At 32.4% G+C, this 144,179-nt stretch overlaps 1 protein-coding gene across 1 annotated transcript; it reads right to left on the minus strand.

Moving 5' to 3' along the window:
• Positions 1-17,465: 17,465 nt before the first annotated feature.
• On the minus strand, positions 17,466-109,458 carry LOC148279058 (proton-coupled amino acid transporter-like protein acs). Its single transcript, XM_088230504.1, has 6 exons — positions 109,278-109,458; positions 31,507-31,580; positions 28,357-28,497; positions 23,032-23,304; positions 21,733-22,272; positions 17,466-20,594 (listed from the first exon to the last, which is right to left on the minus strand). Exons 1-6 carry the CDS (start codon positions 109,329-109,331, stop codon positions 20,168-20,170), a joined length of 1,509 nt encoding a protein of 502 aa, XP_088086630.1. The 5' UTR covers positions 109,332-109,458; the 3' UTR covers positions 17,466-20,167.
• Between the last annotated feature and the right edge of the window lie 34,721 nt (positions 109,459-144,179).

Consider the following 144,179-nt stretch of genomic DNA (forward strand, 5'->3'; position numbering starts at 1 on the left):
TTTAAAGAGGAGAGTGCTTCTTAAAATCCTGGGTCCCGTGAATGATGAAAAAACCTGGAAAATTAGATGTAACAATGAGCTATACAACATCTTTAATTTTATTTATTTTTACTAACATTAAGAACATTACGCAATATCAAACTTATTCTCAATACATTACAAAATATACACGACAGATTGATTATAAAGGAAATATAAAAAAAAGTCATGTAGAATGAACAAACATATTACTGCAGAACCACAGAACTGTGGAGCTGAATTGATGTTCCTAAATGTTTTCAAATATTTGTATATAATCACTAACCGACTTTTCTACATCCACCAGTTTCGAGATGTACCCATCTCTTCGTCACGACACCAATTAAACCAACATGCAAGACCCTTAAAACATTTAATACAATGTTTGAGCACAAAGTAAATGTTTTAAATATTAATAATGAATTGCTGTTATTAATTCAGATAAAAATCTATTAACTGTAATACAAATAAAAGTACATGGCATTTATGTTTAAATACGTTTTATTTCAAAGGCTGTTGAAGAGATCATTAACAAAAAAATATTGTATTGGTTTAATTTGTTTTTTCGTAAAAACAAAGCCAATTAATAAAAAAATATATACATATGACATTTTGACAAATTAGAAATTTATTACAAAAGCAATAGAATACACTTTGGTGAGAGTTAAGAATATCTACAAATTAGAAAAAATAGAATACGTAAAAAAAATTCAAATATGACAAAACTTAAAAAATCATATCATAAAACATCGCCAACAGGCTGCAATGGAAGTACCAATACAGTGCCCTGTGCACCATGATATTCGGATAAGATAAAGATGGTTATGATTTTTCTCTCACGATCCATGAAAATATAATTTTAAAAATATTTTAAAATATGTAAAAGCGATCGATACCGCTAATACGCTTAGATAAAAAAACTAATTCAGATCACTGCGCACCATTATCTGGGGATAAGAAAATGATAAGCATGATTTTTTTCTCCCAATTCCAAAACCAATACCTGTTTAATGTATATGGGTTTTGCGCCTTCCTATTTACGTCACAGGACTATGAGGAAGATTCACCCTTAATTAAGGGGACGGAGAACCAAAATAGATACATATTCACCCAAGGGTGTTATGGAGAGGTAAACCATATTTTCTCATGTACCGAAACCAAGCCGAAATTCAATTTTATTTTAATCTGTACATATTTTTGAAGTTTCAGGGCGGAAATATTTATTACCATCGATTTATTTCCATTTCTTCTGTTCGGGTTGAGACGGGTTTTGGCCTCGTGGTATTGTCGCAGACTCACATATTAGAGTCTGAGGTTCGAACCCCGCTCTACCTTTGTTTCCCATTTTATAACACGATTTTTTTCCGTTTAAATGAAAATCACCCTGAAATTGAAATAAAATGCAAATGTTTATTTTCTATAAGAAAAAATACATTTATGTGCCAATTTTGCTAACACCCTAGGGGATAAGGTCCAGTGTTTATCTAAAAACATTTGGACATATTCAATATATTTACCTACACCAATGAGGGTTTAAGCTCTTTTACTTTATTTAAGAATTAAGAAAATACACGTGTTATATAAAAAGATAGATAATAAGATAGATATAATAAGATAGATAGATAGATATTTGAATTTCTAAACACATTCTCAATATGTAACAAAAAAATATTTATGGGAAGATTTCGAAATGTAATAGATATTAAGAGTAGTGTTCTTAAATATAAAACAATCATATGTCCACACAGAAATTGCTGTTCTTCCATCCTTTTTTGATGCAATGAAGGAGAAATTAAAAATATACAAATTCTTCAAAATAAGGCGATGAGGATTATACTAGAAAGAAACATATATTCTAATGTAGGAAGAATGCAGAAAGAAATTGTCTTTCTTACAGTCAAGCAGCAGATTGAATATAATGTAGCAATTTTTAGACATAAAATTATTAAGGGGATGAATAAAATAAAATATAATAATAAATTTAACCAACAATGTTATACATATGAAACACTGGATAAAAAGAAGATAAGATTGATTACCAATGAGGAGAAAAACAGAATCTCAAAACTCATTGTACAAGGGATTAAAGCCGTACAATGAGTTACCCGAAGAAATAAAGGAGATAGAAAAGATCAAAATACTTCAAATTAATTTGAAAAAATATGTTGCTGAGAATTTTTAATAAAAAAATTGTAATGTTATTAAAAGTTTATATTTGTTCATAAGATGTTATGAACTCACTTAATAAAGCATAAATAAATAGTCAGAATAGGGAAAGTTACACAATGCGTGTAAATTCAAAAATAAATTATTAAAAAAAAAAAGTAATTTGTTTATTGTATCCTTAATTTTTGTCCTTATTAATTTCTACTTCATATATCAATTTGTATATTTTGTTTTATTGTTAAGTATTGTATGTTATATCGTTACTTAAATTTATACTTTATACGATATTTTGAGTATGTCCAAATGTTTGAAGACAAAATACAACAGATATGGAGAACATTTCAGAGAAGGAAATACGAAAGTTCTAGTAAGTAAAATCTAGTATTTTGTCTACGAACATTAAGACAAAGTCAAAATATTATAACCAAACCAGCTGGTGCAAAAAAATGCATATATATTTTTTTTAAAGATGGGAAATAATTCAATAAGGTAATAATTTTTAGCTAAATTCACTAAATTCAACAGATGGAAGAATTGAAGAAATATAGATGTTTAAACATACGAAAAAATGTGAATGTTGCACAGTGTGTATTGTGGCTACTTAAACCAGCCAATGACACGTCATAAGCCCTGTAAATGCCTAGACTTCCATATTTTAGTTTCTGAAACGTTCTCCATCTCTGTTGTTATTTGTTGCACTTTATAGATCACATTTTCAATGTTAATGCATTTATTTTCTAATTATTTTAATGTTATGATATTTTTAATATTGGATTAGGTTTGTAGCATGAATAATTTATACAATTAAGTTAATTTTTTCCAATTATTTTAATTTGATATTCATTTGCTATTATGTTGTCTAAATTACGTTTGTAACAATGCATAATTTGTAATAATATATAAATAAATATTAAGTGTACCCATTAGTTATCAATTATTTAAGTGGCAACAATTTTTTTAACTACATTTAATTTAATTTTTAATCGATTATATAATCTCCATCGTTATCTAGGACCTTTTGCCATCTTGTTGGTAGACTTTTAATTCCCTTTTCATAAAATTCAGTATTCTTTGAAGATAAGTATGCTTTTAGGTGAGTTCGGAAATCATCGACATTTTTAATTTTTTTATTCTTCAGGTAGAGTTCCATGGACCGGATTAAATAAAAATCGGAAAGTGCTTTGTCTGAGGAATATGGGAGATGTGGCAAAACCTTCCAGTTTAGCTGCCTTATTTTTTCTTGGGTTAATCTTGCTGCATGCGGCCGGACATTATCATGTTGCAATATTACCCCTTTCCTGTTGACCAGAGGTGGTCATTTTACCAACACTTGGTTGTGCAATAGGGTGCATCGATCTTGTATGGAGAGAAAAAAATTGAAATTATCAAAACGGTCCCATGCGGAAAAGATGTTCTTTAGTATTTAGAATAAGGGAAAAATAAATTAAAAAAAAAAAAATAACGGTGAGGTTTGCCGCGAGGGTGTTGTATTTTAGATTTTTATTGAAAAAAGCCAAGTTTTGGTAAGATGATTTTGGCTACTAAATGAATGTTCTTCTATTTAATTAATTAAATAATACATCACAACGGCTTTGATAATCAACCCTTTCCCCTTATCCTCTCAAATCAGTTCGTAAAACTGCATCAAACTGAGCGAACGGCCGTCAGAATAGCATGCGCGACCGTTGTTCCCGATAAATAAATTACTATTATATTGTGTGAGTTGTGTGAGTCAATGAACTTGAACATGTTTTGTACTATAGCGATATTAAAAAAAATACATGATTTGCCATTTGTTATTGTATAATTTCTTTAAAATATATATGTATTTCAAGTAATTAATAATGTGTACAGTACGAGTATATTAATATTTCATACTCGATTTTTTTTTTTTATATTTTTATTTTTAAGCACTCTTTATACCACATATATGTAAATGGCAGAAATGCCGTATATAAATAAATAAATAAATATTTTCGGGTATGGTTGTGATATGCCACCAAATATGATTTGTACCTGTGAATACGTAATCTGGTACGTATTTTGGCATTTTAACTGACATACGACATAAGGAAGACACCGCACCGTGTAAATATTTTTTTAAGAAGTAAGACGATATCTAACAACGAGCATCAATCCCAAAAATTAAGTACAAGATCATTTTATTTATTTATTTTACTGGGTAAACCAACTAAATGTACAGTAATATTGATAATTTCTTTGTAAATTAGTATATGACACTAATGCACACACCAAACAAATTATGAACACTTAAAACAATAATTAAAATTATATTAAATGTAACAAATGTAAATAATAAGAGAAAAAATACGAGCAAACCGAACCAGCGTGTGAGCGAGACTTCTGACTTTTCTCTGCAGTTGGATATTGTTGAAACCCCATCCTAAATTCTCAAAGACCTTTTACTTGAAGAACATTAGATCAGTTTGGCGTTTTAGGTTGAGCAGGAGTAGCTATCGTGTCAGCTGCACTTCAAGATGTTGGTCTTATATCACCAAGCAACATATCAAACGTCATTGATTGAATTTTAATTCGGCGTGAGAGAACAAAAACAAGAACCACTTTACCATCTCAGCCAGTTATAGCAAATTCTGATCTGATTCATTTATATTTTGATCAACGTAAAGACAAAAGGATACTAGTAAGAAAAAATATAAGAAAAATCAAAACAAAAAACACAAAAGTCTGGTAAAAAGAACTTTAGTCCGAGTATATTGAAAAAATATTTGTAAATGTCGGAAGAATTATAAAAAATGGAAAACACAAGATAAGGTCTGATATTGTTCTCACAAAGCTGTTTGAGATTGGATTTGATGGACCAGTGGTTTGTGTGCCAGTCACATGACAATAACGTTCCACATTGTCATAATTTTGCAAATTTCGATGGAACTATAATTGGGCTCAGAAGATTCACGGGAGAAATAAAAAAATTGTTGGATGGCGAGAAGCTGCCTATAGATTTATGATCCGTAATAGAATGCAAGCTACCTGAAATAACTAATAAGAAAAGTTTAAGCACTCATCAGCTAAAATTAATGGACATTGTAAAATATGACATTGCAATTAAATTCTGTCGAAGAGAACCCCTAGAAAAATTTGGCACTGTAGGTGGCCTACAACCGCAAATATGAATCATAAGCTGTATGCGTGTCACAATAATCCATCTAAAATTTAAACGACATTAAAAACTATAATTTAATTTAATTTTTATGACCCAGTTTAAAAAAAGACTTACTTCATATCCTGAGAACGTAATTTTATCAGTGCTAGCTGACAAGAGAAAACACATAAGAAAAAATAGTTTTCAGGAGAATTCCAAGAGCCTGCAAAATAAAATGGACTACACTTGCAACAAGTATCCGAATATTCTAATTTCCAGAATTTAATATTTCTGCAACAGATTATGTGGATTTGACTAAAAAAGATAATCTGGCAGAGCCTCGAATGACTGAACAATTTACCTATAATATGATTTCAGAAGCAATAGGAGACACATCGATTATTAAGGAGGCCATACTACCTTCCACAGAGGGGTTTTCCTGTCACAGTCAAGCCACTCGAATTGTAAAAATAGTTACGGAAGCATCAGTTTCTGTCTGCAGAAACCAAAAAAAAAACAGGTTTTATAAAAAATGGCAAAAATTAAGAAAATTAATGCCAGTGTTTGAGACCAGTAATAACCGTCAACTGGAGTTTTGATGTTTTTTTAGTATAAAACAAAATAATTTTCTGAAGCTGCTCAATACATATTATTAAAAAAATAAAATGTATACAATTTGTTTATGTTTTATCTTTGCAATAAATACTTTAAAAAAATACAAAAAATTTGCTTACCCAAAGAAATTTTTTTTAATACTACCATGAAAATGTAACAATACCCAAACTTCAACAGTCTCGCGGCAAATGTTATCGTAAAAATATATTTTTTTGTTTATTTTTCCCGTAATCTGTAGGCTATAGATATATATATATATGTACAACAACAACACCCATTTCTCGTCACTAGTAACAATCATTAACTGAAGAGTGTTTGCTATTTCCTGGTTACTCAGTTTAGGATTCGTTTCCACAAGTGTTTTTAAAGCGTCATTATGAAACCCTAAAATAATTGATTACTTATGAGTACACCTAATATGTATATAAAAAAAAACGTAAAACGGACTCCCTTTCTAAACACGAGTTTTCACTCTATTAGAGAGGTAGAAACGTTACTATTAACTATGTATGTTCAAATCATTCGTTATTTTATACTAATTCTGTCAACAGTTTTCTTCTCTCTATTGTTATTTTACAATACGTCATCATCATTAGTGGCACTACATCCCGCTGTGGGCCCTGGCCTCCTCCAGAATCTGTCTCCGTTCCTCCCTGCACCCTGCGGCTCTTCTCCAGTTCGTCAGGCCAATCGCTCTGATGTCACTTTCCACATTATCCAGCCATCTTAATTTTAGTCTGCCTCTGCTTCGTCCGCCTTCCGGAGTGGTATTAAGAATTTCGTAATATGTACTTTTTTATTTATTTTAATTGAGTTGTTTTTTCTCTATGTGAATTATTATGGTTTAACACGGGCACAGCATATAAAGCCATATTTAGTTCGTGAATATGTTAACTGTTAATAAAATTAAAATTAATAAATAAATCAGTGACATGTCATAAGCTTTGCAAAGCCTAAACATACATATTCCAAAAATATGTTTCATTCATCTGTTGATGTCAATAACAAATCTTACTCAATAAGACATTAAACGGTCTGGGACTTCAAACGAATGGTGATCCTAATTTTGCTTTCCGTCGTGCATATTTTATGTATTGGGATATTTAAACATACGATGTTATAAATACACCGATACCTTGGTTGATCAGAATTGTAAAGGTTATAGCGATGACTTGTGTGTATTTCGCAAGTTCTTGTTTCAACCACAATTCTTGTTTTTGCAAACACTTTGTTTTCTAAATTTGTTTTAACAGAAAAAATACCATCTTTGAGGCTTAACGTAATGCGCAAGATTTATCACTCTGCTTACATTTATACGTTCACATTTCCTCACATCATCCATATCGTCGCTTTAGTTCAAGTTAAGTATACTAGAGTTCTGAGAAAACCTTTATAAAATTGGAATAAAAAAAATATTTTTTCAAAATTATTTAAGGGGTTTTTTAAATATTTTTTTCTTCAATTGTGGTTAATATTTATGCCTACTTCATAAAAAAAAATTCAAAGATCGATTTCTGCAGATTCGTGTTTTGGTCTGTTGGACAAAAACAAACAGAAGCGACGATATGTTGACTTTTGCGAAGTAAATGTTACGATATAAAGTATTTTGGTATTATCTCAGATAGTAATATGAAATGGAAATCACAAATAAGCGCTATTTACATATTTGTTCGACTAAGAAACATTCTCACTCTAAAAAATATTAATACTGTTTACTACGCAATAGGGCATCACGCTCCATACATTTTTTTTGTTTTTTTGTTTTTAGTGCAATAGGTCTAAAAAAGCTGTATTAGGCTCATGGCAATAAGAAAAAGAAAACAAAAAACTCTTGAAAAATTCATCTTTGGCTCGCTTAAATGGATAAAAAATAAAAAAAAGTTTTTAAGTTTTTTCTTTTCTAACATGTAACACTATTGATTGATCGACTCATTAAAAAATACGAATACAAAATAAAAATTGATTTATTACAGATTAGACGAACGTAAAAAATACCAAAAAGCAAAAGACACAAAAATACGAAATTTTACATGCGTTTTTAAAGCAGTTATTACACTTTTCCATACATTAAGGATGAAAATATTGGCGAAATGCAGGAAGATCTATCCCGAAGAGGTCCACGTTACGCGAGGAATTTGTTAGTCTAGATGTTCTAATCATTGAGACATTAAAACCATCTAGTTACATGGTTAGAAACAAAAAAATTAGTTCATTTTTGTTTCATTAATTTTACTCTTATTACTAATACTACTACTACTACTACTACTACTACTACTACTACTACTACTACTACTACTGGTACTACCATCACGCCATTTCCCTGTAGGAGTAGGCAGAGAGGATAATCCGCCACACACGTCTATCCTGGCATAGATTCCTAGCTTCTTCCACATTCTTACATCTTGTCGTACTTTTGACATGACCAGATTTAAGATTTCGGCTCATCTGATCATGCCACGTTTTCCTTGGTTGTCCTCGTCCCACGTTACCGTCCATTCTCGCCATATATCAGTTTAACCGTTCTTTCGTCATCCATTCGTTCTACATGATTAAACCATCTCATAGATCCTTTCTTGATGTTATCAATTATACCCTTAGAGCAGGGGTCTCCAAACTACCGCCCGCGGGCCAAATCCGGCCCGCCAGTGTCATCAATCTGGCCCGCGACAGCCAATGGTTTATTGTTGTTACTATTGCTGTGATAAGTTGAAGAAGAAAACACAGAATGCTAATAACTCGGTTTTATTTACTTGCAAGGTAAAACCTAACGACAGAAATGATGACGCAGAAAACATAACTTAAGTATCTAAGTTTAAGCATATTAATAACTAACAAATAATTTAAATGAATCCCACTAATCACAGTAAAACAAAAACACTAATGAGATTTTTGTAATTGTGATTTTTCACCTACAATAGTTTGTAGTTGTGGATCAATTTTACTTGTACCAATTATCAAAAGAGATTTAAGATTCTCATCGGTTAATTGAGATCTGTAATCATTATTTGTGTACTTCATCTTGGAAAACGTTTTCTCACACAAGTAAGTAGTACCAAAAACAGAAAACAACCCACGAGCAAATTTATGCAAATTATCAAATTGTTCCAGTGGAAGACTCTTATAAAATTCCAGCAAAGATGAATTTTGATATTTGTTCTTAGTCATATCACTGCACTGTAAATCAATAATTTCCATTTGGACTTCCGGAGCCAGGGTTTCAATGTCAGAATCAAAAGGATTTTGAAAAAGATTAATTTCATTCGCAATGACATCAAAATCTGAGAAACGAGTATCAAAATTTATTTTCAAAGCACTCAAAGTTTCGATTGCAAAATCGACGGGAAATTCAGTCTCTGTAGTGTGGCTGAATATTTCACATGTTTTAAAATGTGTGAAATATTTTTTACGTAATTGCGATTGAAATAGTATTATTTTCTGCCTGAAGGATTTGATATTGGTGAATAAATCAGGAAGAAGCTGATTTTCAAATTTTGTCAAATTTGTCAAATCGACATAGAATGCTAACTTCCACATCTATTCACTATTTTCTAAATCGGCAAAGGGGCGCTGCTTCTCATTAAAAAAAAATCGATCTCTGCTCGAAGTTCAAAAAAGCGCTTGAGGACTTTTCCGCAGCTGAGCCAGCGTACGGAAGTATGATACGGTAAGTTATTTTCTCCAATCTTTTGAATAAACTCGCGGAATTGTCGGTAATTCAGCCCAGTGGATCTGATGAAGTTAACAACTGATATGACTGGTTTTAGAACTTCAGACATATCCAAACATTTTCCGCACAAGGACTGTCGAAGAATGATACAATTTAAGACTAATGGTTTTGAACCACCATCATTTTCTACAGCCTTTGACACAAGTGCAACCACTCCTTTATTATTACCACACATATTTTTGCCTCCATCAGTTGTAATAGATTTCAAATTTTTCCATCGAAGGTTCTTTTTATTAATGGCATTTTCAACTCCCTTAAAAATATCTGCCCCAGTTGTCGTGCCGTGAATACTATCAATATCAAGAAGTTCTTCATACACTTCATAGCTTTTATCTACTCCGCGAATAAAAATCAACACCTGAGTAGTATCTGATACATCCGTTGACTCATCCAATGCTAGAGAAAACCACTCATGATGTCCATTTTTGTCAGACAGTTGAGATGATATATTTTCTGCGATGTGTTGCACCCTCCGAGACACTTTTAAATAAATTTACCTTTTCGGGGCATATTTCTTCGGCTATTGCAATCAAGCATTATTTTATCATTTCTCCATCGGTGAATGGTTTGCCACGTTTTCCGATTTCAAGAGCCACACGAAAGCTAGCGCGAGTTGCAGACTCTTGTTCAGTATTCGCTTTGGTAAACAAAGATTGCTACGATTTGAGTCCGCGTTTCAAAGCTTCAAATTTTTCTGTCCGCAAACTTCCTGTATACTTGGAGTAATTTTGAAGATGTTTCGATTCATAGTGTCGTTTAGTGTTATATTCTTTGAGAACAGCTATGGTTTCATTACAAATTAAACATAGCGCCTTATTACTGGACTCAATCACAAAATACTGAAAGTTTCATTTTTCTTGGAACGTTCTGCATTCACTGTCGATTTTTCGCTTCTTTTACATACCAACAAATCACACATAAAAACAATAAGTCAAATCAAAATACTTTTATGCACGGGTGTTACTTTATTTCACAATAGACAGTTTCGCTTCCTTCGCCTTTCCTACGCAAACTGACTCGCGGTTGCGCCGCTAGCCTATTTATATGCAATTACTGCCATCTCGAAGTGATCGGAATACACTAGCCAAAACCAGAACTTTCTCGAACCAACGCGGTAATTCCAAATATTTAATTACGACTAATGCCACCTGTTAGCGGGTAGCTGAAATAGATAGTACATAGTACAATACATAGTACGGCGAGTTCTCTGTGGTTATACTTGAGAATAATACACCTGTCAAAGTGTTCTTTGTTTATTTAGTGTAATTGTGTCAATTGTTTGTGTTTATATGTATCAAGTTGTGTCAGATTAAGTAGTTTTGCTTCCTTTTTGTTTTCCAGTAATAAGTTCGGTTATTATCTGTGTTTTTATCTTTAAAATAGTTATTTTTGTTAGTTATGGGTTAGTTCTACCTAACCAAAACTTGCAACAATAATTTTATTTTCGTTTTTATTTTTTTTTTAAAAATATTTTTTAAATTCTGTATTTCGATCTTCTTTCCTGAAATATGGAGGACGGGGAGAAGCCACCTGACCCGCCTGACGCAATAGAAACAATAAGTATAAGTTCACCTATACTACAGTCGTCAAAGGTCAGAAATAAACGTCTTCTTAAGACTGACTCAATTGAGGATACTCTTCCTCCTGCAAAGGCGGTGAGCGTTGATCCTGCTTCTTCTTCTGCTCATACTCAGGAAAATATCTCCCACTCTTCTTCCACCCATATTCCTCCTAATGTCTCCTCTCCAACTCACTCTACTCGTACTAATATTTACTCAAATAAATCAGATGGACCTTTTGTTGTCCATGTCCAGCAATGTGAGGGTGGACCGATCCACCCTATGGATTTTGGAAAATTCTTGTTCAAAAAAAATTTTAAAAACATAGTCAACGGTTCTCTCAAGTCGGAAGGAAAATATAAGTTGTCACTCCAGTTTGTAAATGGGCCAAGTGCTAATTCATTTATGAAAAATATTTGCAGTGAAACCAATGCTACTTACAAAGCATTCATTCCGACATTCAACATTTGTAGGATGGGCCTCGTGAGAGGAATATCCACAAATGTTACAGATAATGAAATAATTGCTTCCATTCGCCACTCAAACCCCAATATCGGAGACATTCTTAAAATTAGACGTCTCAATTATAAAGACAAAACTACGGAGACACCAACATGGAAACCCTCTCAAACAATTGTTATTTCTTTTGAGGGATAATTTCTTCCCAGAAATATTTATCTGTTTTATAGTTCTTTTCCGGTAGAAACATATTTCTACCCAACAATACAATGTTTTAACTGCTGCAAGTTTGGGCACACCAAATCAGCATGTCGATCCCCTCCTCAATGTTTTAAATGTGGAGGAAAACATACTCCTGATAATTGCTTATCAAGTGACATTAAGTGTCTTAACTGCAAAGGTGCCCATAAGGCAATCAGTTTGGAATGCCCTGAACTTTTACGCCAAAAATCTATTAAACACTCAATGGCTTCTGAAAATATATCATTTTTTCAAGCATCTAAGATGCACTCAGAGATTAAAACCTCGTACGCAGAAATTACTGCCAAACCTGTTTTTTCAACCGCCCCTCCATCTCTTATTCGGTCAAACCCTCCTCTCCCACAAACTAAATTTACATTTAAATCCCCAAGAACACCAACAGTCCCAGGCTATAACCAACTAGCACATAACTAGTGCCTCCTATATCCCAATGGGGCGGAGTGGTCGTCAGCTCCAAATGGAGGTGCCCTACCAAATAACCCTTCCGCACCCAAACATTACAATATTGTTTCTGAAAAAGAAAAGTTGGAGAAAACTAACTGCTCTAATAACAACAATTTTCTCAAAACAATGATTACAATGTTGATAGAATTACTATCATCCCAAAACTCTCTACCGTCCAACGCCGCTCTCCTAATTTCTAACCTTCAATCGTTTATATCCGAAAATAGATTCTAATCCATCTAGAATGAATGCACTAGAAAACCTTTCTTCTCATAATAAAAACAATTTGAATATCCTCCAATGGAACAGCAGAAGTGCTGTAGCCAATAAAATAGAATTAATATATATCCTCAAAGAATATAATATAAAAATAGCTGCCATATCAGAAACATGGTTCTCTCCTGGTTTAAACTTCTCGATCCCTGGCTATTTCTGTATCAGAGAGGATCGTGAGGATGGAAGAGGAGGAGTGGCACTTTTTATTCACTCCTCGCTTTCATTTTCTGAAATTCCACTTCCTTCTCATTCTGATTTTCAAGTGGTAGCAGCATCAATTAATGGAATATCTTTCGTATCAACTTATCTTCCACCTCGCTGTGACCTGGATATGCAATTTTGGAATGCGCTAATGCCTTTATTATCTAAATCTAATTTCTACATTCTCGGGGACTTCAACGCGCACTCTACATCATGGGGATGTTCCTATACTGACAGATTTGGTAATTCAATAAATTCCTTAATCGACTCCTATGACCTCTGCATTTTAAATGATGGATCAGCTACTAGACTAGGCCTTCCTAATCAAAATCCTAGTGCGCTGGATTTGTCCCTTTGCTCTCCTCAAATTGCTATCTCTTCTTCATGGGCACCACTGAGTGACAGTCACTCGAGTGATCATTTCCCTATAATTATTTCATTATCTGCTAGTACTAAAACAATAGCAATAAACTTAGAGAGTAAATACAACATTAGGAAAGGGAACTGGCTCGCCTTCTCCGAGTATCTTGAAAAGAAAACCCCAAAACTACCTTCTGTCTCTGACTCCCGTGAGGTCTGCGACACCTTTTCAGTATTACTGGACACTGTTTTGGCAGCAGCTGAAAACAGTGTCCCAGTGTCCAAACCCGGCAGAATTGCCCGTCAGGCTCCATGGTGGGACGGAGAATGCACGGAAGTCGTGAAAGAACGGAAAGACGCCATTAAAACTTATAAGAACAATTCAACGATGGAGAATTTTCTGAGAGTTAAGGAAATTCAGGCGAAAGCAAAAAAGTTTTTACGGAGCAAGAAGCGCCAGGGATGGTATAACTTTTGTTCCCCATTGGGTCCTCACATTCCTTTAACAGAGGTGTGGGAGAAAATCAAAAGATATAGATCTGCTTTCACCCCACTATCTCGAAGGGCGCTAAACACTGAGTGGTTAGAAGTCTTCACAAATAAATTTGCCCCATCTTATGTCTCTAATGAAGACGAAGTGAAATTTTTAGAACCCAATTCACTAACCTCTCCAATGGCAACAACCCCCTGTCTAAGTACCCCATTCAAATTAGAAGAACTTAATATTGTTTTAAAGTCAGTATCTAACTCCGCCCCTGGGATGGATAAGATATCATATATCTTCTTTCAAAAATTTCCTAAAATATTCCTTAAATACATCCTAGATTTTTATAACTGTATTTTTTCTAATGGATCCATCCCCAAGGCGTGGAAAGAGCAAAAAATCATCCCAATACTCAAACCAAATAAAGACCCAAATAACGGTGCAAACTATCGACCTATTGCATTATCATCGTGTTTTTTAAAAATTCTCGAGCATCTAGTGAAAAACCGGATTGAATGGTATGTTGAAAATAAACAAATTCTCCCTCTTTCACAGTTTGGTTTTAGGAAATCAAGATCCTGCTTGGACAACCTGAGTGCTTTAACTTTAGATATTAAAATTGCATTTTCTAGCCAGCAATATTTAACTGCCGCTTTTATGGATATCGTCGGAGCCTACGATAATGTAAAGCTCCCTATTCTAAAAGATAAGTTATTCCATATTGGATTACCATCAAACATAATCCGCCTTATTTTAAATTCTCTGATGGAAAGAACAATTTATGTCACCGGACTAGAACGTATAAATAAAAGAATAATCTGGAAAGGCCTTCCGCAGGGATCGGTTCTTAGTCCAATACTTTTCAACATATATTGTTATGACCTGAAGAAGATAGTCCATCCTTATACGTGTATCCTTCAATATGCTGATGATATTGTCCTCTATGTTAGAAACAAATGCTGTTTTAAATCCTCAGAGTCTTTGCAATTGGAATTAAAGATGTTTAACCAATGGCTAAACAGAAACGGTCTTGATGTTGCTCCTGAAAAAAGCTCTGTTATTTTCTTTACTAGAAAACATAAAGTACCGATAACGCAGTTTACCGTTGACTCAGTATCGATTCCGATCTCGAGTACCACTAAGTTTTTGGGCATGATTATCGACAGGAAACTCTCATGGAAAGCTCATATTGACTATGTAATTACAAAATGCGAGAAAAATCTAAACCCTCTACGAGCTATATCCAGAGTATGGTGGGGATCGCACCCTTCAACAATGAAAATATTTTACAACAACTTTATTCGAAGCATATTAGATTATGGGAGCTTTTTACTGGATCCTCTCCCTAAATATTTAAGTCTAAAACTAGAACGAGTCCAATCTAAATGTCTAAGACTAATAATAGGGGCAATGAAGTCTTCCCCTGTGAATTCCCTTGAAGTTGAAACATTAGAAATGCCTCTAAATATTAGACGACAACTGCTTTCCGATAAATTTATAATAAAACGGCTACCACAAAAGGAAAATATTGTTATTGTTAAAATAACCTATCTAAACACCCTATACGACGAGAAAAGGTTTTGGAATAAAAATTCCAAGCCCCCTCTCTGCAAAAGCATTACTACTCTAGTCGAAATGAATATTCTCTTTCCCCACCACAATATCCTCCCATTCTTCAGAATCCCATATGACGCTATTATCCACACACCAATTTGTATAGAAAATATGGGTCTCCACAAAACAACATTTATGGCCCCAGAGGTTATTTATTTACAATTTACCAACCTGGCCAAAACCAAGTGGCCAAACCATTTATTTGTATACACAGATGGATCCAAAATACCATCTAATGACTTAAGTACTGCCGCAATATACATCCCGAAACTGGCGATAGATCGCAAATTCAAACTCCCTAGTCCTTCCTCCGTCTTCTCAGCAGAATGTCTGGCTATACAAGAAGCTATTCATTTCTGTCTATCTCTCCCTCATACACATGTTGTAATATTTACAGACTCATTAAGTGCGGTTAAATCTATTTCCAACAACCTTTCTGAATCCGCAAGTGATGAACTACTCTGTTCTATAAGACTTAACAGTTGGAAATTCAGTAGAACTGGTAGAGAACTAATCATAGTCTGGATCCCATCGCATATTGGTATTAGAGGTAATGAGATGGTATATGAACTGGCGAAAGCGGCTGCGATAGACGGCTCGCGTCCTCTTGAGTATTGTGTGTGTGTTTCCGACATGTCCCCTCGAATTCAGAACGAGGCAAAACGACAATGGAAGACCCAGTGGGAGTTTACCTCCAAATGTAAGGGAACTCTCTATAAAGATATCCAAGAGAGCATTCCAAGCTCTCCTTGGTTCCACACAAAAAAATTGTCTAAGAGATTAATCTCAAACATTAGTAGACTACGAATCGGCCACTATTGCACTAATAGCCACCTTTTTAAAATTAATATTGTAGGAAGTCCATGGTGTGAATGTGGTTTGGACCATAAGACTCCAGACCATATATTCTTTGGCTGTCCAATAAGGGACAAGCATAATATGTACTCCTCCTTAAAAAAATATCCTTACCCTATTAACATAGCATCACTCCTCTCCATCCTTGATCCTGAAATTATCCACCATATAGGAAGCTTCCTCTCAAAAAATACGATAAATTTTTAGTTTTTTTTTCAAAAATGTTTTTTGATTTTTATTCATCTAAATTGTACTCTTGGCAGAAATCATCCTTCTTAGGATGGATTGCCTAAATATAAAAAAAAAAATGAAAAAAAACATAGTACCAATACTCGCCACTAGATGTCGTTAAGTGTCACAATACACAATAATAATTGAAATGCAAAAAAGCGTAAGTTTGCTTAGGTTGCGCACTTTGCGACTATTCTAGTCTAGAAATATAGTTAAGGGCAGAAAAATTAAAACTGGTTTTGCCCTTGGAACAAACTGAAAAAATCGTTATGGCCCGAAGGCTTCAAAGTTTGGAGACCCCTGCCTTAGAGTATAAACATATACTTTAAGATTATACCAGTCTCAGATTTGCACCTTGCCTGATTTCATCATTCGTAACCCTGTCATACTGTAATTTTTACAGTTTATTTATTTTAATTCGCAAATACATATTTGTATTCCCATTAGTTTACCAGACAAATCATTATTGGCAGTTGTTGCGTTGACAGAGTAAAGGGTGGGAGAGAAATTTGATGAATGTGTTTGAACATACTTTTTTCTGTTACTGTCTTGCTGATACCTCCCCGATAATCCCCAAAATAGACAACTGCACGTCTTACTGATTACGCCCAACTAAAATCGTAAAAATCGAGGTCTCGTATTCCCAATTTGCGCACTCTGAAACTGAACAGATATTTTTTTGTTTAAAAAAGAGCACCAGAATATTTTTTTTTGTATCACCACCTTTCGCATTTAAAAAAATATTTTTCATATTTTTATCCCGAACGTCCGAAGACACGAAGCGGATAACACTGGGCACTTTGAAGGGTTTTTGGATGGTCCTAGCACCCACAAGAAATAAAATATCAAAATAGCTAAACAATACGGACACGCAAATGATAAATATGCATAATGTTTATAAAAATCACTGCGCTAGTGCTATAATCCAGAGAGAAAATACGAGAATGATGAAAAGTCCGACCGCGCAAAAGTATTGTGTATTAAATTTACCCAATAATATTTTCTTTATTGTATTTTGACTTCAACATTGTTATGTTTTTTGTTATATTAATTAAAATCGGTGAAATTAGAAAATTTGTTTTGTAAAATAATATTTATTTCATAATTAAAGTTTCACTTAAAAATAACAAAATTAGAAATTAAATTACAACGATTTATAAAATAGGAATGGTTTAAAATTCATATTTATATAACACGATACGATACGATACCACATATGAAAAAGATTGACTTCATACAAATCAAACATAATTTAAGTCCAGGAGAATGAGATTAAATTTTTCAATTTTATGAGGTTGAAGAATGATTTTACATTATTTAGAATTTAACTGCGGAAAAAAGCACCTTTATCGTATCGAGTAGTGTTAAATTGATAACAAACAATATTCTACTTGAGTTCAGAAGTCTATTACTCACAATTAAAAGGGCCGTCAGACCTAAAAAAAGATTCAGCTTTAAAGATCTAGGCTTAAAATTACAGGCCCGAAAAGTGAATAACTACATTAACGTAGTATTATTTTAAAGGGCTATTTCTTATGTAAGTAAAATAGCCCTATCAATAGATTACTCCAAAATCTAAGAACACTTATAATATTTATCAAAGCTAATATAATTGTAAATGCTAACATAACTACATTTTTTCCATAGTAAATCCCTGACTTTTAATTGTTTAATTGTTTTAATTAATAATACACCATTATAATGGTTTTTTTAAGTTGCGTTTCGTTCATATTATTTATGTTACATTTTTTTTGAAAGAGACTAGAAAATACATTTTAAAGATTATTTCTAAAATTATTTAGATGAAGTTTAATTGGAATTGTTATAATGTATTTTTGGTTTTGACTAATTTAAAATTTAACCGGCAATAGAAAACAAAGATAGTTTTAATATTTTAATGTCAATCAAAGATTATGGACAGTTATGACTTCACTAAAAATAAAAATAAAAGTTTTACTAGAACTATTCTAATTTCTGACTAAATAATATGTTTCTAATTTGAAGTGAGTATAATATTTTTATGTGCACGCTAATCGTTTTAATAATATGTTGACAGTTATTTTATATTAAAAGAAACATGTACAAAAAATGAGAATTGTTCCTTGTTCATAAACTTATTTTCAGAGTTTTATATTTGAAATGGTAGAAAAAAATATTGATATATATTTGGAACGTAATATATTAACCATGATTTGATTTTTTATTTTAAAACGTAACATTTGTTATAAAAAACTACCGATATTTTTTTTGAACATTTTACATTGATACTCGTTTCAAAATAACATACATAAATTCCACAATAATTTTGCTAATAACAAAAGAGATTGCACATCATTTGATGTTTTTTAGTGCTAGTGAATAACTAATAATATGAATATAATCGAACCATGAAAGAATCTAGTTTTGAAACTTTGGTTGAGTTAAAATAGTTTTGCTAATAACAAAAGAGAGATTAAATCATTTGTGCTTTATTAACGCTAGTCAATAAATCATAATTTTAATAAAATAAAAACGTAAGTGAATCTAGTTTTTTTACTTTGGTTTAGGTAAAATAGTTTTGGTAATTACAAAAGAGAGTACACACCATTTGACGTTTATTGAAACTAGTCATCAACTAGTAATATTTAATAGTTTGGTTTGAAATTTTTGTAAGCTAAATGAATTTAACTTATAACGAATGTTTTCACATAATTTAAAGTTTATTTACGCTAGTAAATAACTAATACTACCACAAATATATGAATTTATGTAGTTTGAAACTTTTGATGGCGGCCTGGTAAGATTTTAAGAATGCATTTATTGAGAGTATATGTTGCAAATATGCAAGCATAATACAATAATGCGTTTGCATTAAATTACATTTATCAAAATGAATGCATATGACGCTACTGCATTAAATTATGAACAGTAAAACATCGTTAATGAATATTCAGTTTTCTCTCATAATTCGAAAAGACTTTATTATTGGCGACCGTTTTATTATATAAAAAAGCAATACAAAATGTATCTTTGTGCCCTTGAATTGACTGATTAAAAAAATATGCAGATAAATTTGTCGAGCTTGGAAATTACCTAATTATAGGTAAATGTTTTTAAAATTTTAATTACCTTTTAAATACGTGCATGCACAATGGATTAATTGGATGAATTAAGATCGCTAAATTAATTTATAGCTTCTAACTCTTTTTAATGACCTATTTGATTTCGTATTTTTGAGCATTGCAAAAAATGTTAGTAAAAAATTCGTTAATAATTTATATTTTTTACGTACAGCAAAAGAAGATTTCATAATCCAAGAATATTAATTTAAATAAAGATTCTCATTAATTCAGCTATGCGAAATCTATAAAAAGTACCGACAAATAAAGGTGAGTGGAATTTTTACCTGCTTGAGAATATGTATTTAGCTTTTAGAGTAACAACTTAATAGAGTCGCCCATACAGAAGAAAACCAATGTTTGATTATTGACCACGAACTATTCGTCCCTTGCACGTTTATAGTTAAACGAAAAATCAAACTAAAACTGATTAAAAAATTTGGATTGCTTTTGTTCTATGCTATAAAGCTTAAGGGCTTCTCTAAAAAATTATTACTCTGGGGTTTAGCTAGTAATTATATACAATATTCACAGTAATATAATATGTACTTCTTTTAAGCGTGTTCTGGTTTATATTTAACGATAGTTACTCTTATTCCAAATCTAACATAGCCACAGATCTAGTAAAACACTTAAATTATGAATATAGGTACAATTACAATTATAACATGACGTGAATTACACAGCCATTTCCTCCACTATTTCCTGTATGCTTACGTATGATCCCGTCATGAATCCGATTATGCCGAATACGATAAGGAACACGTTTTTGTACAGCTTCCAGTTGAAACTTGAGTATCCTTTCACTTCGATTTCGTCCCAGAAGGTGACCAGCTCGATTATAGCGGGGAACATAAGTCCGAGAGTCGACAGGCAAACGGCTCCGATGAGGGAGATGAACGGGCCGAGGTTGGGGATGGCCACTGCGATCACGACGGTGGAGACGATTATGGCGATCCTCACTGCAGTCTCCATTCGCGCCCGCTTGGCTTCGGCGATCCTCGGGCCCAGCTCTTTCCATATTATTTCCATCGGCACATAGAACTGAAGGCTGTAGGTGAAGAATATTGCGACCGCGATCATGATCTTAACGCTTTGTGCCAATCTAAAATAAAAGAAAGCATTTCAAAAAAATCGCATCTGCTTTGAATTAAATTAGAACCACAAGTAAAATGGCCAAAACAATAAATCAAAAATAAATAACACCGCAACTTTTCCATCTACGAGATTTTTCTCAATGTTTACAATTGTGTACTTCCAAAACTGACAACCTAGATACTAACTTTTGAATATTTTATTTACAGACTAAGATAATTAGGTATCATAGAAAGATATTTTTTCCAACATACGTACAAGTATTATACATAATTTTTTAAAATATATAATTGTAAATAAATTTCAAAATAAGAAATGAATCGTCATTGTGCAATGTGTTATCATGATGTCTGTGTGTATTTATTATAGGTAAATGAAACTAATTTTAAAATGCATACATAAAATTCCAGCGTATTATCTAGAATTATAGAATATTGCCTGTTTTTTTATATGTTGATATGTCATGTATTTTTTATAATGTTTTTGTTTTGTAAATATGTATGGTAATATTGATTGTTAAAGTGTTATACACATATTCGTCCCAACTCAACACTGGACTTTGGTTCCATAGAGTTGGGATTTGTGTCTCAAGTAAATACAACATAAATATATTGTACATATTATAAAAAAAACAGAAAAATTGCATTTTGTTTTTAAAAATATATATGAGTAGATACATATTACAGAAATATAAAAAAATCGCTTGATGCAATGTAAAAATACAATATGTTTCGCATATGAAATAAATTCCCATAGCAATATCGCGGACTACGGATTAGATGTCCTCCCACTTGACGATAACTAATTTTGATTCATTTTCTGACGCGGTTTATCGCTTACATTTTTAATCTAATAAAATGAACAAATTAGAATGATACTGAAACAGCTACTGAGGCGCTTTTTGCAAAAGTATTATATTATCCATAGAAAAATAAATGTAAAAAATCCACGGGAAAACTTATCTGTAAAATCATTGTGAATAAATTGTTGGTATATCAAATAAGCTAACATAATATTTATATTCAATCGCCGCATTTAAAAAATAAAGAAATTCTTATTAAGTAAAAATTATTCGCTTGACATGCTTATGGTTAACTATTTAAAAATACAATGCTGTCGAACATATAAATTATTTTTTAACAACTTACAGTTCATCTTTGGGCAAATTGAGTGTGATGCTTCCTTCAGTCGCGTCTCCATATCGCCAATAACCGGAAAAGCCAGTGAGAGCATACATACAGACGACGATTGCCATGCCAAAGTTCAGCACTCCAGGGCATCCGATGAAATGGGTAGGAGATTTCATATTGTTTTCTAAGGGCATGACCACACCGATACCTTCCAGTGCAAAGATAGCAGTTCCGAAGAAGAGCGGCAGTTGTTTGAAGGAAGCGAAGTTCGGTCGAACCTCGATCGGCGGCAGATCGGTCAAGATATAGGAGAATGTTATTCCGACCCCAACACCGATCAGGACATTTGCCAACATCGAGAACGGGGCGAGATATTTGAGCTTCTTGATCATGTTCATGCCGATGAGGAACGGTAGAAGCATCAACATGTACACCCTGATGTTCCAGTCGGAGTCGGTATAGTGGTCGATCACTTGCTTGAGATTTTTCCCAACAAATACGATGTATACACAGCAGCATCCTAGCAGGTCAGTCACCAGAAAGACGTTGATCATCGCCCTGGAAGACGCAAATAATTTAATTAAAATAATGAATGTTTCAATTTTGACACAAATTCATTGACAATCACACGGTTTTTTTTTATGAAATAGGCATTCATTAACAATTTTTCGAGAAGTTTTAAATGGTATTCTCGACGCATTTTTAATAAAAATGTTATTATAACCTATAAAAAGTCTAGATTGCAAGAAGTGTTTTTGGTAAAACAATTTATGGGCGCAACGCAACTAATAAGAAAGTTTAGTACAACCAGAAATTTTATTTTAAAAATGTATATTTAAGGGTGAGACTCTTCCAAAACGTACGAACAAAATCGTTACATTTTAAACACATTTAAAGTACCTACACGCACCTGTCGTCATTTTTACCAAAATGGTTTGTAAATAATAAACGTCAGTTTGAAAAGAAATCCATCGGTTTTGGAGAAGTGGAGTCAAAATCGGACGACACTTTTTTTTTGGCTTATGCATAATTAAACAACTTCAACATACCGCACACCGCATCTGAGGGTATAAGTATTCATGTTTCATCTACCCATATTATATAAAGAAACATTGCCCTTTATCGAACACGAGCAATGCGCAGAAAGAAGATAATCCAAAAGTGCGTAATGTGTGTTTCATTAGATTGAGTAAAAGAGGTGTAATTATTTTACTGACTGGTATTAAATTAAACAGAAAAAAAAAGTCTCCAAAACTTAAATACTCGTAGTACAGTTATATAAAAAATAAACAAAATATGCTTATTGTTTTTACTTACTTCGCAAGACGTGAATATTTGCGCACAAATGGTCTTCCTCCGAGAAAAGCAGTTTCTGCGGTTTCCGCGAAACCCAATGACGGGATTCGATTCCTCCTGCATAGCTCATGAGCCGATCTCACCAGTATGTGAACACAGTAGGTACAGATAGCACCAACCAACAGCGTCAAGACGAATCCAACGGCCAAGCCAGCATTCTTGATAGCTAGAGGCATGGCGAGTATTCCGCTGCCAAGCGATCCCTTCAATAAATGGATGAAAGTTTCCATGTCGCTGAAATTTAAATGGAATTAATGTCAACAGTTAGAACTCGATGTAAAAATTAATTCGATTTAACATGAAATGTAGGGATAAACCTGTCCAAAACCGCATATGGGGCAAAAATGTACAGGACCGGAATCTTCTTTCAAAATTTAAATGTTTCCGCAGACTCTCGGTCTCGCGGCAGATCGTAATATCGACAGTCGGTGAGAAAAAAAACTGTCATTTCATAACTGTGCACTGGGGATTCCTTTTTTGGTGTCCTGATACTGTTTTAAAGATATTGAAATAGTCAATAGTAAATATTGTTTACTTCGCAGTTGAGTGACACATAATGCCACAACTTAACTAAAAACTAGAACTCTTCTGGTGTCTCAAGTTTATATTATGAAAATCCACTGTCATTGCATGACTGATAAACAAACTATGGTGAAAGTAATACGTATGATAAATAGTTACGCCATCTCCGTATAAATATTGTGGCTTATCCAGAATAAGGTAAAAATAACCTACATTTAATTAACATTAGCCATCAAAATTATACTTCACTAAATTCCTTTAGCAAAAGCAAGAGCAACAAAAAGCAACATTCGCTTGTATTGTATTGAAGAATATGGAACAACCCATTATAATTAAGGTTGCGTGCAATGTACTAAGTGTGCAGAATAGGCTCACAAAGATTGTACGGGTCGGGAGCTTAGAGCTAGATGAGTTTTGATGTAACCTTTGCTTGTTAATCTCGGAGGAAATATCAGAATGTATATGGTATACGGCTTTGTACACCCCCTGGGGAAAATCGTAAAAATGAATGGTTACGTATTTTTTAAACAGTAAATTTGTTATTAAGATTTCCCAAAACTTTTTTATTGAATTATGTTTGTCATTAAAGTATTTTGTAAATCAATCAATCTAAAGTACTGTTTTATTTATTTTAAGAGTAATAACCTTAGCTAAACGGTTTTGGTCAATCTTTCTCTACATAATTTCTTATTTCTCCCATTCGTAAATATGTAGAAATAAAAAAACTAATTTCCATGTCATTGATTAAGCATAGAGTGCGATATTTTCGTTACATCGAGGTAAGATGATTAGTTTTGCGCTTCGGGAGTCAGTCGGGTGAAATATTGAGACATTAAAACAAAATAATAAATACACGCATCATCTCAACATAATATTATAAAATAAGTACCAATCCAAAAAGGTATTGATAATTTTCGAAAAGCATATTATGATGGCTTGCGCGTCCAGATTGTATCGTATTGTAAACTCGAGACAAGATCTGGACTTTTTTGGTGTAAGTCTTTATAGTTTTAAAAATTCACTAAGATAGACCGGATCTTGTCTTGAGGTAGTAATTTTTTTTTGTCCTAACTTTAATTTTATTTAGTTGTATTTTATTTTATTAGTGCCTGTATTTATTATAAGAAATTGTATTTACCATCGTTAGAATGGACTGCATAAGTCAGTCAAATAAATAAATAAATAATTATTTGTTTTATTATTAATTTAACACTGCATATAAGTCGTTAGTAATTTTACATTTATTTTGATCAAAGTTAAATTTAAAACCATGTTACAAAAACTCGGGACCTCTGTGAAATGCATAAGTAAGCTGGAAATTGTTTAGGCTGAACACAACCATGAATGACACAAAAATAAATTAGTTTTCTTTTAAAAAATACTTAATAAAATGTATTTGAAATAAAAACATATTTTCTTAACGCAAAATGCATTGCCCTATGCACTTAAATGTGTGAAAATTAAAATAAATAATACGCCTACGTTATTCTCATTACATTTTTATTATTTTAATTAAATTAATTGAACATAGATCAATTAACCCTACACATTTATTTTTAGCCAATACTGAAACCAAAATCAACGACTTATTAAATTAATCCGCTAGGTGGCAGTAATGCATAGCGTGTTATCATGTTGTTCAACAAACAAAAGATCATCGTTGCATTTCAATAATGCAATCCAACATTACGAGTTATAAAAAAATAATGTAATAATATTCATACACAAAAAATAAAAACATCACAAGTAAATTGGAGCACAGTTTGCGTTTTGTTTTGAAGTGTAATATTTTGCTTTACTAATTTCACAAAGCAAACAACATCTCCAACAAGATCACAAGCAAGCTTCCATTAAAATTTAACAGATGTCAGTAACCACGGTGATATATTTTAATTATTTTTTAAAAATGATGAAATGTACGATTTCACGTAAATGTACCGATGTAAAAAAAATCTCAATGAAAAAAAGAAAAAAATCAAACTAAACAAAAATATTTTAAAATGTCACGTGTTTTCCCATTCAGGGGTACATTATAAATTCTATTTATTATGTTTTCTTGAGAAGAATATTTCTGGGATTTTTTTAATTGGCTTTAGTATTGTTAAGATTTTTCTAATTATTTTGTTTATGTTATAGCTGTAAAAATCCCAAATAAAATAAAATAAAATAAATAAAATAAGAATAAAATAAATAGGATTTATAAAATATTTTGATTGTTTTTAACAATGTGATAGAACATATTTATTGCTATTTTACATAAATAGTTATTGTACTTATATTTAGTTTATATTTCTCAGAACTTAATTATTAAATTATGTCGATGACATACTTTAATGCCGTCAAAGTATTCGTTAATTTAAGATCGTTTTTCCAAAATATATTACAATAGTAATAAATCATAGGGTTTAGGGAGATTTCTAGATTTTCCTTATCAAAGGAGTTCTATCCGCATTCAATGCTGCATAGGGCGCTGCATTGGTCAAATAAATATAGCACATCTTTACTGTTTGTTATACGAAGATAAGGTGATTAGTCTTACGGTTACTCCGTCGGTAACTTTGTGGTACCGTGGCTAGTGTGGCAGACCTACGGATCAGAGCTCCGAGGTTCGAACCCAACTCAAACACAACTTGATTCCCGTTTTCAGATAGTTAGTTATTTACGACTCGTTGAAAATGTCCCCGAAATTGAGATATTTGGGTGAATCATAAGAACGTTAATATAACAAAAAAAAAAAAAAAATGGCATATTCACAAAACATTTCAATATGTATTTTTGACTTTTTTTACATCGATAAGCTTTTACTTAAATAAACGCCCCACAGAGGGAGAAAACCCACACCACCCTCAGCTGTTATAGAGTCCTGGGGGACTCTGTCAGCCACGCTATTTTAACGCATACTTTTTTTCCAAGTTACTTTATTTTAGAAGAAAAGTACGTGCAATAAATAAATATACACGACTTCTTTACCCCAGTCTCCCTCAATGCCTCCGTTACAACTTGATTAAATAGAAAAAAAAACAGTATTTTCTAATAAAACATTACAAATTACAAAGTTACGTATGACTGCCTCTGGTAAGATTAGAACTTTGCGCCCCCCAAGACATATTTTCTAGAAAGAGAAATATAAAAGAAGCCTGTGGCTCTGCAAAGTGCTCGCCCCTGAAGGTTGCACCGCTGGCAGCCGTCCGTCTTGCCAGCCCCTAGCTACGACGCTGGTTGCTATATTAACATACTACAACAGAGACGATGAACATTTTGGAGAAGAGAACAAAGAAATCTAGGCATCTACTAAATGTGTTTTTACAATAAAATATTTCATAGTCCTTGGACTGGCACCCGAAGAGTAAGACTGATCTTCTTACGTTTTTGTAACCAAAAACTATCAAGATGCGCTGCGATTGGTGTAAAATTACACTTCCCTATGCACCAGAGGTGCGGTAAGTGAATGATGATGAATATAACACAGTATGTAAAGTGGCCACTCAAACCAGCCAATAAAAGGTCAAAAGCCCTGTAGATGCCTAGATTTCTATATTTCCTCCTCTAAAATGTTCTTCATCTCTGTCGTTTTATGTTCATATAAATAGCTCCCTCGAGGGTTGAATCCAGTTCATGCCTACAATAATTTGAACGGACTCAAAACCTTGTCAAGTTCCTGTAGACAATATGAACGTAGTTATCCAGAAAGCAGCCAGTCCACAATTTTGAATAACATGAGATATTGGTGTTATCGGGTGCAGTAAGGTCAATTCTATGTTCTGCTAAAAACACTCAGGCCGCTGTCATATCAAAAACTATTAATATCACCTTCTGAAAATAGTGCTGATCACAAAAACGGCCTTTCTCCATTTGCAAAAAAACACCCCCAGACTAAAAAAAATTTTTAGAATAAATGCTGATTGGAAGATTAATGCCTTCATAAATTTATTTTTCTTAAAAAAATATAATGGGATTTATTCGCAAGTATTAAAGTTACCTATACAAATTCATTAATTTAAAAATACCAGTACTAAGAAAATTTTTATTAATTCAAAATGTCTCCTCATACATGCAAAATAAACATTAGTTATCATTCAAATCTGGCTGTTTTCTGCAAACTGCATATTCTAGGTTGTGTAGTCAGTTAGACTTAAAAAAACAATAAAAAATCATTTAACACCCAATGAAATTATTTTTAAAGTGATTCATAAAACAAATCAATTAAGCGAATCTTTACAATTATTTACCTTAATTTATATATAAAAGAATATGTTCAATACATAATGACACGACTGTCTTTTTTCTGTAAAATGCACATGACATAAAAACTTGTCAAAGTCGTAATAAAATTCTTTTTAGTACAAAAAAAAACGAATGGATATATTATTTATATTTTTTCTTAATAAAAAAACATTTAAACTGTATTTAGATTTGATTATTCACTCTTTTTACAAAAGCGCTGTTATCTAAGTGTCACTATTCTAAGGCTGGCTGCTTTCTGCATTCATACATTCATATGATCCTACATCTAAATTTAACTGCATATCCGAAACCACTGTGTTTTTTAATACATCATCTCATTTTAACACACAAAGAAATATTTAAATTACTGAAAACTTCATTTTTATCTGAAACTTTGCCATGTGCTCTAGTTTCGTCGAGATCGATTTTTTTTGTCAGTTTTGGCTGAAACCGAAACCAAACCAGAAGCATCGGCTTGTCACCTATTACTCCGTAAATTAATCGATTAAACAATCAATAATAAAATAATATGTAAAATACCTAGTCGGATGCGAAAGGATTCGATTGTCAAATGGATTATAGTCCTCATCAGCTTCCGGATCACGGAACCTGGTTTCCACCAGTGGAATTGTGGAACCAGCTTCTTGAGTCATGGCTCCGCCGCTTTTGTCACATTTGTACCTGAAAGCACACATAGCTTAAACTATTTTTTGTAATTTTTTTCAAAATTCTTATTAAAAATGTACTATTGAAAAGAATTTAAACCTGTTTTAAAAAAAAACTCATGTTTGAAGCATTAACTTTATGTTTATTCACTTTAATAAAATAAATGTTAAACAATTTTGTTTTTATTACAATATTTTGAGTTTGTCCAAATGTTTGAAGACAAAATACTAGATTTTACCCTCTAGGGTAAAATCCAGTATTTAGTCTTAGTATTTAAATTAAGAAATTTCAACAGAGATGGAAAACATTTTAGAAAAATAAATAAATAAATAAAAATATGTCTAGGAATTTACAGGGCTTATGACATGTCGTTGGCTGGGTTAAGTGGCCACTTTATACACTGTATAATATTCACCATTTTGCATTTGCTTTAAATATATCCATATTTCTTCAATTGTTCCATCCGTTAATTTTAGTGAAGTTCAAGAGCTGAAACCTTTATTGTTGTAAAATTTGTAAAATCAACAGATGGAAGAATTGTTAAAATATAAATTTTAAAACATAGGTAAAATGGAGAATGTTCATCATTCCCTTTCTGCAACCTAATGGTGCATAGGGCACTGTATTGGTGCACCAATAGCAGCGTATCTTGATCATTTATGTTACATGAAAGTAAGATGATCAGTCTTACGCTTCAGGTGCCAGTCCAGGGACTATGAAATATTCTAGTGTGATAACAGCCTTATATATAAATATTTCATGTCAACCATGTCGGAAATCGAACCTGAGACTTCTTGCATGGTAGGCAAACGCTCTGACTATTACACCACGAGGCCGACACGGTGAATGTCACACAGTGTATAAAGTGGCCACTTAATCCACCCAACGACATGCCATAAGCCCTGTAAATGCCTAGACTTTCATATTCCCTTCTCTGAAATGTTCTCCATCTGTGTTATAGTAACGACTGGTTTCAAAATTACACAGGCTTCTGCATCAAAGTATACTTAGTTGACTTATGAATTTGATTCTATTTATTTTTACCGTGCTTACTAAATATTACATCGATACATATGGAGCTAATAAGTCAGCATGCAATGATTTTAATTTTTGTCATCACTGTAAAAATCAAATATGATAGAATTCCTTGATAGAGAAGCTTGCATAGCTTTAAAACCGGTTGGTAGAAAAAAATAAAAATAAGAGGTTAAAAGCGAAGTTTTTATAAATTTATTTTATCACACTCATTTACTATTTTTTACATATTTTTATTCAAACCAATCGACAGGTTATTAAATAAACCATTGTGTATTGGTATAGGTATAAACAGTTGATTAAATTATGATATAAAAAGTATTTTCATAAGTTACATATTGTAAACTACATAATATAATTAAAAATATACAATAAATCATTATAATCTTAAAGAGACAATTGATACATTGCTCCGTCAGCAAGTATCATATTTCGAAAAGTGAGCTATGTAATTATTAGAGCTTTTTTGTAACTCTCTTTGCTGTAGAAATACATCAACCAAGCTATCTTTGGACACTTTATTGTAGCTTAAGCATTCTTGGCTTTGGTGAAAAGAAGTCAGAGTTGGTTCTGTAATTTCCCACAGCAAATACTGTTAGTACGAGTGGCGCGATTTGGAATATTGGTGTTATTCTGAGATATAATATTTTGAGCATCCATCTTACCGGATAAAATTTTAGGTAATACTATTAATGAAGCTAAAGTTCTCCTAAATTACAGGCTCAAAATGTGAAACTATTTCAGACTCTGGAAATAATTACCTAAAGTATTGATGAAATTGTTTCGATGGGTAATATCGTTTTAAGAAAGTTGTGTTGCATGGATTCGATTCGCTTTTAATGGATATCGTAGACGGGACACCATATTATTGAATTAAACTCTAATATGCTCCCGACTCCGGATTTATAAAGAATCTTACAACGACTGAGCTTTTAAATGGTTTTTACATTCGTAGTTTTGGTAGTTTTTTGTTTGTTTAATAGTCGATAAGATGATCGTATTTTAGTCTGGAAATTGGTGTGATCTAGTGTAATAATGATTTTATTATGGAAAATGTTCATATTTTTTATGTACATCCTCAAATTGTACGGATCGAGAAGAAAAAAATAATAATTTAAGGCAACGAACCTTGTTCCTTTTTGTATATAAATAGGATATATATATATATATATATTATAAACTGTATAAATAATAAATATTATAATTAGAATGTAAAAATCCGAGGTAAAAAATAAAAACACATGTAAATTAATAAGGAAAGGGAGAATGATATTAGTTGAAACAAGAAGAAACTAGACCTGAAAGCAGATCCAAATTGACATATTCCGAAGAAACACAAGCGGACACAACAAGAACGAAGAACTTGCAAAGAATATCAGATATGAAGGTCCTCAGATCGATTACCGGAAACACTCTGCGCGACTGGATCAGAAATGACTGTATGTGGAAAATGGGTGAAATCGAAGATATAGCGCACTAGAGCAGATCCCGTAGAAGATCTTGGAGAGAACATACATATAAATAGAATGAGCGGTGAAAGACTGGTGTCCATAGCAGCTAAAGAATTGCCTTCCGGACGGCGCTCGCCTGGAAGACCCCCTAAGCGATGGAAGGAAAGTTGGGCCTCATCACGGAAAACTGAATAACATTTACCGAGTCCCATGCCCCGTGACTTTGACAAATTACTTCTTTTAAAATGAGAAAGTAAAAATATTACAATAAAGTTATAACTCGCGCGTGTTTCAATCTAGACTTATTGACAATATTCCCAAAAAATTGTAAAAATGTGAGTGACAAACATTGGTAATAATTGAGAATATTACGCATGTAACGGATCACTTAACAAGACAATGGCACGTGACATAAACACTGCAATTTTTTTGACATATTCCCCTTCAAAAAATGTTTATCTGTTACATTAACAATATTTTTCAAAAACTGATGGTAGTCTGGAAAGATTTATCAATGCTTAAATGATATTTTACTTACTTTACAGTTGCTAGTTCAGTCCTGACCCCATTTCTACGGCTGCCCATTTCAACGATCGATGCCTTTTCATTCATCTGTAACAGTCAAAATAAAAATGGTTAAAATTATGCGCGTGTTATACAAACAGTATGCGTGCTCTTCGTCAAGTTAACATTTTGGATTTATGTAGCACTAACATTTTTTTTCTTATGGAAAAAACAAATAAGTGTTCTTATGATTTAAATTTGTTGCAACAGAGAGGAAAAACGCTTTTAAGGGGAGAATATGAAAGTTATTATTTTTATTTTGGATAACTTATAGAGCCCTATTTTTGTCATATAATACATCAAGAGCGATTTACAAAATAATACTCAAGAAAAATAAATTTAATTGAAACATTAAAATTTGTAATTTAAGTGAAACAATTTTGTTATCACATGCTACGGATTTATTCAAATGATTAAGAGAACAAGTGATTTTTAAGTTTTGTCCGAAACATCACTTCACTGTCACAGCCTCGCACCTCTGCTGGGAGAGCATTCCATGCCATAGGGCCTGCGACTGCAAATGCGCGTTCACCGAACTCAGTGCGCTGTTTGCGTGAAGGTATAATAACTTTATGTCTCGCCGTTGACGTAGCTGATCTAAGCGTAAGACGCCTGTCAGCTAGTTCATCTGGAGTTTACAGGGCTTAAGACCTGTAATTAGCTGGTTAAAGTGTCCCCTTTTACACACTGTGTAACATTCATCATTCTGCCCATGTATAAACATCCACCTCATTCGGCTAAACAGTAGGTAGATTGGTTCAGCTGGATGAATCTCACCCGCATGATAAAGGTTTCAGCTCTTTTACTTCACAAAAGCCAACAGATGGTAGACTTGAGGAAATTTGGATGTTTAAACATGGGCAGAATGGTGAATGTTACACAGTGTGTAAAATGGCTACTTAAACCAGCCAATGATCGGTCATAAATCCTGTAAATGCCTAGACTTCCATATTCCCATCTCAAAAGTGTTTTCCCTCTATGTTGCAACTAATTTAGATCTAAATAACTCCCTAGGGAGAAAATCCAACCAGTCTGCAAACATTTGGACGCACTCAAAAACATTGTTCTTATAATTTACCCAAAAAATTTCATTTTTGGTGGCCATTTTTAACGAGTTGTAAATAACTTACTATTAGAAAATGGAAATCAAATCGGGGTAGAGTGGGGTTCGAACCTCGGACCTCTGATCCTTGAGTCTACAACACTAGCCACGGGACGACAACCCGGTTCAAATTTGTGGATCATTTTAATGTAAAATATTTTTGAGAATTAAAATTCACTTTGTATTGTGAACCACTTTATTTGTTTACACAACCGACTAGCTTCGGCAAAAAGACGTTGCCCTTTTTAGGGTTATTTAAGTGCAGTTTGGTCTAAGATTTATTATAAGATAGTACCCAAAATCATATGTTAAACAAATAAACCAGTAAAAAGTTTAAAATAGCCCCCCCTGCACAATTAGCTAATATTGAGATGTACCTATTTACCTAAATGCCACAGAAATAACCCTGAAGAGAGGGTAACGTGTTGTTGCCGAAATTAGTGGGTTATAAACAAATAACATAAATAAGAGAATAAATTTTAAATTCTCAAATATATTATAAAATTTGAAATATGTTCGAATCAGTGAAAATTATTATTTCGTACATACCTAAACATATGATTGAAAATGTTCAACGAAAATTTTTGAAACGCTTTGTACTTACAATCAATCTGCAAAACAAAATGGATTTTTTACCCTTGAAAAAAGACGAACTGTATCTGAATTATTCTATTTACATAAATTATTAAATATTAAAGTAGACTCTTTTAACCTATTCTCCAAAATAAATCTTAATGTCCCCCTTTTGCGTGACAAGAAATAAGTATTTATTCCATCAGCCAGTCTGTAGCACTAACTATGTGCAACACTCTTTCCTCTATCGTTCTTGCTCTAATAATGATGTTTTTGTTCATCTTTTGCTATATTTTACATACCCCTTAATTTATTTTTGAATAAATTAAGACTTATTATTTCTGGCTGCGATACGATCCCACTTACTATTTAATGATGCACACTCCTGAACACTTACTCGCACACTAATACACATAAACAAACATCTACACTTATTCTCATACAAATACACATAATAACACCCTTTGGTTGTAACACAATTTAATAATATGCATGATTTTTATTTAGAAACTTTGCTGGTCTGTCTTTAAACTGTATTTAAAAAAAAAAAGTTATTATATCACTGTCGTCTGTTTGTTTCTTTAAAATAAATAAATTAATAAATAAAAGTAACATGTGAAACCGACAATTTATACTTATTTCGTGTTTTCTTTTAATTTTAGTTGTGTCATTTTCAAGTTGAAGCTAGTTAGAACATATTAAATAAAAACTCAAGTTCAGAATCATGGGTTCTTACCTTCTTGTATGTAAAGTAAAATAAATTACAACAGGGACCTGTCATTAAAAAAAATAATTTGTTTTCAGGCGTTGCCTAGTATGTGAAATAATTCAGTCAGATGAATCCTTTCTCAACAATAAAGGTTTCAGCTCTTTAACTTCACTAAAATCAACAAATGGAAGAATTGAAGAAATATGGATGTTCAAACATAGGCAAAATGGTGAATGTTACACGGTGTGTAAAGTGGCTATTTAAACCAGCCAATGACAGGTCATAAGCCCTGTAAATGCCTTGACTTCCATAATCCCTTATTTAAGGTATTCTCCATCCCTGTTGTAATTTGTTAATCTTAATGACTCCCGAGGGGGTGAAATCCAGTCTTTTGTCTACGAACATTTGGACAAACTCAAATATTGTAAAGTAAAATAGTTTAAAGTATACGTAATACACTATCAGCATGATGTCAAACATAAAAATACATAGTTGGTTCGTAATTTAATCTGAATCGTAGCTTAATGCTTGCAAGACGCGTCCCTCAGCGCAGTGACAAAGCGAAGAGTTTCATCGTGTGTGACCTCCACGTTCACCGCGGAACTGCGGAGGAACTGGCGGTACTATTTAGGAAGCGTGGAACAAATTTTTTGCGGGTTGCCCATAGCAAAATTTGTAGGTACGCGTATTTGGACTGTCTAGGTACTGCAGTAACTCTGGTATTACGTTCCCGGCTGAACGAGTGAAGCCTGGGAAGTTAAAAAACACGCTTTTCTGAACCACCGCAAGTTGAACCCACCACCCCTGTTCTAGCACTTGCTACCAATGCTGAAAACGCCTTGAATATTACATTATTGTTCATCTATACTATATATTTATGTATCAGAAGAAATTTCTGAGATATCTTCAGATACTATCCGTGGTTATACCTGTCAGACTTCTTACTGGGAATGCTTGGCTACCGTTGTTTTTTTATTTATTTAAATCTTAAAATAGGGCACACATATCATACATATTGTTATGTGTGTTCTAATAATAACATTGCAAATATATTTAATTTATAAATTGTTTATCACATATGTCTTGACCATTATTTTAAATTTTGATATGTTTTTTTCTTCATAAATATTTTTTTCCATTTCGTAATACTTATTAATTGCTTTAAATAAAATTGAATTTTGTGACTTTGCCCTTTTCCTAAATGGAAGTCTAATTTTGTTCTTTTCTCTAGTATTGTGATCGTGTTCATGCTGGTTCCGATCATTTTTTTTCCAAAATTCTGTTTTTTTATTAGAGTTTATAATTTTATGAACAAATGTCATTGTATTGTAAAATATTCTTTGTTTATATGTTAATAATTTCATTTCATTTACCATCGACTTTACCCTCGTATATCTGTTTTTTTCAAAATGATTCTAAAGGCTTTATTTTGTAATACATTTAGTTTATCTATGTTTTCTTTGTTTGATAAAAATAAAATGCTACTACAGTAGTTAACGTGTGGTTCAATAATTGCTTTGTAAATAGTTTCGCAGGAGTCCTTATCAATAAATCTTCTGATCCTTCCCAAAATTGATATTTTTTTTGCAATCTTATTTATTACCATCTTAGCGTTTTGGTGAAATGTAAGTTTTGAATCCAACATTACACCTAAATATTTAATTTCAGTGACTTCATTAAGTTTTTCATTTTCTATTACAATTGATGGTGTAATTTCTATTCTTTTGTTTCCTATATTCATATATTTAGTTTTGTTAACATTTAATTTTAATTTATTATTTTTTAGCCACAGTGATACACTATTAAGATCATGATTTAGTCTGTCCATAATTGTTTTATAATTTTCTCCCGATATATATATTAAGGCATCGTCTGCAAAGAGTCTTATTTTTGAATATTTTAATGTTTCGACAAAGAAAGGAGTAAAGAAGAAATGCACGTTTGCTAATGTATTTTTTCCGATTAATCCGTGGTATTACAATCAACATAAGTGTAATGGAGAGTATTTTTCTTTATGTTCCTAATAAGTATCTTGGACATAGGCAGCTTAAACTGTTTTATCTTTCTGGTTGCAGAACCAACCTGCCAATGGTAATGCCAATGTCATACTGTTTTATTTGTTTAAGTTACGTTTAAAAAAATTGTCGTTTGATTTGAGAACTTTGAAGTTTTATAAAGTCATTTTTAATGAATAAAATTATTCATTAAAAATATAAATACAATACAAATTCGCAATTTTTTCCATACATGGTGTCATGTCCGCCTCGTGGTCAAATAATCAGCACGTTTTCCTATAATTCCCGACATGGTTGATACGAAGTATTTATTTACAAATGTGTTTTCTCCAGAACTTTTCATAGTCCTAGGACTGGCAACTGAAGCGTAAGACTGATCATTTTACCTTCATGTAACAACAATGATCAAGATGCGCCGCGATTGGTGTACCAATGCAGTGCCCTATGCACCATTAGGTGCGGAAAGGTAACGACGATGGTGATGTATCTTCTACGCATTCTCCACTTATTTATCACTTTGTTGTAGCAAAGAAAAGAAAACAAATTGAAAACTTTTCATCGGGGCTTTTAAAATTGAGAAAAACGAGAAATACAAATAATTTGCTTGTGACTAAGAGTAACAACTTATTTTATTTTTATTTAGGAAAAAAACCAGTTGTGAGAAAAAAATATGAAAAATAGTATCCAGTTAAAGTTTTTCACAGATATAATGAGAGAACATGTTACACAGTAAAGAGATTTTTTTTTTTAATAAGACCAGAGATAAAAAGAGTAAGAAGGGATGAGGAAATAGAGTGGAGGAGTGGAGAAGAGGGATTTTTATAATATAGATGACCGATTTAAGCACATAAGGGTTATGATTCATAGCTCCCCTCTTGAATAATAGCCCTTAATGTAAGTGAATTTGCATGTTCGCAGTTTTATGAAAGGCCTTATAGAGGGTTAATTACGGTTTGAAAGTTTATAACTGTACTCCGATTTCAGTTTAATTAATAAATAATAATACCAATTTAAAAAAAAACGGAATCACGCAGGGATCAGAAAGTACTTCATCTTATTTGGAATGTCAGACGAGAATATTGTGCCGCCGTCATCAATTATTCTAATGTTCTCATATAATGGTGCGTAGAGCACTGCGTTTATACAACCGCAGGCCTTTTTACTAATTGTTAAATAACATTATTCTGTTATGTAAAGCGATAATTCATGTACATGAACAATATAATAATATATATTATATTATTATGTAGGATTCGTTTGATTATGCTATGAATGTCTGTGTCCAGGTGGATTATGAAAATTACGCCGTCTGAAATAGAACCAGAACTCTAGACAAGAATTTATGACTCTTGGCTGCTCTCAGGTAAAACCCCTAAAAAAGGTAAACGAGAATCAGAGTCGGCCACCTCGATGTGGCGCGTTTACCGACCATGCTTGAGGTTTCGGGCTAGATTTCTGATAGTCGATATGAAGTACTGAATTGAATGTAGTTTAAAACTGCAAAATGTCGTTGTCCCTGAAGACATCGATTACCCTACTTACCATCCTGATCAGAAAAAAACGATACACGTTGCATGTACGTTCCTTATGCATCATGCAACAATACTTCTAAATTCACTAGACTATTGCTTTCGCGGGGTGACTATCTCGAGATAGTTTTCCGGTCCCAAACATGCAGCCATTTTTCTTTACGTGTAATGGGGACATTTTCAACGAGTTATGTTATATTATTTTTTATGTTTTTTTATTATGTTTTGGCAAAGCGGGTTTTGCACATCGAACCTCTGATTCAATGGTGATGAAAATAATCACGTAAACGTGCCGATAACAGGTCATAAGCCCAATTAATGCTTACACTTCATGTGTGTTACCTACATTTGAAGGGTACGCGGTAAAAACGAGCTTATGGCGTTTTTTCGATTTTTGATATATAATGCAATTTTTAAAAATGCAGAATGAGTTTAATAGAATTAAATATTTCAAAATAACATAATGTGATTGAGTATTTTGTAAACTGTACAAAAAATATGGAGTAACGCCTGGTGAAAAACAAAAAAAAATGAGACGATTGTTGTAATAAGCTTGTTTTTGTTTTTTTAAGAATGAAGTTTTTTTATGTTTGTTAAAAGGAGGCGTTTTAGACGTTTTTTTTGTAAAAAAGTTTTTCGTGAAATGAACACATACTATATTAAATACGAACTGAATCCGGCAATGCTTTGCTATTGCTATATTTAAGTACATACTCGTGTATAGATTAAATGAACACAATAGAAATTTGATCTCAATTATTGTATTTAGTCCAAATTAGACATTCTTTTCGACACGTCAATGGTAAATATCTATGGTGTGTTAAAAAAACCCTGTCCCAGTGCCATAATCCAGAGAGAAAATACGTGAATACGTATGTATGAAGAAAAGTCGGACTGCGCTTCCTCTTAAGATTAAACCACAAAAGTCAACAGTCAGAGTTGAGGAAATGTGGATGTTGAAACGTAGGCAGAATGGTTAATATAATACAGTTTGTAAAGTGGCCACTTAAACCAGCCAATGACAGGTTATAAGCCCTGTAAATTGCCATATTCTTTTCTCTTAAAAGCGTTTTACCTCTCTGTTGTAAATTGGTAAGTAAACCGTAAATTGGTTCAGTAGTTATTCAGTCTATCGAAGACACACATACGAACATTGCATAATATATATGCATATAGAAGATAAAAACTCGGTACTCCATAAATAAGGATTTTAATATCCTTTTTACGCTCCTGTAAAAAAACTAATTGTTATCGAGCCCGTTTTTGTCGCGTACCCTTTATTTATCTCCATCTCTGTTGAAGTATCTATCAATGGTAATCAGTTTACCGGCACGCGGAAATAAAGGACACATACACTTTGTCACTTTACAAGTTGGCACGTTGGCCAATCAAATTTCGTCTGTGCTTACCTTCTATTATTAGCTACTATGCTGAGGTTACGCAATAGCTGCTGTGTTTCATCTCGAAATACTCCATATCCGCTAGACGCCACTGTGCGCCCTACCCCCGACACGACAGTACGTGCGCCGCGACACTTGCTATTTTGTAGGCAGGTATCTGTCGCTAATCGGTCGGGGTCAGGTAATTTATACCTGCTGAGCCGAGGTGCTGTCGGATATCCAAACGCGCTTACGCTCGCGTCATTCGGTTAGAAAACGGATGGATTTTGACTCAGGAAATATTGTGTCATGCAATTAAAACGCGTTATTATTTTGATCAATTTTTCACCCCGATTCTTACATGTTTATCGGGAATCGAATCCAGGGCCCGTATTACAATGGGAAGTAAACGAAGTTGTCGTAAATTATCTATGAATATTTTGGACATAATTAATTACGGGCTACGGACGAATGTGCTTTTTTCTTAAGACAATTATTAAAGATAACTCTATATTTATTATACTCTGACAATCGTAAAATTAAAATCTTCTTTGTAAACATATAATTAAACATCCTTCGAATAAAAAATACAAATACAAACATTTTCGACAGTGTTTTTTGTAGACAAGTACTGAATTAAACCCTCTAGGGAGTTGTAAATATTAATATAATACAATAGAGATGAAGAACATTTTAGAGAAGGAAATATAGCTTACATATTTAGGAAATTTCTAGGAAATATAGATATGTTCTTGTCAAATTCAACCCTGGTAGGTCGATAAAGATTTATGCTTTTAACCCCTTTTTCCAGATTTAATTGAAAATTTAAATATCTACAAACACGTGCAGTCCAAAGATTTACATTTAACTGAAAAATGCATGTAAATATAATAAGCCGTTTAGGAGGAGTTTAATATTCATTTATTTATACAGATGGTGCATTATTCCCATTTTTTTCTAATAATTATGTTTTCTTACTATTTTGGATTGTATTAACTAATATTTTTTTTTTCCCTCTTGTTCCCGTTATTCATTGCTTTGCTTATGCATACAAAGGTTTTTCCTAGTGTGTATATTTTGCACAATAGTTATTTTTCACGGGTCTGAGTCAATTCCCTCATTATTTTTTTTCATTTTTGTAACTATGGCCTTTAGAAAGTCAATGTATTTTTCGGAAGTAGCTTCATTTTTTATAACTTCCACTAGGTTTTCAAAAATTTGGCTTATTATTATTAACTAATATTATGTATTGTCAAAAAATCCTCTTTCTTCTTCTTTTATGAATGGTCCCGAATGAGCTTTTTTATAACTTCAGGAAGGATAATATCTTGTTCATGTATTATATGTTTTATTAACAATAAAAAATATAAAAAGGAGTATAGAAGTCTATGTATTTCATAAACCCTTTTAACAAAGTCACCGCCAGCCTAAAATATTGAAATCTTAAAAAAATATCAAACATGTTTTCTTATCATATTGGCTCGAAGATCAAGTGACCAAAAATGCAAAATAAGACAAATAAAAATGTATGTTATTTTTGTGGAAAAACATATAAAGGATAACTCCGGCAACAGGCGGAGCAGGCATATGTGTTAAAAACTACTTGTCAATTCCAGCTCCGCCAATAAGAAAACATCAACTTTAAAAAAAAAAAGTAAATTAATAAGGGTCTACGAAATACTGTCTAGGGAAAAATATTTTTTGTACGTATTAATAGCGTGACGAATATTTTTCAAATATAAATTTTTGAATTTCGAACAAAATTTTGAATTTTGAACAAAACGCTTCTCTTCATTGCGCATTGGCTTCGCCCCTCATGCGTCTCAATTCGATTAAATACCGTCGTATGGACGTATCACGAATCTTGTCACGAGTGTCAAGGCTAATCATGTCGAGTTTTTGTAAAGGCGTATCGTCAACAAGTTTATTTTTAAAATTATAACAGAAAATATTTTTCCACAATACACATAATAATTTTTCAAAATCGATTTGACATATATTATTTATAGCGGTATTCGTAGTACGTAATATTTCCCAATTGGGGGAGTTAGCGGTGAACCTAGACATCGATATTTTTTCCGTCCCTGTTGTGCTGTGTTAAGAATACAACGATTTTATAACTGAAAAACCGCGAAGGGTTGTAATGGGAACTTCCTTCGTCCTTCACGTGGGTCGTCGGTATGTAAATCGTCAATCCACGAATTCGAATTGATTCTTTCCTGTGGACAATTGATACTAATAAATCAAGCGCGGATCGTCAGAGACTGGGATATGTGAATTTATTGTATCATATCTCCAATACGTCACCTCAAATTAATGACTCCACAACGTAACCTTTAGTTAAAAAATAATTTATCAAAATAAATCTTAGACGGTTCTAAAATAATATTTTGACGCTCATTTTGTTCATCTATAGATTGATTTTATCGGCAGAATCTCGAGTGAAGTAATAAATAAACGGACGCAGCAAACTCCGGTGACACTGTCATCAAGCGGAAGCGATACGGTTGGCTGGCCCATATTCTGCAGATGCTTCCAGAGAGCCTTGATCACGCTTGCCTATCTTACCAGGCATCGGGTTCTCGACGTCCGCTGCTGGCTGTTAGTCGGCAGCTTATGTCAGAACTACGGGACGCGAACCTGACTTGGGAGGACGCACAGAAGCTAGCAGCTAACGAAAATACCTGCAGGTACTTTGTGGACACCACATGCTCCAACTGGGGAGCGAATATGACATGATGATGATGACTGATTTTTTAAAATGTACGTAATTATAAATTATGCAGAAAACGTAATTATGCAGAAAGCATCAGGTTGACAATTTTGAAAGAAAATTGATATTGGTGTTATTGGACGCAGTAAGGTCGATTCTATGTTCAGATAAAAACACTCAGGCAGCTTTCATACAAAAAACTGCAATAATCACCTTCTGAAAAAAGTCTTGAAAACAAAAACGGCATTTCTTAATTTGCAGAAAACACCCACAGCACTAAAAAAAACTTACGACATAAATGCTGATGGGAAGATTAATTCCTCCATAAATCTAGTGCTCTGAAAAACATGAATGTGGATAAATAGATGCGAGAGTATTTAAATTTTATAAACTCATTCATTTAAAAATACCCATAATATTCAATGTTTGAATGAGGTATAATTTAATATTAGATCTGTCTATTTTCTGCAAAATGCAAAATTTTAGGGTGTGTGATAAACCAGGCTTTAAGAAGTCACTGAAGTTCATACTCAAAATTAAATTATTTTTTAATTTATTAAAACAAATGGATTAAGTAATTCTTCACAATAAACCCTAATATAAATATTCAATAATATGTTCAATACATAATGACACAACATACATCAGAGTTTTACTAGGGCTGGCTGTTTTCTGCAAAATGCACATAATACGTTGTGTGGTCATCTAGATTTTTAAAATCATTGAAACTGAACGAATACATAGTACATATTTTTTTTAATACTAAAAAAATAAATATATGCATTATTTTTCATTTGTCAAAAGAGCTAAGCTTTCAAGTTTTGAGTCGACGCGGATTTTCTAGCGAGTCGGGGCACGTTTACAGGCATGTATCGTCCTGATTTGTGTCACTATGATATGTCCCTGTTTCTCTTTTTGTATTATGAACATTTCAATGACACATTTATTCAATTGTTGTTTCTAGTTTGACTGCAGCCTTACTGTAATAATTTATTTGTAAACTTTCTACTCATTTTATTTTTATTTTGTTTTTAATTTTAATGCGTTTGCGAAAAACATTTTGATGATTTACTCGTATATTCACTCTTAACCTTTTTACGAAAAAAATAGAATCAATTTGTTTTTTTTTTTAGGTTATTAGAATAATAATTATTATTCTTGGACTAACTGGTTACATTAACAATGCTTCAATTACATATTTGACACATTTGAGAATTAGTGTTCTTGTGCCCGTGTCCAGGGGAAAGAAAAATACAGTTCGGTGTGAGAAATAGAAACAGATAAAAATAAGTAAAAAAACAATCCTTGACTAGTGTTTTCGACTCTGGCTACTCCCACAAAAAAAGCCCGAAAAAGGAAGTTTAGAGGGAAATAAGTCCGCCTTGAAGAGTAGCGGTTTGCGTAATCGCTTGAGGTCCCGAGTTCGATTCCTGTCGAGGACGACGAAAACAGTTTTGTTTTATAGGTGGTTTACACCGCATTTTTTCATACTCCGTAGAACGGTGACGATGATGCATAATTTTAAATTACCGATTAATTTTTACTTTAACAAATGTCGTCTTGATAATGGTGATGAATATGAAATGAATCAAACCTTTATTTTTCATTGTCATAGCTTTCCCAATTTCCTATTACTTAAGACTAACCGTAGACCAAGGGTATAACCTATATACGAAAATACAGCTGTTGGAAAAAGATAGCTGCAACTATTTTAAGATTTAACTTTTATCAAAGCATCTAATCGTGTCCATGACAGACCTATTGATAGTTTCCTAGCGGATAGTATGACCTATCTCAACCAATCAGAAGGGACGCAACGCTGCGTTGTGGCATCATATGAATTTATGAGAATCAACAATGTGTTTGCTATCTCTAAATGTTTCCAGACAACTACTGTATTTAATCCGCTAGGGATTACTAAATCCATAGTTTTTGGTTTACAGCTTTACTTACTTTTAATCATTCAAGATTGTCTAAATGAAGAATACTTTCATAAATATGGAAAATTCTACGTCTGTTTCTTTTATTAAAACTTCTAATGAAAAAAAATACATTCTTTCTCTGTTTCTCTGTTTCTTGCTCAGATTACAATGCTAAGTTAAAAGATTTATCTTCAATGGCCCATAAATATAACCCTAAAAAATTACCCTCAAATACCTGGGACTCGTTGCACATTATTCATTCAGTGTGTATCAATTAAATTTAAAAATAAAACGTTTTTTTTCCGGAATAAGGTTTTGAAATTTACCATACTTTAAAAAAATACAATTTTAACATTTCTTGACTAAAATATTTACAATAAGGTTTCGAAAGTAGATATAAACTGTTTTTATTTCATTTAAATAATCAAACTTCTTATCAAGCCCTTTCCTGTACCCTTTTCAATATAATTACTAGTTTTAAATTATTATTTTTTATTCTTACGCACCCACACACACGTACCTTCACCCTCATTCATTCACACACGCACATGCACCCTCTCCCTCATTAATTCACACATACACCCTACATTTTTTTTGTGTGTAAAATTAAATATTCCTAGGCATAATTTTTTTAAAGCATTTTTAATTACAGGTTAAGGACAAAATTGTAGTAGACACACAATACGAGAATATCAGAAATATATTTTTTTTTCTTGTTATTTTTCTTTTTTTTTTTACCGATGTTACCAGAGAACACTAAACAAAAAAAAACTTTACAAGAGATACAAAAAATAGTATCATTAACAATATAATATGAACTTAGAAAAGAAAAAAATATTTGTTAAATGAATGGATTCCGTAAGGATTTATTCATTCATTTCAAATACAAAATAAATAAATGTACCTTAAATGACGATATTTAGGTTTTAATGTATATTGACGATTAACTAAATTTAAATACATTTACCATGGGCATTATTTATTACTTGAATTATTGAATATTTATTCCTTGAATTCCTTGAACTCCTGAATACAATTCAATTTTCACAAAATTATTTATGATAAAAAAGATTCCTCTTCTTTCTTTTCTTTCCACATCCACTCCTAAGTGGAGCATGTGGAATCATCAGACGCGTCCAGGAGATCCTATTGCTAGCCAGCACTCTCGCCTGTTCCTACGTCAAACTATCTAATAAAATCGATAGATTCAATTCAATTCAATTCAATTCAATTTATTTATTTTAAATATAACATATACATTACAAAAATATATTCAATACGTACATATTATAAAAAATACACGAAAGAGACTCATGTCAAAGTAGTCGAAGAATCCTGCTCCGGAAAACCCCTTCGGATACATGGAACAGATCAATATCCAGAGCGATGTGGTTCAGCATAGCGGTAGCCCTTCCAACAGGCATAACCATAGGCAGGTTGGTCCTGAATATCGGAATATGAAACAATCTATGCTGACGCTGTCTTAGGTAATTATCAGGAACATACAAACCAATGCTCATCATAATTTCAGAATTATCGATCATACCGCGCAACAATTGATAAAAATGTGTAGTCAAATACACATTCCTTCTAGTCTCTAAACTGTTGTAGCCAAGCATACCCTGGAGAAACTCGGTCGGGTAGAGCCAAGGATAATACCCGCACTCTCTCATGTAGAGATATCTAAGAAACTTCTTTTGGATTTTCTCTATCATAAGAGAGTACTTCAGTTCATGTGGCCCCCAAATCATCGAGCCACTCTCGAGTCTACTTCGCACCAAGGAGTTGTAAAGAGTTCTCAGTACGCGGGTATTTTCGAAAACCCTGGCAGTACGCAGAACAAATCCTAACATCTTCAATGCATTACCACTGATTGTCTCTATGTGTTCATGAAATGTCAGAGTGCTTACAAATCTAACGCCCAGATCCTTAACATTCGATGTTCGTATAAGATTCTGGTCATTCATTTTGTAGCGAAAAAAAAGAGTTTTTTAGGCCCTAGTGAAGGACGTGACCGAACACTTGGAAACATTAAACCTAAGTTTGTTTCGCCTTCCCCATTCAGATATATTAGATATATCCGCTTGGAGAAGACGAAAATCGTCAGAAGTTGTCACCTTTAAGAACAGTTTTAAGTCATCCGCAAAAAAACAGAAAACGCGAGTTCAAAATAACATTTTTAATATTATTAATGAAAATTGAGAACAACAATGGACCCAGGTTAGAGCCTTGCGGGACACCCGAGAAAGTATGGAAACACTCTGACGCGAATAGACCGTAGGAGACGTATTGGTTTCTATTTTGGAGGTAGCTTGCCATTAATTTTAACATACCACCCGAGAAACCGATCTCATACAGCTTATTTAATAAGACATCATGGTCGACAGTATCAAAGGCCTTGGCGAAGTCATTATATGAACAGTCTACCTGATGTCCTGCATCCAGAGCTTCCGTGACGTAGTTTGTAAAGACCATTAGATTGGTTTCAACCGAGCGGCCTTTCCTGAACCCATGTTGTTCATCAATAATGATAATAATGAAGATCGACGAAGATCGACATCAACGGCTTTTGAGGATGGCGGGGGACCGCAGGTGTGAAGAAGAAGCGACTAAGGTGAAAGCTCTCCGTGGCATCCGCAATCCGTGTCCATGCCATGTTCACCGCCACACCCCCAAAACGCTCGTTATATGAGACAGCTGCGTTCTCGGACTTTAATGATGGTAATGAAATCGAACCACCTAATCGGTACCTAATATTCTCAAGCGCTTGCTCTCAAAACCCAAAAATCTGATGTGTTCAGTTTTGATTAGGTGCCAGGATTCGACCCAAAAAGACATGGCCCGATCAAGTCAAAGGAGACATAAATAAGATAGCGGAGAGACTATCACTCCCTCTCACTTCTGTTCAATGTACTTCATAGTCCTAACGCTCCAATATACCTGCGTGAAATATTTCAACGCTTATCAGTTCATGGTTAACCTCGTCGTTCTAATTCTCGATCTACCATCAAAGATGTTGCTACAGTATCTCTGTTTAAATCACGTCTGAAGAAACATCTCCACTCTGTTCCTTAATCTCTCCTTCTTTCCTGTTTTTTCCCTTTTCCCATTGAGTAATAGTATTGATTTCCTGATAATTACCTAAGACAGCGTCAGCATAGATTGTTTCATATTCCGATATTCAGGACCAACCTGCCTATGGTTATGCCTGTTGGAAGGGCTACCGCTATGCTGAACAACATCGCTCTGTATATTGATCTGTTCGGTGTATCCGAAGGGGTTTTCCGGAGCAGGATTCTTTTACTACTTTGAGATGAGTCTCTTTCGTGTATTTTTTATATTTTTTATAATATGTACGTATTGAATATATTTTTGTAATGTATATGTTATATTTAAAATAAATGAATTGAATTCAATTCAATTTAAGGTAATTTATAAACAGATACGTTTATTTCCACTTTGATACTCGTATATCTTTAGCTTTTTAATATTTATTTTATTTTGAATATGTTTAGTAACTAAAATTATAAAAATAAAACTGTAATTTTATTGGTTGGTTGAAAAAAGTTACCATTTAGCAATAAGCTCGCAAATAACATTATGTACAAAAAGTTAAATAATAAAAATAAAAAAATACTTTTATCTGTGATCAATAGCATCAAGTGCAAATGTGGAGTTCTATCCTCTCTGCCTACCCTTACGGGGAAACAGCACGATGGCTTGTTTGTTTATTTGCTAGGAATCGCATCCATATAAGAATACTGGCATTATCTCTTCAATCCGTGCCTCATGTCTGAGGATGGTGATTACGCCTGACTCCAGGCATGGCTCGTCTGCGGACAGCCTCCGTCCATCTGGAACGGTCTTGTGCTCTTCTTTAGGCATTCGTCAGTGATGATTCTGATAATTCAGTGACTGTACCGCTCCATATTGTCGGTTGACGTCCACGCGACCTTGTCCCTTCGACACTTCCTAGGAGAATATCTTTCTCAAAACTATCAAAGTTCCCCCTGGAAATATGCCCAAAGAACAGCAGGATTCTTTTCTCGCACAAAGATGTAAATCTTTCTCTTATGTCCAATTCCTGAAGAATAGATGCATTCTTACGTCTGGCCGTCCACGGAATCCGCAGTATTCGCCGCCAACACCACATTTCAAAAGATTCGATTTTTTTCTTTTCAGATTCCATACGCGTCCAACACTCCACACCAAAAAACAAAGGCCTTCACCAGCCTCTTTTTGGAGTTAATGGTTAAACTGCGATTCTTTCAAATCTTCACCAGCCGACTCATAGCACTTTTGGCAAAACCTATAAGTCGCCGTATTTTACCTTCACACCCACTACCATCGCTGATGAGAGAACCTAGATAAATGAAATTGTTGACTCTTTTTAAGTTGCGCAGTAAGAATAATGGCGCTATTTTATCAGCTCGATCAATGATCATAAGCTTAGTTTTGCTCATATTCATTGAGAGTCCTAGGTCTTAACTAGCAGCGTCTATTCGGTCAATTAGTTCTTTCATTTCAATCTCTGACGATGCAATAAGTGTGGTGTCATCAGTATATCTCAGGTTGGATAACTTCCTTCCTCCAATTGTGAACTTACTTGTCCAGTCGTTAAGTGCCCTTCGAATGATATATTCACCATATATATTAAACAAGACTGGAGACAAAATGCAACCCTGTCTAACGCCTTTTTGAACTGGGAAGTTATCTGATTGTTTATTGTTAACTGGCATTATAAAAGAGTTTTCGAGAGAATTTCGTTTTGACCGATCATTAAGGTTGTTATTTTTTCTTATTAAATTAAATTTAATAATAAATGTCATTAATACATGTATATTTGTTTTGATAGACGGAATGCATAAGAAGTGGAAAAAATCGTTGGCTTCCATTTCTACGGGTATTCGTTATTGGGATCATTATTTCCATAATATCCGTTGAAATTTCTGTACATCTTGATTGAAAAATTCAACTAAAAACAATATTTTCCATGATTTGCTGGGGTTTTTCACATAAACTTGAACTTGGTTTACATTCTTGATTTCATAAACTTGAACTTGGTATACATTTTTCATTCCATAAACTTGAACTTGGTATACATTCTTAACTTCATAAACTTGATTTTATGTACATATAATAATCGATACAAAATGAACTTGTGTGTTGAAACTATGATTAATGTACAGCGAATATAAACACGTTGGTACATTTATTAGCAAATTAAAAAAAGTGTCAACTTATGTCCTCCATTGAGCGGAGTGGTTTTTAATTAGTTAAAAAGTAAAAGCTATGAAAATGATTTTTAATATTAGTTTAAGTTAGTCCACATGTTTTTAGGCAAAGACTAGATTTAACGCCTAAGGGAGTTAATACTTAATTGAACGTGAATTAATTCAGTATGATGAATCATCCACATCAATAAAGGTTTCGGCTGTTTAACGTTTGAAAAATCAAGAGATGAAAGAAAATCGAGCCATAATCGGCAGAACAACGTAAGCAACATTTTTGGCAAATTTGCCTTTTTTTTAAGGAAATGTGATTCTTATTGCCCCCTGCACAAGTGTTAAAAATATCATAGATCTATGAAATCAACCTGATACGTCTAAGGATATTTATTCATGGTAATTTTATTTATTAAAAGAAAACATTAGCCATAATAACAAACAAAAAAATACTTTATTTACAAATAAACCAAAATTATAGGCCAATATTATAGTTTTATTTGTATTACCCCGCATCATTCCATTTTTTTTAAAAAATGCACATTGATAGAATATTTTTAAACTCAGTAAAACAACGTAACCGGCGACAATGTAGGCGGTTTTGCTAACCGCAGCACTGTCAGAGTTATAGGAAAAACAGCGTTACCGCCACTATCTTAAAAGTGGAAAGTATTTTAACAATTTGGCTGTCATCTCAGTATTGGCAGTAACCAAACATCTGAATCCCATTTACCGAATTATTAGAAAACATATGTATGGAATAAAAAAAAAAAATACCTTCTCCTGTACAATTCACTATTTGTCGCTTACGTAGTTCTGCCGATTATGGCTCGATAAAACAAATGTATATGTTTTTGACATTGGCAGAATAGTTACACAGTGCGTAAACAGACTACTGAAAGTAGCAAATGGCAGGACATTATTATATTCCTTTCTATAAAATTTTCTCTATCTCTGGTGTGATCTGTTAACTCCCTACGTGGTGAAATCCAGCTTTTATCGACAAGCTCTTGAGAAAACTAAAAATGTGGTCGAAGCTTTCTTTTTGTATATTCATACCCTAAAATAGGCATATAAAAAAAAACAGGACAAAATGATTTAAAAAATTCCACAAAGGCATAACTCGTATTATATCCTGATTTATTCAGTTTTACGTTACAGCTCAATAAGAATTTAATATAAAAATTTTAACGTTCCTACATGTGTTCATACATACATGCATATACATATATAGAACTTTCCTCAAACTAAAATTAAAAAATAAGATATTACGCTTAAAAAAAATACATCAAAAAAATTCACGATGAAATTAAACCTGAAACAAAAAAAAATTTACGGTGTTTCAATAAATTATTCTACTCTTGGTTAATCTAGTTCGTCTTTTTTTTTTAAAGCGTAATATCTTATTTTCCAACTCTAGTTTGAGAGAAGTTCCGAAGTATTTTAATTACAAATGTTTATAACTACCAACAAATAGTAAAAAAATACTAAAATAATGAAAAAAAAATGAAGTTATGAATGCTTAAAGATCATATTTTGGAAAAATCTCAAGAAAGTATAAAATAACATATCTCCCAAACTATAAAACTTTAGCTGTTAAAAGTAAGGTGGAATAATTAGCAAATGGCCTCATTTATATGCGAATTTGATATGGCGGATTCAATTCCAGTTACTCAGTATACGTAAACACATAAATAGACAAAAAATGCACAACCTAAATATTTTAGCATAATAAACAAAATCAAAACTTATTTGACAATTTAGCTGAAGTAATCAAAAACATCTTTTCCATGAAAGACTTTGTTGAAAAGGAGTTACTCAACATATTAAATTACAAAAGTATACGCGTGTGAATCTGGCAGATAACAAGTAACATTCGAATGTCGTTTTGATTTCATTAGCTTCTGAACAAGATTATCGTCCGTAAAATACTCGTACAATCGATTACCTTTTTAAGAACACAGAAAATATTTCTTAATTATTAATAAGATTTTCTGATTTTCTGATTTCGTACAAATGTTTGTAAACGAATGACAGGGTTTTACTCCCTAAGGAGTAATTGAGATTAAGAAATTACAAGAGAGATGGAGAACATTTAAGAGAAGGAAATATGGATGTCTCGGCATTTACATGGCTTACAACCTGTCATTGGCTTGTTTCATTGGCCACATAACCCAATGGTAACACTCACAGTTTTGTCAATGTTTGAACATACATATTTCTTCAATTTTAGTTGTTCAAATAATGTGTATAAAGTAATCAATCAACCTAGCCACACCGAATCCCTGAGTTATGTAAATACTTAAACTTCCATACCACTTTTTTTAAAGTTCCCCGTCATTGTTCAGGTATTTTTTTTTCTCCAAATTAACACCTTTAATAAACAACGATATATATTATCTTATAAAAAACATCGTCATTTTTTACCTAATGGTGCATAGGACAATGCACGGTACTTTAATCGCAGCGTTTCAGAATTAATTTATAATATTTATGATGATTTGTCATTCGCTTCAAATACAGCCCATGAATTATTGCTCCCTGATAACACGTGCTAGTTTTCAATTTCAATTTATTTTCTTATTTGCCGACCTTACGGTGTAGTGGTAAGCGCATTTGCCTACCGTGCAAGGGGTCTAGGGTTCGATTCCCGACATGGTTGACATGAAATATCTATTGTATACTAAAAATATTTAATTGTCAATGATCAAATAAACACAAGTTGGTACATGATTACAACACCAGGTTTACTAGTATGGCTGTACTAGAGCTAGCTGTTCCTAGATATTGCAATAAATATGGCAAAAGGACACTGCAATACAGTATACCTAAAATATTTAACATGTTACTAAAAAATATTAAAAATACTGAGTTAGATACAGGAGTGAGACGCTTGCTCAAAATATGGTTAATAGAAAAAAGTTTTTTGTATTAGTGATAGTTTTTAATTTTTAATAATGTAATAGGTATGTTATATGTAATATTTTTCAAGTTAAATTATTATTAATGTAGGTTAAGTATGAGTAATTAGTGCAATTTATAAGAACCTGCTGATGAGTCGTATGTATGCAACTCAGCAGGACTTTAATTTAAGACTTTTAAAATTTTTTGTTTTTTTTTTTTAATGGTGAATGTTACGCAGTGTGTAAAGTGGCCACTTTTACCAGCCAATGATTGGTCATTAGCCCTGTAAATACCTAGATTTCCGTATTCCCTTCTCAAAAATGTTTTCCCTTGCTGTTTCAAGAAATTTTAATATGACTAATTAATTAGCTAATTTCTCCCTTATACTAACAAGGTAAGAAATAAATACGATATGATGGTTCAACAAGGACAAATCCATAGTCTTGTTGTGTCTAAGTACCTTTTATTCGCCCTGGCATTCGGTTAAATAATCCAAGGTTTACAACCGATGCCAATTCACTGAACTACTGTACCGTACCAAATTGCATATAAGATTATATTATATGCAATTTGTTTTACAAACTACAAATTCGTTTACAAACTATCCTAAAAATATATAAAATGTCAGCCCTCTGTAATTGTTTTTTTTTTATTTATTCGATTATTTTACATAAATATATAATATTTTAAATCATTTAAATGAATACCTAGCACTAACTATGCAACACACTAATTTCTCTATCGTTCTTGCTCTAACTATAATGTTTTTTTTTCATCTATTAATATATTTTACAAACACTTTAATTTATTTAAAAATAAATTAAGACTTATTATTGCTGGCTGCGATACGATCCCACTTACTATTTAATGATGCACACTCCTGAACACTTACTCCCACACTAATACACATAAACAAACATCTACACTTATTCTCATATAAATACACAAAAACACATCCTTTTGTTGTAACACAATTTAATAATATGTGTGATTTTTATTTAGAAACTTTGTTGGTCTGTCTTAAAACTGTATTTTTTAAAAAAATGTTATCATTGTCGACTGTTTGATTCTTTAAAATAAATAAATCAATAAATAAATAATAAATACATCACTGAGCACAGTCCGTGTCGAGGCATGAATTAATATGATTTATAAATAATAAAAGCATTCATGTGTGGTCAAATACGTTATTAAATAATTGTATCTAACCACTTACTAAATTTTCTATGTCTACTGTTGCACGTCAGAATAAAGTTTGGTTTAAACGCTGACAATACAAAAGATATGACAATATTGTCCCAGCTCCATGGATAGCTTCGACCGCGCAGGACGACACGCTGGGACAGTACAAATGTGGCCGCAGTTCTAAAATGAATACACGACGGCGTAAATGTTACACGGTGTGCAAAGTGGTCACTTAAACCAGCCAATGACGAGCCATAACCCCTGTAAATGCCTAGGCTTCCATATGTCCTTAAAAATGTTTTCCACATCTTTTCAACAAATTTAGATTTAAAAAAATCATTATCGTAATTACCTTTCCGCACCTAATGGTGCGCAGGGCACTGCATTGGTACACCAATCGCAGCGTATCTTGATCATATTTGTTACATGAAGGTAAGATGATCAGTCTTACGCTTCAGGTACCAGTCCAGGGACTATGAAATATTTTAGTGTGAAAACACCCTTTTAAATGAATATTTCATATCAACCATGACGGGAATCGAACCCGAGACCCCTTGAATGATAAGCAAACGCAGTGACCATTACGCCACAAGGCCGATTAAAAAATACACGGTGTAAAAATAACGCGTTTATTTGGTTTTCAGGCTCTCCTGGAAATTCTCCTTTATTGAATTACGACTGTTTTACAGGATACGCGATATTTAAAAAGATATAATTTAAATACCTAATTAATAATATTCCATTGGTATACCAGGGCAGCGCCCTTTGGACAATTAAGCGTGTGAATGAATAATTGGGAAAGATTTCTTTGTTTCTATTGAGACATCTATTTTTAGTAAATATAAATTCCGTGTAGAAAGTCTTGTATAGGTAAACTGCCATTGAAGTGACATTTTCGTGTGCAATATTGGACGTGCTGCCACAAGATTCATCCGGCGAAAAATTGTTTTCAGGCGTTGCCTAGTGGGTGATTAGGTTCAGCCGGATGAATCTCACCCACGTGAAAAAGGTTTCAGCTCTTTTACTTCACAAAAGTCAACAGATGGAAGACTCGAGGAAATGTGGATGCTCAAACATGGGCAGAATTGTGAATGTTACACAGTGTGTAAAGTGGCCACTTAAACTAGCCAAAGACAGGTCATAAGCCGTGTAAACGCCTAGACTCCATATTCCCTTCTCAAAAATGTTTTTCCTCTCTGTTGAGATAAATTTAGATATGTGGCTCGTTCATGTGAACACCACTGCAAATAAATACACTCGGGGATTGGCCTAAATGAATGGCGATGGAAATCACCATTCGATAGGATAAAACAGATGATTTCGCCCGAATGTGAGAATTGGGGATGGGTAACTTGGGTAAATTGGGGATTGGATCGGGTTGTGGTCCTGTGGCTGGTGTCTCGGACTCACAGACCGAAGGTCCGTGGTTCAAATCCCACTCTTCCTCAACTCGATTCCATTTTCTAGTAGTGAGTTATTTACAACTCGTTGAAAATGGCCCTCAAAAAAATAAATATTTGGGTAAATCATAAGAATGCAAATATTTCTTTTTTACAATTTAAAAAAAAAAAAAAAACTACAAAGATCCAGTCACGAAACCTGTGTTCTTCTTTTCTAACATAATTTCAAGAATTATTTACTGTCAAATTTTTGTCGTATCAATTTTCGTCAAGTATTTTATGTCAAACTGGTGCATTTTTTCATGAAGTTTAGTTGTAGGGGTCAGGCAGGGTAAGCTGTATGTTGGTTTAATGATTTTATTTTGTTGTCTTTGTATCCTTGTTGTGTCTGTTTTGTTACCGGTTCCCCAGAAGGCGATCATGTAGTTCAACTTGCTTTTAACATAAACTTAGTACACCATGATTTTTTGATTTTACATAGTTCTTCAATTTTGTAGAAGAGGCTATGTAATGCTAATTTCTTCGGCAAATTCTAAAATCTTGAATTCGGAGTCACCGAGTTGTTGTAATTACTTTGAGATATTTTAACATGTGATAAGCTATTACCTTTGGTCTAAATAATCTTCGCATGCATTCATTTGTTAGAAAATGGTTTCAGAATGCAGAACAATGGCTAATAAAATAACCTTATCAACACAAAAATAAGAGCTGGTGAATAAATACCATATTAGTCATGTTAATTTGTATTTATAATTGGCATATTATACCTGCGCCTCGTGGTCTAATGGTCAGCGCGTTTGCCTACCATGCTAAAGGTCTTGAATTCGATTTTCGACATGGAAATATTTAATTAAATTTTTTGAAGTGTTCATATTGATGGAATCTGCGACAACTTAAAGTACTGGCTTAAAGTCATTTATGAAATCAAAAGTATCTACCTTTCAAAACATTAAGATATATTGTGATGAATAAATTTAAGTTGGTGCTTCATCACATGTTTTTTGCACGGGTAACATTCGCCGTTTTTTATGACACTGGATGTGAGCTTTTGGTTATACCGATTCGTATCGTATAGGTCGTCGCCAAATAGTTTAAAATTTATCCGAATCGTGACGTATTAGGGGCGTGGCCAATGCAATTAACGGTTTTCGCGGGAACTTTACAATTAAAAATTTTTAATTGTAAAGTTAAGTTTTAAAATTATACATTTAATTTTAGCAGCATTTTTATGAAACTAATAAGATCGAAATATTATTTTAATACTTGACAGTTTTTCATTGATTCTTATAAACTTAAAATTGTAAAAAACAGTGATATTTCAAAAAAGTATATTAATTCATTATACACCAATAAACCTTTAGTTTTAAAAGAGTGCCGTTGCTATGGTAACGACGAAAACAAAAATTGAACTATTAAAATGTGTATATCTCCTCAAACAATTTTTTTCACATGTACACTGGTTTGCTGTTTTTTTTGTCTCCGGAATATTATTAAAAATACGAGATGCGATTGGTAAGGCAATATCGTGTCTATTTGTCGCACGTCTGGGGAATAGGGGGTTGAATGCAATTACTAAATACATTTTTTTGTCATCCATGATTTTTAGTCACTCTTTCTCATTGATGCGATTTTTATTCCAACGTATTCTTTTTTTGCTAAATAATTCTAGGAATACACGATCCACTATCTGTGTTTAGTACTATCTGAAATAGTGCTAAATGGTATCTGTTCAATATTTTACAGTATTTTATACCAACATCGATATAATATAATGAGGAAGTTCAATGGTTTTAAAAAATATATTTCTTAACAGTCTATCAAACTAGGCCAAATTTTTATTCATCGTATTTTTTCGCAACGATGTTTTAAAAAAGTTTTGTCACATCACGAATTGCCGTCGACGATTTGTCCTGCCAATCAAAAGAAAAACCTGTAGCCGACAAAATAATACAGAGTGTGTGAATGCATTATAAATATTATTAGGTTGGATATCGGATGACTTCTGCATTCGCACTTGAATGACAATGATTCACTAACGTTTGCACAAAAAATAATGGCATTGTTTTATTTTTCCGATGGATAATTTTTTCAAACACTGCAGCGCTTCACATTTCAACAGTTTATACAACAAATTCAACCTGAATAACTTACATCAGCAGTACTTTGCACCAAGATTCAAGTGTCCTACAAACAAGAAAAAAAAATTCAACAATTTATCAAGAGAAAAACATCATGCATCGTGATATCACCTCACTGGAAAGGGGGTACTGTCGGTTTCACAGTTCATAATCAATGACACCTTCTTTTTTTGCGTTGCGTGCATTTTAATTTCTGGCTACTTTCTTGTGTTAAAGACATGATTTCTAGTTCATATGTTGTCACCGGCAATATGCACGATTCATATACTTGTCTTTTCAAGCATACTATATAAGGACTTATTTATTTTCAAAAATATATTTAAGTTTGCCGAAAGCAGCCCAACTTAGCCCTATTCTTTTTGGTAACTCCGCTATCTGGTTATCTTTACCAACTTTGACTTTGTGTCCTAGATAAATGTATTCATCAACCATTTCAATTTTATTAACGTTAATGAAAATGTCTCGTTCTGTTGGACTCATAATCTTTTTTTTATGAATATTCGTTTCCAAACCAATCCTAATCGATGACATACACGTGCTAAAATGTTTCACCTGAAATAGTGTACTGACCGAGGAAAGCAATTTTATATTTTTATAGAAATTCTGTTTCTATAGAATCCAATACATCATAATGCAACTCTAACAGTATTGCACATGAAATCGAGGGAATCGTTCTGCAGTACATTCACATTGTCCCTTCCATGAAGAAATGAACGACAAAGAAACGTCACCTATAAAGAGACTACACGGCGCGGCAACGCCAGTAAGTCAGCCCAACAAGTTCAGTTGACCAGTCAAGTCAGTCAGTTCAGTTCAGTTCATCTCGACACAGTCACTCAGTTCCAGCATGTAGTTCAAGTGTAGTCTCTTCAACCCATCATCGACCTAACACTTGCGCAACACAATTCAATATTTATTTGCCATGTAATAAATAAACATTAAGCCGCAACCTCTTGTCTTCTGTCAATCTTTAACTGGGGTAGAAGCTCCAACCCTCAGCAGCTAATTCCAACAAATACATTATTGTTAACAAGAACTTGTGATGTTTTAAAGTAGTTAATTTTTATAACAAATATTTTTTTTTCATGCATTTTTGAGAAACTTCGCCATGCAATGGGGAACTCCAGCCCTACGGGAAGTTAGGTACAAAAAATGTTTTCCTGCGCGCGTTTAAAATTAGATCATAAAACAGTAATGGAAAGTTTCTTCAAAACGTACGTAAAAAATAATCAGAATATTTTAATAACGATTACTACTAGTTCATATGAATTAACCAATGATTAGAGGGTTGTGAAATATATCCGGTTTACTTACCTTTAACGGACCAATCGGCAGAACTGACTGAGAATAAGCGAATGAGAACCTCTGACGTCACATGCGGAGTAATTTCAGAAAAACGAACTTTTTAAACATCATAGCGCCAATAAAAAACAGAAAACTGTCCGAAATAAATTTTCTAATTTTTACCGCGTGTAAGGAAACATTTAAAATTATCAATTATTTTTTCAAAGGAATAACCCGCTAAGCCTTTATTTTATTTATTTATGCTTTATTTAGTATGTTCATAACATCTTACGAACGAATATAAACTTTAATATATTTCGATCTTTTCTATTTCCTTTATTCCATCAGGTGACTCACTGTAAAGCTTCAATCCCTTGTACAATGAGTTTTGAGATTATGTTTTTCTCCTGATTGGTAATCTTACCTTTTTTGTATCCCTTGTTTCATATGTATGACATTGTTGGTTAAATTGTATTATTTATTTATTTTTATTTATCCCCTTAATTATTTTATGCATAAAATGGCAACATTATATTTAATTTGCTGCTTTACTGTGAGCAAGCGAATTTCTTTGTGCTATTTTCTACATTCTGAGGCTTGTCAGCATTAATTTTCACATCCAATTTCTAGTACCGCTGAATTATTACACTTAAATTAGTATTTGCTAATGCTAATCTTATTTCATTATGAAATCATAATGCTAATAGGATCCTATCTCGTAATTCACTTTTCGAATTTCTGATAATTAATTGACACTAATTTTTCGTATTATGATATTACGCGGTTTTCATTCAAAATATTTGATCCAATTATCAGACATAAAGAGCTAAACTCACAAAAATAACAGATTATGGCAGAGTGCCCACTGACATAACATAAGTACTAACTGAGGTTCGCTTTTATTATTAGACAAACAGAGTGTAAGTACAGATATTAAATTTTAGCAAGAATCAAGATGGTGGCGTAAATGATAAACAATACATATTTTTTTTATATTTAAAAGTTTATGTTTGTTTTAATTTTCCGAATATTATAATTTATATTTCATTTATTAATTATTAATGGTATATTATATAATTTATATTTTTTATAAATATTTTAATTATTAATGGTATAATTTCGAATTTGTATTTATTTTTCTTTTTTTTTTTTGTTTATTTTTATTTTTTAAGCAACATTTCATAAAATAAACACATGTAAAAAGGAAGGTTCTGCCTAAATACAGGAATTTCCTAGCTAGTCGGGACCTGAAACCAAAAACTTCTGAACATTTTAAAACGGTGAAATAAGTCAATAAAATTTCAGGTTCCTAGTTAGAGCATATGGTGTCCACAATCATCCACCGCGTCCCGTATTTTTACTGCTGACAAACTGTCACCAGTACCCGACTGTCTATAAAGAAAAACCAATACCTGTGTACGAATATGAGCATGTTCGCATGAATATTAAAGTATATTCATCGGTAACCTATAATTGAACAAGTTAAGAAGAAAAAATTGTACGTATATTCTGCTTTTCATACAGAAAACTTAATTTTACTTTGTAGATAAAATTGAAGATAAATGTTAATTACCTATTTTAATCGGGGCCCAGGGCTAGATAACCAGGGCCCGTATTACAATGGTAAGTTAATATTTATCTTCAATTTTATCTATAAAAATTATGTTTTCTGTATGAAAAATAAAATATATGTAAAAAAAAAAAATACGTGTTTAATTGCAGGTTACCGACGAAAATACTTATTTCATACATACATATTTTCGTACATATATATTGATTTTATTTAATACCGTCTCGATACGATATGTACAGATATGGCGTTTGTAATCGCGGCCCGAATGCCTTCAAAGTAGACAAGCGTGGTTTAGGCTCTCGGAAGGCATCCAAACAGATGTCATTTGAGATTGCCATAACGTTAACTACCGCACACCTAAAATAAATAATAGTTGACTATTCTGAATACTCGGTTGTATGTTATGGACCCTTGTGATATGCCGCGTTTCGCATCCGGTAGAAGACGACATTTGGTTTTTACCGAGTATACGCTATTTTTGCTATACATGATGTCATGTCCGCCTCGTGGTCAAATAGTCAGCACGTTTTCCTGTAATTCCCGACATAGTTAATACGAAATATTTATCTACAAAGGTGTTTTTCACCAGAACATTTCATAGTCCTAGGACTAGCATCTGAAGCGTAAGACTGATCATTATATATATTATAATAATAAAAAAACTTTATAGTTTTATTCCACTTTTACTTTTTTTTTTTATAAGGTTTTAAAAATTTATAAAATAATAAAAAAATAATTATAAATAAAAGTGGAATAAAACTATAAAGCATTTTTATTTTTATAATTAAAATGCAGTTCCACCAAGAAATGTCAGTTGAAAAACTCGATACATTATAAATATATATACAAAAAATATCAAGTTACGCTGCGATTGACGTACCAATGAAGTGCCCTATGCACCGTTAGGTGCGAAAAGGGAATAATAATAGTTTTAAGAATGTACACCTATATGTGTCCGGGTGGATGAAGAATACAGTTCTCTGCGTGATGTAAAACCAGAAACCTGGACGAGTGTTTTTGACTCGACGGCTACGCTCAAGTCGGCCTCGTAGTATAGTGGTTGGCGTGTTCGCCTACCATGCTTGAGGTTTTGGGTTTGATTCTTGGGAGAGTGAACAGGAGATATTTGTTTACTGGGTGGTTTTACCCAGAAATGTTAAACATTTGCTAGTAATTTTTTTTATATACAGTAGAACTTCGTTTATTCGAACTCCAGACAGGAAATAAAAAATAAAGGAAACGTTTTTAATTCTGCAAATAGCTTCGCTGGATATGAAAAGCAAGTTTTTAAATTTAATTCCAATTCGATGTTTTATTTGAAAAGTAATAAAATCTGGCACTGATTAATGCGGATAATTGGAGTTTTACAGTATTTAACTTTTTAATAATTAAAAAAAAAAAAAAACAATGGCGTTGAGGGGATTCGAGGGGCAGGGTCAACATGTTGGCCTCTGTCCATACATCCTCCTCCCCCTCATTAATCTGTATAGAGTTTGTACTCCTGAGGAAAATTTCTGCTAACTTTTCTCTATGCCCGTGGAATGTTTTCTAATTTCGATAAATAATAAACAATAAATTAATTATTTTTTTAAATTCAATATTACAAACAAGCATCTAATGACCTATTTGACCAGTTTTAACGATTTTTAAGGTACCGTAAAATTTTTCTAGTGCCGTGGGTGTTTTCTGCAAATTGAGAAATGCCGTTTTTGTGATGGACACTTTTTTCAGAAGGTGATTGTTACAGTTTTTTTAATGAAAGCAGCCTGGCTATTTTTAGCAGAACATAGAATTGACCCTTACTGCATCTGAAAACACCAAAATCTCGTATTTTCAAAATTGTGGACTGGCTGTTTTCCGCATAACTACGTTCATATATTCGTCCCAACTTAACACTGGACTTTGATTCCAATGAGTGTCGCTATAACTGAAACATAAATTAAATTGTGAATACCATGAATAAAAAATACATCAAATATACATTTCCAATGCAGTGTCCTATGCACCATCAGATGAAATACACGAGATATCAAACGTTATTATTATATACCTACTCAGCTTTTAATATCTGATCGTCAAATAGTCCTCATACTTATTAATGTTATTACAAGTTTATATTAGTTCTTAAGTTGTTATGATCTAACTTAATAAAGCATAAATAAATTAATAAATACTATTAAAAGTGGTCTACTGATCCTATCCGCTTTTCCAGCTCTTTTTGGAAGCTGCTGTTTTCCGAGACATTTTGTTAGTATTGCCAGTGTAGTCGATTTTTCAACCCGGCTTTCTAATTAATAAGCCTTAGTATAATGTTCAACTGTATTAAATTTACTAAACAACTAAATGATTTGGGAAAATTGTTTTGGGAACAAACCCAACACACGGTATCACCCAAAAAAGAAACATATTGAAAACAGTGACCATGAAAACCTTCGCACCTATTTAACTAAATGATTATCTTTAACAAATTACAACAGGGATGGAGAATACCTTAAATAAGGAAATATAGAAATCTGAATGACTCCCGAGGGGGTGAAATCCAGTCATTTGTCGGCGAACATTTGGACAAATTCAAATATTTAAATGATCATCTATTTTTTTTACGTTTGCTCAATAAAATTATCTGTATTTTTTGTATGGTTAAGTCAGTAAAATATTTTTTGTGATAAAACATAACCTAACAGGCGCCATGGCACCGTTAGTTAGACGGCTAACTTTGAAACTGGCGTCACAGGTTCGATTCCCGCTAGTTGCAAGAAAAAAAAATCAAGATATATTTTTGTCTCAATTGGTCTGGGTGCTGTGGTGTATTTTTCATAACCTCCTTCCATATACCCTCTTTCCCACCTGCTGACAGGCTTCTAAATAGAGGCTTAGCGGGTTAATCATTTTTTAAAAAAACAATAACACAAAATTATATTTTATTTGTCTTATGATATTATATTGTTCGCGGTTTGGCAACATTACGCGGCCACATCACGCATGCACGCAGGTGGGATGCGTGCAGGGGGAGGCATTTTGAAATTTTTAGGCACAGTACGATGTATGCAAACTTGATTTGACTCCTCTGACGTTTGGGTTTAACTCATCTCTAGTATATACTCGGCTACCCGGCTTTCTACTCGACTTCACTTCGCTTCGCTTGAGACCTTCGCTTCACCCTGGACTTGAATTTTGGACTTCAATATTTTTCCTTAAATATAATTAAACTATTCAAACGTTCCAAAAATAAAAAAATAAACTGTCCGCAAAAAAATAGTTTTAAAATGAAATTGAGGAAGCCAATGATAATCCCTACGGTTCTTACTTGAATAAAATAATGTAAAAAGTTTGCCCCGGCGCATGACACTCCAGAATATCAAAATAAAAAGACCAAAATTTTAATAAAATGTTACTAATAAGGGGTTCTATTAACAAATAAATAAAATTCGCATTATTTTTAATATGAATTTTATTGCGGTTCTAACGAGGCGTAGACGGTGAGCAAGGTATATAATGGGTAGGTACCCATCGCGAGCGAACGCACTGAACGTTTTCGGTTTGATCGCTTCCTTTGCCTTTCACCGTCTCGATATGCATCGATGAAGATAGCGTTTGTAATTGCGTCCCAGGAATAAATTCCTTGGAAGACCGGAGACTAAAGTTAAGATGAGGAATTGAAAGCAATAAAAGAGTCAAAGCATGACAAACTATTGCCTTCTGAATCGATTCGCATAACTCAAACTATGCCAAGTTTCCGCTCGCAACACGGCTCCATATGTTAGCAAATAAACATGGAAATACAAATTTTACTTTATTTATCCCTATTCAAATTAAAATCGATGTTTTTAATAATTTCTTTAAAAAAAAAATATTATCAACTATGTGTAGTACCTACTGTCTCAGTCGCTGATTACGTTAATATTATTTTTATATATTTTTTATTTTAATTTTATTTGTGAGTATTAAAAAAATAAAGGTATATTATATGATAAAAATACTAAACAAAAAAATATCAATGAATAAATTATGGTAAATTGCGTCAGTCTCTCGAATTTTTTTTTTGTTATTTTGTCTTTACACTAAACATATAGGTTTAAATGCATGTCAAAAAATACAAGTGTTTTGTATTTTTTATAATGTTATATGTGTAATATTTGAGTAAGTAAAAAACGTACTGATCTCAAACAACGACTGAGCAAGCAGCAGCTTTCGCGGTAAAGTATCGTTTACACTTGGACAATACAATAGATGTGACAATATTGTTTTGTCCCTGTTCCGTAAACAATCTCGACCGCGCAGGACAAAACGCTCGGTCAATACGAAAATCCAGCCCCGTTAACATTGGAATTGTTAAAGAACAATAAATGAAATGAATTTAGAATATTTGATGATGAATTTTCATATATAGCTCCAAAAGTGTTCAACGTCTTGGATGAACATATTAAGTTCTCCAAAACAACGTCCATATTTAAGATGAAGATCCATAACTGGATTGTATCGAGGAGTAGAGACCACTGTATGAGATTGCTTCGGGAATAAATGCATAACATCGCTGCTGTTTTCATTATTATCTATATACGTATATCGTATATGTGTATGTCACACGTATTATCATGGCGGCCTCCGTGGTGTAGTGGTCAAGACGCTTGACTCACGCTCGGAAGGTTCCGGGTTCGATTCCCGGTGAGAACACAAAAATTGAAATGTGATTTTTCTCAAGCCTGGGTGTTCTGTGATGTAATTCACCACTGTAATTGGGCCTCCTGGCCTGTTGTGGTGCAAAAATAAAATAAATAAAAAAAATAAAAAAAATAATAAATAAAATAAAATAACTTTTGATTCCATTTTCGACATGTATAATAAATTTTTATTATTTTTATTTTTCTATTATTATTTTGTATACTGTTTTGATTATTTTGCATATTTTTTTGATTACCTGTAGTACCTTTAATATGTAAATAAATATTTTTGATTTTTGATTTATATATCGAAGAGTCCCGACTTAACACGGAATTTTCTAACAAGTCGGGACATAAAAATATATAATTGTGGCTATGTAAAATTGTGTATTTTGTGCATTAAATAAATAAAATAAATAAAAAATAAGTAATTGTATTTTCAAAAGCAATATGGATATTGTGGAGAAATGTTTTCATACATAAATGACAAAAATAAATTTAATAAAAGTTTAGTATTAGGGGCGTGGCCAATGGAATGACCGTTTTTGCGGGAATTCAAAATTACCAATTTAAAAATATTTTTTGTTACTAATAAATAGGAAAAAGAAATTGTTTACTGGACAGTATTTCATAGACTTTCTGTACTTTAAACATGTAAAAAAAGTGACATTTCCCTATTGTCGTAAGATCCTGTCCTTGCGCGTTCACACGAGGACGATACGGCCGCGCGCGGTGGGGTCGGTAATAATTTTTACGTGGAGATGGCCTGCCTATCTATCTCGGTAAAAATGTTTCGAAACCATGTTTGGTCCTACAAATTGCAGTTTACACGTGGACAATGGTCAAGTCCTGTGACAAAACAATATTAAGTTATCCACGATAAAACGGTATTAATTAATTCGTCCCAAAGTTAGCAAAGTAAACAAGCCTGAGAAATGGGTACCCATGATCCGCTCTGTGCCCTTTAGGGAAATTGACCTTAAAGAAGATTTCGCATTTGATAATGTTCTTTACGCTGTTCAATTCGAGATTTTTATTCCGGCATGTCACGTGGACATTCGTGAAATGTCTTCGGAATTATCATCTGCCAAAATTTTGGACTATAAATACTTCGCTAGTTCAAACCGTCATTAGAGCAGACACGCCGAGTTTGACAAACGTAAGCGTGTATTATAACATAGGAAAGTACAGCAAGCAGTGAGTTGATACATTTGAAACAAAACAAGTTTATAAATAGACATATTATGAAAAATGCTATTCCGTCTCTGTTGAATAAATTCAGGTATGTGCCGAAATCAGCATTTATTATATGTTTGCAGAACAGCGAAGAAGGTAAAAAAATTACAAATAAGAAAAATTAAAATAAAAGCAAACATATTTGGCGGCCTCCGTGGTGTAGTGGTCAAGACGCTTGACTCACACACGAAAGGTTACGGGTTCGATTCCCGGTGAGAACACAAAAAAATAAAAATGTGATTTTTCTGAAGCCTGGGTGTTCTGTGATGTAATTCACCACTGTAATTGGGCCTCCTGGCCTGTTGTGGTGCAAAAATAAATAAATAATATTCATTCAGCACTGTCTATTCCCACCAGGTATAAATACCTGTTCTGAGGTAGACAGCATTTCTTTTTTTTTTAAATATAAAGTAGAGAATATTTTTTATTTGAGATGTCTAAAGAAAATTAATACAAAATTGATTAATATATAAAAATACGATAATAAAAAAAAAATGAAATTAAAAATTGTAGTTTGATGAGTTATCGACTTTTTTGGGTGGTGATTTGAGAAATTTAATTCCTTATATTTCCTATGCAGTGAACTCCTGCCTTGTCTACAATCATTCGAACAAACAGAAAATATTGACATAAGATTAAGAGATACTTATTAAATCTAGGAAGAAACTCTTGAGAAGAAAATGTCTCAAACGAGAGTGTACGCCTATTTAATTTTAATATTATTTATTATTTAAAAAAACCGTTGGGGTTATATAAGAAATAATATAATGTCTAGTCGCTAGTCATGTTATGTCTCGTCTAGTAAGTGAAGTCATCATGTGCTTTTTCAGGTTCATTTTTAATTTCTCTCCAGTGTAATTTTTCAACAGGTAAAGTTTGTCGTTGAAGCGCTTAAGTCCATTGAATAGTATTTTTGACTGTCCTACATTCGTCCTTGGTTTTTTTTATGGTAGTGTTGTTGTTGACTGGTGTATGTCAGCATTTTTTGTTAGTGTTATGTCATCGCATTGTATTTGTGCAATTATCCCAATGCAATTTAGTGTACAATTTTCATCGTCTCAATTTTTGTCTCAAGTATTTTATGTCAAACTTGTGTGTTTTTTCGCACAGTTCAGTCGTATGGGTCAGGCAGAGTTAGTAAGCTCAAGGCTCAAATCTTGTAAGCAAGGTAAATAATAATGCAACACCCATATAAAAATAAAAAAAAAGCTCGTGGCTCTTGTTTTGAGATCACTAGTTCAATACATGGCACAAGATATAATACTTGTTGTGTTAGAAATATTCAAGAAAAATGTATGTTTATACTTAATATAATATTAACAATGGAATTATTATAAAGAGTAAATCACAATATTTTTCGTGACATGTAACAACGGGCGTATAATTAACTGTAATATAATTATCGATTGGTAATTATGTCTTTTCTCAAAGTAATGAGAGACTGTTTTTTTACATATCGCACATTCAATAAGTCGGAGTCGTAACTTAAAAAAAAACTCGGATTTTGATTGAGGCCAAGTTATTGCGGTAATTACAGACAAAACGCTGGAGCAAACTTACATTTTTTTGTGGCCCTACCGGGAATCGAACCCCGGAACCCTCCATATGTGAGGCAAGTGTCTTGGCTATTACACAATTATAATTAAGTATTAAGCATACAGAAAAAAATGTTTAAAAAATTACGTGTGAAAAAAAAAATTGTCAAAATTCTTTCTTTACGATTTACCCGCTTGGTAGCTGTATGACAAATAGATCATTTGAAATCTACAGAATGGTGACTTTAAAAAGGTTGTATTCAATTTTTAACAAATGTGATATCTTTTAGAAATATCTTTGTTGGATTAGGGGTTGTTATATGAAAAAAAAAACAAAAGGTTAAGAAATTGTTATAAATAAATGAATTTATTTTAACACTACATTTTTTTTCTTTTAATATTTTCTGTTTATTATGTTAAAATAAACATAAATATAACGTTTTTAAAATGCTTACCACAAAGTGTATAAATAATGAGATTTAATGTTTATCAATTAGTGTGTATACATATATTTTTCAATATAACTTGTAACAGCAACTAAAGAAATTTTAAACAAACTAAACAATTAAATGTAACTGAACTCTATAAACTAAAATCCTTAAAATTTATTCATAAATTAGCCACTGATGTAATTGTAGACGAAGACTTCAAACTGTAAACATGAACACAATACTTTTAAAACGAGAAAAGAACAATCGAGACTTATAAACCATGGACTGAAATTATACTTTAAACTACCATACAAAACTAAACAAAAGACTCAGACAACCTTTGCAAAAGATGTTAAAAATATTATTATAATAGAAGAATGTGAATTTTAAAAGTTAAAATATTTTGTTAAATGTATGTAACCCGTAAGGGTTTATCAATATTAAAAAAAATTAAAAATAATGCATTTTAATTACACAGTATTAATTATTATTAATATAAACACAAATATTCGAAAAAAAAATTCTTGTTCAAAATAAACAAATATCATAACATATATGTCATTTTTAAAACTGATGTTTTTTGAGATTTTTTTTAAACATTGCCCATTCGACTAAACTTTAATATTAGGTTTTTTATCGGGTGCGCGATGGAATGCAAACAATGCTGGCAAAAAGGGAAATACCTAAATAAAATTATAAGTTTTTTTGCAATTTTAAATTATCCAGGGTCTATGAAATACCATCGAGTAAAATTTTATTTTTGTACTTATGGCAAAATTAAAAAAATACATAAATTAAAATTCCTGCGAAAACAACTCATTGCATTGACTACGCCCCCAATACGTCACGATTCAGTTAAACTTTCAACTTTGTGACCTTTGTGAATTTAAATAGAACATCGTCAATCGAATCTTGACGTCACAATTGTCAAGGTCAAACATGTTGCGGTTTTATATAGATATATTTTTTCACAATTTAATTTTTAAAAATATACACGTTAAAGTATCTCAACAATATTCATATTGATTTTGAAAATACATTTATTTTTTCTAAATCCATTTCGCGTGTTTTTATCGGTATTTGTAGTACGTAATATTTATCTATAAAGAAAACCCGATAGTTGTGTACAAACATGAGTATATTTGCATGAAGATTGAAATTATCCCCGCCGGTTATTTATAATTGAACATGTTTAGAAGAAAAAAAATGTACGCATATTCTGCTTTTCATACAGCAAACTTAATTTTACTTTGTAGATAAAATTTAAGATAAATGTTAACTTTCTATTGTAATCGGGGCCCTATAGAATAAAAAAAACCCACCCAATAGGAAAATGTTATAACCTTCCTTTTTTTACTTAAATAATGAATCATCATGAACTATCATTATCCATAATATTACTCACGTTTATGGGGAAGATTTCAGGGTAAAGAAGTTAGATATACCTGCGAAAATCTTTGAAAAAAGAATTTTGAAATTTCTAATTATGCTTCACTAACTCAACGGAAAATACTCAGTTTGCGGTGTCAAGTACTGTTGGTTTAACTTAAGCTGGCGCGTTCAGAAAACTCACACTAACGCATTTCAAATCTACAGGATGTTGATTTAAAAAAACGTATTAAATTTTAACCAAATGTACCTTTTTTTAAAAATTCGGTATTGGACTAGAGAGTTGTGTATATAAAAAAAATACAATGGGTTAAGAAAATGTTCAATTAATTTACTAAAAAACTTTTTTCATTATTGTGAATTTTTAAAGCATTTTTTAAAATGTTGCATTTTACTAATTATAATCCTTCCAAGAACAAGGGGCAATTTAAATTTGAAAAAATGAATATTTTTGCGAATGCGAATGCGAAGTTGTGAAGATCGTTTTAAGTATATAAATAACAAGATTTATTGTTTATCAATGCGTGTGAATACATATTTTTTCCGATATTATTTTTACTGTGCATTTTAATTACACTTTATTAATTATTATTATGGTGAACACAAAATATTAAATAAAAATCATGCTTGTTTAAAAATAAATACTCGTAAATATATGACATTTTCTTAAGTAGTTGTTTTTTTTCCGCTCTAATCCAAAAGAGATTTTTAAAACATTTAATATAACAATATATTACATCAAGGTTTTTAAAATCAGTATTCTGTAGATTAAAAATGTTTTTTTGTAAGTTTTGTAAAAGCGCCATCACTAGATAATCGATCTATTCGTGATTCGATTAAATGAAAATACCTACATATTTATAAACCAGTGTTTTTAATTCATAACTTATTACTCGTAAATATCATTGTATTTTTACTATTAAGAATCGCAGCGAAATTCAGACGAACGCAGAAGCATCCCGTGTATATTGTATTACCATATCATTAGCAACGAATAAAGCAATAGTTGTCTATGTCACGCTCATGGGCTTATTCACGGATACTACACAATGAGTATGTGTAAGTATAGCGCACGAGCCAGCTTTTCAAAATCCACCAGTAGTATAGCTGAAATCTGTTTTTGCAAGATTTAAAGACGGTTTTGAATCACGCTATTATTTAGAAAGACAGGTTTGTATGCATATTTTGTTTTGGCATAAATATTCCATTTTCCGTTTTTGGTGGAGATTTCTAAGTTTTCTTCAAATACCCTCATATCTCTTAGCGTGGTTTAAGTCAATATCGGTACTTCCGTACGCTGAATTATTGAAGGACGAATAGCCCCGCCCCGTTGGAGTCAATAAATGACAAGCCTCACGCGTAAAATCTATAAATATATAGATAAAATGGAGTTTCCTACTTCAATCGATAGATTGCATCAGATATTGCAACAGGAAGATAGGAACATGTCTAAATTACAAGATGACAATTATAATTCAACCTCGTGGCAGCCTTGTCCTCGAACTCATTCGATTAATCTATTTTGGTTATTATTGATATATTATTTTGTTTTCTAGTCTTATCAATTTTATATTGTCATATTTGCATTTGGATTTTTAATTTTAAAATTTTTATATTGTATCAGATGCAGTGACTAAAATTTTGGATGATTGAGTATTTAACGAATATAGAAATTGCGTTAACGTTAGTTTAAAGAGGCATACTAAGATTGTATTGAATTTGTATTATAAAAATAATCTCTGTTAACCCTCATTGGATTGTTTGTAATTTCAATTTCCAAACTACGCCCCTGGGTGAGTTCGTGAGGGATCTAGTGAAGGGGTAATTTTTTTTTTGATTTTATGGAATATCATTCTAGATGACTGAGTAAAGGTGGTTGGATTTTGAAAGGGGGGCGCGAGAGACTCTATAAGTCAATTTCGACTTTTCAAACTTAACTCGAATTGTACCATTCATGGAATTACTTATCTTTGATTCTCACACTCCTATTTTGTTGTATCACAATGCTTAGAAACAATTCACATACTGTGTGTAATAAGAGAACGGACGCAGCAAACTCCGGCGACAACTATCATCAAGCGGAGGCGATACGGTTGGCTTGGCCACGTGCTGCGGATGCCTCCTTAGAGCCTTAACCACGATTGCCTACTTTACAAGGCATCAGGTTCTCGTCGTCCTGGACGTCCACTGCTGACTGTTTGTCGGCAGTTTGTGTCAGAACTACGGGACTCGAACCTGACTTGGGAGGATGGACAGGAACCGGCAGCCGACAGAAATGCTTGGGGGACCTTCGTGGACACCACATGCTCCAACTAGGAAGCGGACATGGAATAATGAATAATAATGAATAATGTTTTTATTTATGCATATTATTTACAGTTTTGAAAAAATTGCATACAATTAATAAACATTTAAAAGAGTCATATCTTAAAATGTGACTTTCGCAAATAGCTGCATTTTTGTTTGTGAGGGCAGAATAATGTAAAATTATTTCTTTAGAAAAAAACTCGATCCCTAATGTCATCCTTTATTCATGAATGTTTCCACGTATATCCACTCTTTTTTTCTATGATATATTTTTTTGTCCTCAAAAATAAGGAATGTTTTTAGGTTTTTTTTTTTTTTATATTTTCTATTTCCTTTTTTAATTACTATAAAATAAAAAAGTACCTTATATTTTTTTACAGGACATTTTCTTTTCTCTTTCTTAGTAATAAAAAAATATTGTACCTGTCTATTTATTATAGGAGCAAAAATTCATAAACATTTCTTGTATACCCACAAACAGGCCATGCCTTTGTGGGATTTTTTTGTTTACTACTTTTACTGTTAATATGCATTTCATAGCTATGTTTTTATCCTTTATTTTTTGTTTACTCTGTTTTACCTCTTATTTAAATTGTAAAAAAACAAAAAAATATATGTTAAAATATAATTATGTATATATCGCGATAAGATAATTTTTTCCCAAATTCCGAGGGCAAAGAAATATTTTCCATATATTAATCTTAGGAGATGCTAGCTTAGGAATATAGGTTGAAAGAAATTGCCATTTGGCAATAATCCCTCCAGTAAATAAAGACAAAAATATATGTTCTATGTAAAATATATATTATACGAATAATAGTTCAGTAACACGTATATGAATGTTTTTCATGAGTATTAATATAATAGATAAATAAAAACATTATTGTGAAAACTGAATGCAATGAAACTGACCTGAAAAATAAAATAAATAAAAAGATATTAAAAAACAGAGTTCCCTTGATCTGTTTTGTAGGTGATTGAAATTGCGGGCGCCATGAGATAATATACATTATAAGTAGTTAAGGAAATTACCCCGTGTAATCACAGGCGCTCACTCTTTTGATGAATTCTTACTACTCGGGTTCAGCCAATTATTAGAAAGCCACATTTATGAAAAACATATTTAAGAATATAATTTAATGTAGAGATGTTAAAAATATAAAAGTGTATTTGGGCAGCTTCAACGGTTCAAATACCATAATATTGATGATGGACAGATACTCATTTCTCGACAGAAGAGAAGAAATCACAAGGTATTGTAATCCAACTCGCCGTCCGAGGTACTTTTACGGAGACTAGACTGCTGAACACGTACGACCCACGAATTCATCAGCATCATCATTCCCTTTCCGCACCTAATAGTGTCTGGGTCACAGCATCGCAACACCAATTGCAGCATATCGCGATCATTTTTCATTACATGAAGGTAAGATGATCAGTCTTACGCTCCTGGTTACAAGTCCAGGGACTTTAAAATATTTTAAAATAAATATTTCAAATCAACCATGTCGGGGATTGAACCCGAGACATCTTCGTGGTAGGCAAACGACCTGACCGTTACCGACCAATCTCCAATTGATTTCCTTTTGCAGGATTTTATGCATCTGATTGTATTATTTTACTTAATTGGCAACGACTTAAAATAATATATAATAGTAGCACGTGCTAATGACGACTACATTTCCCCTAGTTCTAGATTCACCACTTTGTTTGTTCCTTTAAAAGTTTTTTTATATTTAGTTACAAAGTTAAAAGGCTTTAGTATTTAATTACAAAAATGTTAAACTTACCGTGTTGTTCTGAATAAAATATAAAATTGATATGTTAATATTATATAAGAGGTATCGGGTTTGATTCCCGACATGGTTGACATAAAATATTTATTTAATAACCCTTGAATATTTCATAATCCCTGGACTGCCTTCTAAAGCCTAAGAGCGATCAAATTACCTTTATGACACAAAAATGATCAAGATACACTGCGATTGGTGTACCAACGGAGTGCCATATGCACCATTAAGTACGGAAAGGGTTTGAAGAATGAAGAGTAATATTTCATTGATCTGGACTGGCATCTGAAGCGTAAGACTGACCCTAACTTAATGTAACGGATGATTAAAATTTGTTTAATTTATCAATGCAGTTCCCTATGCACCATTTGGTGCAGAAAGGGCAGTGATGATGATGATATTATTTTTTCCTGTAGCTGATCTGAGCGTTAGGCGTATGTTTAAATAATTTTAGAAAAGTATCTACTTAATTCTTCGTTTTGAATTCTCTTTCTCAATCGAAATATTTAATGGGTAATATCGAGCATTTGTCTACAATGATTTGGATATACTGTGATTAGATATTTTAAGTAAGAACTTCGTCACATGGATTGTGCAACACTCAGCCGACTTTTTTATGGTAAGAAATTTAAACGAGACGAGAACGCGCGGTCAACACGCAGCTTGCTGATCGGAGCTGGTTAACCACGCGGGCGGGCCTCGGACGCTGCCATAAAAACTTACAGATATTCACAGGAACCAGATGGGTGATTTTATTCAAATCAGAATCTCCACTATTGACAATCCACTATCGTCGTTATCGTCGTTAATTATATTGTATTCACAACAGGTTCCTAATTTTACCTGTATATTACATATTTGAATATGTTCAAACGCCCGTGACGAAGTGCGCCAATTACATTTTTTTTACCGATATAAAAACAATGGTAAAAATACATTATGAATTTAAATGATCCTATATCCTATATCCTTCTGTACCCCATAGAGAGAGATTAATTTAAAGATTTTTTTTTTTAATGCGACGACCCTTTGCATTATATAATGGCCACACTGATGTTAAACGTCATATGGTGTAAAAAACTGCTTTAAAAACGTTAAAAATAAAACTACAGTTTGGTCAATTCAACCTAATTAAGAGTTTTAGGTAATGCTTAAGGTCGCAATAATTTCCTAAATGAAAATCATCATGTTTAATTTCACGTGTTCATAATTTTTGAAGTTTAATCATCAGCATGACAAGCAAAAATTAGTCACATGGAAAAAATAAATATCTCCAAATTAACCACTGTCCAGGGGATAGAGAAGATTCATTATTGTCGAATCTGATAACCACTTCAGTGCTTTTTTTAGTGGTGGTTTAAACAAAATTATCCGCTGTGTAAATCATTGACAGTCTCAAAAAAGAACGTTACACGAATCACAAAATCTACTTCTTCTTTCTCAAGTCGATGTACCCCCTCCCCCCGCAGAAGAGTTCATTACATTCAAGAGAACTGCTAAATTACGTTTTAGGATATTTTCACTCTAAAATTATTTCAATTAATTTCACAATTTGTATTGCGGTTTAAATTTAGGGATCCGTCGTTATTGCGCTACCAGGAAATTATGGATTTGAATTAAATATCTGAATAAAATCAATTTGTTATATAGAATTTAAAAAAAAAAAAAATTAAATTAATGTGTAATTTATGTTTTGAAAAATAATTAATCACAAGATTTTTTTTTGAATTTAGACAATGCAACTTGATTTTTGTCCAAGTATTTGTGTTAAATATATTTTTAGTAACCTTTTATTTTTATACTATGGTAGTTCAAATTGCCAAAGAAGCCATTAACCGTTTTGAGAAGATTTGGCGAGATCGAGGTATATCAATAAACACAAAAAAGTGGTTGATGGAAGCCCTGGTATTTTGCAAACGAGAGGAAGAGTATCGATGCATTCGAGATGTGGTGTTGGAGAAGGCTGCTGCGTGTGCCTCGGACAGCCAGAAAGACGAATGCATCGATACTGGAAAAGGTCCATGTTACAACTCGTCTATCAGTGGTGTGTTTGAGAAGGATACTGTCTTTCTTTGGACACATTGCTAGACGTGAGCCAGATGATCTAGAAAAGGCAACAATGTCTGGTCGAGTTGAAGGTAGGAGAAGCCGGGGTAGAATCCCATATAGATGGACTAACCAAATAAAGGTTGCTACGGGGCTAAAATTTGATGAGTCAGTTCGTCGGGCTGAGTACAGACTGGAGTGGAACAGACTAATCAGAAGTGTTCATGGTGATCACGATCTTTAACATTGAAGAACCGACTTGGGAAATGAGTTTGAATTCCCCTTTCACTAATTCAATGTATATTTTCCCTTAGAGAATATCTCAAACCTGCAGAAATCTATTTTTTAGAAATTGACAATATTTTCTTGTAATTTATACTCATCTATGTGTTTGGTACCTAAAATTCACGTTTTGTGAATTAAATTCACACCTTCTAGATAAATTTGCTAATCTGTGCAATTTGTCAGATGATGAATGCTTTTATTTATTGAACAATGTTATATCGGGTCAGATCTTTTATTTAAATTTTAACGTGTTTAATTATTTTACATGTGCGGGGAGAGTATACATTTAGTTCACATTTGGTTTTGTCTTCTGTTTTTACTTGCCTTGACTTGCTTGACACCTCTTTATCACAACACTTAAAATTATTATTGCTGATTAAAATAGGATCAAAGATCAGGTATTTTTAAAAATCGGGAAAAACGTTTAAAATATATTAAATATTTATAGTGGATTTTCACGATTTTCATGATTTTTCCATCAATGTATTGTATGAAAAAAAAATATACATTTAAAATTTTTGGGTTTAAAAATAAGCACGAAAACAGCTCACAATTAGAATCACGTCACTTTGACTTAACACGTCATTTTCGCCGAGTCGCTGCTAACATATATTGCATACAAGTATGGTTCGGCAACGGTGGCACCCTAAGCCACAGTCGGCAAGAGCGGTTACTGTCTCGGCGTCGGTGACACCGGGCGTAGAACAGAAACCAAACAACAAATCTAGTCCGGCGTGTAGGCTGAGGACCAGGAGGGCTGACCCCAAATAAATGTGACATCGGCGGCCTCCGTGGTGTAGTGGTCAAGACGCTTGACTCACGCACGGAAGGTTCCGGGTTCGATTCCCGGTGAGAACACAAAAATTAAAATGTGATTTTTCTCAAGCCTGGGTACTCTGTGATGTAATTCACCACTGTAATTAGGTCTCCTGGCCTGTTGTGGTGCAAAAAAAAAAATGAAAAAAAATGAAAATGAAAAATGACATACAGCCAGGAAGAAGAAGATGAACATAATTTTAAATTACTCATTTAGATTACACAATTTCATTTCAAGAAAAAAAACGTACTAAATTTATTTTTTTTAAATATGATTACACATAATTTTTCCTTTTCGTAATCAAAACGAAGTGTAAAAAATCTGTTAAAAAGTCTTTAAATAATCTCATTAATTTGTTTTTCAATAAAAAAATTGTTGTTACAGAGAGGGAAAACACTTTTGTCAGGTCAGGTCATAAGCCCTGTGAATGCAAAAGTATTTTCCCTCTCTGTTGCAACAAATCTTACTATGAATGACTCCCTAGGGAGGTAATCTAAGCAGTCTGCAAGCATTTGGACATACTTACAACATTGTTTAAAAAAAAAAACTTGACAGATATTTATTTATTATTATAGCTAACGGCCGTAGCCAATTTGTAAAAAAATAAAGTTTAATACAAAGTTAAATAATAGAAAGAAAACATAAGTCATGCTGTTTTTTTTAAATAAAGAGAACAAGAGTACGCAACAAAAAAATACAAAAAATGAGTCAATAATGTATTCTCCTTCAATATTTTACAACAAATTAGTCAATAATTCATAACTTCTTCTTCTTATTTTCTTATTGTCCATGCGCTCTGTAGCTGCAAGACGTGCTGGGATATTTATTTATTGTACAGCGCCCTAGAGGTGATTTTTACAAAAACGGCGCTATATAAATTATCCAAATATAAATGTAAATAAATAAATAAACATCCTCACCGTACTCAGCAAATATCGCGAGAAGTTAAATTCCCTAGATTGAACGCGAACAAAAGGTGTCGAAAAGGGTCACCTTCATCAACTTGACATTCAATTTTGAAGTCTCGTAAACAAATAAAATGATATTTATTGTAGGCAGAAAGTTTTCGTTAGAATTCCGTACAAGCCTTCCCAGTTTGTTTGACTTTTGGCACTTATTTTTACATTTGGAAAAAAATGACAGTATTTATGCGAACACCTAATATATAAATCATTCAACAGTCAGGACACACGATATGAAATTTTGATGATTTAGTTTCACCTCTGCTCACCTTATTCCACTGCGACGGAAGTCGTCATAAGTTTTTGTTTTAAAATAAAATATTTTTTACCCGAGCGTCGATATCATAAATTATTAAAATACGCCTAAAATATTCTAAGAACAACAACGCATTAAGGGGGTTCTTATTCCGACCTTTTATTCATTCCGACGAGCATTCATTCATTCCGACCGCGACCTATATGTGAATATAATTCTGGTTGTATGGATCATCGTCGTCCACCAACCATCACCTGATGCTGCATAGGCCATCGCATTCATAAAGTACATTCAGTGTATCACGGTCATGTGTTACATGAATCTAAGGTCATCAGTCTTACGCTTCAGAGACCAGTCTGGGGACAGCGAAATATTGCAATGTTTTGTCACCTTTTTAACAAATATTTAAATAACATCATCAATACTTTGAGTCTGTCTAAATGTTTATAGACAAGAACAAAATTGAAGGTTTTGTTTTCAATCTCAAATATGAGAATTAGAGGAATATAGGTGTAAAAAAGCCTTCGAACCAAACACCGCATTCATATTATATAAGCAATAGTTATGAAACTATTTGTATATTATTTTTTTATTGTAATTTGTAGCTTGTATACAGTTCTTAATGCATAAATGTTAAAATAAATATTTTAAATACCTATGTCCTCGAAAATCCAGAAATTCAAGACTAATCATATTTATGAATAATTCCAGGAAATTCGTTATCCTTTCCTTTATCCGAAAGGGGTTAGACGTTATGACAAGTTTTTTTTTATTTAAGTTATGAATTAAAAGTGGTAGTAAATAATTTGTGAGTGTAAAATTTTATAGTCCAAAAAATAAGTTTACTGTCAATAAATAAAACAAAATCTAAAGTTATTTTATTATAACGATTTAACTTATATTCTAGAATTTTTGTGTAATTTTTTTTTTATCTGTGTTGTAATATATTAATATCAATAACTCGTTATATATATAATGGATGCTGTTTTGGATCGGACATGTAGAGCAAATGGACAGCGAAAGAGCGGCTAAAAGGATATATGATGTAAATGTTGATGGATAGAAAATGAGGAAGACCAAAAAAGACATGGCACGATCAAGTCCATCAAATACTTGATAATGGACATATCAAGAGTAGGAATAATCAGCGTGCCTGCGTGAGAAGATGTATGAATTTAGAGGAAGCGAGGTCTATATGCAACTTTCAAAATTTTCCTTCTTTTAAAAAACATGCACTATCCTGGATTCAAACTAAATATATGAACTCTTTTTTTCTATGATTTATTTGGTTGCCCTTTAATAATAAGGAATATTTTTGTGTTTTTTTTAAAATATTTTTTATTTCCTTTTTTAATTACCATTAAAAAAAATATCATATTATCTTTTACAGAATATTTTTTATTTTTTCTTTCTTATGTTATACAAAAATATTATAACTGTCCATTGTTTATTATAGGAGCAAAAATTCATTGACATTTTCTTGTTTACCCGCGAACAGTCCCTGCCTTTGTGGGATTTGTTTGTTTACTATTTTTCTATAAATATGTATTTCGTTAATATGTAATTATGCTTTATTTTTTAATACTCTGTTTTATTATTATGTTTATTGTAAGAAAACAATATTTTTTTAAATAAATAATAAAATAAAAAGACAAAGTGATATGGCGTTCCATCCTGTCTGCCTACCCCTACGAGGAAATGGCGTGATCGTTTGTTTGTTTTGTTTGTTTATTTAAAATCAAATATATTCCAATTACAATGTTAATTCGAAAATACTAATTATATTAATTTGTTCAGCTATTTTAAGTTTTAATAAATCAGCAAAAATAGGACTTTTTTAATAAAAATGTTATTTTCCCCTCTTGAACAATTGACACATACAAGAAAATTATAAAATATAATTAACATACATGTGACGTGTGACTTAGGAATTCAAAAACATAGGCACTTTGAAGTTGATGTATCCTTCCTTTGTGAGAAGCTAGTTAGAGTATAAATCTACAATATGGATTCCTTACTACAACTGTCACAAAAATTCTCTTGTAAGAGTTCAAAAATTCTTACGGTATATAAATTTTAAACTTAGAATCAGTCATGAATTTTTAAATTATGATTTTTTACTAAAAACATTAAGTTTGTTAAAACTTAACGATAGAATAAAAATTACAGACCTTTTAAATTTATTTAAAATTGTAAATTACAATAAGGGTTTGCCCTGAACTATTATCTCTCATCAACTTCAGGGTGCCTGGAAGAATGACTAGACAGATGCCACCGTTTTGTAGCAACAATTCACGGACAGTGTATACTTGTAATGCCGTATTAAATATACTTCATGAACTCGGCAATAGTTATTCCCACGTATCTGATATATTTAGTGTAGGGTATTGTTCCTTTAGAACAAACTTTTTGAACTGTTTCAAAGATGGTGAATGGTAATTATATTTATGTATTGATGCATTTTATAATATTCATAGTTTTTTATTTACTTTGCTCAGCTGTATGAAACAGTACTTATGATTTTCTTGTTGTATTACTGTAGAATGTTTTATTATTTAAACTTTCTACTGAATATGCTGTAATATTTTTTAGGTTAATTTTTTTAATATAAATCTGGTATAATTTTTAGGTTTAATTTTTTTTTATAAATCTTGGGTATAAAGAAATTTATGTTTTAAAAAAAAATGAATAAAAATAGGCCAAATATGTTGTAGTACAAATGTTTGTAAAAGGCCGATTTGCCGTTTATGTTAATAAAATAAATTTAATAAAGTAAACGATTGTAAGGAAAAAATTATCATATAATGAAATGTTTACAATAATTATAAAATAGCAAAAACTCCCTGGGGTGAAATAATTCAATTAGATGAATCTCACCCGCTTAAATAAATGTTTCAGCTCTTTAACTTCACAAACATCGACAGATGAAAGAATTGAGGGAATATTGATGTTCAAATATGGGCAGAATGGTGAATGTTACACAGTGTGTAAAGTGGCCACTTAAACCAGCCAATGACAGGTATATTACCTTCTCGTAAATGTTCTTCATCTCTGTTCTAATATGTTAACACTTGTTTTCATTCAGGTTCATGTTTCCTGGACTGCGCTATTGAATGTCTAGAGCTAATACTCCAGGGTCAACCAACGAGGAAGCTATTTTCACTCAATTTCTAGAACGTATTATTATGTAGGCATTAGAAATAATTTGAAAGAAATAAAATCTAAAGTTTTCTTAAACGAGTGCATATAAAATGTTTTTTTTTTGTATTTTAATTGATAAAGTTTTGCTTGAATGTCAAACATTGGAAGTGGCAACATGTGACTCACTTTTACAACTTACAACTTTTATGCATTTTCATACTTTTTGGCTTATATTATTATTATTATGGATAACTTATATTAGCGCCATTTTCACAATTTAAATCTCAAGGGCACTTTACAAAGTCATTGTATATAAAAATTGGAAAATTGTTTTCAGGCGTTGCCTAGTATGTGAAATTATTCAGTCAGATGAATCTCTTCACAACAATAAAGGTTTCAGCTCTTTATCTTCCCTAAAATCAACAAATGGAAGAAATATGGATTTTCAAACATAGACAAAATGGTGAATGTTACACAGTGTGTTAAGTGGCCACTTAAACTAGGCAATGACAGGTCATAAGCCCTGTAGATGCCTAGACTTCCATCTTCCCTTTTCTATGGTATTCTCCATCCCTGTTGTAATTTGTTAATCTTAATGACTCCCGGGGAAATGAAATCCAGTCTTTTGTCTACAAACATTTGGACAAACTCAAATATTGTCATAAAGATAAAAATTTAATTTTAACATTTTAATTTAAGGAAAGGTACCTATATGTGATTTTATTATGCTTTTCACACTTTTTTGGCCTGTATTGGGTACATATATTTTGTTAATTTAATTATTTTATTAATTCTTGCTTTAACTCTGCATGTAATTTATGTTTTGTTTAGTAAATACTATGCAACATACAGTGATGGTAAAGGTGAGAGTGTATTTCAGTATTTGCATGTTGGTGTTGTGAGTGTTCTAGACGAATACGTCTCAAAACCAGTATATACAAAATTCCAAAAGTATATACTCATATTTACTTACATTCATTTTTAAAAAGATTCTTGAAGACAGCATTAAATTCATAGGACTTATTCCGATTAGTAGAAGCCACTGTTCCATACTATCCAAGTGCGAATTTATTTTTGCAATAGTTGGCGATCTCTTAATTTAAGGTGACTTATGTTTTTATTTGACAGCTGCCGTCTAGATTGAGTACATAACGGGTTGTTTAACCCATTGCCTAATGCAGACTGTAAGTATAAGATTTAATAACATTGCTAACGACAAGTTAATTAATAGAAAGCAGATAGCAGCTAAACTGCCGATATGTACACAAAAAATGGTCCCTTTTATCTGCAGAAGCAGTATTTAGTAAACTTATTGCGCAATTCATGGGTGAATTTGGACTTGCATTTATACGGCTTCTTCAGGGGTGGTATTATGAATGTTCTCAACCCCAAAGACTAGTTAATTTGGGGATATTTAAAATTTTGTTCATTTAAGATTTTCAGTTCATAATTTAACAATATTAATTCATGACTGGTTCTGGTATTAATTCAATAGCATAAAACGTTATCATAATTGTACTTTCAAAGACAACAGACAAAACTAAACGCTTTTAAGAGTTTTCGAGTGGATCCAGCTCCAGTAAAAAAAAATGTATTAAAAAAAAAAACAAAGATTTAGACACGCCAACAGAGATACTCGTACCGTAACCGGAAATAACGGAGATAACCGTTAGCGTGTCTTAATAATTTGTTTTTTAATATATAGTATGTAAAACATCATTTTAGTTCCATAATTCATGGAGAAAATATGGAAATACGTTTGTATGAAGAACAATAAAAACTGCTTCACCTATGCGGATACGCTTGTCCAGCCAGGGCCAAAAAAATATACTTACAGGTTTTTTTATATTTTTATTAATTTGAACCTATCGACCGGTAATTTAAAAAAAATAGTTTTGGTTTATAGACATCATCCTCATCATTCCTTTTCCACACCTAAAAATGGTGCATAAGGCATTGCATCGGTAGACCAACCCCTGAGTATCTTGATAAAAAAAATTACAAGAAGGTAACAATATTATCAGTCTTACGCTTTAGGTACCAGTCGAGGGACTATAAAATATTCTAGTGTAAAAACACCCTTTTAAATAAATATTATTATTATTATCAGCCTTGTCGGGAATCGAACGCGAGACCTCTTGCAAGGTAGGCAAACGTTCTGGCCATTGCACCACGAGGCCGATATGGTATATAAATAGTTAATTAAATTAAGATACAAAATGTATGTTCAAAACAACATAAGTTACAAATTGTAAACTACATTATATAAGAAAAAATAAACTAACAAATAATAATTATTTCATTGCATTTTTTTTTATATTAGCGTTCTTATAATTTAGCCAAATATTTTAATTTTGTAACCATTTTCAACGAGTTGTAAATAACTGATTATTAGAAAATGGAAATCAAGTTGGGGTAGAGTGGGGTTCGAGCCTCGGACCTCTGATCCGCGAGTCCGCAACACCAGCCACGGGACCACAACCCGATTCAATAATATATAACAAGGGCCCTGGATTAAAGTTGTTGTTGACTCAGCTCCTTACTAATTTTTACTGCACGGATACAGGAAACTTTTGGCGTATGTCAAGACAATCAATCCACCAATAAATAAATAAATAAAATTGAAAATCACCCCATCATTTTTTTTATTATTTATAAAATCATACAATTATTTTTTTTGTACTCCCAGGAGTTACAACAAACTCATTTTGGGACAGAAAAATATTTACACATAGGTACGTTAACAACAATAATATAGCAACAAATAGTAATAAAGTAACAAGTAATAATATGTACATAAAAACTGAAATAAGATAGCAAGCAAATATATGATACAAATCATACATCCGCTTGCCATGCTTTAAACAATCCATAATAAAAATTAAAAATAAAATTGTTATATTTACATATTGCAAGAAAGAAATATTTAAGGGAAAAAATAACTTAAAACTAAATTTCACCCTCCACGTACCTCCTCAAGTAGTAATTTTTTTAATGAATACAGTTATTTATTGACGTTCTATAGGACTCCGGTAGCCTGTTGTACTCGCTACAAGCAAGGTATAGCAGAGACCTTAGGCCATACCTTGTCGTGCTCTCATGATTTTGCCACGTCGGCGTCGTGTGGATGCGTTCCGTCTGTGTGAAATAAGCCATAGTGCGACGTGCCTGGGGAAGCGATTCAGTACTTTTCCATGATGCCACTTTTTGGCAAGATGTTGCATCGTTATTGCTCGGCCAACTTACGGCTATCGGCCACCGGCACGTTTCAAATTTCGCTGTTTCTTTTTAAAAACATATTTTTGTATTACAAATTTTAATCCGATCTTTTTTTATTCCGATCCGATCGTTGTTCACCATTCTGCCTACTTTTAAATATTCCTATTTTCTCAACTCTTCCATCTTTTGATGGAAGAGTCGAGAAATCGTTGATCTCTAAACACAAGCAGAGTGATGAATACCATTGACAGGTCATAAGCCCTATAAATACTCTTATTACTCTTTCATACCGATAACCGATAAACTTGAACGACTTTAGAATACATGCAAAAGGTACATTTTTGGTCTTAGGAAATATGACCACATTTCTGATTATCGTAGGCAACTGAAATGGCTTAAAATTAGACGGCGGAGAGACTGTCACTCCCTCTCACTTCTGTTCAATGTACTTCATAGTCCTAACGCTCCTATATACCTGCGTGAAAAATGTCAACGATTATCAGTGCACGGTTAACCTATTTGTTATAATTCTCAAGGCACTCTCTTCCGCACAATTCTTCTTTCTTCTCTAACTTATATAGAGTAAAGAATATAAACAAATACGTTTATCTCCATTTTTATATATCTTTAGCTTTCTTATCTTCATTTTCTATTGAATATGTTATGTAACTTGAATTATAAAAATAAAACTATAATTTAATTGGTTGGTTGGAAGAAATTGCATTTTGGCAATAAGCCCGCCAATGTACAAATAACATTATGTACAAAAAGTTAAATAACCGTAGAACAAACTATGGTTTTCATTCCCCTATGCCTAGAATTTTTAGGTCTGCCAACAAACTTTCCAGTCTTGATTTCTTTGATCACAAGTTGTCTTCTTTTATAAACACTACAATATTTGAGTTTGTCCAAATTTTCGTAGACAAAAGACTGGATCAACCCCCCTGGGAGTCATTAAGATTAATAAATTACAATAGGGATGGAGAATACCTTAAATAAGGAAATATGGAAGTCTTTTGTCTTTTGTCTACGAACATTTGGACAAACTCAAATATTGTAATGAAACCAACAGGTCCAAGAAGAAGTTTAAAAGTTGAAAAATTGTTTTCAGGCGTTACCTAGTATGTGAAATAATTCAGTCAGATGAATCTCTTCGCAACAATAAAGGTTTCAGCTCTTTAACTTCACTAAAATCAACAAATGGAAGAATTGAAGAAATATGGATTTTCAAACATAGGCAAAATGGTGAATATTACACAGTGTGTTAAGTGGCCACTTAAACCAGCCAATGACAGGTCATAAGCCCTGTAAATGCCTAGACCTCCATATTTCCTTATTTAAGGTATTCTCCATCCCTGTTGTAATTTGGTAATTATAAACACCTCTCTCCCGCTCCCACTAAGTCTACTATCCATTGTGTCTTTCTACTTTTCTTTATAATATAATAATTTTCTATGTATAAATATGTCCTTCAAAATGCCAATTGGGCGTATATATAAAAAATATTAAAAAAAAAAAAAAATGCCTAGACTTCCAAATTCCCTTATATTCCCTTATATTCTCGTCTGTTAAAAATAATTTAGTTAAATAATAATCTTTCTGTCCTTTCTTAAAAGTAACCAGGAATGGTGCATTTTTTATATGAAGAGTTATTACATTCCAAAGTCTGTTATTATAATTTATTTAAAAATAAGTACAATATTGTATCGGAGTTTATTTATAATAGATATATAATTATTTAGTTTATAAATTTATTGCATAAATAGGTATGATTATTTGATACCAGGCAATCTATATAAAACTAGTGAATTAGAAAATGAATACGGAGCGTCCTCTGGTAAGGATCATTTCCATCTAACAGAACTCAGCCTGTTCTAAGATGGAGTTTTTTCATAATTATTTACTTATTAATGTTTCAAGTAAGAGTGAAACAAATGGGAAGACCGAACTAGTTCCGGGTGTGTGTGGGGAACTGCTACCACATCTAAAAGGCCGTTTACACGTGGACAATAGATTATTATTTTGTCCCAAGACTCAACCATTGTCCTCGTGTAAATAGAAATTTGTGGGACAAAACGTTGTTTTGAAAGAACGTAAAATATGGTCATCGTGTGAACTCGTACGAAAAGGACCTTATGAAGCCACTATTTTTCTTGCCGAAAATAGAGGCAGTAAAAAAAAGATTTTTTTTATTCGATTCGTTCTTTAACTATTCCAATACATCTGGTATAAAATAAATAGTAATTTTCCCGAACTCGCTTGCAATAAACGTCGTGTATTAATTTCCGCTGCGTTCACGTACAAATAGGGGTCGAATTTTTGCATTGACTCAGCGCAGCATTCTGACCTGCGCGGTCAAGGCGGTTTTCGAAGTCAGGACAAGACAACATAGCCATATCTATTATATTGTCTAGGTGCAAACGATACTTTACTCGCATATCAATTCCGAAAGTACAGTATATTTTTCTACGTCCTATTTGTTTTCTTAAAAGATAACAACATAACCGTACAAACAATTTGATTAATATTTAAATCACAAATTAATAATGCTACAAAAACAAATCAATTGAATCTTGTATGGTTAAATAAACTATGATGAATGAAAATCTTTCATGAGGATTATTTCCTCAAAAAAAATATTTAAAAGGCCCTTACGGATGGCTTCGCATAATTTTTTCGCCTAGTGATCTAGTGGTAGGTGCTTTTTCATACAATGGAAGAGAACTTTGGTTCGATTTTCCGCATCGTCGTCATAAAAAAATATTTTAAAACAGGACAGGAACCTAAGACATAAAATTGATCATCTTGCTTTCATGCAACATAAAAAATAATCGTGATATGCTGCAATTTGTAAACTAATGCACTTCATATGCACGATTAGTTGCAGATAAAGTTAATATGAAATTTAAGGAAAAATACAAAATTGTTTTTATTTCTTCAGAACAATTAGAGTTACGACTCTTACGTCACGAAAATCAACAGATGGAAGAATTAAATAGGTGGAGTGGTTGTATTGCGGACTCACGGATTAATGACTTGAGTTTCGAACTCCACTCCAGCATAAATTGATTCTTTTTATTAGCACAAGTTATTTACTACCATCGGAAAATAAAATATTTTGGTAATTGTACAAGTTTAGATTTTGTCTAAGGGAAGAGACCATTGCAGGAGACTGCTGCGAGACATTGCATATATTTATATATTGTTCTATAAGGCACGTTGTCCAGATATTTATTTATTTTAATATTTTTTATTTGCAGTATTCTTTAATAATACTCCTCCTAAACGGCTCAACCTATTTACATACGGGTTTTAGAGAAATATAGATCTTTGAGTTGTGCGTGTTCGTAGATATTAAAATCTTTAATCGAGTATGTAAAAGTTAGGAGCATAAATGTTTTGTCGATCTACCAGGGTTACATTCGAGGAAAATGCATTTGCAAAAAAATGGAAAGATGTTGTTTTTTGTGTATAAAAAAAGATTGATTTTGATTGTTTACAAACAGAATTTGTTTTTTGTGGATCTCAATAAGATTCTTTACTTAAATCCATTATAATTTCTAACCATTTATTAATTTTAACTGGACTTTTGGTAACACTAAAATAATATTAGATTCAATACATTAAAAAAAATCGTATTCCTACATAAAAACACCACTTTATTGGTGAGACGACCGGAGTTTGACGTTTGCAAAAAAAACGCCATTTTGAAAAAATATTTATTTTATGTTTTCGAATTCAACCATAAAAAAATACCTACTTAAATTCAATATATTTTGAATATTGACAATTTTTAATTTTGTAATTTAATCACAAACAAGTACTTCTAAAACGAAAGTTGAGCTTTACTTTAGTTTAATTTATTAACGAATTCGGTTTAACTATCGTTATATTATCAATGCGTTGTTTCACCCGCGTTTTTAGTTGAATGAAATATAACCACTTTTTTTTATATTCCAAATCACAAAAATGGAATATTATGTTTTATTCATTTTTTACACATTGTTACACAGTGGAATGTGTATTCGCAGACGTCAAAAAGGCGAACAAATTAAACCACGTGACAACATGGCATATTTAAAAGCAATCAAATAATAACATCGGTCAACAGAATCTTAAAAAAATAAAAAAGTTTGACCATTCCATATAATAAAAACCGAAAAACAATAACAATATTTTAATATCTTAGTTGAAAACAAAAATGATAAGATAAATTAAAAGACAACAAAAATACAGTAATCCAACAAGCTCTGAAATATTCTAATGTAGGCATAATGTAATCATAGAATTAAGAAGAGTCCAGAAGAAGCGTAGAATCATATTTGAATACATCGGACTGTGTTCAATAATTCCCCCACTATGCCTCACTTTCGCCGCGCGCATTATTGATGTCGCCGCGTAATGTTGCACAATGGGAAAAAAAGGAATCTGTTAATTTCTCTATATTTTTATTGTGCACGCGGAAATATTGATTGGTACAACTGAGTAGATAAGTGAAGGGACATTTAATACGAGTAATTGAAGTAATTAACTTTAAACTTAAAATATAAAAAAAAAAATATTTGACATAAAACGGATATTTTTATATCATATTAAAAAATATTTGATGTTTTAAAGATAATGTCGGTCCACCACCACCGAGTTGTTTAATTCGAGGTCTAATTTTCATTGTTTCTCTTATTAGATGAACAAAGTAGGGTAAAAAATTTACTTCCCTGGCAAGACTAACGAAATTTCTATATTGTTTCTTCGACAATTGGACAGATGGAAAAATAATTAAATTTTTAAGTTATGTATTTGCTGCTTACACATTCATTTGCTTATTATACATGAAATGTGATTGCATCCTGTTTTTTTTAAGATCCTAGCAGTATTTTTACACTTTGAAAGAACACAACACGGCATAGTTGAATTCATATCAGGAGTTGCGTTCTGAGCGATGTCTAAAAAGAAACTAATGTGTTAAAACGTAAACCTACTCGTTTATGAGTAGTTTAGTCGCCTTCTGTTTGATGCGCGTATGCGGTTTCTGGACTATTCTTAATTCTATGTATCCACCTTTAGTTACTATAGATGAAACAACTCATGTTTTTCTATTTTGGACTATTACAACATTTTTTTTACTATTACTAACGATCGTACAACCGGGCCTTAGCCAATCGGCGCAGGATAACGAGGCATTGCACTTTTTTTTTAGTTTTGCTTTAGGCAACAGCAAATCACACAACGACGAAACGAAAAGATTGAAGTGTCAAACTCAACGTCAAATGTCACTTAGTATATAGTTTATCGAAAAAACGTTTGCTCAACCAGCTAATGGCAGGCAAGCCAATGTTCGAGCAGGACAACGTCGGTCGGTCCGCTAGTATAATATAATACTAAATAAAATTAAAATAAATACAACCACTTACGCTACCTCAGGCCATTCTTTGAATCGTTTGAGAGGACGAGAGCGAAATACTATTTTTACTGCGTTAGAGTGAGATGGATATATGACGAACGAACGAACTTACGAAACGAAATTGTGACAGGATAAGCCTTCTGTTTCTTTTGCATGAATGATAGTTATACAGGTTTATCAAATATGTGTTTTTTTTTATATTTCATTGTTAAAACAACGACAGGCGCCGTGGCGCAATAGGTAAGACGGCTAACTGTGAAACTAGAGGCGCTGGTTCGATTCCCGCCAATTGCAAGAAAACAATCCAAGGAAGATTTTTTCTCATTGGGTCGGGGTGTTGTAGTGTAGTTTTCATTATCTCCTTTCATATACCCTCTATCCCACCTGCTGACAATCCTCTAAATAAAAGCTTAGCGGGTAATTCCCAAAAAAAAAAAAAATTAAATCCCCTGTAAATGATAATATGTTTTTTTACAATATTATTATTCGATAATTCTTAATAAAGCGACGTTCTCTTATTCTTGTTTCGTTCCCGTGAAAGTGTCAATTGAATACATAAATACATTCATCTCTATTGTTGAGCGTTTTCTTGGAGCTGGTGACCGTAATTCTCTGTATACCTGTGTAAGTATATCGTAAAATGAATCATGTAAATTAATTATAAATTAAAATAAAGAATGCGTCGTTGCTTAAAAATCTCCATGTTCCTCAAAAGAAATAAAATGTGATAATAGGAAAATTGAAAACGAGTAAATTTTTAACTGAATCTTTTTATGGTTTTATTTTGAAAAATACATACGTTTTTATGTAATTAAATGTGAAAACTCGACAAAGAACTAAAGAATTTAAGTTTCGAAGGGATGGGCATTTTAATGGTTAGGGTAATTCATTTTTATTCTGAGTTAGAAATAATTAATTTGCCAAGTAAGTATCCATGTGACCCTCGGTGCAACGTGAAACAGTGTGTGTTCAAAAAATGCAATTGTATGCGTTAGTAGTCTAAAATCATTTTGACGAATTTTTTTTCCCACGCGCGGGTGATGTGCCCTTAACATTTATCTTCAATTTTATTTACAAAGTAGACGTTTTTATTTTTATTTATATTTACGTTTTCTGTATGAAAAATTAAGTGTGTTTTTATTAATGTTTAAAGCATTAACTTTGTGGTCAAACATTTTACTAAATGTTATTAAGTATTTGTATATTACCACTTGCTGACTTTTCTATGTCTACCGGTTTCAAGACGTACCCATCTCTTCGTCAGGACACCGATTGAATCAACATTCAAAACCCACTATGCCCCTTCACTATAGTTGTTGCACAAAATATAAGACTAAAACGAAATACATTTTAATAAGCCTATGCGCTGATTAGCACAAACATGCACTGATTAGATTATGAAAATATTTTATGTTTGAGAAATAGTTGAATTAAATAATTCAGGTTAGCGTTGGAAGAACATCAAGAATTTTTATATTCTTGTCAATGAATATGAGATGGCTTCACAATAACAATTTCTCCGAATTAGCAAGTGACCTAATTAATTTTAATAATGATATTAATTTAATAAAAATTCATCAATTTAAATCTTACATACTAATAACAAAGGGTTAAAAGTAAATACATAATATGGAAATATTTCACATTAGGAAAGCTTTAAAAAATAATTTTCCTTTGATCAATTATTAAACAACCTTCAATATAGCCCATTATACGATGTTCTATTGTAATGGTCACCCCTAACCTATTAAACTCAAGATTCTCCTTCCATCGCCTCTCCTTTTTTCCAACTATTTCTCAAACAATGTAAAATATTTTCATAATCTAAATAGTGCATGTTTGTCCTAATCAGTGCATGTGCTTATTAAACAATTAAACAATAAACAATTGAACGTAACTGAACTCTTTAAACTAGAATTTTTAAAATTTATTCATAAATTAGCCACTGATGTAATTGTAGACGAGGAATTAAAACTTGAAAAAAATTGTAGTAAACATGAACACAATACGAGAATATCAGAAAAATATCATAATTAATCTTTTAAAACGAGAAAAGGACAATCGAGACTAATAAACCATGGACTGAAATTATACAATAAACTACCAGACAAAACTAAACAAAAGACTCAGGCAACCTTTACAAAAGATGTTAAAAATATTATTATTAACAGTAGAATGTGAATTTTAAAAGTGAAAACATTTTGTTAAATGTATGTAACCCGTAAGGGTTTATCAATAAAATTTAAATAAAAAAAAATAAAAAATAAAAAAATGCATGTCGTTTTGGTTTTATATTTTTGTGCAACAACTATGGTAAAGGTATACAGTGGGTTTTGCATGTTGGTTTAATTAGTGTCCTGACGAAGAGGCGGGTACATCTCGAAACCGGTAGACATAAAAAAGTCGATAAGTAATTTCATAAAATATTTAATAACATTTAGCAATAAAATGTGTGTTAATTTTTTTTTTAAACATGTTCAATTACAGGTTATCGACGAAGAAACTTTTAATTTTCAAACAAATATATTAATTTTCGTACGTGATTATCGATTTTACTTATACCGCCTCGATATGTACCGGTGAAGCCAGCGTTTGTAATCGCGACTCAGGTACTTTGAAATATTGCAGTGTTGCATCAGTATAAATTAATATTTCATGTCAACCATGTCTGGAATCCAACTCGAGACCTGTTGTATGATAGAGATTGTGGTATTTCTGTTGAAATATCTTAGAGTATTATTGTTTGTAATATTTTTGATTTTTTTTATTCCTTGTGGATACTTAACTTTAGACCTATCTACTTTATACAAATTATCGCATATTAAAGTGAGGCCATGTCTATACTTTAACTTCTAGTTACCTCAGTTGACTTTATCAATCTTGAAACTCGCAGAACCGATGGCAATTTACAATTGGCTGATATAAATAAATTAAAGACAGCGGACAGCAGCAATCATAGGCGAACATTTCAGGCATCCATACTACCCATAACCAGATATTGACCATAGACAATTGAAACAAAATGATTTCAAAGTTCACGGTCTTGCAACAGTTTACACGATTACTCTATTTTCGGACAATGTAACACATTTTCAAGTTTAAGTTTACTATGTCAAGTTTAACATTTTTAGTTTAATTTTTTTCAGTACAGGACTGGCGCAGTATCGAAGTAATATTTGTCGTAGAAGAGTAGGGATGGTCTCGTTATGTTCCCATTGTGTGGAAATTAAGTTATAATGAAGAGTTGGACCGTGCAAGATTGTTCGCTTGTCGTAGTGACGTATTTTAAAAATGGCGATTCTGTGGTAAAGTCAGGAAGTTCCGTCTTCATTTTAAGATTTCATCCGTGGTTCAATTCCTACCCGCAATTCCATCCTGCAATGGGTTCAGAGCTTCCGTTAAGCCGGTTTTGCATTGAAAAAAAACCGAAAGGCGGCATGAAAACGGTCACAATACCTGTAAACGTCGAAGCTGTGCGTCATGCAATTTAACAGAGCCCACGCTGATCTGCAAAACGACATTGGAATATCAGATACTTTTGTCCGATTCATTTCACACAATCTATCAAACTTCTGTCCATTCAAAATCGTAATAGTCCAGGATCTGAAGCTTCAAGATTTCAAGAGAAGTAGTGATTTTTCGAACAGAATGAGAGAGATGTTGGAAAAAAACCCTGATGTCGTGATTTTAATGACAGTTAAGGGTCATTTTTACCTCAACGGCAGTGTAAAGAAACATAGCTGACGTTATTGGTCACAAAACAACCCTAAACAACTTTACCAGCCTCCATTGTATTGTAATAGGGTTATAGTGTGGTCTGGAGTTGTGAAATTTGGTGTGAAAGGGCCCCTACTTCTTACAACAAAATGAGAGAGCTTTCACTGGTAACTCTGAGCGTTATTCGATCATTTGTTTACCACCTCCGTTGTTTTCGTTGTTGTTTCTCGTTCCGTTGTTGTTTCTTGTTCCGGAAATTCGTCGCCGACACATACTCATACTTGACGACGCCACGTGTGTTGTTTCAACAAGACGGATCAACATCTCACGTTTAAAGGAGGTCATGGGTGAAGTAAGGAGGTTGTTTCCAGGGAAAGTGATATCCAGCCCAGGTTGCCTGGCCGCTCCGCTCTCCTGATCTTACGCCATGTGCCTTTTTTTGTGGGGAGGCTACCCTAAAAGTAGAGTATCCGTCAATGAGCCACGAACTCTTATTGATTTGAAGGATGCCATTGAGCGATAAATTCATGCTATACCGTGTGACATCTTAAATAGAGTAAAGGCGAATTTCGCGCAGAGGGTAGACGAGTGCGCCTTAAAAGATAGTCGACACTTAAGGGACCTTGTGTATCACATACAATTGATTTATTTTTTAAAGCCTTACCTAGCCCTTTGTGAACGTCTATTAAATGCGCCCATTTTGAAATAAACAAAATTGCTATATCTCAAAAATTGACTGCATACTATTATTTCAAAAAACGAAAAAAAAAATACACCGCAATGCCTTGACCAATGGAAAAAAAATATATCTCGGATTTCTTTCTAGTAACTGGTGGAAATCCACGTCTTATTATCCACGGCGATTATTTGGTTTCTCCAATGGCACCAGATGGTGCCATTGGTAAACCAATAACCAAAAACCCTCATAGGGGGTATGACGGTAAAAGTTGACACTATAATTTATTTTAACGTCTCATTCAAGTTTTAGTTCATCAATAACACACTATATGGGGTGCTATTTTTCTATATTCCCTAGAGAGTGATTAATTTTCATTTCATGCGTGCATTTACACTTTGCTTCATATCTGGCCACACTGATGATTAAACGTCTGATAAATATGAACTCGCGAAATCAAACATAAATCACCATATTTACAAGAACAAAATGACAAAAAGACTTGACTTACTAACTCAATATGTTTAGATGTAATATTTATTAATCACCGTTAAAATTAAATAAAATAAGATTAATTACTGAATTATATCTTGATAAAGAAGTTTATATAACTTTGAATCCGGTCAGCAGAATATTTTTTTTGCTAAAATCAAAGTTAATCTACCATTATTTATTTAAATATGATGATTTTCATTTAGAACATTATTGCGACCTTAAGCATTACCCAAAACAAAATAAAAATAAAACACTGAATTAGATTGAATTAATTAAACCGCATTGCTTTTTTTTCAATTTTTTTTTCAAGAGTTTTATACATCATTTGACGTTTAATTATCAGAATAGCCATTACATGAAGGTGGCGTCGCATTCAAAAAATAAAAATCCCCAAATTACCCACTCTCTAGGGGGTAGGGAAAATTCGGAATACCACCCCTGGTGAAAATGGGGAGTATGATGGTGAAAATCGACATTATGATTTATTTTAACGTCGGTCGAAAAAATACGAAAGATACTTAGATTCAAACATTTGAATACGACAGTTTCATCATATTCGTAACATTTTATAGTAAAATTAATCGAGACTGGTGTCTTTATTATAAAATTCAACGTATTTATACAAAAAAGAATATATATATGCAAATGGTTGTTTTAGTAATTTAATTATTTCTAAATACTTTACTTTTCGTCATTGGGTTCACCGGGATGGAAAAATAAACAAAGCAGCGAAATATGTTTATTTAAATTAATTCAATTAGAGTTATATAATTTATTATTGTATGTACCCAATAACACTTTGTTAAAGGGTCAATCAGACAAAAATAATATCATAAATTAATTTTTCTTTCGGCCTCATGGCGTAATGGTCAGTGCGTTTGTCTACCATGCAAAAGGTCTCGGGTTCGATTCCTGTCATGGTTGACATGAAATATTTGTTTAAAACGGTGTATTTACACTGAAATATTTCATAGTCCCTGGACTGGTACCTGAAGCGTAGGACTGATCATCTTACATTCATGTAACGAAAAAATATGAATAAACGCTGCGGTTGGTGTTCCAATGCAGTGTCCTATGCGCCATTAGGTGCGGAAAGGGAATGATGATGATGATGACTATTACTTTCATAATTTTGAATTCTCTTTCCTTACTGTTTTTGTACAAACTTGACAAAAAAGTATAAGTCTCGAAGATGTCGCGAAAGTGATGAAAGCTCGCTATTTGTTTCACGAGACAAATGATCTACGTTCTTATTGACATATCAACTCTCTGCAGATAAAAGAATTATGGCGATATACATACTTATTCTATTTTTTATGTTTTAACTTGTTTCAATTTACTGGAAAAAAAAATCTTCTTTCTGTGCCATGTCAGGTCCCCCCGACACGACGTTGGCAATCACCCTAGAGTAGGCATTCCGGTCCTGTGCCAACTGGACCAGCGCCTCAACCCCGCGCATTCCCATCCAGTCGCGGATGTCTCTCAGTCAGGACATCTCCCGCCTTCCAACTCAAAGCTTTCCCTCGATCTTCCCCACCATGATTAGCTATAGAAGCGCATATTTGCTTCCGCGCATGATATGGCCCAGATATGCGAGTTTTCTCTGTTTTATTGACGACAGTAGTTTTTTTCGGCACTGGCTCGTCTCAAAACCTCCGCGTCGGTCATTTAATCTATCCACGGGATTATCGGCATTTTCCAACTTTCAAAAGCCTCTTATGGGTTCATGGAGTTTACCTCGAGAGTCCATGTTTCGACCCCGTAGAGCAGTATTGACCACACATCGCACTTGACCATCCTCTGTCTCAGTTTTAAATTAAGACTATCATTGCTGATGAATGATTTCATGCCAATGCTGATTGTCCTGTCTCTATTCTGCGTCTTATTTTCCTATCTGAGTAAAAATTAGAAGTGATTTAACTGCCTATGTATTTAGAGTTACTCACTTTCTTGATTCTTTGACCATTTCGTCGCAATACAGCATTATTGTGAGGGTTTTGGCTAAACAGAATCATTTTTGGTTTAGCCACATTGATGTTCAAGCCCATTACTCCACCAGGTTCGTAAATTTTATTCGAGAATTCCCGAAGGACGGATGCGTTGTCAGCCAGGATAACGGTATCGTCAGCATATCTGATGTAATTGATAATTTTGCCGTTAATTCTTATTCCCTTACTGACATCAGAGACAGCATTGAAAAAAGCAAAAACTATATACAACTACAAATAATCTATGGAACGAATTGCATAATGCATAAAAGTGTCTAATTGATAAGGACATAAGGGCAGATCAAATAAAACCAACGCATTTATCTACTATATAAGAGACAAATTATGACGTTTTCAAAAACGTCACATCTGATAACAGCAAAGTGTCGACAGTGGAACAGGAAAAACGCTTATCAGGAATATGATTATAAGTTATGAAAAGTAGGCAGATAATTCTTACTTACATTACCTATTTTATATTGGATACGTCATATCTATTACATGTAATTCATAACAATCGGTCAGGAAAGTAAAAACAATTCTATTTGAACTTTTGCGTTCTCTTCTGTCTTTCACTTATCAGAAATGGTAATTAAAATGACCACTTCAACCGTGCTTCTCCAGTTGCCCCTGGACTAGATTAGGCAAAGGGGATGGCCGCAGTCACCAAAGAGCCTGTCGCAGTCCCGATCAAGTCGGTCCAGCGTGTACGAGTATGAACCAAATCGATATTCGTAATCTCCTTTGTTGTTACAAAAAATGACACCTTTAAAAAATAGCTGGCAGTGCGACTAGGAATAGCAGGCAAGCAATTGAATCCAGTATTCAACAGCATGACGGCTATCTGGAGATTGAATATTTACAAAGTGAAAACCAAATGCCGCCTTTAATGCCTACAAAACATGTATTCTTCTCTATGGATTCAAATTGTGGCACCTCACTAGGGCACAAAATAGCAAATATACTGAGTTTTGAGAATATACGTATGAGAAGAGTCTCTGAAACTCCGGTGCCCACTTTACTGTCATCAAGCTGAGGCGATACGGTTGGCAGGGCCATATACTGCGAATCACTCCTGAGAGCCTAAACCACGCTTGCCTACTTTGCAAGGCATCAGTTTCTCGACGTTTTGGACGTCCGGTGCTGACTGTTAGTCGACAGTCAGATCTACAGGACGCGAACCTAACCGAGGAGGATGCACAAGAACGGACGACATGGTTGACAGGCAATATTTATTTCACAAGTTGTTTTAACATTAGAAATTTTCTGGTTCCCTGGCCTGGCACTTGAAGTGTAAGACCGATCATCTTACCTTCATGTAACAAAAATGATCGAGAAATGCTGCGATTGGTGTACCAACACAGTGCCCTATGAATCGTTGGGTGCGGAAAGGGAATGATGATGGTAATAAAAAAAATACAAAAAAATATCAGTGTTTTTAGGCGTGGTCTAATTTGTGAAATAATTTTGACAACAGATGGATGGGCTGAGGTAATTTGGATGTTTAAACATAGGCAAAATTGTAAATGTTATGCAGTGATTAAAGTGTCCACTAAAGCCAGCCAATAACAGATCATAAGCCCAGATAATACGAGTACATGAACTTCAACAGTCTCTTCTCAAAAATGTTTTCCCTTTCTGGAAAATCTATTTTCAGAAATCGACAAATTTCGATTTATTTAGCAATACAATCGATGTATGACATCAGTTTATAGTAAAATATCTACAAAAAAGTGTATCGATTTAAAACATTTCGGCCCTCGAAAAACACCTTTATTCATATATAATTTTAGAAATAATTTATTTATTCTTTAAGTATTTTTTTTTTTTTAAAGAAATATTTGCGTTCTTATGATTTACCCAAATATTTCATTTTGAGGACCATTTTCAACGAGTTGTAAATAACTCACTATTAGAAAATGGAATAAACTTAGGGTAGAGTGAGATTCAAACCACGGACCTTTGGTCCGTGAGTCCAAGACACTAGTGCCGGGACCACAACACGATTATAAAAATTTGTAAAGAAAAAAATGTAAAGGTTCTAACTGTATGAAGTTATTTGTTACGTCGTATGTAGGTATATACTGGCTGGAAAATTCCCGTGACTCGTATGTTGTGGTTATCAGATAACGAAGATAGTAAAAATAACTCATAATTAATTTGTTAATGAATCTAAAGCACGTTCGATTCAACCAATCACTCGTTTCTTGTTTGTATTGCCGAGTACATCCGATTTATGATCACAGTGAGGTAACACCAAAAACATTGAATTGTGAGTTCAGCTTGGTTTCAGTAATGCCATGATCATGTCATATTTTCTGAGATTCATTGGATAGAAATGTATATTTGCGTTTATCGAAAACCTATTCGAGATCCTAAACTTCCTTAAATGTACTTTAACTATCTCAGAATAGGTTATACGAGTAGATGCAATTTAAAAATGTACATATTTTACTAACTACATAAGGTCTATTTAAATACATAAAACTTTGCCCGTTTGCGCGTATCAAAAAGTTTTCATATAAATCATTCTATGTGTGTGCTTACACAATTAAAAATTGTATTTTTACCTGGTTCACCGACAGGCACTATCACATTAACACAGCGTCGCTTCAGTTCGTTTTTGTTCAACTGACTAGAACACAAATCTGATAATACTAGTTCATAGATATAGAGCTTTAAAGTTTTTTTAACAAAAAAATATTACAAATTAAGACAAAATTTGTTAAGGAACACTATGTTCATTATTATATTTTGTACCTTTTACATTATTTTTAAATAACTTTTCTCTTTTCTTATTCTTGATATTTATATTTTTATTTTGTTTCTATTTACTTTATTTTTATTACTGTATTTTTATTACATTTTGATACCAATAATGTACTTCATCAAAAGCTTGCACTACTGTGGAAAATTTATATTGACTGTTTTCACAATTTTCGTTTATATGTATTCTTATTTTCTGTATACAATGTAATATGTAAAAACTGTTGTTTTTTTTCAAATAAATAAATAAAAGAAGTTAAAAACGGTATGTTGGACAAAAACTGAAGCGTCGACAGGTCTATGAAATATTCAAACGCATAGTACTTCTATTATTAATTGTAAAAACAAATCTTTGCAAAACTATAACAATCGCCGATTTTGTATGCACTGAAACTCAAAGAAAATGAAAAGTCACCAAAAAATTCATATTTAGTAATTACAATATAACATTTTCCTGAGTCCGTCAAAATTAAGATAAATTAAGACACTGGTCAAGAGTTTTCGACTCAATAGATGCTTTAATTCAAAATCCTGAAAAGAAAATCAAATGTAAATCATTTCGAATCGTAGTCACTGCCTACTGTGGCTGAAGTTTCGGATTCTATTCCCGCCAAGATATACACAAATTTAAAAAAAGTACTTTCACCATAATATTTCATGGCCCTTCACGGGATCTAAAGGGAAAGAGACTTTCGTATTGCTGGTAGGGTGGATGCTATAGTAATTGGACACGCTATAGTTACTATGCACTCTAAATCTAATGGTAAAAAATAATCAAACGCAAGAATTTATTTTACTATAAAATAAACACTTTTTAGGTGTGTTTTTTCATAATTTTTTATTTTTTCATTTATTATTATATTTTTTAAGTTTTTTACAATATAAATAAAAGGTAAAACAGAGTACCAAAAAAATAAATATCTAGCAATAAAATACAGATTAATAGTAAACAACAACAAAAAATCCCAAAAGGCATGGGTATACAAGAAATGTTTATTATTTTTTTCTCCATAATAAATAGACATGTTTAATATTTTTGTATAATATCAGAAAGAAAAAAAAAACTGCAAAAGATTAGGAGGTGCTTTTTTATTTTTTAATTATTCAAAAAAAACATTAAAATATTGCTAATTATTAAAGGGCAACAAAATGTATCATTGAAAAAAAGAGTTACTATCATTAGTTTGATAATCCCTGATAGTGCGTGTTTTTTAAAAGAAGGGAAATTTGGAAAGTTTGAGATTAACGAAATATTATCAGTAAAAAAGGAATGAACGCATTATATTTAAAATTTTTTTACCATTAGATTCAGAACGTCTAAATACTATGCCACCCACCCTATATTGCATTCAATACGCTACAATTGAAGTACATATACAGTGCCCTATGCTCCACTGGATGCGGATCATCATCATTCCCTTTTCTCACATATTGGTGCATAGGGCACTACATTGGTACGCCGATCGCAGCGTACCTTAATATTTTTTTTGTTACATGAAGATAAAATGATTAGTCTTACGCTTCAGGTACCAGTCCACGGACTACGAAATATTCTGGTGTGAAAACACTTTTTTTAATAAATGTTTAACGTCAACCATATCGGGATCGAACCCGAGGCTTCAGACAGGTAAACGCGCTGACCATTACACCTAGAGGCCGACAAAATGGATATTGTGGGTACGAAGGGTACAAAATGCATGCGGATAGAAAGATTATAATAATTGTGATGATAAAAACGTTGTGTTTATAGTGTGATTTTCCAAACATGTGCATTACGGGGACATTACTTCCAGGACAGCTGCTATTAAGCAACTTAACCGAATATATCTGGTTTGTCCTATTTTTAAACGACCTGAAACTTTCGGCGTCCGTTGAGAGTGGTAAAGTTTGACACTTTACTCTTTTTTTATTATTAATTAAACATAAAATACATAAAAAAGATATTATACTCCCAGGAGTTGTAAATAAAAACTCATTTGGGACCGTACATAAAAAAATCATTTTTGTTACAATACATAATTTCAGTTATTACAATCCAGCACAGTAAGAAAACAAAATAAAAGAAACAAAACACAGTACTTTCAGTAATTGTTAATATTTTTTTATTAATTTATTTAACTTTTTATACAAAATTTAATTTGTGCATAGGCGGGCTTATTGCCAAATGGCAATGTCTTCCAACTAACTAATAAAATACAAATGTTATTGATTTCATTTCAATTTCAAATCGTTTTTTAATAGAAAACAATTTATTTTTTTCAATTTTAATAAAATGTTAACATCACGAATTAATTTGTTTAGTATTCACTGTTTATTTTGTTAGTATTTGAGATCACAAAATATTTTTCCAAAAAATAAATAATTGTTAATTATTTGATATTTCTAAAGACTGTAATGTTGATCACTATACTAGCATATTTTTTTAAAACCCAAGTGGTGCATGGGGCACTGCATTGGTAAGCCAAATAAAGTGAATTTACATGAATGTGAGGTGATCAGTTGCCAGTCCAGGAACTTTTCTGTGACCAGGGGGATGAAAAATACAGTTTTGTGTGTGAAATACGACCAGAACCCCAAACGAGTGTTTTAGACTCAATGGTTACTCTCAGATAAAAATAATGAGTTGGGAAATTAAGAGGAATTAAGTCTGCCTCTTTGCAAAGTGGTTTTGGAAGTTTTTCAGTATTCGGTTTCTGGCAAGGTGAACGAGAAATATTAATTTTAGGTTGTTTAAATTACAATGTTTTATTTAAATTTATTTCAACAGAGAGAGAAAACATTTTTGAGAAGGGAATATGGAAGTCTAGGCATTTACAGGGCTTATGACCTGTCAATGGCTGGTATAAGTGGCCACTTTACACACTATGTAACATTCACTATTCTGCCCATGTTTGAACCTCCAGATTTTCTCAACTCTTCCATCTGTTGACTTTTGTGAAGTAAAAGAGCTGAAACCTTTATCACGTGGGTGAGATTCATCCTGCTGAACCAAATCACCTACTAGGCAACGCCAGAAATCCATTTTCCAATTTTTTACTTCTTTTTTTACCAGGTAGTTAATTCAACAATGTTTGAGTATGTCCAATTGCTTGCGAGGCGAACTTATCCCCACTAGATTTACTTTTCCATTAATTTTACCTAAGAGCCGGATTTTTTTTTAATTTGATTTAAAATCATTCGCCTAGGATTCTGGTTCCGTTTTCAAACCGATAAGTTTTCAGATTGGAAGTTATTTATGCCTCCTTAATAAAATCTGCCATACAATATTGAATGTCGCACGTGTCCCATTTAGATTTCTGCATCGGCCTTCAGTTGCATTGTTTTCCAGTTGAAGAGAAGCACTGCATCTACGGGTCAAGGACAGGACGCTCAGACGGTACAGTTCCTTCGTAACATACATTAAACACGAGAAGTTTAATACTGGTGTCTCAAAATGAGTCTTTTCTACAACTGAAATCTAATTTATAATTCCATTCGACGCTTCCTAAGTACAAAGAGCAAACCATAAAAACGACCAAAAAATTAAAATAGTTTTCATGAAAAAAAGTGCTTCTGTGTAACATATTTCGACCGGTCAGACGTATTGGGAAGTAACTTGACTATCGTTAGTTTTCAGAAGAGCGAAAAAACGAATCTATTAAATTATATTTCGTGTCAAATATACATTAACACTATAGATATAATTATAATAATAAAAATACTTTATAGTTTAATTCCACTATTATTTATAATTATTTTGTTTTTTTTCTTTTTTTACCAGTGACCGGGTTTCGTCGTGACGGACATCGTCACACCAGTCTGACGATGTCGGTCACGACGAAACCCGGTCACTGGTAAAACATTTATAAAATAATAAAAGTGGAATTAAACTATAAAGTATTTTTATTATTTAAATTAAAATTCAGTTCCACCAAGAAATGTCAGTAGATATATATTTATGATTGCCATTGACATTATTTTATTCGAATAGTTTGTTCAAATAATGTGTTAATTGAATGTTTTTTTCACAAAACTCATGTTTTACGCCTGCATGACTTCGTTGGAGAAAGGGGTATTTATAGTTACGATCTTATGAGTTCATGATTTCAAAAAAAAAAAAAACGTTATTTTGTTTTCCGTCCGTACGCTTCTATAAAATTTTATGCAATATGACCGTACATGAAAAGAATATAGTGTGCGTCGCATTTTTTTGTAAAACTATGGTGACTTATAAATGTTTTAAGACTATTTACTTGTAATTATTTGCTTAAATGAGTGATTTGCAAGCCGCATAATGAACATAAGTGTCCTTATGTAATATATCCCTAATACACTTTATTGGCGTATGATGAGTTACTGCTCTGTGCTATTGGACTTGGTGCCTGACAATTAAAAGCACACTGTTATATGTCAAGGTAAGTTTACATGCTTTGTACGGTAAATATAACTTCCGCTTTTATAAACCTGGCTATCTTGACAACTAATTATGGTTACAAAAAAGAATCACATGGATCGATATATAAAAAAAACCTAATATAAAGCAATAATAAACCTACATATTTACGGCCAAAATTTACTTAAGCTTAAATGATTCTAAACGGAAAATTTCGTAAACTACAATTAAAAGTAAAAATTAACTTCCTTTAAATAAAAAATACATTTGCACCTGTAAATCGTGTTCACACGTGGTATTTTAACATTTATTTATATTATTTATGGAATGCATTAAAAAATTGACTTTCTATCAGTAAAGCAGCCAACAAAATGTAACGTTGCAATTTTCATGAATAAATTTGTTGAGGGGATAATCAAATACAAAATACGATGAAATTTAACCAACAATGCCATACATAAAAAACAAGACGTGAAAAAAATTAAGATTACCAATAAGGAGAGAAAAGGAGATTCAAAACTCATTGTGCGGGGGTAATTACACTTTCTTCATTTACTATGTACATGATTCTTCCGGATTATGTCTTGTCTGCCTAACTAGGCACAGCCTAGGCGGAGATTTTTATGCAAAACTAACAATTACAAGATTGCCTTATAGTTAATTTATTAACAATATTTTGAGTCTGACCAAATTCTTGCAGACAAGGACTGGGCTGAGTTAATTTATTATTTAGTTATACCATTTATTCTTTAAGAATGTGTTTGAGTAATTTTTTTCGATTTTTCTCTACCTAAGCCCAGATACCATTTTTATTCCAATTTATTCAGTGGAATCTGGGTCATGGTTTCGCAATGTTGGAGTAACATTAAAATATTTTTGAGTCTAGAAATCTAATATTTCTTTGCCCGGATTCAGAGTTTGTGACCCATCCTCTAGTTTGACTTATGGTAGTGTTCCTTTAAATGGTTGGTTATTTTATTTTATTTATTTTAATAAATGATAATACATGTTTTTTTATTTTTCTAATTGCAATCTACTCATATTTTTTTACGTTATAAGTAACTTGACAACTGAGACAAGCTCTTTTGATTTATATGATTATATGATTTCGAATATACATGAGAAAAAAAGTATGCAAAATAATAGAAAAACCGAAAATAATAATACTATTTAAAAAAGGATGCTGTTTTACTCGGGCTCAAAAATTTCTTTAAGTTTGCTTTGAGTTTATTTACTGATATATTAGGTTTAATAGTTTTTAGTTCATTGGAGAGATTAATGTGTTTTTTTTTATTCCTTTGAGAACAAAACTATTTTGACCATGACCTGTTTGGAATTTTGGAATTTATTCATCTCAAATTATTTTTTTTTTTTTTTTGATAATTTGTATAGTATAATTTATTTTATAATTAGTGTCAACTGTATAGATTTTAAATATTTTTTATATTTTAGACGGTGTTGAATGTTGAGGGTTTCTTTAAAATGACTTTGATTACTAAGCTTTGAAGTATTTAAAGAGGGTTTCATATTATATTGGAATATACACCACCCCTTTAACAATTCCGTATTGTACTAAAGATTTTACAATTAAGTAAAAAGCTATTTTTAAATTATTTGTTCTTAAAATATTCCTTAATCTAGTGAAAATAAATATACTAGTACATCTTCTAATACGTTTAAGTAGTTTACTAATATGGTCTTTCTATTTTAAGTTTTGGTCTTTGTATACATCAAGAAATTTCATTTTATCTGTTGTATCTAGTACTGAACGCATTTGATTACAGTTAGATTTGTTGCAATCGCTTTGGTGAATAATTATTTTTAGTGCTAAATCTAAACTACTTTTGTATATAAAAAATGGGATGATATTGCATTTTTAATTAGGGTACATGCGTTAGCACTAACAAAACATACAACATGGTTGTTTATTTTAATACATGAGCAAGAATTGTGAAAATACAGTAATTCTTCAAGTACCGAGTAATGTGCTTACACGTTGTGACTCGATTAAATTCATTCGATTTTCACAGCCCTAGCCGTTCTGGTCCGCAATGATTGTTCTGGGTGCAGTTCGTAGTCTTTTCCTTCGTTTTAGATCTTCAAGGCTGATGTATCTCGTAAGAATTGTAACGATTTTTTATGCAATGTATTAATTTTCTGCACAACCAAGCGTTATTATGTAATACATTAAAAAAAAAACCCTATTGATGTACCTAATACAAAGCTAAGCGAATTTTCCTGCCCCGCAATAGGTGACGGTTTCAATTCCTGGAGTGGTATTCCAAACGCTCTCGCGGCCATATTATCTCGAGTGTTTACATACAAAATACACGAGGAAAACGGTTTTCTTGTGCCACGAGAGTGGTTTAGAAAATCACCCCTTGCGTGGTTAAAATATTATATCTATTATATTTTTTAAATGTTATTTTATTGAAATAAACGGCACTTAGTGCCATTTACATGTAAGTTACAAATACAGATAAATATACATACATGTAAGTATGGTTATAAGCATTTAAAACAATATTATAATTAACAAATAAAGAAAGTCTAAAAAAGATAAGCTTTATATAAAAAAATAATAATAACAGTTATAGAATTATCGATTAAAAATGATAATTTGGCATTAGAATTACTTTGAACCAGTTAAAAAAAAACTATGAAAACAATTTTGAACTACACTAAATGATAAAAAAAAATTATATAAATATTATTATTTAAAACTAATACTTAGGTAAAAAGTATATATTTATGTATGAAAATATTATATAATGATGTAAAAAAAATAAAAAAAATTGTATTTAAATAATATAAATAAATTCAAGAAAAAAAAGAAAGAAAAAACACTAATCAAGAAGTTTAAACAATTTTGAACAAAAGTAACAAATAGTTATCTAGAACTATTTAGAATGAAATACGGGAGAAGAACCGTTCTATATGTACTCAATTTCATGTGCACTGAGTCACCAACGTTCCTATTAACAATATATTGATATTGTCTGTATCAACCCCCTTGGAAATTATTTGTATTAATATATTTAAAACGAGATGAATAAAATTTTATAGAAGATAATGTAGAAAAAAATATTGAGAGTGAAAAAAAATATACCTAAAAATAAACCGCACTATTTAGTTAATTAGATTTCTTCATTATAAAACACCTAGGAAGGCAAGATGATCAGTCTTACGTTTCAGGTGCCAGTCCAGGGATCATAAAACTAATAATGCAGTGCAAATAAATATTTGATGAATACATTACAACAGAAATGAAGAATGTATTAACTAATAGAATGTAAAAGTCTAGGCATTTACACGACTTATGACCGGTTATTGGCTGGTTGAAAAATATTGTTGATAAAACCAACTGGTTACAGAAGAAGTATAAAAATTGAAAAGTATTTTCAGGCGTCACCTAAAGCATAGCCAAAATAATTCGGTGAGCATCTCACCCGCACTAATAAGGTTTTAGCTTTTTAATTTCATAAATTTCAACGGATGAAAGAATTTATTGAATAAAGACGTTCAAACACAGGCAGAATGGTTAATGTTACACGGTGTTCAAAGTGGCCTCTTAAACCAGCTAATGACAGATTATTAGCCCCGTAAATCGCTAGACTTCTTTATTCTCTTTTATAAAATGTTCTTCATCCCTGTTTTAATATGCAAATAAAATATTTATTTAGAATCCCTTGATTGGCACCTGAAACGTAAAACGTTATCATGCCTTCGTGGGTTGCTTCATAAGGGGATGATATGATAAAATCTTATTTACTAAATATTATAGTTTATTTTTATAGTAACAGTTCGATTCCCGGCATGGTTAACTTGAAATGTTGATTAAAAAACATGTTTTTCGAATGTAATATTTCATAGTTCCTGGACTGGTACCTGATGCGTAAGACTGATCATCTTACCGTAATGCAACAAAAATGATCAAAATACGCTGCGATTTGTGTATCAATCTAGTGCCCTATGCACCATTAGGTTTGGAAAGGAAACGATAATGATTATTATTTTTCTTTTATGAGGTTTTTTGGTTAATTTTTTTTTTTATTACTTTTTCTAATTTTTTCTATCTATGTTATGTATACCGATACTATATATAATTATCTCAAACATTACCTCTGGATTTTTTTGTGTACTGTCTGTATAAATAAATAAATTGCCGGATGCTTCCCTTCACAAAAATGTTATCCATATCTGTTGTAATATCCTCGAATCGGAGACCTCCGTGGAGTATTTGCTAAGATACTTTACTATTCACAGAAGGTTCCGGATTCGGTTCCCGGAGAGGCACCTCCTGGCCTCTTGTGGCAGAAATAAATATAAACAAATATTTGCGTTGTGACTTGGCTTGCTAACCAGAGGACCAGGTTCAAACCCTGCTCTACTGCAGATTGATTCCTATTTACCATCAGATAGTTTACAAAATTAAAAAATTTTAATTGGCTTCGGAATACAAATATTTGTAGAAATCACAAATACGCAAATATTAATTTATTAAAATCACAAAATTAACAATGAAATAAATTCCGTTTCAGCGTATGTACCATATTGTGGATATAACAAGTAAATATTTCATCTTCATTAAACCCTTATCCAAACCTCACGGTGCATAGGGTACGGCATTGATACACCAAATGCATCGTATCTCACTAATCTGTTACAGTAAAGTAAGGTGATTAATCTTACGCTTCAGGTGCCAGTAAAGAAGCAGTGAAATAGTGCCGAGTAAAACCACCTTATAAACAAGTATTTGTTAGGAGTCGAACCTGGGGCCTCAATCATGGTGGGCGAACGCGCCAACCACTACACTACGATGCGGACGTTTTTCCAATTGATTGCCTTTTTCAGGATATTGGACTGAGAGTGACCATCGAGTCTAAAACACTCGTCCAAGATTCTGGTTTTATTTCCCACACAAAACTGTTTTGTATTCTTCATCCGTCGGGATACAGACAATAAATAAGTAAAAAAGTAAATACCCCGTAATGTCACTTCTTGTGAGAAGTTTATTTCTTAAAACTAAAAATATATTATTTGGCACCGACATCGACAGTCACTGAGAAAATATTTTCTTCAGTAACTGTTCATTTTATAAAAAAAATCCTTGCGTCATCTATGTCAGTGTTTTAAAATACGTATTTCATTTGTTAAAGCGTAGGTAAAGTTGGGCGTGTCTCACTTACGAAAACAATTTTTTTTCGTTTTTAAAAACCAGCAAACATATTATTTTGGCAGCCGTTTTGAAATCTACAGAAACGTAATCATTATGAACATTTGACGAATTTTCTCGTTCATGTTATACTTCAAAGGTTGTTTATGAATACACTGAAAATCTTCAGTTGATTTGTTCATTTGTGTACTATATTCTGATTGAAGAATCAGACTAAATATTAAGTTCGTATCAAAATGTTTCATTTCAAGAAACGGTTAACAAAGAAAAGAATTATGAAATCCTAAGTAATAACAGGAATTATGTTTATCACTTCTCGAAATTATGGTTGTATATAATGTGTAATATTTACAATTCTAAATATGTTTGTCAATGATAGATCGTAGGCCCTGTAAATCTTCAGACTTTCAAAGATTCCTAATATGTTGTGTTTAACACAATTTCTTTTTCCGTCTTATTTCTATCTATGGGACAATATTAACATTTCTTTAATACTGTTTTACTATTTTTTATTAATATGTATTGCTTTATTAGTTTTTTTTAAAAGGGTTCGTAATATTTCTAGGACCAAATTTTTTTTTATCAATATTTTCATAACTGGTAATGTAATTTTTAAATTGTGTATTTTTTTCGACTTCTTAATTTATAAATAACTGTTTAGTATTAATTTGTTTTAAATATTATATTATATTTTGCCTATAATTCCACTTACATGTATGTATTTTAATGTATATGCAACTAATATGTAAAAGACACCACTTAGGGCCGTATATTTTAATTAAAAAAATAATTATATTTTCACTTCTACTAGCTAGGTATATATGAGGATATAATAATAAGAATAAAATAATATATAATCATCCACTGTGGAAAATGCCTATTGACTTTTTGAACAATTGAAGTTTCTTTGCTTTTTAAATTTAATAATCATTTTACGTATAAATTATTGGTATTTTCTCGAAAAAATACAACTAAATAAATAGGTTATCCATTTAAACACACTAAACTTACGCTTGATAAAAAATATGCCATTTCTTAAATCAAATTTGAATTTTTGTTTGAATAAAATCGTCGCATTCAAAAAACCCCCTTCATTAAATAAATCTTTATAATCTACATAACGCTTTAATTAAAAAAACTGAAAATGCAACACTTTTTATTCTTGAAATAAACTTTACAAGAACACAAAAATACTCCTGAAAGACACTGAAATCAAGAAAAGGTATTTTCTGAAATGCCCTTGACTCACTTTTACTAAACAACCTGTTGCTCCAAGCTCTAACAAAATGTATTCCACATTTCAGCAAAAGAAAGCAGAAAATACTTTATTTTTTCTTAGGTAACACTACAAATAATCACAACACATCCGTAAACTTTGAAAAGATGTCTTGAAAAAAGAAAATTATCAATATTAACAAATTATCTTACCTTAACACATTCCGTCAACGGTATGCAGGAATCGCTGTTTTCACTTTTAGTCATTTTAGAATTTCACTCCGAACTTACACTTCGCAATAATTCACCAACTTATTTATTTTTGATTCGCAACAACAATGTTGGATTTGTTTTCCCGACGTTTCACTCGCGGATGATGTACGTGCTAACACGAGCTCCGCTCGGCGGAAAATGAAGTCTCTCTGACGGGTCTGCAATTTATATACATAAATGCTTTCTGCCGAGTAGGATGAAACAATAATTCCAATTCGCACAGTGAATTTATCGACTGCAGAATTTCGACATGCTCAAGTTAAGGGACAAACTTCCGAAAATGTGTTTTAAATGCCATTTGATTCATCTTTATTCTCTTTCAATTTGTAGAATAAAAAATTAAATAATTAATTCGTTTGATCATTTTATTTTTTTGCAGGCAGTTTTTTGATGGATTTAAAAAAAGAATTACCGAAGGGACATCAATTCTTAAATAAAACTCATTGAAAATGGCTCTCAAAATAAAATATTTGGGTAAATCATAAGAACAAAAATATTTCTTTTATTTTAAAAAAATAAGTAAAAAAAAAAAAGAAATAATAAAAAATATGTCCCAAGTCCTTTACAATTTATGTTCAAAGCGTTAATTTTGTAGTAAAATAATTTAACTAATGTTAGTAAATATTACTTCCAATATAACAACATGCCGCCTTTTTATAGCTACCGGTATTGAGACGTAGATTTTTTAATTAAAAAAAAAAAACAATTGTGTAACTTTCAATTCTCCAGCATAACACTAAATATTACCAACCTAATTTTTAATGCGTGTTCGGACGTGGCGGTGTTTGCACCCCCCTATAACTTTACATATAATTTATGTATTTTTTCATGAATACTGCATATACTACGGTGAAGGTAAAAGTGTATTTTAGTATTTTCATGTAAGTGTACTGAGTGTCCTGATGAAGAGACGGATAAGTTTCGAAACTGATAGACATAAAAAGTCGGCAAGTGTTTATATACTAATATTTACCATTACTTAAGCCTTTTGATAATCGTAAGTAGCATGACATATTGAGGTCTGTATCCAGATGGATGATGAATTCAGCTTTGCGTGTGAAATAGAACCAGAACACTGAACTCATGTTTTCACCTGTGTGTAGTTTAAAAATCAGAAGACGTTTGTTTTGTTCAACTATTAATAAATACAAAGCATTACGCATATTTAAAAAAAAAACTATTTATCTAGATTGATTACATTTATTTTATTTTAAATCCGTAAATGAAATATTATTTTGGAAGTTTTAAACCGATAGGCATGTAATTTTATTTAATTTTAAATGATATAATTAAAAAATCGAATAGTTTGACACGGAAAATCACCAAGTCTAACTCTTTGAATAACAATTGAATATAAGATCATACATTGAGAAGCTGCTTTCTATCTCGAAAACGTCTGCATCCTCCGCAAACTTTGTTAAAATAATACTTCACCATCATTTCCCTGCCTGTATCCAGTGGTGTACTGCATTGGTAAACCGAACGCAGTAAACTCTTCAAGACATTTTTCAGGACGCCGCGCTGCGCCGTTAGCGTCAAGCAGATATAGAATAATTATAGTGATGATAATAGCTTTGCAATATTGGAGTAGATTAATACTTTGCCTCATTTTCCTCGATTTATTTCCTACATTTACAATCTGCTCATAGCTGTTATAGAATTATGAAATTTTATTTACAAAAAAAAAAAAATTTTAAATGTATTAATGCACATAAATGCAATCAGCCCGGAAACTATGGTCACCTCATAATTCCTATAATCCAAGGTACTTACACTTAGTTGAGATTTGTAACAATGTATTTGTAATTAGAATCAATTATTTGTTGTACATCTATGTAAAAAAGTCTTGTTTTGTACAAAATATATATGTATATTAGGGTGTCCCAGAAAAATTAAAGTTTTATTTTTTCAATGCATACCCTCAAATTTTGTTTGAATGATGTCAATACACTTATAAATAAAATTTCACGTAAATTGAATCACGGCAACCCGTTCCGACTTGCATCGGAACTTGTCAGATCTTACATAGTACGGCGCGCGAGAACTAAGTGTTAATGTGCTTGTTATATCGTGTTTGTTTTTATTAGTGAACGCATTGTTTTCGTTGTGTCAACATGTCTGTGGAGATACGCAGTTCTAAAAGGAAATATTTTTGGTTGGGGATATAAAACATCAAATTACAGGTTCTAAACTTCCCTCTAATGGACAAGTGCTGTCGGTTTTATTTTATAATATTTGCAAAGTCAATTTTATCGTCAATGAAAATGCAAATCTTACTATTCGTGAGTGCATTATTTATTGGGAAAAGGCACGTATACCGACTAAATCTTTACCTAACTGTGTTAAGAAACTTGTAGCCTTATACCAAGATTTGAGAAATTTGCAAAAAGATGCAAACAAAACTCAAGATGTGTTTGAGCAGCGTCGACAAGAGTTTGTTACAAATACAAAAAAATTGTTTGATATTGCACATGCCGATGCGCTTCAATTAATAAAGATAAATGAAGATAATATTTTCTTACAAAAGCAAAGAGAGCCAGGACGACCCGGTCATTTAGCTGGAGTGGACAAAAAATTGACAGAAAAGGAGGAAAAGGCGAGTCTTAGAAATATCCAGGAGCAAAAGCGGCTGGCCAATTATTTGGCATCCATAACACCCTTTACGTCTTCTCATAAGCCATTGTAAGAAACTTCATCTTCTGATTCTAAAGTAACGGACTTACAAGAAGATTTGTCCATTCCAATTGAAAGGAAACAGCCCGATACTATTAAAACTTCTGTGAAGAAAAATTTCGTTACTCCGAAACTGGTGGTGGCATTAGACAGGCGTCAGTTAAGTATGAGAGATTCTGTCTTTATTATTGAAGCAACTATTAAAACACTTGGCCACAACACTAACAAATTTCCTATAAGCAAGTCCTCCATCCAAAGGATTCGTACAGAAAAGCGAAAACATCGCGCAGAAGCTATAAACCTTAATTTTCAAAACGATGTACTGGATACTGTAACTGTCTACTGGGATAGAAAATTGTTGCCGGCTTTAGATGTACGCAAATTTAAAGAGAAACGTCTATCAATCGTTATTTCATACGATAGTAAAGAACAACTTATTGTTGTTCTAAAATTAGAAAACTCATCGGGAAGCAAACAGGCACAGGCAGTTTGGAATGATATTGTTGACTGAAATCTTGAAGATAAAGCACAGATTCTCTGTTGTGATACTACTGCTTCTAACACAGGCCGAATTAATGGTGCATGTGTGCTTCTCGAACAGAAATTGAACAGAGAAATGTTGATTTTTGCTTACCGCCATCACATCAACGAATTGGTACTAAAAGCTGTGTTCGAGGCCAAAATCAGCCAAGTCACTACAAGTCCCGATATCCCTTTTTTCAAAAAGTTTTGATCAAACTGGAAAAACATCAATGTAAAGAAGATACAAAGCCACAAAGAAACGCTATTACGTCTGATCGATTCTAAAATTGATGAAATTTTAGAGTACTACAGAACTGAATTGACCAAAGAAATTGTAAGAGATGACTATCGAGAGTTAAAAAAGCTCTGCATAATATTTCTTGGCGGAGATAAAGTTAGTGAATTTAAAATTCCTCCAGGCGCCATGCACCAAGCAAAATGGATGGCGAGAGCTATTTCTTCATCAAAAATATCGTTGTTTAGCTCTCAATTCAAAATGTCAAATAAGGACAAAACAGCTCTATTAGACGTCTGCCTGTTTATCGCGACATCTTATGTCAAGCCTTGGCTGCAATGCACTTTAGCGGTAAAAGCGCCCTACCAGGACTTGTGCTTTTTGAAGGCTGTGAAGGCATACGAAATGGTCGACAAAATTAGATCAAAAGCGGCTATACAAAAGTTTTGCCAGCATTTGTGGTATTTAGCAGACGAAGTGTCTATCTTGTCTCTATTTGACGATGATATTAACCAAGAAAATAAGGTAAAAATAGTTGCTAATTTGGCCAAAAAAAATCCATCGGTCCACAATAAACGCTACATTCCATCGAGAGAAGAACTTAGCGGGGCTCTTTTCGAAAAAAACATCGATGACTTTGTTTCCATGAACAGCAGATCCTTTTTCAGGCGACTCAAAATTGATGACAGTTTTCTCATGGAGTGTCCTACTTCGTGGCCTGCTAATGCTTCGTTTCTACACGCTAAAATGAAGGTGCAGTCACTGAAAGCAGTTAATGATACGGCTGAAAGAGCTGTTAAGTTGATGCAAGACTTTCGTGGCTTAATCACAGTGGACGAGGAACAAAAACAATATTTATTACGTTGCGTACAAGAACACAGAAAAGTATATCCTGAATAAAAAACAAACCTTAAAAAGAAAATTTAATTAATAATGTCCTTTAAATAATAAATATGTATAATACATAATAAATATGATACAATAATCACAGTAGCATTGTTTTATTTACAAAATAAATATTAAGTTAAAATATTCCCCTATGGTTTCCATACAAACTTTTATATTCAAAGTTTGACATCAAGTCGGCACGGGTTATCGCTATTCGATTTCAATAATATTTATTATTTCAGTTATTAAGGTCAAATAGAACAAAATAAGAGGGTATGCGTGTATCAATCTGTAAAAAAAAAAATTGCCCTTATAGTCTGGGACACCCTAATATATATATTTATATATATATATTATACATGGTTATGTTTTTTATAATTCTTTTAGTTTAAATTCATTATTATGTTAATGATAATTAGGTTAATTAGATTGATTACGTTTTTTTTAAGGCACGGGACGACCCAGTGTTCAAATGGTTGTCCTCGATGGACTCGATAACTACCGGACCGATTTACGTGCGGTTTTCAGATAAATGTACATCTTTGCCACAAGAAGGTTTATAGCTCATAAAATCTACAATTTATCAAGTACAAAAAAGTTAGGAGCGTAATTTTTTTTTTCCCATCACCAGGGTTACTACATTCGCCGAAAATGCGGATACAAAAAAAATGGACGGAGGTAATTTTATTGTCTATAAAAAAGTTTGTTTTTGAACGTTAACAGGCAACATTCGTGTTTTTATGGATCTCAATCAGATTATTTCATTCAATTCCTTATAATTTCTATTAATTTATTTCTTTTTACTGGATTTTTGGTTATACTAAAATAATATCAACTGACAGTCAATACATTTTTGAAAATCGCATTCCTGACATACCTGAGCAGAATTTGACATTTGTTAAAAGAATTCTTTATTTGAAAATAATTTTTTAATTTATGTTTTGGAAATCAATCATATACAAGTACTTATGTATCTAATTAATTTTAATTTTAGAATATCTACTATTTTCAGATTTGGAATTTAATCATAAACAAGTACCTACTTACCAATGAAAGTTCCAACATCTTTTTAACGTTTATCCGAACGGTTTTTACCAAAGATTTTTTGGTAAAGTATACTTAATTATGTTTTATTTTAAGAGGAAACGCGTTCCGACTTTTCTTCATACAAACGTATTCAAGTATTTTCTCTCTGAATTATAGCACTAGAAAAATGTTTTTGTAATGTTGTTTAACAACAACAAACTATCACGCCGTTTCCCCCTAAGGGTAGGCAGAGAGGATAGAACTCCACATCACTCTATCTTTGCATTCAGATCTCGCTTCCTCTACATTCATAGATCTTCTCATGCACGCGCGCCGATTATCCCGACTTTTAGCATGTATTTGTTGGATTTGGTCATGCCATGTGTTTCTCGGTCATCCTCTATTTCTGCATCCATGAACATTCGCATTGTAAATATTTTAGCCGTTATTTCGCTGTCCATTCGCTCTACATGTCCAAACCAGAGCAGAGCTCTTTTTACACATTTTAGATATTGATCATAATTTTATAAATTTGCTTTTTATTTCGTTTTTTAAATGTCACTTAAACTCTAAACTTCATCGTCAAATAAAAATTTTTAAAATAAAAATGTAAATAGGGACTAGATTTCTTATTGTCCATGCGCTCTGTAGCTGCAAAACGTTCTGTTATCTAGCTCATATATATCATAATTGTAATATATCATAATTGGAGACGAGGAACTAGAATCCCAACCATCCATGCGCTCTGTAGCTGCAAGACGTGTTGGGATATTTATTTATTGTACAGCGCCCTTGAGGTGATTTTCACAAAAATTATCCAAACATTATTATTATTATTATTATTATTGGCATCCCTATATTATTTCGTTTTAAAAAAAAATGTTTACTATAGGAACTAGAACCATAAAAACGCGTAAAATGCACCGTTTTATTTGCTGTTTTCGGGCGCACAGCGCACGGTATACAAATATAAATATTTTTGAAAAAAGCAAAACATACCGACACAGAAAATAAAAAATTACAAAATCGGTTCATTTTTGAGGTACGGAAAACGGTACAGCGAAACGTCTATTTTGACTTTTTTAACAAAAGGTCAGACATGCAGTTGTCTTTTTCGCACAGTATCGGGGAGGCATCTGCATGACAGTGACAGTAAAACAATAAACACAAAAATAACAATGTACACGTACATATCTAATTTGGACTAACTACAATGATTGATATCAAACTTTCGATTGTTTTTTTTTATTTATTTACTTTATTTCATTGGAAAGCCAACAGACGTTTATAAATTTATAAGAATCAATTATACCATAAATACATATCATAAAGTCCAATTAGAGGCTTCCACATAATATTGTTATTGTAAATGTTGTCACATCAAAATTATATATACAATAAAATAACTAATCACACAAAACTTATAATATTACTAGAAATGTAAATGTAATACATATTATTCAAAATATATCTACTTTTAAATATTGATCACACAGTTGCACATTATAATATACAATACAAATATAGTTAACCATACAGTGTACATTTATAATGTGCCTACATAAAGTTTGTGTTCATTTAATCGTTCATTTCATCTATTTAGCTAGAACTCAAATCTGGCAATAGCAAAGCATTGCCGGGTTCAGCTCGTTCTGTTTTAAAAAAAATACAAACAATTTAAAAATATAAAAAAAATATTTTTTTTAAATATACATAATATATATAATACTAAACTAACATTGTATAATATCTTCCTCAGTCCGAGTTTTCCCAATGAGGAATACTCTGTTAACTGAATTATATAATATATTATTGTAAAGCATTACGCGTGAATTAAATATTATAAATATTTAAAGTATTAACTTTGTGGTCAAACAAACATGCATAGATAAAGCTTAAAGTGACACAATTAGGAGCGACCCATTCCGAATATTCGTGTTAAGTCCGAGGGGTTATAATGCATTCATAGCGGCTTCTGTGGTCGAATCGCTAAGACGCTAGTTTTACGCTCCTGCGTGAAAAAGGGTTCCAGGTTTATTTATTTAACACTTAATATGGATATTCAATTTATATATAATACATATAAGGGCGAGCATTCTGCATATAAGCTGGAAAACCTTTGAAGTGTAAATCATAAATCAAAGACAGTATTAAGTATTCAATATTCCCATGTTATGGTAACAGAATCCTACCATTCTATTCGAATATTGAAAACAAATTTCCAGTTTTAGTACGAAATATTACTGAAGGTGATTTCACGATGGCAATATGAGTATCTACCAGTTAAGTTCAATTCAATATTTTTATTTATTTTTATTATTAACATTATAAAGTAACGCCTAGTAGGAGAAGCCTCGTGCTAAGGCCGACTAACATTAAGGTTTATTTATATATTTTCAAGTGCATACAAACACACGTGTGTACGCATTTAAACACATAAACATGCACAAATTCAATCATATATATACATATACAACAACAACAAACCATCACGCCGTTTCCCCGTAGGGGTAGGCAGAGAGGATAGAACGTCATAACACTCTATCTTGGCATACAGACCTCGCTTCCTCTACATTCATACATCTTCTTATGCACGCACGCCGATTATTCCTACTTTTGACATGTCCATCTTCAAGTATTTGATGGACTCGATCGTGCCATGTCTTTCTCGGTCTTCCTCGTTTTCTGCATCCACAACATTTGCATCGTAGATCCTTTTAGTCATTCTTTCGCTGTCCATTCGCTCTACATGTCCAAACCAACGCAGCACCCCTTTCTTGATTCTGTCCGTGATATACATATATATTTATTATAAACATTTATTCATACCCACATACACGTACGGACATATATATATACACACATACACATACACACTCTTACATACACATATATAAAACGGGGTTATTTGAGAAAAAAAAATCACATAAACACCTGTCTTGTTCTTATTTTACAAATTCTGCACATAAATTTATTTTTTTAATGTAGGCATAGATGGTGTTTATATCTATATTCTGACGATTGTTCATTAGGTTTTCATATTTAAGAGAGAGAAAAAGTTTTGCAGGCGTTTCCAAATAACCCCTAGAAGGGGCTATTTGGGATTGCTAAATTATTTAAATGAACAATGAACTGTAACTGCTTTTAAATTCAAGTGTTCTCTCAACCAAAGCTAAAATATCCTGAAATTGGGTTATTTGGAACCTGAACACAATAAAACGTGTGACCATAATGCAAACCGGTGATACAGAATGTGTAGGGAAGTTGATAAAAATAATTACTAAAATATTTTTTGTTAAAAAGTAATTTTTTAGTCATGTATACACCATGACGTCATTGTAAGTTTTTAAAAGAGAATGGAAACTTCATTCTTCTTCACCTCCTAGGAAAATCAAGCATATAAAATCCCGTAGGTATGCTTTTTCATTGCAGATTTTGCAAATCTAAAGATAAAAAGCGATGCACTTGAGCGATGCACTCCAATCCTACTGTTATTTTATATTTTGCATATTGCACATTGATGGAGGTTGTGTTGTTCTACTTTGATTTTAAACGGCTTTTTAGCTTTCATCATAGGTTCAAGTTGCTTACTCTTCAAAAGCTCAGGAAAATGTGACAAGGGACTCTCCGTGGAAGTCCAAAACGGTTGCACTGCATCTGTATCTGATATAGTTTCTATCATATCGAAGTCACTGTGTTCACTCATTTGGATGCTACTATCTGAACTTGATGAACAGATTCTTCTTGTTTTAGCTATCATCAAGTTGCTGATCATTATCAATTTTACTTTTTAAAGGTTCTCGGTTGGTCTTCTTCCCTTTCCCCTTTCCTTTAGTAAGCGTCATTGTATTTTTCTTACCATGCTCATAATCTTCAAAACGAATGCTCTTTCCTGGTTCTACATTTATGCACTTCTTTCTTTTTTTTTGTAGCAGCTCTAGGAGAACTTTTCATTTTGCTAAGAATATCAATTACAACTGAAGATATATTATTCTGCACAGCTGATATATCTTCGGGTGAGGTGTTTTCGTTATTGGGAAGACGTTCTTTGGGTTTATTTCGATTTAATGGCCATAGGCCACATTTTATAAATACATTGAGGAAGTTGTTTTTAAAACTGCCATTAGCATTCAATTTCTCCCTAAGTTTTTGTAGAAGTCTCGGAAAAGTATCTTTATTCATCGTCTTGAAATGTCGGCCTTCGTTTTGCTTCCACAAAGTTAGAATTTTTCTCCAATACTTTTTAAGTGGCACATAGTAAGCGACATCCAAAGGTTGTAAGATGTGCGTCGAGTTTGCCGGGAAACACACAAATTTTATGTCATATTAAGAGCACATTTTTAATACTTTGGCGCTGAAATGAGATGACAAATTGTCTCCAGTGATGACTCTGGTGCCCATTTTCGTTTTAGCGTAAGGTATAACTACCTTCCCAAACCAATCCTCGAAGCACACCATGTCGAACCGTCCACTGCGAGATCTGTTGTATAAAGCCCCAGGTGGACCTCTTCGATCCAACTGTCCCACATATGTTTTGCTTTGTACACAACGTAGGGGATTAAAAGATGTCCATTGGTTGTTCCACAAAACATTATACTGACAGCAGTTTTTTATGTATTTATCAAACGCTCTGGATATTTAGTCCCTCTTTTACAGATGATTTTTTTTTGCACCAGGGTCGTCAGTAAGATTTGTCGAAGTTGTCGAAGAAAACGTCGATGGTTTCTTTGCTCAGCGATGCTCGAAATGATGATATATTTGTAGCTTGTCGAAAAAAATGTCATTTTTGTTCATTTTCAGAAAGTTTAGCGCCCAATCTCTTCCAGGAATATGGCATTTTTTTAACCAATTTTCTGGAGGTATCTTTGTGTCATAATATTCAAGTCTAGTAAGTCTATTGAGAAACCCCACTCTGACACAGTTTTAATAAAATCAGCAAAAACTTTTTCTTCAATTGGCTTTAACAAAGTCGGATGTCCAGCCATTTTCTGGGTATTATTTAACCCTTATTATTATAATTACATTCATTTTACAAAAACCATAAATCATTTTTATTCATACTCTGTTGTTGATAAAAATATTTTTTACGCCTTTTGAAAAGTTTGTCTCACATTCCGCAAAAAGAAAAAAAAATACTCATACGTACAAAGTAAACTAAATATTTTAAATATACTATATATATTAAACAAACTTAATACGACAGGTTCCGTGGTGCATTTGGTTAGACGGCCAACTGCGAAACTGGCGTGGCGGGTTCAATTCCCGCCAGTTAGAAGAACAAACTCCAAGAAAGATTTTTTACTCAATTGGTCTGGGTGTTGGATGTATTTCTCACTACCTCCTTCGATATCTTCTCTATTCCACCTGCTGACAAGCCTAAAAATAGAGGTTTAGCGGGTTAATCCCTTAAAAAAATAATAACTTGGAGAAATGGAAATTGAATAATGATACTAAGACAACAAAATAAAGTACTGAAAATACATACAATCTAGTCTACCTAAACGCCGACCATAACGCTTTACGAAACTGTCAACACCTAAAAATAGACATAATGGAGAGCTTAAACACTCAAACTAATCCAAACACACTGAGCCATATCAAGGATGACGACATCTCCCTAACTAAAGTAGCCGAGATGTACAACCACGACACGAAAATGCCGCGACTTTACCATACACAGACAGTAAAAAAAAAGTCGATCTCGACTGCAAAATCACGCACTAAAAGTGATCAGTGACCTGCCGCACAGACCTAAGTTAACAACCGTACAGCGATACAAGACTGAATTGAGACACATTGCGAAACCTTCCAGAAATCACAATGTTTTTTATGTATAATAATAAATCTGTATTTACCATAATATACAACGTCATACATACAAAAGTAATGACAAAGTATACACAGTTAAATGGCGGACTTAATGCCACTAAGCCAAATGCCAAAAAGTCTAGAAAAAGTTTAGAAAAACACATACAGTAAAAACATTATAAAAGATTATGGTATTTATTGCTTACATTAATTATATTCAATACATTTTAATTTATTCTATTACATCTTCCAAATATTCTTTTATATTATCTTCTTCTTTTTCTAGTGCCTTGCCGGGTCCCCCCGACGTCGGCGATCACTACAGCGAAAGCATATGTATCTGTCCTGCGCTAATTGCACATTTCGCAGCCAGGACGACTGCTTATTGATATACTCGCCGTAGTGATTCCTGGGAAAAGATGACAAGAGTGGTTTACCGTTGCCTTCTCTGGTGAATTTCCTGTGGGGGTTACCTTTCCTTAGCTGGTTGGTTTTGGTTTTGAGGCGCCAAAAGCTCACCTTTCATTTATTGCGAATTTTTCAACACAATTTATTTCCTTAATTTTAGAAGCGGAACCGTGGAGGAGCATTTGAACTCGATGTCTGCTCTCGGGTAAAAATCCTGAATAAAGAAATCGTGTGAAGATAAGTCCGCCGTGTTGTGTAGTAGTTTATATGTTCGCATATTATTTTTGAGGTCCTGGGTTCTATTCCTGGCAGGGCGGGCGTTGATTTTAAAGGTTTTTTAACTGCATTATTTCGTTGTTAGTGAACTGGTACCTGAAGCGTGAGGCAGATCACCCTATCTTCATGGTACATAATGATGATGATTAATAATGTAAACCGCAACCGGGTTCTCAATGGATTATAAATAAATATTACAAAATTTTCGATAAGGAAATACATAAATCTAGGTTCTAATAGAGCGTATGGCCTGCAATTAGCTGTTTCAATAAATTAATTCATGAAAACATTCAGCATATTTATCCAATAACAGATAAATGTCTAGACTTACATTTTAAATCTAAAAAATGTTCTGCATCTTTGTTTTATTACCTATAAATCTTATTATATCCGCTGTCGGCCTCGTACAAGAACTACAATATTTCCTGCTACAAGAGTCCTGGACTGGTACCTGAAGCAAAGGACTGGTCTGGACTGGACTGATCTTACCTTCATGCAACAAAAATGATCGAGATACGCTGCGATTGGTGTACCAATGCAGTGCCCTATGCACCATTAGGTGTGGAAAGGGAATGGTGATGATGATGCTAGGTATTTGTCTACAAACCTTTTCAAAATGCAGTTCTGGTCAGTGCCAACAACATCAGCTTTCAAAAATATTTGTAAACAAATACTGAAATTCACCCCCTAAAGAGTTGTTAATATAAATATATTTTAACAGAAGTGGAAAACACTTTACAGGGCTTATGAAGTGTCATCGGAAGTGTGCAAATAAGATGTAAGAATTGAAGAAATATGGATGTTCAAATATCGGCAACATGGTGAAAGTTACACAATATTTTAAGTGGCCAATGACTGGTCATATGCTCTGTGAACGCCTAGACTTCTATGTTTCCTTCACCTCTGTTGTAATATCAAGATATTGCAACAATACCAACAAATTAGGAATTTATGACTTTTGCCACTCCTAATTTACTGCGTTGTCTTACCTAAGTAAGTTTAATAATGTATCGCATAATATCTTTATATATATATTTATGATTCCTTTGTACCTGTGATGTTACTGAACTCCTCCTAAATGGCTTAACCGATTTACGTGCGGTTTTCAAAGAAATGTATATCTTTGCGCTGCGCGTGTTCCTGGATATTAAAATCTTTAATCGAATGTAAAATGGAAGTTAGAAGCATAAATGTTTTATTCATTGATTACCCGGAGTTGCGTTCGAGAAGAATGCGTATGCTAAAAAAATGTGAAGATGTTTTTTTTTAATGTAAAAAAAGTTTGAATTTGAAGTTTAACAAACAGCCTTCGTTTTTTGTGGATTTCAATCAGATATTGTCCCAAAATTTCGTATCATGTCTTCCCATTTATTTATTTTTATTGGATTTTTGGTAAAACTTAAATATTATTAACCGACAGTCAATACATTTTTAGAAATCGCATTCATGAATAAAGGGCCCCCGGGTTTTTTTTGTTTTTTTTTTCCATTTATTAGGGCCTTCTACCAAAACATGATAACCTTGGCCAAAAACAAGTGACATTAATTTACAATAAACATAACAACAACACAAATAAAAATATAGACACAAACAATGGACAGGTGAAAAGAGCTGAGTTTCACATTCATTTGCAAAAAAATATACGTTTGAAAATGAATTATTTTATGATTTGGAATTCAACCGTAAACAAGTACCTAGGTACCTACTAAAATTCAATATTTGAATATTCATAATTTATAGTTTTGGAATTCATTCATTAACAAGTACCTAGGTACCTACTTATCAATAAAAAGTCTATTCCAAGGTAATAGCAGGCAAACTAACGTTAACGGACCCGACAACGTCCGTCGGGTCCGCTAGTTTATATAATATAAATATCTATATAATGTATAGCATAACATAACTATGCATATTGTTTTAGTATTATTTTATAGTCTTGTTTAGAACACGGTTATGTTTAATGCGTATATGTTTATGTTTATAAAATGATTTTATACCGTGTACGTGTACAGTGTACATGCTTACAAACAAAAACTATATAAAATAAATGTGAAGGGCGCATGAAATAAATGATGGATGTCGATTTTACGTGTTTTAAACTAATAATTGCATCAGACGGCAGTTTACATGATTGTGTTTAATAAACTTTGAAATAAAGGCTGTACTTTCTCAGATACTTAAACAGTAAAAAGATGGGTACAGGGGATCAATGGATGTTAGTTAAATACTGGAAATAAAGCGATAATTTGGTACTAATAAAAAAACATTTTAGATCATAAAAAATAGTATATTACATTTAGCAGGTTTTTTATATAAATAAGTTTATTTAAATGTTCCAGAGGTTTGAAAACATACAACCGTTATATTTCAAAACATTATTTTTGGACATTCATCCTTTTTATCGTGTACTCAAAAAAAACAGTGTTATTTTCAATTTGTTGCAACAGATAGGAAAAACATTTTAGAGAGGGTAATATGGAAGTCTAGATATTTACAGGGCTTATTACTTGTCATTGGCTGGTTTAAGTGGCCACTTTACACACTGTGTAACATTCACCGTTCTGCCTATGTTTAAACATTCACATTGCCCTTACTCTTCCACCTGTTGCTTTTTACGAAGTAAAAGAGCTGAAACCTTCAAGTGTTTATGATAAGTAAAAATAGATACATACAGTTATTATTTCGAGTAAGTCCAAATGTTTGTAGACATATACTGGATTAAATCCTCTAGGCTGTAGGGAGTTCTCGATAGATTTACAAAGACATTGAGAAGAAGTAAACATATAAATCTAATGTACCTACATTCACGGAGAATAGACTGCTGAACACGTGCAAACCACGAGCGCATTGCGTGATATCACGCGATTGGCCCATTTCACACAAAACCCACACGGCGTGATTGAATAACCGAGGGTGGATTGATATTATTTGTATCATGATATTTTTTTTAAATTATTTTTATTTATTTTATTCCAGGCATTTGCAATAACCATGAGGCCGACTAATCTCCACTAGATTCCCTTAAGCAGGATTCTTGCCTGAAAATAGCCGTTGAATAAATTTTGATTAAATACAGAAGAATATAATAAAAAATATCAATCCACCCTTATTTTACCGGGCCGTGTGGATTTGAACGATGCGTTTGTAACGGGCCGTACGTGTCGGATATTACACGGCTGGTTCGTTTATTTTAAAATTCAAATAATAATTAACACAGTTTAGGCATTTACAGGACTTATAACCTGTAATAGGCCGAATAACAATATGTAGAAGAATTAGGGAGATATAAATATTTTGCCACCATAAACCTACCTACCACTCTTATACTCTATTTTTGTTTATTTATTTAAACATTTCATAATATTTATGTTTCTTTGTTAAAAAAAAATTGCCCAGCTAATAAGGGTACATACCCCGTTCCAAGCTAGGCAATTACATTGCATTACATACACGATCACAAAGTATAGACAAATAAATTGTAAACTTACTACTACACTCCAACTGGGGAGCGTACATGGAATTATGTTGATGATGATGACACTTGTTTAAATTTTTATAATTACTGGTAATATGTATTTATTTCTTAGTAATATTATTTTTGATTTCAATTGTTTAAGCATAATTTAATAAAAAAACACACGCAATAAGGAAGGTTCTGCCTAAACATAGGAAATCCTAGCTAGTCAGGAAGTTAAAAAAAAAACCTTTGATCATTAAAAAACTGAATAGTAAATAAATAAAAACCGAAGGCAGAATAGTGACTGTTACACAGCATGTAAAGCGATCTTCTAAGAGGGTAGTGGTCGCGTTGTAGTTTTACGGAATCCTGAGACTTGTACACCCCTATCTACCAGAACTGGTTTCCCATTTTGTAACACGGTTATTTATTTATAAAAGCCCCGAAAAAAACGCAAATATAAAAAAGCAGCTAATGCCAGATCGTACGCTATGAAGTAGATCCTCTTTTCCTGTTTTTATCTTAAATATTTTTTTACCGTGTAAATTTACACCTACTAGAGATGGGTATGATTAGACCCAGTAGTATTAAAAATTATCTATTCTTATTCTTCTTTTTCGTCAGCCTTGTTCTCTCCACTGCTGGATAAAGGCCTCTTACAAACGTCTCCATTCCTTCCTATCACCCGCTTTTATCATCCACGTTTTACCGGCAATAGAGGCAATGTCGTCGACCCATATTTCTGTGGCCTTCCAACACTTCTTTTGTTTGCCGATAGTTTCCACTTTATTATTCTGGGTGTCCACCTGCCATCATTTTGTCTCGCTAAGTGCTCTGCCCCCTGCCATTTCAATTTCGCTGCACGATCCATGATATCCACGACTCTGGTTCGGCGACTTATTTCTTCATTCTTACTCTGTCTCTTAGACATACACCGAGCATCTGTCTTTCCATGGATCATTGCGTGCATTTTGATTTCTGGCTACTTTTTTGTGTTAGAGACATAGTTTCTAGTCCGTATGTTTTCACTGGCAATAGGCACGATTCATATATTTGTCTTTTTAAGAATATAGGGACTTCTTTATTAATAAAATAAATAATTATCGATTAACAACTTGAAAAGTTATTTAAATGCGTCATTTTTCACAGCAAAATATTGGGAAATTGTACACAAAACTTTACCACACGTGTTTCTATTGATTCAAAACATATTTCGATCATGAAATAATATTGAAAAGCGCACAAAACACACCTAAAAGCCAGCGGTCTCTAAGAGTTAAAGCGTTATAGGTTGACTCATTTTTTTAATTATTTTTATTACAAAACTTTAATGGAAATATTATTTTGTGCTGCTTTCAAAGAGTTTACCATACTTCGTTCCTTTTTAATTAATTTATAATTAAGAATTAATTAAATGTGACATATTGCCGCTTGATTTGTTTTACCAATATAATCGTTTTAACCCCAGAAGCATGTTCGTCAAATAAACGTGACAATATTTTGTTATTAAATAATAAACGAATTTTTTTTATTTCATTTATCTTAAAAAATACATTATTCCTAAATAAATGTTGTTCTTGATCGGTCTCATTCAAAAATGACATATTTCAATTAATTTGTTTATTTTTTAAATAAACCGTTTCCGATAGTTAAGTTTAAAAGAAACAGCTTCATATTATTGATTAATTTATTTAATGCACAAAATACACGGTTTTATCACAGCACAATTATATTTTTTTATGTCCCGACTTGTTAAAAAAAACCGTGTTAAGTCGGGACTCTTCTATATATAAATCAAAAACATTTAGAAACATATTAAACAATTTACAAAATAATAATAAAAAAAATATAAATAATAAAAATTTATACATGTCAAGAAATGGAATGCAGAAAAGTTATTTAATAATACATGGCAATGTGTAATAAATAATTTATAGTTATTTTGTAATTCAATTCGGTAATTAATTGATTGTAAAAATAAATACAAAATCATATAATAAGGTTATAATAGTAATACATCCATATGGTAGAATATGTAATTCAATAAACATATTAATAAATAATTTTATGGTTCGATTAGCAATAGTTAAAATATATAATTACAAATTATTAAGCATCTCTATTAAGTTTATTCGAAGATGATATACATATATACGTATTTGAATAATAATGAAGACAGCATCGATATTATATATTTATTTCAGTAGCAATCTTTTTTTTAATATTTTTTTTTTGCACCACAACAGGCCAGGAGGCCTAATTACAGTGGTGAATTACATCACAGAGCACCCAGGCTTGAGAAAAATCACATTTTAATTTTTGTGTTCTCACCGGGAATCGAACCCGGAACCTTCCGTGCGTGTGTCAAGCGTCTCGACCACTACACCACGGAGGCCGCCATCTTATAGAGTAGTCTCTACCCCTTGATAAAATCCAATTATGGATCTTCATCTTTAATATAGACGTTGAAAAGCGCAAAGTAGACATTTTTGGAGAGTGTCAACGTCTAGGATGTTTCCGAGTGAGCTAAAGATATTACACCGTTTTCTTAATCTAGATACCAGGGACTGAACCTGTGTCTCCCATCGCAAATTCCTGTCAATTACAATGCCTAGATATTTTATATTATCAACTGGTTTCAATAATTAACACAAATTTCTAGAGTTAATATGTAGCTTTAAACTGGCTTCGGGTGGTGACTCGTCTCTTTTACTAAATGTAAGATGTTTTGTTTTATCCACATTCAGCGTAAGCAGATTGTTATCCAGCCAGTATTTGACACTTCTCATACTACAATTTGCTTTTTGAAACACAGAGTTCCAGTCACTAAATTCAAACAAAACAACTGTGTCATCAGCAAACGCTATAGTTTTTCCGCCATTAGTCAAATCACACAAAGATTTTTTATATACAAGGAAAAGAACAGGTTCCAAGACACTTCCTTGAGGAACTCCATAAAGGATATTGGAATCCTCACTTCGTACAACGTATTGTTGATTGTGACTTATGAGTAAGACAATTCTCTAGCCACATATGCGCCTTTTCTCTGATACTAGTGTGTCTGGGTTTTTTTACAAGCAATTAATGAGACACAGTATCAAAATCCTTAACGAGATCTAGAAATATTGCGATAAGTTTTTTACCACTATCAATACTTCGAGTGATTTTTAGAGTAACAGCAGCTAAAGCGTTGGCAGTACCTTTGCCCTCCGGGAAGCCATATTGGTTCTCCGACAACAAACCATTTTTCTCGAGAAAGATTAAGAGTCGAGTTTTAATAATCTTTTCTAAGATCTTCGATACAACACTCAAGAGGAATATAAGACGATACTTGGAAATATATGTTTTATCACCTGCTTTGTAAATAGGGACTATTGTTGCTTCTTTTAGGCACGTTAAGAAACATCCAGATTTAAGACTGTTGTTAATGATATATGTAAGAGATACACTCATATACAGTTTTACGTGTTTCAGTATTTTGGTGGAGATCTTTTCTTTTCCCGAACAACGCGTGTCTTTTAAAGACGATATAGTATATTTTACAGCAACAAAAAAATGTCCGCACCCATAAAATCTTATAAAATTCGATTTGTTCTCTTAATGCAACATAATTCATAAATTTGCCCTCCGGGAAGCCATATTGGTTCTCCGACAACAAACCATTTTTCTCGAGAAAGATTAAGAGTCGAGTTTTAATAATCTTTTCTAAGATCTTCGATACAACACTCAAGAGGAATATAAGACGATACTTGGAAATATATGTTTTATCACCTGCTTTGTAAATAGGGACTATTGTTGCTTCTTTTAGGCACGTTAAGAAACATCCAGATTTAAGACTGTTGTTAATGATATATGTAAGAGATACACTCATATACAGTTTTACGTGTTTCAGTATTTTGGTGGAGATCTTTTCTTTTCCCGAACAACGCGTGTCTTTTAAAGACGATATAGTATATTTTACAGCAACAAAAAAATGTCCGCACCCATAAAATCTTATAAAATTCGATTTGTTCTCTTAATGCAACATAATTCATAAATTAGTATTTTTAAATTATAATTACATATGGAAATGATATAAAAGAAGCCAAAATAAGACAAGGAGTTAGACAGGGATGCTCGCTGTCTCCAGTATTATTTAATGGATATATACAGTGCGCAATCGATGAAATCAGGGAAAAAATGAGTCATAGAGAGGGTGTTAAAATACATGGAAAAAAGATATACATAGTAAGGTTTGCCGATGACATCGCCCTGATTTCTAAATGAAAAGAAGAACTCACTGAGACTCTGACCTCCATGGAAAATGTATTAAATAACAAATATAATATGAAAATAAACCGGAGCAAAATCAAAGTAATGGCTGTGGCCCATAATGAGCAACTTATAAATATAGTAATGTCAGGAGCAACTCTGAAAAGAGCGAAAGAGTTTGTGTACCTTGGAAGCAGGATCACATGGGATGGGAGAACAAAAAGAGAAGTCAACTGCCGCATACACCAAGCGAGGCTTGCGTTTAACAAAAAATCAAAAAATTTTGAGTCAAATAATATCAAACTAAAACTCCGCAAGCAACTTGCCGAAACATATGTATGGAGCATATTGATGTACGGTTGTGAGACATGGTGCCTTACCGAAAGAGATACAAAAAGACTAGAGGCCTTCGAGATGTGGTGCTACAGAAATATATTAGGAATTTGCTGGAGAGACCGCATCACTAATGACGAGGTTTTCAATAGAATCGAAGAAGGTAGGCACCAAATCAAAACCATCTCAGAGAGGCGAGCCCGATGGATCGGCCACGTTATGCGCCATGAAAGTCTCTTGCACGACATCATAGAGGGAATGGCTGAGGGGACAAATTATAGAGGGCGCCCCCGACGGGAATATTTAGAGCAAGTGTGCGAAGATTTTAACTGCGCCTCTTATGTGGAGCTGAAGAGGGCTGCAGAAAATAGAGACCAATGGAGGACGAGATGCAGGACTTTGCTGCAAACCAATCCCCAGGATTGAGACTACAAAGAAGAAAAATTATACCAAGGTTCATGTTTTACCTAAGTAATCATTTTTTGTTTATTTATTAAAATGGAACACTATTTGACCATGAAAAAGAATTTGACGATTTCACTAAATATTTGAAGTTCGTATTATACATTAAAAAAGTTATTCAAACATTTTTTTTTTTAATGATTTAATATTATATAAAAAAGATTATAACTAATAATTTGTGCATGTGATACATAAAATAAAATAAATCAGTATTTTGTTGTTCCCCTTGGCTTTTATAACAGCTGAAATTCTTTCGGGCTTTGATGACTATAAGTTTTTTAATAAACCTAATGATATTTCATTATCCCATATATCCATAATTAGAGCTTTTATATCAGTAGTATTTTTTCAAGGTTTCATTTTCATTTTCCTCTTCATAATAGCCCATAGATTCTCGATCAAATTTAAATCGGGACTCTTCCCAGGCCATGCGAGATACGTAATCTTTAAAAATTCTTTATAATCAGTGATATGAAAAAAAAATGTATTAGAATCTAATATTATTAAAATTAGTAAACAAAAAACAGCAATAGAACTAAGTGAAATAAATAATACAACTCACAGCACGCGCTCGATGGCAAGGTACATAAGCGTCTTGAAATATTATTTCTGGAATATGCCCTGTTAGAGCCTCGATTGTTGGCAAAACACTTTTTTTATAGTTTCCTTGTACTTTTCGGTGTTCATCATACCTTGAACAAACTCAGGAGAACCCACTTCATAAGCTGTGATGCAGCCCCATATCATCACATACGGGGAACGTTTAACAGTTGGGAGGATGCATTCATCATTCTTTCGTTCACTTTTTCTACGACGTACTGTAGTCTTTCCATCTGACCTGATCAAATTTAATTAGATTCACCTAAAAACACAACCCTACACCAATCATTCACAGTCCAGTCGCGTCTCTTGAGAGCCCACTCTAGTTTGTTTTTCTTCATTTTCTTGGTTAAAAGAGGCCTTAATTCATCAATTTTTCATCAATTTTTATTGGAAATGTTCAAACACCCACTTGCGTGAAATTTATTTCTTGTAGTTCGGTGGATATTTTTGACGCAGATACGTAACGATTTTTAAAACGAGTCTTTTTATTACGCGCTCATCTCTATCAGATAACTTACGCTTCCTTCCACTGCCCGATTTCCTCATAAGGTAACCAGTTTGACGATATTTTTTTTTTAATCGCCCCACGGCAGCTTCATTATACTCCACTCATCTAGCAATTTCGAGCACAGAAATGTTTTCTTTCACCAGAGTCAATATAATGCTTTTAATTTCCACCGACATTTTTTTGCGCTCGGACATATTTAAATATTTGTATTTTACCACTTACCGACTTTGTCGACAATGTTGATGTAGTGAATGTCCTGACGAAGAGACGGGTACGTCTCGAAACCCGTAGACATAAGAAGTCGGTAAGTGGTCAAATATAAATATTTACTAACATTAATTGAAACAGCTTAAGTTTGAAAATAAAAAGAACCACTGCAAATGTTTATTTTGGTTGGAAGATATTGCTTTTAGCAATAAGCCCGTAAAAACGCTTTTTTTATTTTTACTAGACATCTTAGGTAAATAAAGTTAGAAGTCTTAAAAAATAAAAATAAAATGAATGTCTCATTTATGAATGTTTCGAAAAATCTATAAAATAAGACGTGTCTCAGAATGATGAATATTAAACAGTGGGCCAAGTCGCTATTTAAATCAGCTAATGAGAGATCATAAGCCCTGTAAATGACTAGACTTCCATATTCATTTCTCAAAAAAGGTTTTCCTTTTCTGTTGCAATATGTTCGTTTTATTATTGATATGACCATGAGTGTTTCCCTCGTTGCTAGAATAAATTTCATAATTATGTTTTTTTTTCCTAGTCAGTGTTATTTTTAAACGTTACAAGGGTAAATAAAATAGAACATATCTTGACAAATATTACCAATACGTGTGCGGATGGGGAAATATGATCGATAATTAGTGTATTTATTTAGAAACATGTTATATAAATGCAAAAGTCTTCGTATAAGAATGTACATTGTATTCAATACATTGTAGAAAATAAAGAAAATTTATTGAAATTGATTTATTTAATAATGGAGTAGCTTTTATTTATATTGATGACGTTGGTACTTTAACATTGACGCAGTAATTTTATGAGCAAAATTAAACAGTACACTGTAACTTATTTTTGCTATCATTGTTTTCAAAACATTTAAAAGATCTTTATTCGAAATGCGCATTGTAATTCAGTGGCCTGGTACATTTTACCTTGCAAAAGGTCATGCTGTTTTGGATATTGTGTTGTATGTCCCTTATTAAAAATCCGAATTTTATAAATTGGCAAGTCTGTGCGTGCGTCAATATGACCACTTTTGTGTCCCTTTTTCAGATTTTTCTCAACAACTCTTCATCAAAAAATATTTTATGTATTTTCTTATAGAACATAACATTTCTTACAATTTCAAACTGGAAATGTTTTTGTTACTGAAATACAGAGCTTCAAAACTCTATTATTTTATGTTTGGGTAAACTTATCAATCTGTGCGAGTTTATCTGACAAATTTGACTAAGATAAAAAAATAAGCTTTGAAACTCTGAATTTCGGTAAGGTGTTTTTACGTATGCTATTGGAAATCTCGACTTGAATTATTTCTTTTTATTGATTTTTTTTTTTCCAAAACTGATAAACTTTACGCCCCAATACATCAACTGCTGTATAAATAGTAAAACAAATATTTAAAAACATAGGTGCGTAGATTTTCTCGGTCATCGTTGTTGTGAACGAATCAAACTTGTATGGTACCACATAAAACAGGCGATACATATTGACGTAAAATCATATAATATATTACAAAACTCGCAAACATTTTGGTTTGATTTGCGGAGCTTCAAATTTTTATTTATGTATTTTGGCTCAACGGAAATAAACCTTACAAATAGTATGTAAAATACGAACCCAGATGAAAACGATTCTGAATTCATTTTTTTATTACTGTTTCGAAAAATAAAGTAAAAATGATAGAATTTACCTTCCAACGGTAACAGTACTTCGAAAATTTACAAAAAAAATATAGATCAATAAAAAACAATAATACCTTTGTAGTTTAAATATAATATTACTATTCGTATAAACATATTATGTTCGTCGTAATTGACATCGTCAGACTGGGTGGAATAATACTATCTATGTATTTTTATTATTATAATTAAAATGGAGTTCCACCAAGAAATGTCAGTAGAAAAACTCAATCTATCGAATATTTTTTTTATCATATTTTCATTTTTATAAATGTGTTAACTCAAGTATGCCCTTACCATCAACATTCAACAATGTTTTGAGTACCTATGTCCAAATGCTTGCAGAGTGGCTGAATTTTCTCCCAAGGGAGTAATTCATATTTCAATTTGTTGCAACAGAGAGGGAAAACCTTTTTGAGAAAGAAGTACGGAAGTCAAGGGATTTACAAGGCTTATGACATGTCTTTGGCTGTTTGAGGTGGCCACTTTCATAATTTAGTATATGTTTCATAACATAACTCAATGATGAAATATGGATTCTTAAACACAGGCAAAATAGAGAATACAGTGTGTAAAGTGCCACTGAAACCAGCTAATGACAAGTCATAAACCTTGCAAATGCCTACACATATATATTTCCTTCTCTAAAATGTTATTTGTCTCGGTTGAAATATATAAGTTTTATTATTGTTACAAAGCCAACGATGGGTCAACCGCTTATGGGTATATTTTGGTGAAAATGGAGAAAAAGAAAAACTTGTAAAAATTCAGATTACGGAGTTATGAGAGTCACCCATCCTTCGATGATCGTGCTATCGATAAAAGCTTCACGTGCCTACCCGGAACCGTTTCAAAAAGCGGCTCACACTTTGCACTGCGCGAGGTTCTTTGCTAATAAGTATCCGACCACTCGTAACAACGCAGCGCGCTCATTTTGTTTTTTTTGTAACACAAACAAACAAACCATCACGCCGTTTCTCCGTAGGGGTAGGCGGAGAAAATAGAACGCCATATCACTCTGTCTTTGTATACAGACCTCGCTTCCTCTACATTGATACATCTTCTCATGCACGCACGCCGATTATTCCTACTCTTGACATGTCCATCTTCAAGTATTTGTTGGACTCGATCGTGCCATGTCTTTCTCGGTCTTCCTCGTTTTCTGCATCCTTCATCATTCGCATCGTAGATCCTTTTAGTCGTTCTTTCGCTGTCCATTCGCTGTACATGGCCAAACCAACGCAGCACCCCGTTCTTGATTCTGTCGATAATGCATATCTCAGCCTTACACAGTTCACGGAACCCGACGTTTGTGCACCTATCATACAACGTTTTACCACACCTGAGGGATGGCATTTTGACAGCATAATTATTTTTCCAATTCCATACTTCGATTCCATACATTTAAGTTGGCACTAGAACTCCACTGTGAACCGCTAGTTTAGCCTTCTGCGATAAACATTTGTTTTTTTTTTTTGTATATTCAAATTAAAACCACATTCATGCCACCCCTTTTTTAATGGTTGTCCAGTTTTTTTTAATATTTAAGGGATATTTTTGTACAATGCCAGCTTTCAAAAATAATTGGCAGTGCGGTTAGGAGTAGCAGGCGCCACATTCGACAGTATGAAGGCTGTCTGGAAATCGGATCTTCATTCAGTGAAAACCAAATGCCGCCTATATAACGTCTGCATTGCACCTATTCTCCTCTACGGATGCGAATCGTGGCACCTCACTAGGGCCCAAAACAGCAAAATACTGTGTTTTGAGAATAGGTGTCTCAGAAGAATCTTGGGTGTGCGGTGGTTTGACTTTGTGCGAAATAAAGTGATAAGAGAACGGACGCAGCAAACTCTTGTGACAACTGTCATCAAGCGGAGGCGATACGGTTGGCATGGCCATGTACTGCGGATGCCTCTTGGGAGCCTTAACCACGCTTGCCTATTTTACAAGGCATCAGGTTCTCGGCGTCCTGGACGTCCCATATGATACTATACGCTCCAACAAGGGAGCGGACATGGAACGATGATGATTTATACATAGGTATACTTATCATCTAAGCGATAAAGGCTATTAGAATACGACTCCGCTATATAATAATAATTTTAACCCGCCGTCAACGAGCCTATTTTACACTACGCAGTGAATGAACTGAGTGTGGGTCACCCATAAGTAAAAATTCATTATTTATCCTTTCATTTTTACATTTCTTGCATGGATAAACAGCAATATACATTTTATAATCAGAATATTAAAAAATATGTGGATATACATTTTTCCGAATCCGAATCCGAATCGAATCGATCCCGAATCGAAACCAAAATTGAATCATAACAGCATGTAATTTTTTTTCGGATAAACATTGTAAAAAGGATTGAGTAACTTGTCATTGGTAAATATTTGTTCGTGAGTAATTAGCAAAGCTTAAAACAATAAATATAATTTTTTTAAACTGACACACTACGCCAAGCAACATCACATACTAGGAATACCGATAAAAATATATAAAATGGATTTACAAAAATTAATTGTATTTTTAAAATCAATATCGATATTTATTATATAAATAAAACACGCGTGATACTTTAATCCACAAATTTGGAATATCCAGTGACCGGTTTCATCGCTTTCGCGACATCTTCGAGACTGGTATCTTTATTTAAAAGTTAAATGTATTTATACAGAACAGAGGTAAGGATACATAATTCAAAGTTATATGTAAGTAAATTAAATAAAGTTATTTTTATCTTAAGGATCATTATCGACAAATTTTCTATGGGTTAACTAATGAATGGATATAATGTTATTTTCAGAAATCATTATTTACAAAACCACACTCACGAAGGATGGGACACCAACAATAAAATAAAATACTTAAACTCATTAAAATAACATTATATCCATTCATTAGTTAACCCATAGAAAATTTGTCGATAATGATCCTTAAGATAAAAATAACTTTATTTAATTTATCTACATATAACTTTGAATTATGTATCCTTACCTTTGTTCTGTATAAATACATTTAACTTTTTAATAAAGATACCAGTCTCGAAGATGTCGCGAAAGCGATGAAACCGGTCACTGGATATTCCAAATTTGTGGATTGAAGTATCACTCGTGTTTTATTTATATAATAAATTACAATGAACTTCCTTCAAGAATTTTCACTTACAATATGGATATTGTGGAAAAATGTTTTCATACATAAATGTAAAAAACAAATTTAATAAAAATACATTGCTAAAAACACGTTTGGCTTTGGTAGTTCTGGCGTCAAGATTCGTGATAATGTTCTAAACAAATTTGAACGGGCAGAAACAAATTAACATAAATCGTGACGTATTAGGGTCGTGGCCAATGCAATGACCGTTTTCGCGGGAATTCAAAATTATAAATTTAAAAATATCTGTTTGCTAATTATAAGTGGTGTTTTTTTTTCTCTCGACAGTACTGCATACTATTAAATTGTAAAAAAAAAATAAAAAACGTGATATTTCCCTATTGTACGATTTGCAAAACAACATTTGAACCAAATTAAAAAGTTTCACTCTATGATGAACTGGTTGGCTGGAAGATATTGCTTTTAGCAAAAAAGTCCGCCAAAGTACTTATTATTTGTACTTGAAGATTTAAATAAATAAATAAACTTTCAATGCAGGAAAACGATTATTTTAATAATTGTAACAGATGCGGCGCGTCGGCAGATATTGGGCGTGTTCTGAGGGAGTACCTAGCGAGGTCCAATATATCCGGGGTCCAAAATCCAGTCTAATGAATATCCGTCGAATATTCCAAGTGACGGAGAGGTCCAGATTGAAGCGAAGTCGGGAAGCGGAGAGACGAAATGTAGAGTAAAAACCCGGAATGAAGTCAAAGAATGATTAATTCATTATTTGGCCATCGGCCCTATATGTATTTTTTTATTTTAAATTTTATTGATAAACCCTTACGGGTTACATACATTTAACAAAATATTTTTCTTTCAAAATTCAAATTCTACTGTTAATGAGTCTTTTGTCTGGTAGTTTATTGTATAACTTCAGTCCCTGGTTTATTCGTCTCGACTGTCCTTGTCTCGATTTAGAAGGTTGTATATGATATTTTTCTGATATTCTCGTATTGTGTCCATGTTTACTACAATTTTTTTAAAGTTTTAGTTATTCATTTACATCAGTGGCTAATTTATGAATAAATTTTAAGGATTCTTATTTAAAGAGTTCAGTTACATTTGATTGCTTAGTTTGTTCAAAGAGTTTTTTAGTTGCTGTCAGATAGGGTAGGTCATATACTAATATTTTTATTTGGTGATATACGAGTACAGTACATTTACGGGCGCATTCGCCCGCTCTATCTGTCACTAGCGCCACATATAAGGACGTCCCCTCCCCCCCCGCTACCCGGTTGCATTTCATTGCGAGCCGCACGGCAACCGCGTACATCACAGTAAATAATAATATTTTTATGTTATACTTATTTCTAGTCCAGTAGGGCCAATTTAATAGGTCACATTTGACACTTTGTCAAAATTCAACAACATAACCTTGTAATAAAATATTGTTTATTTTTTCGAATTTAGAACGGCACAATTGCTTAACTTTTTCCAATTACGATTGCATATTTATTGTAATAATGACAAAAGAATGGAATTTTACGTTTTACTTTCACAAATAAACCATTCTAAACATAATAAAAAAATTCTGTTCTAAACGTCGTTACAATGTTGCATCAGTGAACACTAGGGGTGTTACCCAGAAAAATCGAATGTTGATCATTTTGTTAAATTTTTTCCTTTATAAGGGCCTTGTACCAAAACTTGATAACATCGGCCAAAAACAAGTTACATTAATAAACATAAACAGAAAGGAATAACAATATACTATTAAGATTAAAATTAAACGACAGGAAGTAAAAATGACGTTAAAATATTTTACATAAACCTAAAAATATAAGATGAATTAATTGTAAAAAAATAAAGAATTAATTTATTCATAATTATTTCAGTGACACAATTATTATAAATAGGGAACAGTTAAACTTAGAAAATTATAAACAGAATTGATCAATAAACAGTTTGTACAAAAAAAAAATTGAGATAAATGAATTGGACAGGTTATAAAAAACATAAGTATATTTTTTTCCTCGCAGTCATTAAAGGACATGTAAAAAAAATGTGATTAAGATCTCCAATGCCTCCACATTTGCAGGCATTGGAGTCTAAAAGTTTAATTTTAAACAGATGGGACGGAGTGCAACAGTGGCCAGACTTGATACGGTAAAAAGTTACAATCCTAGACCTATTGAGTTTACACGCGCTATTGTACCAAGGATCGGAGGGAATATCAGGCTGGATATTACTATACAAAATTCCCGTTGAAAATTTAGAAAAATTCCACTCCACTTTCCAAGAATCAAAATTAACTACTCTAATCAAATTAGAAATATCTGAGAAATCCACCCGGTCGTAATTAAATTACCAACTTTAGATTCCCACCTTGCAAGAGAATCCGCTTTTTTCCAATCAATATCCGATATTCCAATGTGGCTTGGCGAAAACAATATTTTTGGCGCATTGATATAATTTAAAAAGAGAAGCAAAAATATTACAAATGATAATTGAAAAGTAAAAACTGAATGGGGATGATAAGTAATTTTAAGCAGCTGAGTGAATCAGTAAAAATAACGGACTGCGAATAGTTTATTTTTTCAATATGGATTAAAGATTCAAGAATTGCTATGCATTCAGCATTAAAATTAGAGAGCAAAGAAGGGAGTTCAAAAATACCAAATAAATTACCATGATAATATACACAACACGCCATTATTTGATTTTAAAAAATCAGTAAATACATACTTGTGATCGAGCCACTTACAGTTAATAATTTCTGAAAATTCAATATTAATAGAAGAAATCGATTTGTGAGTGGTTTGAAATTTTGAAAAGCCAAGATCGAGATGAATTTCCAAGTTTGAGAAAAAACTGAAATATGGATAAGAATAAAGTGGTAAATTATGATATCGAAAAATCTTAGTAGTAAAATAGGAAAAACGCTCGTGACTAATCAACAAAGCAGGGTGATATTTGTTACGCCAAAGAGGAGAATTATTGCAAATGGAATGAAGATATTGGACTTTAGACAGAACAGGATGGTTTTGAAAACGGATGCGTTTGTTGTTGTTTTTTAATGTAAAGGGGGGGGGGGGTCAACATTTTCAAGCTGTAAGATATTAGTTGGAGTAGATTTCATGCAGCCAGAAATAAGACGAAGTGATTTGAATTGAATTTTATCGAGTTTAGAAGACAGATTTTTGTTAGTGGTTCGAGCAAGAATGATGCATAATCCAAACGGGATCTAATAAGAGCATTGTAAAGGAGTTTAAAGGTCTTGGGGGAAGATTCACACGAAACGCCAGCTGTGGACTTTAAAATATTGAAGTTTTTATTACTACTACTACTACTACTACCATCACGCCATTTCCCCGTAGGGGTAGGCAGAGAGAATGGACCGCCACACACGTTTATCCTGGCGTACAATCCTAGCCTCTTCCACATTCATACATCTTGTCATACATGCCCTTCGGTTATGTCATGACATGACCAGACTTAAGATTTTGGTTTATCTGATCATGCCATGTCTTCCTTGGTCATCCTCGTCTTACGTTGCCGTTCATTTTTGCCATATGTACTTGTTTTACCATTCTCTCGTCGTCCATTCGTTCTACGTGACCAAACTATCTCAGGGACCCTTTCTTAATCTTATCAATTATACTTGTCTCAGATTTACACTCTCACCTGATTTCATCATTCGTAACCCTATCATACATTGATTTCCCACACATTCGTCTAAGAGATCGCATTTCAACCGCGTTCACTCGGCTTTCATCCTTCCTCTGCCAGTTCCAAGTTTCACTCCCATACATAAGTGTTGGGACTAAAACTCCGTTGTGCACTGCCAGTTTAGCTTCGATTGACATATTTTTGTTAGAAATTACTGTGCTTAGTGCTCCGTTCATTTTGTTGCCCGCATTCACTCTTCTTTCAACATCTTTTTCCACTCTTCCAAACATTTCGAAATAATATGCTGAATGTGAGTATGCCAAGCTAATTTAGAATCGAAATAAATGCCCAAAAATTTAATTTCGTTGGTAAATCCAATGCAAAAGTTTTTAATCAAAAGATTGAGAGGGAGTGATAAATTTCTTTTTCTTGTGAAGACCATAATTTTATATTTATCAGGGGCCAAAATAAGTTTGCTTTTGGTAATACAGAAATCAAAGAGTTCAAGCGATTTCAATTTCATTTGGTTCAACAGAAAAGGAAGTTCTTTACCAGAAATATAAATATTGAAATCATCTGCGAATTGTAAAAAATTAAGAATGATTAGGACAATGAAAAATATCATAAGCATAAATATTAAAAAGAAGATTCTAAGGGGACTACCTTGAGGAAGCCTTTTCCAAATGGATCTAGATCCCACTGTGTGGCCGATGACCAAAATATCAACAGTTTTACTAAGAAAGAGATTATTTACAAAATTAACAATTTTCGAGGATTCAGAGAAGAGAGATTTTAATGAGAAGCGGAATTTTGACGTTATCATATGATCCTTTGATGTCCAGAAAGAAAGCTATTAGAATTTCTTTTTTACTAAAAGCGATTTGGATGTCTGTTACAAAAACAGAAAAGTTGTCTCACGTTTCCTTACCTCTCCTGAATCCAAATTCAAAATTTGAAAGAATCTTATTGCTTTCAACGAACCAATCAAGCCGATTTTTAACTAGATGTTCAAGAATTTTTTGAAAACAGGAAGATAATCCAATAGGTCTATATGAGGAGACAATAAGAGGGTTTTTGCCAACTTTCAAAATGGGAATAAGATACTGCACTTTCCAGGAGTCTGGAATATAACCTGAATCGAAAATTTGACTATAAATATTTTAAAGAAAATTACGAAATACAGTATTTGAACATTTTATAAGGGAATTGGAAATGTCATCAGGACCGGGAGCAGAGTTATTTAAATTTAGGAAAACCTTTTCCAGTTCAGCGGAAGAAAAGGGAGCGTTAAGCGGAGCATAGGAATAAGGAACGGGAGAACAAATAATTTCTTCAATATTGGGACAGTAAGAAGGAGCCAATTTATAAAGGAAGTCGCCCAACAGCACACGCTCAATTTAAGGATTATAAGAACCTCTAAATTTTCGTATCATGGTCCATACAGATTTTAAAGTGCTTAAAGAGGAAAGTCGTTCACAAAATTCAGACCATCCATATCTTTTTTTACTCTTTAACAGCCGTCTGGTCTAAGTCTGAACCTGTTCAAGTTTTAAAAAGTTTTCCAAAGTCATATGTTAACAATAAGATTTGCAAGCATTTCTGCATTTCTTTTCGAAATTGCTTCAGTACATTCAAAGTCCCACCATGAGAGGGACGAAAGGTGACTATTAATATTTTTAGAAAAAGGAATAAATTTTTTAGCTGTTTCATGGAAAAATTTGAGCATGTTTACCCAAGAAGTTTTACAATTTTCAGGGATAACCTGGGGAAATTTGGAAGCTGCCACTTCAAAAAGCGTTTTAAATGCTATTGGGTTAGCTTTTGGTGAATTTAATTTGTATTTTGGTCTTGAATTATTGGCAAATGCTGCAAAAACATCTGATGAAGATATTAATATCGGAAAATGGTCACTACCATGTGAATCCGATAAAACCTACCATGAAAAAGAAAAGGCTAAACCAATTGAACAAAAAGAGAGATCTAAGGCATTACGGGATTACAATCGAAAATAATAATAGGACAGGGATTCGAATTGTGATTTTTAAAATAAAATAACAGTACATATAAGTACTTTTTCATAGTAACTGAATTAAATTAACATATATTATGTTTGAAGTCCGAATCGATTCATTCACTTTTCATCAATGTTTTTAAGCAAGTCACCTCACTATGAAGCTAAAACCGACAAATGTCAAATGTGACCTATTAGATTGGCCCTACTATAATTTCTATTCAATGTGCTTGACAATAACAACCCTCAAAAATGACAAATAGTAGTCTTTATTGTGGGGAGCAGTACCTGGCATACACACACCGAAGTCCCTATTCTGTGTCTATTCTGGGCCGTTAAAGTTATCATATACGGAGTGACTTCAGCAAACAAAGTGCAAATTAAAATAGCATATCTGACTTCAGATTTTCATTTAAACTTAAAAAAATAAAATTATGACGGAAGTGTACATTAATGAATTAAATCCCGTATAAAAAAGCTTATTGCGTTAACTTTTCATTTTTTTACTGCAAAACGGCAAAAAGTGAACTCCAGTGTTTTATATATTAAAGTAAAGATTTTTACATAATTAGAAAGGTAATAAAAAATAGTTGAAATTTTGGTAAAATAAGAGGCTAATAAAATTAGCGAATTCCTTTGGTGAGAATTGATATGCAATTTTCTTAAATTTATGGCGTACGTAATAGGTAAATATAAAACAAGTTATTTTCTTTCGTTCATGAAATATTGTTTTTTGGAAAAAATTTATTTTATGGAATATCGAATTTTTTGAAATTAAGTATTTACAAAATGCATGGGCGTTACTTATAAGCGTGGGCACTTTGATACATGACAGATGGCAGTAGGTATAAGAAAATATAACAACCATAGAAAAACATAACAGTTGAACTCGCATGCATCTTATTCAGAAATAAAGCAATGTGAATGTAGCTATGGTTGAAATACATGTCATGTCAATGATTCTAATAATAATAAATAATATGATTTCGCCATTCGGATCTTTAGCACATCTAGGTTTAATTACTATTAACGATATTTTGTTTTTATTTGTATTTTGTCACGGGTCGATTACAATTTTTCAAAGGGGAAAATATTGACGTTTAATTTCTAGATCGTAATTAAAAACGTATCTAATCATATATTTTTAGAACAAAATAATTATTTACCGTGATATTTAATCTAAAATGATTTCCAAAATGTGTACAGTGCCGAAAAAATATTTTTAATAATCATAACCATATTTTACGGTTCCAATTGAATAGAATCCGTTATTTGGTTTGTTAAATAAAATTATCACTTTTGAAATTCGTACATAAGTGTGATTGGTCACCATAGAATTAAATATTTATATGTTGGTCACTTTGTTTTCCAAATGTCAGTTTGACCACTACAACACTAGTTAACATTTCCAATAGCCAAAAAATTTAATTATGACCATAAGTTGTGCATAGTTATTCAATAATAAAACCATGTTCAGTATTTTCATACTTTACTATTTATTGATATATTATATTATGTATTTATTTTTAAATACGTTTCAAAGATAAGATGAAATCGACGATTTATAACCTATTTAATTATTTTATTCAAAAGGTTTTATTTAAGAACTATTTGAACAGGTTGGGTTAGAATATGGAGCGCTGTATTTTTTTATTTATTTGTTACGCATCAGAAAAAGCACAATAAAAATTAAGATATTTTTGTTGATTTATGTCAGAAGCTGCTTCTCAGGAAATGACTTTATGACCTAACTAAATTTATTTATAAGAAATTCATGACGTAGCCGAAATATTGTAATAAAAACGAGGATGTTTGTGTTAAGTGGCGTTAGCAGGCGCTACTCAGGGGCGACTTTGTGACGTTAAGAAATTCATGGCGTAGCCGAAATATTGTAATAAAAACTAGGATGTTTTTGTTAAGTGACGTTAGCAGGCGCTACTCAGGGGCGACTTTGTGACGTAAAGAAATTCATGGCGTAGCCGAAATATTGTAATAAAAACGAGGATGTTTTTGCTAAGTGACGTTAGCAGGCGCTACTCAGGGGCGACTTTGTCACGTGACGAAATTGTTTTATAAGAAATTCATGGCGAAGCCGAGATGCGTGGTGTTTCGAAATATATCAGTGTAGGTAGCCGCCTAGTTATAATACAATTTTTGTACATATATAATTCTTATTTTTGTATATGTATACTTATAATTTTATTATGTTTATAAATTATTTTAATATTAATATGTTTATGTATTAATCTCAATTTTTTTCCAATTATTTTTAATCGCTATCCCGTTTATAAAATATATTTGTAACACTTAATAATACATTTTTAAAGTATTAAATGTTATTTTTGTATTTTCCTTAATATTATTGTTCATGTATATTTTATAGTTCTTCTAATTTACTTTATATTTTTTAATTACAAAAAATAAAAATGCATATTTTTCGGATGTATTTTTCTGTAAGAAGAAAGAAGAAGAAATTTTCGGTAATAGACAATTTATGAAAATAATACACATCTAATTTTAGCTCGCAGTTGATCTAATTTCCAATCTTCTTTTTTTTCGATGGTTAAAACTCTATGAAATTCAAAGACAATAAAATTTTTGCTGTCATGTATCGATGTGCCCAGGTTTATAAGTTGCCCCAATGCATGTAGGCTAATAGGCTCTAGGTATGTTTCTAGGCAGAAAAATTAAATGAACTCTAA

Source organism: Micrasema longulum, unplaced genomic scaffold (assembly GCF_059751315.1).
Source record: "Micrasema longulum isolate JH-2025_06_02 unplaced genomic scaffold, ASM5975131v1 h1tg000774l, whole genome shotgun sequence".
Lineage (NCBI taxonomy): Eukaryota > Metazoa > Arthropoda > Insecta > Trichoptera > Brachycentridae > Micrasema > Micrasema longulum.

Coding starts and splice junctions, on each gene's coding strand:
- LOC148279058 (XM_088230504.1), bottom strand. CDS start 109,331: ATGACTAAAAGTGAAAACAGCGATTCCTGCATACCGTTGACGGAATGT. Junction 22,273..23,031: donor AAATATTCACGTCTTGCGAA/GTAAGTAAAAAC, acceptor TGCGTCTTCCAG/GGCGATGATCAACGTCTTTC. Junction 20,595..21,732: donor AATTTGCCCAAAGATGAACT/GTAAGTTGTTAA, acceptor CTTTTATTTTAG/ATTGGCACAAAGCGTTAAGA.